The sequence below is a fragment of the Xenopus laevis genome, chromosome 7L (genome assembly GCF_017654675.1).
Source record: "Xenopus laevis strain J_2021 chromosome 7L, Xenopus_laevis_v10.1, whole genome shotgun sequence".
Lineage (NCBI taxonomy): Eukaryota > Metazoa > Chordata > Amphibia > Anura > Pipidae > Xenopus > Xenopus laevis.
In genome coordinates this window covers 116,967,626-117,111,804 of record NC_054383.1, presented here as the reverse complement: position 1 = coordinate 117,111,804, position 144,179 = coordinate 116,967,626, and the positions used below count along the sequence as shown (strand labels likewise).

General features: G+C 41.3%; 3 protein-coding genes across 4 annotated transcripts; 1 reads left to right on the top strand and 2 right to left on the bottom strand.

The window, feature by feature from the left end:
- Window positions 1–966: 966 nt before the first annotated feature.
- kcnc3.L (potassium channel, voltage gated Shaw related subfamily C, member 3 L homeolog) lies at window positions 967–2,115 on the bottom strand. The gene is given in 1 exon segment (NM_001097055.1): window positions 967–2,115. A coding segment is annotated over 1 exon segment (570 nt). The 5' UTR covers window positions 2,070–2,115; the 3' UTR covers window positions 967–1,499.
- Window positions 2,116–33,905: 31,790 nt separating this feature from the next.
- napsa.L (napsin A aspartic peptidase L homeolog) lies at window positions 33,906–67,037 on the bottom strand. The gene is given in 9 exon segments (NM_001090097.1): window positions 33,906–34,381; window positions 36,063–36,161; window positions 36,488–36,632; window positions 39,299–39,421; window positions 40,631–40,830; window positions 41,919–42,037; window positions 50,193–50,316; window positions 54,392–54,524; window positions 66,895–67,037. Coding segments are annotated over 9 exon segments (1,179 nt in total). The 5' UTR covers window positions 66,954–67,037; the 3' UTR covers window positions 33,906–34,204.
- Window positions 67,038–76,194: 9,157 nt separating this feature from the next.
- fuz.L (fuzzy planar cell polarity protein L homeolog) lies at window positions 76,195–116,204 on the top strand. Of its 2 annotated transcripts, none has more exons than XM_018226351.2 (11): window positions 76,195–76,727; window positions 81,593–81,714; window positions 84,726–84,810; window positions 87,719–87,787; window positions 91,260–91,364; window positions 93,514–93,711; window positions 94,417–94,512; window positions 97,409–97,515; window positions 101,277–101,356; window positions 102,080–102,181; window positions 115,328–116,204. In XM_018226351.2, the coding sequence occupies exons 1-11, from the start codon at window positions 76,641–76,643 to the stop codon at window positions 115,531–115,533; spliced, it is 1,257 nt and encodes a 418-aa protein (XP_018081840.1). In that variant the 5' UTR covers window positions 76,195–76,640; the 3' UTR covers window positions 115,534–116,204. The 2 variants fall into 2 exon arrangements, with proteins under 2 accessions (XP_018081840.1, XP_018081841.1); XM_018226352.2 differs by lacking the exon at window positions 76,195–76,727 and adding an exon at window positions 77,420–77,577.
- Window positions 116,205–144,179: the final 27,975 nt, after the last annotated feature.

Genomic DNA, 144,179 nt, shown 5'->3' with positions numbered 1-144,179 from the left:
ACACTAAACAGATATCCCACCTACCAACAGCCAATTTGTAATATCTTGGCCTCCCTATGCAATTACCAGGGTTCCCATTGTCCACTAATAAACCTTGCCCCTTATTTCTGCAGCTGCTTTTGGTGGCATTTATTTAGCTGTCTATCACAGCTCACTGCTCAAACCTAATTCGCACACAGGGAAGCGATTTTACACTCAAGTCGAATGGTTATTTAAAGATGTCACCGGTTCATTCATTACAATGTAGGACAGGGTGAAATAATGGGGGGTTGTATTCACTTGCTGTATTAGTAATGGAACTCCCTTTACACATCATCCAGCCAAGGATTTATCAATGATGCTGTTGGCCTGGCAATAATTATCCAAAGAATCGTTTTTGAAGATCTTTTCCATGAACTCTTTTCAACATACAGAAGGCTGCAAAGATAACTGACTGCAAGCTTTGCTGCTATCTGCTGCACTGCAGTCCCCTTGTCTACCCTCCCCCAGTCATCACTAATTTTATAGACTGCACTAACACTGGTGCTGCAACCCCCCTGCACTTTTGAGAGCATTGCACCCCTATCCACTACCTCAGCCTGCAGGAGGAACACAACCTTCCATCAGACCCTGCCTTATTAGGGATCATCAGCCATGATAGTGTCCTATATACTGTAAGCACATTGAGGCTGTTCCAGAGTCATGCAATCCACAGATGATTAATTAGGAAAGTTTTCTTGGCTGCCTCATGCTATTGAATTTACAGAGCGCCTCCTGCTGGAGACACAGGTCATTGCTGTCACTGCAGAACTGAACCTAACGATTATTACAGAGTCCAAGCCACAAAAAATGTGGTGGCATGCCTTACATAGTCACCAATGACCATAATGAATGCCACTTTGACTTTTGAGCTGCAATGGGGTTGTTCACCTTCCAAACACATTTTTCAATTCAGTTATTTTTAGATTGTTCCCCAGAAATAAAGACTTTTTTTTTTTTTCAATCACTTCCCATTATTTTATTTTTTTTTACTGGTTTTCCAAAATCGAAGTTTAAAGTTGAATGTCCCTGTCTCTGGTGTTTCAGCTCAGTAATTCAGGTGCAGACTCTGAACTGTTACAATGTTGCAACATTTAGTTGATACATTTCTCAGCAGCATCTCTGGAGTATTAGCAACTATTGTATCAATTCTAACAGTTGCCTGTAATGAAACTCAGGGATTCTGCTCAGCAGGGACAAAGACAAGAAATGTTTCAACTAAATAATTTAGAACAGTTCGGCGACCCCCCCTCTCAGAGCTGCTTCAGAAGGTGAAAAAATGACACTTTACACTGCCATGTTAGAAAAACGGTGACACATAGCGAATAGAAAGTAATTTCAAAAAGTCGTTCTTTTTGGTGATCTATCTGAAACCAACTAGTTGTTTGAAGGTGAACCAACCCTGTTTACAAATAGCAGATATGATATATTGGGACCAGGCTTAGCTATTTCACATACATAACGATACAATGTGTCACATCCTAATGTTTCCAAGCGGCAGATAACGCACAGATAGAGAAAGCTTGGGCATACATTACCCTGGCATATTTTGAAGAGTAGGGATCCTCAAACAGAGCCCAGACTTTTGGCTGGCATCTCTTCCACCAGCCCAGCTTTCTGCCATCTTCCTGGAGACATAGTCTTTTCAGATCTCCATCCTCTTCCTCCTCTGGCTCTGGAGTCTCAAAGCTATCCAGCGCTTCCTCTGCATCCCTGTGCTGCCTGTAATTCATCCAACAACATGCCTCCACATCAGTCTCATCAATCCCCCAAAAAGCCAACTCTTCCTCGTACAGGGGTCCGCACACATCGGCGGGACAGTGCAGCTTCCCAGTCCTATAGTAGTTCAAGACATAGGCAAAGACTTGAGGGTGTCTGTCAAAGAAGAACTCGTCTGTTTTGGGGTCATAGTCAAAGTTACTAAAGGCATCAGGCTCAGTGAGCCAGGAGAGTCTGGTACCTGGCAAGGTTTTGAGGGTACTCCTGTACGTCTCATGCCTGATGCCCCCAACATTAATGACAATTTTGTCGCTGTCCTCGTTTTTGCCCATATCTCCTTTCAAACATGACTTGGAAGGAGGCTTGTTTCCAGACTTGCGCCCGCGGAAAGATGACACACAAACTGAGCTGATCATAAGTGCCCTGGGTGCCTATTTCTTTTTCCTTCCTTTTTTTTTTTTTTTTTCCTACAGAAATCCGCAAATAGAGATCAGGTTTCACCGGGACATCCAATCAGCTGCCCTCAAACTGGAAACGTCATCCCCCCCCTCCTCAGTGAGCCCCCTCTGCACCCCCCCAAAATGAGACTTAGTACAGGAGGTACAGGAGCTGCAGGAAGGGTCCAGCTAAAGCTTCCAACTGGATTATATCCTGAAAAGACTTTTTTTTTTTAATTATTATTTCTTGTAGAAAAATAGAAAACTCTGTGCATAAGTGGCTAGCAGATATTTAGAAATATTTAGAGGATTTCTATATTTGAGGCTGGAAGACTAAAGATCATGGGTGGATATTTTCAAAGCTTTGCTGGTATCTCTCACAGAAGTCTTCAATCTGAAAAGGGGCAAGAACACAGGTTATTTTAATGTTTTATTAATGAATTATAATGACCATCAAATCATCTCCCCATATACATGTCCTATCCAGCACCGGCTATGATCATAAACTCCCATTTATTTCATCTCACCTGCTATTTTATTTCAATTATGTCAGTGTTTGTTATTGGTGTTCATTAAGCTTTTTTTTTAAACACCCTGTTTTATGGATTGGTATTGAAAGGCTTAGGGAAAGAACGAACTGTATAATGTAACTTTAATTCTAGAAAAGCGCAGCGTTTTGATGGAGGGAGCGAATTTCCTCATGCGCCTTTATAGAGAAACTCCACTGCACCCCTCAGATGTAACCCTTTTCTGGGAAGGGGTTGTAACTGTGGGGGAGTATGCATATAAATGGAGATTAACCGGGAGATGTTATGAATAATAAGGAAAACTGGTTTCAGGCATAGGCTCTTGTAACTATGGTATAGGGTGTATAGTAAGGTAAATTAATTTCAGGGGTAGGGTAAGTTACATGTTTGGAGGGGTAAGTAAAATTTGGGGTCACAAGTACTGGCTATAAATAAGGGGTAGTGTGTGTAGTAAGAAAAGGTGGTTTCAGTGGATATGCAGAATTGTGTGAGCTGTAAAGCAGGTTGGTGCCAAGGAAGGAGCTGTAACTACCATAGTGCTGAATAGCTGTGGGGCAGTGGGTATTAGAAGGCAAGATTACAAGAGGGAAGACGCTGCAGTTGCTTGTATATAAGGGCATGGAGTGAGAGAGAGAGAGAGAGAGAGAGAGAGAGAGAGAGAGAGAGAGACGAGCGTTAGTGGGAAAGCAAAGAAAGTGCTGAGTTCGCTTTCCGCGGCGGATCAATAAGCTCAGTAGCAGCAGCAGAACAGTTGATAAGGTGGGTGATCCCGTGTCTCTAAATGGACTGTGCTGGGATGTAAGTGCCCCCCCCCCAGTTAGGCACAGTGTTTGTATTTCTCTTTCTCTCTCTCTCTCTCTCTATACCACACATGTCAATGTTCTCTCTCTGTAACACTCACATTCCCTTCTAGTGATACATATTATCCCCCCTCCTTCTCTCACACTCACATTTCTTTCTCTGATTCCTTATATTCCATCTTTGTGTCGCTCTGTCTGTCACACACACATTCTCATTCTCTATCACACACACTTACACACCGACAATGTCTCACACACACACATATATTTCTTCTTCTCGTTTCCATTCTCGACAATTATTACATTCATTAAATTCTCCTTCTCTCAGTCCATCCTTATGTCTCTATTTCTTCTCATTCCATTCCTATTACCCTCTCTATATCATTATTTTTCTTCTATCCATTGTTCCCTATTCTTTTTCACATCTTTTACAAACCAATCGCTCATCTTTCCAACTTCCTCCCCTAAGTCACTGCTGCTCTTTGCCAGCCATGTTCTTTCACTATTCCACCCTTCCCCGTCCACCACTGCCCACTTACTTTGCCCCAATCCCATTTCTACTCTCTTTCACTCTCCCCCATCCACTGCTTCACTTTCATTCTGCCCAATCCACTCTCACCCCACCCATCCCGTACATACCTGCCCTTTCATCCTTACCAGTAACGTAACTAGATGGGGGCGGGCCCTGGCAGATGCACACCCGCCCCCCCCTCCGGACCCTATTTTTGGCCAGAATCCAGTGGTGCGTGAGCTGCCGGGGGCCCTGAGGGGTTGCAGGCCCTGGCCCAATTGCACCCCCTGCTCACCTGGTAGTTACGCCACTGATCCTTACCCTAACCATCCCGTACATACTTGCCCTTTCATCCTTACCCTAACTATCCCTTACATACCTGCCCTTTCATACCGACCCTACCTATCCCTTATATACCTGCCCTTTCATCCTGACCCTAACCATCCCTTACATTTCTGCCCTTTCATCCTGACCCTACCTATCCCTTATATGCCTGCCCTTTCATCCTTACCCTAACTATCCCTTACATACCTGGCCTTTCATCCTGACCCTACCTATCCCTTATATACCTGCCCTTTAATCCTTACCCTACCCATCCCGTATATACCTGCCCTTTCATCCTTACCCTACCCATCCCTTACATACCTGCACTTTCATCCTTACCCTAACCATCCCTTACATTTCTGCCCTTTCATCCTGACCCTACCCATCCCTTACATACCTGGCCTTTCATCCTGACACTTACCTATCCCTTATATACCTGCCCTTTCATCCTTACCCTAACTATCCCTTACATACCTGCCCTTTCATCCTGACCCTACCCATCCCTTACATACCTGGCCTTTCATCCTGACCCTACCTATCCCTTATATACCTGCCCTTTCATCCTTACCCTACCCATCCCTTACATACCTGTCCTTTCATCCTTACCCTACCCATCCCTTACATACCCGCCCTTTCATCCTTACCCTACCCATCCCTTACATTTCTGCCCTTTCATCCTGACCCTACCTATCCCTTATATACCTGCCCTTTCATCCTTACCCTAACTATCCCTTACATACCTGCCCTTTCATCCTCACCCTACCCATCCCTTACATACCTGCCCTTTCATCCTGACCCTACCCATCCCTTATATACCTGCCCGTTCATCCTTACCCTACCCATCCCTTACATACCTGCCCTTTCATCCTTACCCTACCCATCCCTTACATTTCTGCCCTTTCATCCTGACCCTACCCATCCCTTACATTTCTGCCCTTTCATCCTGACCCTACCTATCCCTTATATACCTGCCCTTTCATCCTTACCCTAACTATCCCTTACATACCTGCCCTTTCATCCTCACCCTACCCATCCCTTACATACCTGCCCTTTCATCCTGACCCTACCCATCCCTTATATACCTGCCCGTTCATCCTTACCCTACCCATCCCTTACATACCTGCCCTTTCATCCTTACCCTACCCATCCCTTACATTTCTGCCCTTTCATCCTGACCCTACCTTTCCCTTATATACCTGCCCTTTCATCCTTACCCTAACTATCCCTTACATACCTGCCCTTTAATCCTTACCCTACCCATCCCGTACATACCTGCCCTTTCATCCTTACCCTACCGATCCCTTACATACCTGTCCTTTCATCCTTACCCTACCCATCCCTTACATACCTGCCCTTTCATCCTTACCCTACCCATCCCTTACATACCTGCCCTTTCATCCTTACCCTACCCATCCCTTACATTTCTGCCCTTTCATCCTGACCCTACCTTTCCCTTATATACCTGCCCTTTCATCCTTACCCTAACTATCCCTTACATACCTGCCCTTTCATCCTGACCCTACCTATCCCTTACATGCCTGGCCTTTCATCCTGACCCTAACTATCCCTTATATACCTGCCCTTTAATCCTTACCCTACCCATCCCGTACATACCTGCCCTTTCATCCTTACCCTACCGATCCCTTACATACCTGTCCTTTCATCCTTACCCTACCCATCCCTTACATACCTGCCCTTTCATCCTTACCCTACCCATCCCTTACATACCTGCCCTTTCATCCTTACCCTACCCATCCCTTACATACCTGCCCTTTCATCCTTACCCTACCCATCCCTTACATACCTGCCCTTTAATCCTGCCCCATCTACTCCTGCAGCCACCCTTCCCTTGCATACTTTCCCTCTCACCCTGCCCCATCCTGCCCTCTCGCTGGAATTCCCATTAACCCGCTGCCGTTGCTGCAAAACCTCAAGGGGAGCTGTAGGTTACAGACACAACTCCCTCAGGACTCGTCCTTGCACTTGCCTCTCAGTTATTCATTATGTCATTGTGATAGAAATGAATATGTCTGTATCTTATTCTCAACTCCTTCACTGCCATGTCCTGCTGATGGTTGACATACTTACTACTCTCAGACATTTCCCTAGTGACTATGATCATGGGAAATACAGTGAGCTCTTAGTTTTGTAGTTAAAGCCCCTGTTCTTGACTTGGCCGAGCAACAAGGCACATAAGGGCTCTTCTCACCCCAGGCATCAATAATTAAAGGTGCAGAAGATCCAGGGGATGAATGAGACAGGCTATTGAGATAATAAGAGGTACAGGCGGGGCTTCAGCACAGGAATCGTTTTGTCATTAACCCTGATTCCTGAAGGACTATATGCCCCTTCCCTCCCAGTCTTCTCTCTTTTTCCCTTTTTCATTGCTTCTGCTCTCCCTCTCCTCACTTCCCTTCTAATTCATCACACTCATAACAACTCTTGGCTCAAGGAATCCTTCTGGCTTCACATTGATATAATGGCTTGTAGACTATCTTTCTCCCACAGCTATAATGGCTTGTAGTTCCTGCAGACCTGATTAACCCTGTCTAGTAACAGCCCATGAGAGAGCACTGGCAGTCAATAGGCTCAAGCTGACAGTATGTTCTTTTACTCTGCAGTACTGTTGTTTCACGCCCCCCTATGAAATCGCAAAGGGAGTTTTTTTCAGGAGAATATTATTGTCTCGGACTAGTAATTAATCCTTTTGGTTACGACTCTCCATTCTGCTTTTCATACTCTCACTGCCTGACTGGAGCTCTATGCTATAGTGAGAGACGTCTCTTATAATAAATTTCTCTGGGTCAGCCTCTCCCTCTGCAATCACTGTCATTGAACGTTCCTACAGGTATCACAGCTGCACCCTCCAACTAATGCTGTCCCAGTAAATATAAACCAGAGGGAAGAACTGAAGGGGTCACATACTGAGTATAACAGACAGACTGGGGCAGGTAGAAGGGTTGTTGTGGGGAGAAGGCAGTTTAGGAGATCACAGGCTTGCGGGGGACAGGTGGAAGATGGCTGACCCCTGAGGAGATGACAGGTTAGAGGGTGAGGTTTGGAAGAAGTATGTCTCTCTGAGGGGAAAAGAGAGGAGGAATTAAGGATCATAGGGTGCAGGAATGAGGATGGAATAGTTAGGGAAATAGTAGGCCCCTCTGATGCAGAGAAAGTGAGCAGTGGGTCCCTGGGTTAGGTAGGTAGCAGTCCCCTGGGGGGTAGGCTGGGGGTTGGCAGAAAGCAGGTTGGGAGTTAAATAGTAAGCCTTTTGGGGCATGGAAGTTTGGGAGGTTGTAGGTGGGGGTAAGTTGGATATAGCAGGCCCGTTGGGGGGATGGAAGGGTGCTAGGTATTAAAGGATAATTAAACATTAAAAATAAGTGAATGTAAAATTGATGAGGGTGCTATTCTAAAAACTATCCCAGTGTACATTTATTATTATTTTTTCCAAGATTTTAAAAGTTACATGTACCGTTAACATGAATGCATTTTGTTACAACAGCGCCACCTGCTGGTCATTTTCTGACCGGCCTGAGCACCAAGTAGTCAAGGACGTTGTCAGGAGAAAGAAAGAGGCTGCTCTGATGTTTTTCTGTTTAGGAAAGATTTGAGAAAGGCTTCTAAGATCATCAGAGCAGCCTCTTTCTCCTGACAACTTCCTTGACTACTTGGTGGTCAGACCGGTCGGAAAATGACCAGCAGGTGGCGCTGTTGTAACAAAACTCATTAATGTTAACAGTACATGTATTCCCTTAATATCTTGGAATTGAATAAATACATTTAAAAAATAGAAAAAAAAATAATAAATAATTCATTTACATTGCAAAAGTGCTTAGAATAGCACTCGCATCAATTTTACATTCACTTATTTTCAAGGTTTACTCATTTGGGTTGAAGGTTGAGAGGTAGCAGGTCCCTTGCTCAGAGTGTGGCAGGTTGGGAGGTTGCAGGCCTTTCCGAGGGAGGAAGACTTAACTATGAAATTAAAACGACACGACAGGGAAGTAAGTGAATTTGATTAATGCTGCTGATCGATACTGTTGCTTCATCCTGGACCCTGACTGAATACAAAAGGATCACAGTCCTTCAAGTATGTAGATGCTTGTGTGCCTCTCTGCGTGCTGCTAATAATAATAATCATCATAATAATCATAATACACGTGCATATGATAACATATAAATGAGTCTGTGTGCCTCCTGCCTGTGTGTCTTTGTACAACGGAGTGTGTGTGTTTAAAGCATTAATGCACGTATGAAGATGTGTGTGTGTCTAAGTGTGTGTACCCCCAAACCCCAAAATATTTCCCGACACGCAAAGCCACAAGCACATATACCAACACAGACATATACACACATACACACACATACATATACATATACACAAGCACACACACTCAGTCCAATCTGCAGAATAGGTCGTTATTGAGATATATTAAATAAAACAGGTGGTACCTGCAGTAGGACCGTGGCATTGAATTAGCAGCAACAAAAACCCTCCAACTGCAGCCCCCCAGGACATGTCTGTCTTTATCCCACACCCCCCCCCACACACACACACAGTCAAAAGAGGCAAAAATCATATACTTACTTACAGAGAGAGAAAGCACTGTATGTTTTCAAACAGGTCCTTCTTTTTTTATATAAAAAAATATTCTTCTAAGCAACATATAAATAATATAATCTTTTTTTTCTATATTCTCTCTGGGATGACTCCCCAGGAAGAGTGGCTCAAGATCAGCAAACAAAATGAAAAACAAAAAAAAAGGATCATAAAAAGAGCTCCAGGATAGGCTGTCTGCGAGACTTGTTGTGAATGACAAGGAATACAATGAGGAGAGAGGAAGGCAGCTTGGTCGCAGAACGGATTAATATTGTTGCCTGCCTGGCCTGCTTGCTGGTACAGCCGTGTCAAAAAGAATGGGAGGTTTCACCATTTAAAAAAAAAAAAGGAAAAAAATCCAGAATGGTTTGTGCCTGAGTGGAGCTCTCTCTTTCTCTCTCTCTCTCCCTCTCTCTAGTTTGCAAGATGCAGAATGGGATGTGCCTAGTCCGCTGCAGACCGTATTGTGACATCATCGCCTGCTTAAGGTGGAACCTCAACCTTCTCTTTGCAACCTGCTGATGAGGATTCTAGGGGAAGATATCGCCTGTGTCGATGATTTCAAGCCCCACCTTGCTTCTTCCATTCCCAGCTACTTCACCACGGAGACTCTGTGCCTTCTGCACCCAGCAGTGGATCACACCAGCTACAAAGCCGCATCCTCATTCCTATCACAGACGTGGATGCTGCCTGGCCTTTAACTCGGTGAATGATTAAAGGAGAGGAGCAAGGGCATTGTCTCTGACTGATGTGGCACATTGTGGGGGCGACTTGCTGAGAGATGTGCGTGGAGGATCCACCTTAAGGGCATTTACAGAGGAATGTGTGAGAGTCAGAAGCAACAACAGCAGAGATGCAGTGTATAGGACTTTCTAGGAAAGGGCTTTTTAACCTGCTGTTATTAAACTCCAGCCTGGGAATAGTTCAACAACAGCTGGTAAGCTTTAGGTTGGGGTCGACGACAGGTCGGGGTCGGCCACAAGTTGCACGTTGGTATTGCAGGTACCAGTGGTGTAACTTGATGTTACTTAATTTAAGGGCCCCCAACATAACCAGAGGTTGTCTGTTTTTCACCAATATATGTTGAAATTGTTCATTACTTAGGGCCTCATGGGGCCCCTATACCTCCTGGGTCCCGGGTCTGCTTCCTCTGTAGTTACACCCCTGGCAGGTGCATTGGATATGATTGTTAAATGTGTCCATGTCCACTACACTAACATTTATAGTCACTGCCCTTAGCCTTTCTGTGCCTGTCAATGTCAAAGCAAGGTGTAAGTCTGTGAACAATTAGCATTATGCAAGGCTGAGTCTAACACCTTCATACTGCATAATAGCATCAGCTTTCTGGTCTCACAGGGTTTTGGGGGCATTGAAGTTCTAACGTTCTAATGTTTTAATGTTACTGCAAGGATTGCACCATCGCAAAGTGACATGTGCTAGGAATGTTAATGATGGGCGTGTTGCAGGGCTGCTTGCTGGTATCATCATCATGACTGGGGGTGAGACTGGAAAGGACTTGGATTGGAGGTCATTGGTCCAGCACAGCACTGCTGCAGAATCTCCTGGGGAGCAGAGCTGTCAATCACTGTCCCACCTTATAAAGCCATGCTGCATTGGACTCATCAAGTCTGTCTGTGATTCACAGCTCTGTTCCTTCACAAGGAATTCTGAGCGCTCTTGGTGACAAAAGTCACCTTCAGTTTTCCACTTGTCTCAGGCTATTAGGCTTCCCAGCCTTGCCTACACCTGCAGCAGCAACGGAAAGCCAGGGAGATCCCAGTGTACTGTGGTATCATTCAGTGGTCCCAGCTAATATATACTGTATATATAAGAAAAATCAATGGCCAGTAAAACCCTTGGGGATGGAATATTCTGTATACAGAGCATAATACCTCATGCTTAATACAGGGAAAGTGCCAAAGCATTTGCTATATTATCTCTAACCTGTAAAATACCAGGAGAACCTGTAAAATCTTTTTATTTGGCTTTTATCAAGCAATGTTCCCTCTCAGAGTCTTATAAGGTCTCTCCAGACTGCAGTGCTGTAAATGGGGAGTCTTAGTTTCACAAGTGAAGGACTGCCTGTCTGATCTACAGTAAATCACTTCTTCCATCAAATGGGGGGCACCCCTTTCTGAACCCCCCACCCCAATCGTCTCTAAATGTGGCCCTGGTAGTTATTGTTTGCTAAGTTTCTTGATTATCATCCGTCCTAAATGTATACACATGTAAATAAAATAATAAAAACAAACTATTTCTGTCTCATATCGTCATTTGCTAAAGGCTACTATGAAAACAATCAGCGTGTGTGTGTATTCAAGTAAAACAATTGCTGGGGACCCCAGGAGCAATAGGGGCCCAATGTACATGATATCTGGACATAGTATAGTTTTGAAGCAGTCATTTTATTTTTCTGTGAGATCTGAAGGTCCACCAATGGTTTTAATTTAGAGCCCAGGACATTAAATTGTGTCTAAAGCAAGGCCGTCCAGCTGGGGGGCCACAGATTGTATGAGGCCCTCCAAGCAATATTTAAAGCCAAATTCACAAGGATTGCAGCACTCCTATTATGTATTAAAACCTCCTTTTTTTCACATATGGCATAAATATAGCAACATTTCGGACCTTTCTCAAGCTGACAAAAATTGCCGTGATTGGTCGATATTTAAGGCCACCAGAATCTCTAAGGACAACTTGGTATGACATTGTTTTATAATAATCCAGACCCTAAATAAGTGGACAATTTGGACAACCCCTATATGCACTATACCCTGAAATGGACCCTGTTCTAAAATTATTATCAAAGGAACTGGCAGCAGAAGAGCAGAATACTTCTTCATTTACATTTTACAACTTGGAATGGGCACACATTGCCGGAACACAGGCTTTAATACAAAAGCCAATAATTTAGATAGTTTAGTGAGTCCCATTCAATGTTGAGGCCTTTTGAGGCCTGGGTGCTTCCATTTCGTCCATACAACTGTAAAGCTAACCCTGCCCAGGTGAGGTCTGATGCTGTCAATTCCAAATGAATTACATAACTGTCCCATACAGCCTGTGTTTGGGGCCCCAGAGGTGTATATAACTGCACTCTAGTGCATTGTAGTTCATCAGCCAAACTGGAAACAGTTTTGGCTAGTAACTTCCATCTGTGCATGTATGAAGAATGGCATATGGTTACAAAAGAATGTTATGGTCTTTTTCCTGCCCAGTGGCCCCACAGACTTCATTGAAAGGCATGATAAGTTAAATTACATTATTACCCTAACATTTGCTCAATATGTTCAAAAGACTGTACAGCACTGACGTAAAGCACAGGTTCCAGAATGTGGGGCTGGCAAACCTACAGGGACCTGAGCAATGGTTGGGAAGCCTGAGAACCAGTAAGGCTTTTGGAAGAATGACTATTTGCTTACCAAAGTACTTCTTGAATAGTGATGGGTGAATAAAATCGGCAGGTGCGAATTCACGGCGAATTTCCGCATTTCGCGCTGGTGAATAAATTTGCAAAACTGCAGAGAAAATTCCCTGATGAAAAATCCGGCGCACCCAACTTTTTTTCAGAAAAGTCACACGCATAAAAATTGTCGCGTGTCAAAATTATTCGGATGCCCATTGACTTTAATGCATTTGGACAAAATAGGCGCGCGTATAAAAACTGTTGCAGGCACTGAAATTGACGTGCGTCAAAATAATTTTGACGCCCATTGACTTCCAAGCGTTTTGTGAATTCGTCCACCACTATCCTTGAAGTCTAACTGACAGTCAGTCAGGGTGAGATTTGAGATAAGCACCCATTTAGATAGATATTCTTGAACAATAGTTTTTTTGCAGTGTTTTTCTATTTCTGTAATCTTGGTATGAACTAAAGGGGACCCTGTGGAAATTCTGGCTCTTCAAAGTAGTTCCAAAGCCAGAAAACTTTTGTAAAGGGTCAATAGCTGACGTGGATTAGGACAGTGGTCCTCACCCAGTGGTTTGTGAACAGCATTATGCTCACCAACTTGGATGTTGCTCTCTGTGGCCTCTAAGCAGGTGCCTGTATTTGAATTCCTGGTTTGGAGGCAAGTATTGGTTGTATAAATACCAGCTGTACTGCCAAACAGAGCCTCCTGTAGGCTGCCAGTCCACGCAGGGTTACCAAATAACCAGTGGCATAACTAGATGTTGCTGGGCCCCACAGCAAATTAATTCTAGGGCCCCCAACATATCCAGTGTTTGTCCTGTTTTAACAATATATGTTGAAATTGCTCATCAATGAGAGCCTCATGGGGCCCCTGTACCTCCTGGGCCCCCCTGCAGCCACAGGGTCTGCTTCCTCTGTAGTTATGCCCCTGCAAATAGCCAATCACAGCCATTATTGCACACCCCAGGGACATTTTTCATGCTTGTGTTGCTCCCCAACTCTTTTTACTTTTGAATGTGGCTCACGGGTAGAAAAGGTTGGGGACCCCTGGATTATGAGAAACTTCACTTCTGTATGTATCACAAAATACTGGTGCTGAATTATGACAAACAATGATGTTATTCTCTATAGGACAATGTCATGAATTTGTAATTGTATGGAAAGTGTTTATGGAGATTTCAACGGTTGAAAACCTCCAACCCTGACCCTATGTGGGTTCTAGTCCTTTCAACTTTTTCAGTATGTTCCTCCCAGTCCTTCCAATGGTTCCTCAATTGTACAGGCCCGAACTGGGATTCAAAATAGGCCCTGGCATTTCAAGTACACAGAGGCCCAAACAACTCCACACCAACTCACTAAATAATGACTGTCTATAACATCTTATAGTAGTCCCTCTTGTCTTTGCTAGAATCCCCTGTCTGGGCCTGTTTACAATAACATATTAATACAGACTTATGGAAATGTACTGCCCTGGGGCACTCCACCAATCAGGTGAGTTGAGGCACTTGCCTCAGGCGGCAGCGCCCCCCTCTGGTTGCCAGGGGCGGCAAAAACTCCGCTCCTGGTAACTAAGAGCCAAATTTCCCGTTTTAAACCCAGAAATTTGGCTCTTCTAGTGCAGAGAGCGCAATTGCGCTCTCTGCACTAGCGACGTGGACCCCCCGCCGACCCCCATCTGGCGCTGAAGGTGAGTGCCGTGGGGAGGCGGGGGCGGCAAAAACGAAGGCCGTCTCGGGCGACAAATTGGGTACGATCGCCCCTGGTATTGCCATTTGGATATCCCAAGCCTTCTGCCCAACAACTGTATAGATGCAGTGTCCTGGTTGAATTAAATATGTTGCAGTATATATATAGTATTTAGGACTGGTATTCAGGTGTGAGATTTATGGAGTAGGACTTTAAATATAGTGAACATAGTATACATCAATAAACAATTCATTGTATAAGACTCTACCAATCATTTCCTTTTACATAAAGAAAACACAAGCCTGGTCTTTGCAACAAACCTGCTGAGCATTAAATGGAATTCCATTTAAATACGGGGTTTTCACCTAATGAAACAAAATGTAATTACAGAAGACTTTACGATATACGTTTTATGACAAATGTGTAAAACATTACTTGTAAATATAATTGCAGCAGGGTTTATGCCTTTTTATCTGCCTGTACTCCTTGTTCTGACTGTTGAAACAATATAGCGGAAGTTTGTCCTCCTCAAGGCCAGGTAACGTCTGCTCTTGCTTAGTGTTCTGTGCCATGTTCTGGAAGCATTTCATCTGCAAGACTCTACAGAGGATACAAGGTCACCCCTCGAAGTCGAAGACAGAAGAATACATTTCCTTTAGCAACAAGAAGGTTCCCCTACAGCAAAAGCTTATGGCAGGGTTGTAACTACAGAGGAAGCATCCAAATATAGAAATGTGTGTGCTTCAACCAACTCACAGAGTGTGTGAGGAGAGCAGAGAGTGCAGAGCAGTTGCAAAAGAGGTGCTGCAGTAATTTCTTCTCTACTAGAGAGGAAGCAGACCCTGCGTCTGCAGGGGGCCCAGGAGGTATAGGGGCCCCATGGTTTAGGGGCCCCATGAGGCCCTAAACCGACGCATTTTGTCTCAACAGGACTTTCTCAAGGCTTCGAGAAAGCCTTGAGAAAGTCCTGTTGAGACGAAACGCGTCGGCTGTGACGTCATCCAAGGGGGCCCAGTACCGCACGCTGACTATGCCGGCTAACTAAACATCCAAATACAAGTTCTGGACATACCCACGGAGTGACTGATATACATGCAAACTTCAAGAATTTCATTGTGAGTGTAATTTTAACCTTGTAAAGATTTAATTAAACTATTTTACACAATGTCAAGCACATTTTCCTAGATACTACTACGATTGGAAATGCTGCAGCAAATACTCTCAATGCAAGCAAAAATTTAAAACGTCTGTGAGTATAAAAATTTGTAAACACAGGCGGTGAAGTATTTCGCTGGTAAACGGTTGTAGGGTAATTTAACTCCACAGATGAAGAGACACCATTTTAAAATAGTTTTTATGCACGCAAGGGTGTTTTTTTTTCATAACTCTTTATTTATTTGAAGTTTTAACAAAGCATTGCATATCATCACATTGCAGACTCATTTACTCACATCAGATTAGGAATGGATATGAGCCTAGCATCGTGGACTAGGGCAGTAAACAAAAATTAAGAAAGGAACACAAAAAAATAAAAATAAAAAAAAATATAATCAAACCGTAAACCATTTGAGCCCGGGGGAATCAGGGGAGAGGACCATCTGCTTACACAAAAGGAGGAGGGTATATAGACTCAAGGGCAACAGTATCCCTGAGGGAATGGGCAGCTACAGGCGGGATGGAAGTTAGGCAGAAATGGTATGAATCAAGTCCCAGTGTGTCCATACTTTATCAAAGAGCGTCAACTGGGATCTATGTAGGGCAGCCAGGTATTCCATCCGCCGCACATCCTGGATGGCTGTTTTGAGTTCGTTGGCCGAAGGAGCTCTCTGAGACTTCCAGTTTCGAGCTAAAAGACGTTTGGCTGCGGTTAAGATAAGGTTGGCCAGTTTCTGAACAGGGTTCTTTAATCTGGGAAATGGTTTCCCTAAAAGGAATGTTTGCGGGTCTAAGTGTAAGGAACGGCCCAGCAGAGGCTCAAGCAATGCTAAAACTCCCCTCCAATACTCCACCAAAAGAGGACATGTCCAGAATATGTGATACAATGTCCCTTCCTCACCACAGTGTCGCCAACATTCCACCGAGGCAGTGGGATATATAGAGTGTAATCTGGCAGGTGTCATATACCAGTGCGTGAGGATTTTATAATTCACCTCTTTATGTGTCACACAGGCCGAGGCCTTCCGGAGGTTTTCCCAAATGTAGACCAGGTATGTAAGGAGAGCTCTACTCCTAAGGTCTGTTCCCATAACCGCATATATCTATGTTTCACAAAAGAGAGTTCAGTGTCAGTCGTGAGGATGCCATAAATATCCGAAATTAAACCCCTTCTGTGGGATCTAGTGGCCATAATAACGTCCAGCGGGGACTGGTTAGGAGGTAATTGGGGACCAAACATCTTCAAGACATAGTGCCGGATCTGCAGGTATTGATAAAAAATTGCATTGGGTAAGTCACCATGTTTAGCTCGCAACTCTTGGAAGGTGAGAAGTTTACGAGTCAAGGAGTTATAGAAATCCTTCACCTGTGTCAGGTCATTCCCCAACCAGGGTTGGGCAAAAGAGGCAGAGAGGCCCGGGACAAAGTCCGGATTACCAAAGATCGGGGTCAGTCTGTGAGGGCCTTTGACAATATTGTAGCGTGATCTGGAATAGTTCCACATGGCCAAAGTCAGTTTCACAGAGTTTAGCTTAATGTCCTTCAAGGGAATCAGTCTGTTAACATCCCACAACAAAAAGGCAACTGTGTACGGAAACATTACATCATTTTCAATCGTGACCCATTTACCACAATGTGATTTGGCAGACCAAGCTACTGCTTGCCGCAGTTGTGCTGCTAAGAAATATTTAAGAATATCAGGTGCACCCAAGCCTCCCCACTTAATTGGGGTCACTAATACCTTACGGGCAAGCCTATGGGACTTGGAAGCCCAGATGAATCTAATAAGTCTAGCCTGCAGGACCTTCATGACCTTGTTAGGTATACGAACAGGGAGTGTTTCGAAGTGGTAGAGCAGTCTAGGGAGGGAAACCATCTTGATAGTGGTCATCCTGCCAAACCAAGAAAGCGTGTGGGAGGTCCACTTTTCCAAGTCACTATAGATCTGGGAGAGAAGGGGGGTGTAATTTGCCTTATACAGCGTTGCATAAGTGGGAGTGATCCGGACACCTAGGTACTTAATATAGTCAGATTTCCATTTGTAGTTAAAATTTAATTGTAGGAGTTTGGCTTGGGAATGAGGTATATTTATGGGGAGGGCCTCCGATTTGTCCTGATTAATCTTGTGGTTGGAGAGCTTACTAAAGGTGTCTAATAGAGCGTGCAAATTTGGTAGAGACGTCAAAGGGCGTGTGAGATTGAGTAGGACATCATCAGCGAATAAGGAGATTTTGTAAGTCTTTCCCCGGTGAGCGATGCCATGTATATTCGGAGAATTCCTAACAGCTGTAGCCAGGGGCTCAATAGAGAGTGCATAGATAAGGGGGGAGAGAGGGCATCCTTGGCGTGTGCCATTAGAAATCGGAATGAGAGAGGAGAGGTGGCCCTCTATCTTAACTGCAGCAGTGGGTTTAGAGTAAAGAGCTGAAATTGCATTCCGGAAGGGACCCCCAAAACCCATCAGATCTAATACCTTGTTCATGTAGGCCCAATCAAGGCGGTCAAAGGCCTTCTCCGCATCTAGACTCAGGACCAGGAGAGGGGTTTGAGTAGTGTTTGCAAGGTCAATGAGGTTAATTACTTTCCTAGTGTTGTCACCAGCCTGTCTGTTGGAGATGAAGCCCACCTGGTCCTTGTCTATTAGCGAGGGCATAAGCGTGGTCAGGCGATTGGCCATAATTTTACTAAAGACTTTAAGGTCTGCATTTAGTAAAGCAATTGGGCGATAGCTAGCACAGTTCTGGGGGTCCTTTCCATCCTTCAAAATCAGGGAGATATGGGAATATAGCATAGAAGGGGGCGGAGTGGAGCCCTCTAGGATTTTATTGAAAATAATGAGCAATTGCGGACCCAGTACCTTATAGAAGGTCTTATAGTAGAGATAAGTAAGACCATCTGGTCCGGGGGCTTTTTTCGCTGGCGAAAATTTAAGGGTGTCCTGAAGTTCCTCCTCAGTAATAGGAGCATTAAGAGTGGAATTAGCTTCCTCAGTTAAAGTAGGTAGGTGTGATGGGGAGAGCATGTCCTGGATGTGTCGTTCTAAGTCTCTAGCGATTTTGGGGGGGGGGGATGGCAAATTGTAAAGGGAACTGTAATAGGCCCGGAACGTGCGAAGAATCTGGTCCCTAGTGTGAGTAAGGTTACCATGTTTGTCACGGATTGATAAGATAGCTCTTTGAGCCTTTTGATCCTTCAATTTGCGGGCCAGGAGTGTGTGAGCCTTATTGCCAAATTCGTAATATCGTTGTCTCGTGTATGTGATTGCCTTCTCCGCTTGTGAAAGTCTCGTAACAGTCCCCGAAGAGAGGTAATGCGGGCTAACACAGGGATACTTGGGCGTCGGGCATATTTGATCTCTAAATTTTTAAGTTGACGAGACAACAGTAATCTACGTTGTGCCGCCGAGCGTTTCAGGTTAGTTGCAACTGCTATGAGTTCCCCTCGCACCCAAGCCTTATGAGCTTCCCAGGTCACAAAAGGCGAGGAGACTGACCCCTGATTCCTCTTAAAAAAATCTTTCAGCCCTGTCGCTAGTTGTGTTTTAGTGGCCTCACAGGTCAATAGAGTCTCGTTGAGTCTCCAGTGGAAAGGTTTACGCTGTAGGGGCGAGATCCTAAGTGTCATCTCAACTGGGGCATGATCAGACCAGGTGATCTGGTGTATGTCAGCAGAGGTTAAGGCTACCAGGGAATCGTGGTTGACCAAAAAGTAGTCTAAGCGCTGTTGGGAACCATGGGGATTGGAGGAGAAAGTAAATGTTTTTTCCGTTGGGTGACATACTCGCCAGGCATCATATAAAGTGTTCGCTCGGATAAACTGCCTAAAATGTTTAGAGTTTCTCTCTCTATCACTATGGACCGGTTTACCCACTCTGTCTAAGGTGGTGGAATGAAGCAGATTAAGATCTCCCCCTAATACAAACAAAGAATTCAGAGGAACATCGATTTTTTTCATTACCCGTTTCAGAAAGGATATTTGCTTTTCATTAGGAGCGTACACGCAAGCAATAATTATCTCCCTGTCGTACAAGCGACCTTGGAGTACGATGTATCTCCCTTTAGGGTCGATCTGGGACTTCGTAACCTGTAAAGGACAATTTTTGTGGATCAGAATTGCCACACCCGCCTTCTTAACAGGAGCCGAGGACAGAAAAGAGGTGGGGTAATGCTTGGAGAACAATTTAGGAGAATCGGAATAACGGAAATGCGTCTCCTGAACCATAAGCACCTCCGCTTGTAATCGGTGGGCCTCCTTGAAAAGCAAATATCGTTTCAGGGTACTATTCAGACCCTTCACATTCAATGAAACAAACTTAGCCATAATCACAGTGCACGAAAATCTGCGGTCTTACCTCTCCCAATAGAAAGTGGGTGGGGGAATCCCCCGGGCTCAAATAATAAAACAAAACAACGGTAGGATCAAAACATTGAACACAATAATCAGACATAAGTATGAAAGCTTCTGATGGTAATGCTTTCAATTGGTGATGTAGATGTGGGGCAAGGTCATGCCGACCACCTTGCTCCAGGTGAAGGGGGAACTCCCCCCTCGATGAGGGTAACATGGGTTAGCAACCAATAGACCAGAGAAATCTCCATGTCGGTCTCCATGAATAAGGAAGTAGCAGTCCAAAAAGGACCTCAGCAGCCAGAAGGCAAAACGTGGCAAAACTCTCAAACTGCGAACTCAGCGCTGACGCTGTGGTTTTGGGGATGCCGGACGATCTGGCGAAGCCTCCGAAGGTCCAGGGGACCGCTGGTACGGTGGTGCGCTGCGAGGGCGCTCAGATGGACGAGGCGGAGAAGGCGAGGTCTGTCGTCGGGTGGAAGGTCCGGCCTTGAGGCCTAGTCTTTTTAGCAAAGTGGGGCCCTCAGCAGGGTCCCGGATCTCGTAGTGAGTGCCATTGCGGGTAGCCACCAGCCGGAAGGGGAATCCCCAGCGATAGGGAATACATTGTTCCCGAAGTGTTGCGGTGACAGGTTTAAGGGCCCTTCTCTTTGCCAGGGTGGCAGGGGAGAGATCGTTGAAGATCTGGAGGGTGTCCCCGTTGTACACAATGTCCCGCTTGTTACGTGTCGCCATTATGATTTTCTCCTTAGAGGAGAAGAAATGCAGCCGCAGAATAACATCTCGGGGTTGTTTAGATTGTGGGGGCCTCCCAGTCAGTGCCCGATGGGCCCGATCCAAGCGCCACTCACCCTCAGGGAGGTCGGGCACTAAGTGTTGGGCAAGGGTGTTTTTTATTCGATAAGAAAATACTACACTATATACTGTTTTCATTTTTTGTCTCCAATTTACCTCGAGCTATCAGCGCTGGTTTATTCGTACACATTTTTCATTGCCTATCCGAGGGAGAACGGATTTTTTAACCGGCAGAGGGGAGTGAACTACAGAACCTGGATATTGTGTTTTGTTTTTGTCTGGTGAGAGCCGCCATGTTGGGACACACACAGGCGCATAAAGAGCAAGTCATGGCATTCGCTCATTATGTGCATTTGAGTGCCTCAACATGGCTGCTCATACCGGGAGCTTCCTCCTAATGTGGGTGGCCTAATGCTGTCAGGGGGCAATTAAAAAAAAAACTACTGGTATCCCCAACCGGCGTGTGGGCTCTATAAGCCTGCATCTTTGGTTGGGGATAACATTTTTTGCCCTGCAGGGGAGATAGATAAAGGTATTACTGCTGGCACTCAGCGGAATTCAGACAATTGTTGTGCCATAAGGCATATTTGTTACAGTCTATACATACAGCTTGGCTGACCATACTTCCAGTCTATTTATGCCAGTTCACTGGGTGGGTGGGTCAGTGCAATCCTGTTGGATCAAAGGTATCAATCGTTTTCATGCTGATGCATCATGTCAGTGAGTTCAGTTATCGACAATGAAACTATCGCAAGTACACAAACTGGTATCTCGTCCTATCGATAAACATGCAGCTCTGAGTGTATTTGAAGGCAAACTTTGTGCCATCACTCACAGATTCTTACCATTTATTCACCATTCAGAAGTTGCGGTTGCAGCAACGTATCCACAGGAGAAAGAAACCAAATGTACTGAGTATTTGTGAGTTCATCTGTTTCCCATTTGTGCTGCTTTGTACCACTAGAGGGAACAATGGGATTATCTGTACAAAGCACCTGTGTTCCACCTGGCAGCTGGATAAGGCTTCCTATACAATAATAGGGGGGTCTGCTGAGTCCGGTTTGTAAATACAAGACTTTATCCTGCTAGCACTGACTTTCATGTATATTGTGGGTGCAGCCAGGCTCTGCTGCAATAATGTCACTCCATGGGTAAAGTGTAAGGCTCAGGGCACACAGGGCCATATTTCTATACAGGCACCCAAAGCACTGTGCCTATATCATAAATAAATCAGAAAAAAAAGAAATTCTCTCCCCAGCTGCTGCCAGAGACTTTTTTATTATGTGTTTCCTCATATAGATCTCTCTAAAGCTGGGGGTCCAGGATAAATACCAGGCTGCCCAAGCAATGACCCCTCTCATACTCTTAGGGTCAGGGCACACAAGCAGATTCGGTGAGATTAGTCGCCCAGCTTCAAATCTCCTTTTCTTCTGGGTGACTTATCTCCCAGAACTGCCTCCCCTGCCTTCCTGCTGGCTAAAATGTAAATCTCCCGTTGGATAGCACTTCGTTTTCCGAAGTTGCCTGATGAGGAAACTTCAGGCAACTTCAGAAAACGATTAACTCCGAGTGCCATCCCGCCGGCGATTTACATTCTAGCCGGCAGGAAGGCAGGGGAGGCAGTTTGGGGTGATAAGTCGCCCCCAAGAAGAGGAGATTTGTTGCCGGGCGACTAATCTCCCCGAATCTGCGTGTGTGCCCTGACCTTAAGAGCATGAGAGGGGTCAGCCTGGTATTTATCCTGGACCCCCAGCTATAGAGAGATCTATATGAGGAAACGCATGATAAAAAAGTCTCTGGCAGCAGCTGGGGAGAGAATTAGATTTTTTCAGATTTATGTATGATATAGGCACAGTGCTTTGGGTGCCTCTATATAAATATGGCCTTGCCGGAATTTAGGTCTCTGCACCTTGAGACTACTTTTAAATAATTTTTAATTTATTAGACATTAATTACACCCTTTAGGATTATGGATTAATAAAGTTTAATACTCTAGGATCAAGTACGTGGTACCTAGGATCAGGTACAAGGTACTGTTTTATTACTACAGAGAAAAATGAAATATATTTGAAAGTTTTGAATTATTTTATTAAAATGGAGCCTAAGGGTGATGGCCTTCCCGTATATCAGAGCTTTTTGAATAGCAGGTTTCCTGAGAACGGATCCTATATCTGTACAATGATCTGTACACTATGTGTTCAGCATATACATCAGATGTATAGATATCAGGCCTAGTGTAGAAGTGCAAAACAAAGCAAGGGAGTGACAAGGGGCTGTTCACTGGGGAGGTTTAGAATTAGACCCGGGCTGATTCATTTATAGGGATGTAGCGAACCGCCGATAATGTGTTCGCGAACGCCGTTCGCGAACACCGGCAAAAATTGCGAACAGTTCGCGAACAGTTCGCGAACTTCGAACATCTGAAAATCGTTCGATTCGAACGATCGAAGGATTGTAATCGAATCGATTGTAATCGAATCGAACGAAAATCATTCGATTTTAGCGATCGAATGGTCGAACGATTTTGACGCGAACGCCTATTGGTGAACGTCGCGCGACGTTCGCGAACTTGCGGCGGACGCGAACAGCCGATGTTCGCGCGAACAAGTTCGCCCGCGAACAGTCCGCGACATCCCTATTCATTTAGAGTTGACCTCCAGGGGGCCCGTTCCTTAGCTAAAATCAGACCTTCCAGGGTAAAGCTAAAAAAGGAAAATGAAAAAAAGGGTTGTTCTGGGTGTTTTCCTCCACATGACTCCATTTCTCATCGCTTACCGTTTTGTTGATCCTTGACTCTACCCATTACCCTCTCTTCTCTATGACATCACAAGGATCGGATGTGAAAAACTACCCCTCTCCTTGTCTGTGTAAGGACCGGTTATGCCGTTGACAACTTTCAGACATAAATAGCTCAGAAGAAATGGAGCTGGCCAGAAGTGATGAGTCACAAACAAGAAGTAAATGTGCAATCTATACAGCTGCATTCCAGTCTGGATTCTCACTGTTAGAAATAAACTTGAAGAAGGCCAGAATGACATCTAGAAATACAAGAACTATGGTATCGTATTTAGGTAAGTATACATGCTTTTCTATTGGACCAGGAGTAAAAGAGACTGACCAGGTTCCTATTCTTTATATCAAGAAGGACTGTATTTGTAATATTATCAATGGCTTACCTACAGGAAAGACGTATACGATAATTCTCACCACCGCACACCTGTTAATTAACTTCTCTGCTTCCAGTGGTGCTGGTACTCCGTGGACCAGGCAAGGTCCCTTATGTAGAGATACAGGAAAATACGGATCCGCACACACTTTATCATCAAGCAGATGGGGATAACCCCAGGTTTATTGTGCCACCAACAAGATCAACGTATCGGGGGGGTTTAACCCACCTGATGAAGGGTGGGTTAAACCCCCCCGAAACGTTGCTGCTGGTGAGGTGAGGGTAAGGGTGGAGGGATGCCCAGGTGCAGTTTTCACATCTAGCCCATGGTCTACTAGTTACACCACTGATTCTTAGTGTACATTAATCCCCAATAGCTAGAAACTGTAGCTCAACAGTACCAAGAAATCTGTCAGGATGGGCATTAATATGCATATACCTGCTATCCTACAGCCACAGTCCCTTCCCAGAGACTATTATCCCACTGTTACTATAGGCACCATCTCTCCCTACTATACCTGCTATCCCACAGTCACACTCCCTTCCCAGAGACTATTATCCACTGTTACTATAGGCACCATCTCTCCCTACTATACCTGCTATCCCACAGTCACACTCCCTTCCCAGAGACTATTATCCCACTGTTACTATAGGCACCATCTCTCCCTACTATGCCTGCTATCCCACAGTCACACTCCCTTCCCAGAGACTATTATCCACTGTTACTATAGACACCATCTCTCCCTACTATACCTGCTATCCTACAGCCACAGTCCCTTCCCAGAGACTATTATCCCACTGTTACTATAGGCACCATCTCTCCCTACTATACATGCTATCCCACAGTCACAGTCCCTTCCCAGAGACTATTATCCCACTGTTACTTTAGACACCATCACTCCTTACTATACCTGCTATCCCACAGTCACACTCCCTTCCCAGAGACTATTATCCCACTGTTACTATAGGCACCATCTCTCCCTACTATACCTGCTATCCCACAGTCACAGTCCCTTCCCAGAGACTATTATCCCACTGTTACTATAGGCACCATCTCTCCCTACTATACCTGCTATCCTACAGCCACAGTCCCTTCCCAGAGACTATTATCCCACTGTTACTATAGGCACCATCTCTCCCTACTATACCTGCTATCCCACAGTCACACTCCCTTCCCAGAGACTATTATCCACTGTTACTATAGGCACCATCTCTCCCTACTATACCTGCTATCCCACAGTCACACTCCCTTCCCAGAGACTATTATCCCACTGTTACTATAGGCACCATCTCTCCCTACTATGCCTGCTATCCCACAGTCACACTCCCTTCCCAGAGACTATTATCCACTGTTACTATAGACACCATCTCTCCCTACTATACCTGCTATCCTACAGCCACAGTCCCTTCCCAGAGACTATTATCCCACTGTTACTATAGGCACCATCTCTCCCTACTATACATGCTATCCCACAGTCACAGTCCCTTCCCAGAGACTATTATCCCACTGTTACTTTAGACACCATCACTCCTTACTATACCTGCTATCCCACAGTCACACTCCCTTCCCAGAGACTATTATCCCACTGTTACTATAGGCACCATCTCTCCCTACTATACCTGCTATCCCACAGTCACAGTCCCTTCCCAGAGACTATTATCCCACTGTTACTATAGGCACCATCTCTCCCTACTATACCTGCTATCCCACAGTCACACTCCCTTCCCAGAGACTATTATCCCACTGTTACTATAGGCACCATCTCTCCCTACTATGCCTGCTATCCCACAGTCACACTCCCTTCCCAGAGACTATTATCCCACTGTTACTATAGGCACCATCTCTCTCTACTATACATGCTATCCCAGAGCCACAGTCCCTTCCCAGAGACTATTATCCCACTGTTACTATAGGAACCATCTCTCCCTACTATACCTACTATTCCACAGCCATGGTCACATCCTTGAGGCCTTGCAAGTGCATTCCAGTCCCCTCTGAGGCTTTCCAATATTTATATGCCTCTTCTACTACTTATTCTGCATTTCCATTATCCCCACTACTGTAAGTGTTACTACATAGTCTACACAACAATTAATTAATTCTAGTAGAAGTAAATCTAGAGCAACTGGACTCGCTGATTAATCATTGAAGACATTTCAGTTCTTCAGTTCAACTGACTGGTACGGGAAATGCTTTGCATATAAACTCTTCCAATAATCCAATCACAATGGTACAGTGGAACTATCCAAAGAGGTGACAACTGAAACTCACAGAGGTTGTGACTGCTGTGTAGTTACTGTAATAGAATTCTCGTTGTGTCATGCAGCTCAAAGAGGCCGGTGTTACTTGTGACAGTTGCATGAATCGAGGTGTGAAATTTTGCAAAACTGCCAGGGTACAGATGTTAGAACAGCATTGTATGTAGCAAACAGGTGGCGTCAAAGGCCCAGATATCTTAGTACTACCACTACCTATGACACATTTACAAATTGAGGTGCACAACCATCATCCAAGTAAGGTGAACAACCTGCATGTAAAGCTGATAAACTCTTTATTTTCCTGAGATTATTACAGCTTTTATTGCTGCAAAATGCTTTTTTTTTTCTAACATAAAACAAGGTCATGTTAAAATAACCTCATTTTAAGTGTCAGCACCTTGAAACAAAAATATCACAGGAAACAAAATGTCAGTGGAATATTTGTTATTCTGTAATATGAGAGAATTGATCAAGGATCTGAGTGCTTCTGCATAAAGCTGTATGTGGCTCGTATTTCTATAAAACGATAGATAGATATATAGAGAGATAGATAGATAGATGATAGATAGATAGATAGATAGATTAGATAGATGATAGATAGATAGATAGATAGATAGATAGATAGATAGATAGATAGATAGATAGATAGATAGATAGATAATAGATAGATAGATAGATAGATAGATAAAATTATTTCCTTTTTCTTTTTTAATAATAAAACAAAACATAGTAGTTGAAACCAAATAAGATATAATTAATCCTTATTGGAAGTAAAACCAGGCTATTGGGTTCATTTCATGTTTAAATTATTTTCTAATATGCTTAAGGTATGAGGATCCAAATTATGGAAAGATCCATTATCTGGAAAACCCCAGGTCCCGAGCATTCTGGATAACGTATCCTATACCTGTACAAATAGAATGGAAACCCATCTTACAGATGCAAATATGCAGAGAAGGAATTTTCTGTGCTGAATGAATTCATAAGGGAAGCTTATTTGTTTGCAAATGCTGATGCTGTCTACACTTTTGCATACAGCAGCCCTATGCACAGAAGTGCCCATACTTTACTAATGTAAGGTCTACTTTTAGTGATGTTGTCCCATTATTATCTACATCTGTAAAATCATTTTATGCATTCTGTTCCATGGAAAATACTACTTAAATATTGTATTGATTTATGGGAAAATGTATATTACTATATTTAACAAACAACTACCGTATATACTCGAGTATAAGCCGTCCCGAGTATAAGTCGAGGTACCTAATTTTACCTCCAAAAACTGGGAAAACGTATTGACTCAAGTATAAGCCGAGGGTGAGAAATGCAGTAGCTTCTGGTAAGTTTCAATCAAAAAATTGAGGGTTTCTGCTCCCATTGGAGGTGCCGGCGTCTCGTTTTTGGATGCCAGCGACCATTCTTGGACGCCGGCGAATATTCTTGGACGCCGGCGACTATTCTTAGGCGCTGGCGAATATTCTTAGGCACCGGCGACCGTTTTTGCGCTTGACCCGAGTATAAGCAGAGGTAGAGTTTTTCAGCATATTTTGGGGGCTGAAAAACTCGGCTTATACTCGAGTATATACGGTATTTCTTATGTGACCTTAACATAATAAATATCAGCATGAAAAGCATTAAATAGGATAGTGATTTAGACAAGCTATTTGATGTCAGTGTCTTCAGATCTACTGCTCACCAGCTAAAGGTCTACTGGTAGATCCCGATCTACCTTTTGGGCACCCCTGACCTAGTTTAAAATCTTACGTCAGGATTGTACAAATGGGTTTGTGGGGTGAATGCAACCCTCTGGGGAAATTAAAAGGAACCCAGGCTGCTATAAGACTCCACAGCCTAATTTAAAACTATTTTTTTAGGGTAAATCTTTATTTGCCCTTTAATCTGCTCTTCTCAATGGTTTCTATTGTTTCTTTATTACGTTCGTATGTGTTTTCAGAGCTCATTTACCTTCCCTCTGTTTCTTTCTATAAACCTATACATAGGTCTTACGGCCTCTCACATCTTTGAGCTCCTTATATTTATCCTGGCGTACGTGGGTGTAAAGCTTTCTGCACAATACCCGCAATACTCTGCTCATTGTGCTTGCCAAAAACCCAGGTAAGAGAGCTGACTGGTGTCGGAGTTTATGAATTCGCAGCAACAATGAGCCACTACAACTGCTCAGAACCAGCCTCTGTGTTTCACTTACCGACACATCAGCAAAACAACGTGGGAGGTGATACAATCTAAACTAAGCAACGGTGGGTTAATTATAAACCCTAGGCTACTAAGAGAAGTAGAGTAGTTCCCACAAGCAAGACAAAGAAGATCGGGAACCTCAACTCTGCTGGAAACTTTATTCAATGTGTGCTGTTTTTAAGGTGGAGGTTAGAAAGGTACAAGAAGGGGTATACAAGGATATATAAGGGCCCCACTCTTGTCTAATGCTGGACTGGCACCATATACGTAGAAACTAAAGTGCAGACATACCAAGTCAGTAGAAGACATCAGCTTATCCCATGTCATCTTTACATGGATAATAAACCTGTCTTGGATTTCCTTTAAAGGGGAAGTAAAGTCTAAAAGAGAAAAAGGCTAGTCTCAAAATTGCATTATTATCAGACTAATGACAGGGGGTTATTTGAAGCCTCTGTCCTCAGGAGAGGGGTAGTATGCCCCCTAGGAGCTTCTGTCCTAGTCATTGATATATTGGTGCCTATATATAGAAAACAACAACACTGAGACAATAAAGTGGCCCTTTGTTATTGTTATGTCACTTTGATCAAGGAGTTCATCAGTGTAATGGCGTATCTGGCTCTGCTGGGGGACAGTGGTGAGGATTTTATTGAGGTTTGCCATTACAGGGGTTGATCACCTTTATATTAACTTTAATATGACATAGAGTGTAATTTTCTGAGACAATTTGCAATTGGCTTTCATTTTTTATTATTTGTGGTTTTTGAGTTATTTGACTTTTCATTCAGCAGCTCTCCAGTTTGCAATTTCAGCAAACTGGTTGTTAGGGTCCAAATGACCCTAGCAACCATGCATTTATGTGAATAAGAGACTGGACTATGAATAGGAGAGGCCTGAATAGAAAGATGAGTAATAAAAAGTAGCAGTAACAATACATTTGTAGCCTTACAGAGCATTCGATTGGGTCAGTGACCCCCATTTGACAGCTGGAAAGAGTCAGAAGGCGGCAAATAATTAAAAAAAACTGAAAAGTTGCTTAGAATAGGCAAAAGTTAGCTTAAAGGTGAACCACTTTAAAGGCCTTTAGCATTAGAGGAGTTCAAGCTGTTGAGGAAACTACTAGTGCCAGAATACATTGTCTGGAGGATACTGGGAATGGTAGTGTATATCTGTAACTCTGACCCGGAATGGATATATAAGTCTTGCCAAGGTCTATTTTCAGTTGACAATCAGCTATTTCTGCCACGGTTGTTGGGGTGGTGCATATCAAAGCAGATGTAATCTAAAATTCATCACTCCATTAATACTAGTGACAACACTGCCAGAAAGCTTTGTTAGTGCTCTCATCAGAAATGCACAAGGCAAGTGCTAAATATAAATGTCTGTGTGCTAGAGAGGCTTTCACAGCCGAGAGCATCTGCACTCATAATTCATGCAGTCCCAGTGCACACTGGGTATGTGAGACTAAAATCTCCAGCGCTGTCCCTATTGGCTGTCGGGTTAGTATCCTAATGGTGCTACTTGCAAGCAGGAGAGGCTGGTTCTCATGGGGTAAAACAGCTCTAAATGTCCAAAATCCGCTTAGTAAGTAGTACAGGTATGGAACCTGTAATCCAGAATGCTTGGGACCTGAGGTTTTCCAGATAAGTGATCATTCCGTAATTTGGATTGTCATACCTTAAAGGGATTCTGTCATGATTTTTATATCTAAATTACACTGTTTACATTGCAAATAATTCACTTTACCATTTTTATTCTTGAACGAAAAAAATTATTTTTTTAGCTTTCATATTGGTGTGGAGGCAGCCATCTCAGTATATTGTGCCTGATTCTGAGCTTTGAGAAGGAGTCAGCACTTCAGGATGGAACTGCTTTGAGACAACTATTGTTTCTCCCCTTCCCATTGTATTTCACCACGACCTAAGTCCTGCTCCCTAGCCTCACCTAGTGGTAGACATGAGAATAGCACCCAAGCAGAAAAAACCCTGCTTGGATGCTATTCTCGTGTGTACTGTTTCTAGCAATGCAAACAAATCCTTCAGCAGAGGTGTCAGAGAGCTCATATCTGGTTAGCTGTCTATTGTTCTGTTGATGGGCTGCTGATGATATCACTCCAACTTGCAGTGTAGCAGTAAAGAGTGACTGACATTTATCAGAGCAAAAGTCACATGGTTTAGGGGCACCTGGGAAATGGATATCATGTCTAGCTCCATGTCAGATTTCTAAAATTACACAGAAAATCCGTTCGTTCTTTAAAAACTGGATTTCAGTGCATAATTGTGCTGGAGGAGCACTATTAACTGATGTATTTTGAAAAAAAACACATTTTCCCACGACAGTAACTGGGTTGCCATCCTTCCGGATTTCACTCGGACAGCCCGGTTTTTGGAAGGGCTACCCGGGTGAAAAGTCCAAATAAGGAAATCCGGACAGGACATTGAAGTGAATATCATGGCGATCAGCCAATTGTTGATCGCCACGTCATCAGTCCCACCCCCTAACGTCACCCGCCCACGACGGCACCCGCCCAGCCCCCCATGTCTCCGGCCTGTCACCTGACATCACCGGCCCATTTTCAAAAAGAAAAAAAGGTGACAACCCTACAACAGTATCCCTTTAAGTCTACTAGAATATCCTTTAAACCAGGGGCCTGCTTCCTCTAAGTTACGCAAATCTCCCCTCTGCAGCCACTCTCCTAATTGAGAGTTGGGCATCAGAAACCAGCAAACGTGGGGTGGGGGGCAGGCAGAGCAAGAGTGACTGTGCACGCCAGGCCCCTCTTAAGACTTTTTTGGAAGAGGGGTCCGGCAGCACGTTATTATGATTTAAACATTAAATAAACCCAATAGGCTGTTTTTGCTTCCAATAAGGATTAGTTATATCTTAGTTGGGATCAAGTACAAGCTACTTTTTTATTAATACAGAGAAAAAGGAAATCATTTTTAAAAATTTGGATTCTTTGGATAAAATGGAGTCTATGGGAGACGGCCTTTCCGTAATGGATCCCATACCTTTAGTTACTTAGGGTGTAAAGACAAAGATTGATGCCCAGTGAGTTTTGTTGCTTCTTCTTTAGGTAAACCATATAACAGTGCTGTCAGTTTTGGGAAGCAAAAAAAAACGTCATTATATGAAACGGTTTCCATATGTTCTACAGGGAGCACAGCCACTAGAGCTGGGTATTGGCTGCAGCAATGTCAGCCTTGTGGGCCTGTAGCCTGTTCAATAAATGTCATAAACAAATATAATCCAGTTTGGACATTTTATTAGAAAACTGTTAAAGCATCTGGCGTAGTAATTTCTTCATGCACCGTGTGTAGAAGAATCTGTTTTTCCTCTGTTTTGTTATTATTCCAGTCCTCTTTGATGCAAGGGAAATTTGTACTGCGTCTGATTTCACAAGAGACAAGATTTCTCCCGAAGAGCCAGTTTTGTCTCTGATCAAATAAGGAGACTTTAAACTAAAGTGATCACTTAGAAATGCAAAACGCCGTCATTGAGGAGAAGAAAGGCATTCGCTTTTTCGTTTTTTCCCCCACCGTGAACACTGATATGAATTTGGAAGGTATTTGCAAAGCATAAAATTAAAGGAGTAGTACAGGTATGGGATACGTTATCCGGAAACCCGTTATCCAGAAAGTTCTGAATTACGGGGTGGCCTTATTCCATAGACTCCATTCAAAAAAAAAAAATTCAAACCATAGAAAATGTGTAATGAATGTATCGTGCAAAGTTTCTTAGATATGTTTGTTTGTTTTTTTATTAGACAAAAAATTTTGGATTGACATTCCCTTTTAATGATTTTTTTTGCAGACTTATGGTACGGAGATCCAAATTATGGAAAGACCCCAGTTCCCAAGCATTCTTGAAAACAAGTCCCTTACCTATACAATAAATAGGGGGGTCATTTTCATATAGATTTCTGTGGGCAGCATATATATATATATATATATATATATATATATATATATATATATATATATATACAGTATATATAGGCCATATACCATACCGTTCATTTTAATCAAATAATTCAAATTTTGAAAAATTATTTCCTCTTTCTCTGTAATAATAAAACAGTACCTTGTACTTGATCCCAACTAAGATATAATTAGTCTTAATTGGACACAAAATAATCATACTGGGTTTGATTAATGTTTAAATGTTTTTTTTTGTAGACTTTGGAATTTGGACTATTCCCTAGTCGAATCACACTAAAACAAACGAATTTTCAGTTCGATCCTTGATAAATCTGCCCCTTAGAGGGAACAAGGTTTCTTGTTTAACATGTAAATTCTGTTTATTAACCCTAATGGAAATAGAGGACATTTCGCAGAATTTCGGCAGTGCGCAGATATAAGAGAATATATACAGCAGTAACTTATTCTCATATAGTATTGGACTGGGATGCCAGGGGCCCACCAAAAACCTAAGACCCACTTTCCAAACTGTTATTTCTCTTCTCACTCAACCTCTTTATTCTCCTAGTCTCCTATCTCTAAATACTATAGCCTATTCTACCTTTATCAAGTCTCCTATCTCTAAATACTATGGCCTATTCTACCTTTATCAAGTCTCCTATCTCTAAATACTATGGCCTATTCTACCTTTATCAAGTCTCCTATCTCTAAATACTATAGCCTATTCCACCTTTATCAAGTCTCCTATCTCTTAATACTATAGCCTATTCTACCTTTATCAAGCCTCTTTGCTCCTACAAAGAAATAGGGAATGGCCATAAAGCACGAGGGCCCACTAGGAGTTTTCCTGGTATCCCAGTGGGTCAGTCTAACTCTGTTCCCATGTCTCACTATCCACAAACTTCTTAGCAAAAATGTACCCAAGCCCAACAGTGGAGAGCCTCATTGCAACTGAAGCCTTTCATCCCCTTTCTTTTGGGTAAGTAGTGGAAGGTTACTAAACCCTCTGGAGCTCATTTTTAGGTGCCAAGCTCCCCTTGCTGTCCTCATACATCTATGATACCCCATGAAAAGAGGAGTTTCTCTAAACTAGTGCAGGTGGTAAGTTGCAGCCAACAGGAACACTACAAATAAGAAAGCAAAATGAGAAATACTGCAGATTTAATTCTGTGTTTTACATAAGCAAAAGATTATAAGACTAGTAAGGAACTGTAGGGGTAGCCAACTTTGTATGAGAAAAAAACTCGTAACCAAGGAAGCCAAAAAATATGAATTCTATTAGTTGGGAATCGGTGTATAATATTAAGAAACAGATGTATACCTCCCAGGAACTGTTTGCCCCTGATTCTTCTGCCTCTCAAAGTATGGTGTGAATTTGCAAGAGAGCATAAGGTAATTTACCTGTACCCGAGTTAACCTACTTGGGCCTTAACTAGTAGTGTTTGTTGGGGCCAGGGCCACATGGACAAGAGAATCAGCCAGCAAATAATATTGCCCTTTCTAATCATTACACCTTCAAACCATTTCTTGTTCCCTCATCTTTGCTCTTATCTATCATCATTCTCTGCTCTCTATGCCATCCCACCTTCCTCCCACATCAATTGTAATCACCCACATCCTTCTCACTTACTTATGTTTCCTAAAGATTGTGCTACATTAAGGCAGTAATGATAGGGAGTTAAATGTCCATTAAGTCCCGCTCCTTGTGCCTCCTGTTTGTTGCACTTTTAAAGTTCCTACTAGCTTTGTAAATGAAGCTCTAAATGTAGAGCTTAAACAGACCTTGGCTCACCGGAAATTTTGCTTTAAAAAAATCCTTTGCTGCATATTGTAGAGGCAAATATAGAATGTTTTGTGTGACTAGTGTGCATAGTTGTCTCAGCCAGGTAGAAGTGGTCTATGATTGGTTACTACAGGTGCAGTTTAGCACCTATCTTTAAGCTTTCTGTCGAGGCAATTGGACTGATGCGCTTAAGGCTATAAGTGTTTGCATGGATCCACAATATATTTTCCTGTACAACAACCAGTCGGAGTTTCAGCAGTTTAAAGGTAAACACTATAATTAAGATTTTTGCATCTGAATTTGGTACATTTTTCAAATACATATGGAAAAGACCTCAGGGCACCTTTTTTGGTGCAAGCACCAGCTTTCACATTAATGTGCTCTAGGTGGTGCATTGAGGTTTGCTCCATCGGTCGCGGACCTGTCAGATGATTATAAAATAAGTGTGAACTGTTCCCTAAATAAATCACAGACTGATCTCTAGGTTGATTATAAAGCTTGAGAAGTGATTGGATGAATTTCTTTGTGTCATTGTGTTTGGTCCTTATAGGTTCATATTCACTTCCCTTTGGCTTGTTTAGCAGTTGCAAAGCCCACTCGGTCATGGTCTCGGTCAAACACAGTGTAATACTGTCCAATGAAGACATCACCAAGGATCCAGATGGGGCCTGCAGGAGGGCGTATGTCCAGCCCCATGAATCCACTGAGACAAATGGTGTGTCCAAACTTTGATATCTGTGTGGAGAGAAGTAAAGAAAGGAACCCTTCAGTCCACAATAATCTTGCCAACCATAGGTTACCATATAGGTTACCAATCATAGGTTATTTCATTAAAAGAAATACTGGCACTGGCAAAACTGCACACCAATATCTAAAGAAAAATTTTCCTCCATCTGTATAGACCCAGCAGCCATTCTCTCCCAATAAAACTCTCACAATGGATCAGCACAGCTTATGTCACTTCCCCAGGTATTGGACTAGCCCAGCTTCTCTCCACATAAGAATGTTTTTATACCTTGTACCGAATTAGTACAACTACTTCTTTCTACCAATACTCCCCTATATTGAAATAGTACTACTTCTTTACCAATACCCCCTGTACTGAATTAGTACCGCTTTTCTATCAATACCTCCTGCACAGGATTAGTACTGCTTCTATACCAACACCCCCTTGTACTGAATAAGTAGTGCTTCTCTACCAATACCCCCTTGTAATGAATTAGTACTTCTTCTTTACACGTACACCCTGTACTGAATTACTACTGCTTCTCTACCAACACCCCCTTGTACTGAATTAGTACAGCTTCTCTACCAATACCCCCCTTTACTGAATTAGTACTGCTTCTCAACCAATACCCCCTTGTACTGAATAAGTACAGCTTCTCTACCAATACCCCCCTTTACTGAATTAGTACTGCTTCTCAACCAATACCCCCTTGTACTGAATTAGTACTGCTTCTCTACCAACACTCCCTTGTACTGAATAAGTAGTGCTTCTCAACCAATACCCACTTGTACTGAATTAGTACTGCTTCTCTACCAACACCACCTTGTACTGAATTAGTACTGCTTCTCTACCAATACCCCCTTGTAATGAATTAGTAGTGCTTCTCTACCAATACCCCCCTGTACTGAATTAGTACTGCTTCTCTACCAATACCCCCTTGTACTGAATTAGTACTGATTCTCTACCAATACCCCCCTTTACTGAATTAGTACTACTTCTCAACCAATACCCCCTTGTACTGAATTAGTACTGCTTCTCTACCAATACCCCCTTGTACTGAATTAGTGCTGCTTTATTAGTACTTCTTCTTTACAAGTATCCCCTGTATTGAATTACTACTGCTTCTCTACCAACACCCCTTGTACTGAATTAGTACTGCTTTTCTCTTCCAAAACCCCCAGTACTGAATTAGATGTGCTTTTCTCTTCCAATACCCCCAGTTCTGAATTGGTACTATTTATCTCTACCATTACCCCCTGCATGACTGTAACTATAGAATCAGTGAAATTCACTTCAGCATGTATTCACTTGTCTAGTATAGCAATGTACTGTTAGAATGATAAGGTGATAGCACAAAGGATAATTTGATCAATGTCGTTTTTTTCCAGTTCAAGTGACAAAAACTCATATCATTTGAAATTGTACAGTTTATAACTTGGCAGAACCATCTATCAACTTCAGCAGGAAAGGATATGTGTATTTCTCCTCTAAAAATATATTTCACTGTGCACAAAAGAAATAATATGCAGGGATTGATTTGAATAACAGTGTTCATCCAGTCCTTTGCTTTTGTTCTTTGGAACTTTTCAAATGTTAATTTTGAGATCTGACCCTGGCTACACCCAGAAATGTACCGTGTTTCCAACATTTATAATAATACTCCCAATAATAATAGGGATTCATTCCTACCTTTAGTATATACTGTTCGCCTGTTAGGTTGTACGCCACGCCTCCAAGAATAAATGATACTGTGGGTAGGGACTGGATCCTCTTGCAGTTAATAAAGTACTGTGCGGGAATAAAGATATTGAATAAGATAAATACTGTCAGATCCTTTCTGACTTGCCAGCTCTCCTATCACCCACCCACAGCTGTAGTAAACAGTCAGGAATTTTCACCATAAAACCCCTATGTCATATGACTCCAGTCATCAGACTTTGTCTGGTCATAAGGGGGATAATCTAGGGCTGCATTATGAAATAGCAAATTTGCCCTTTATGTGTAAATATAAACATGTTTCTGCTGTCTTTAATGTGCTAAGTCTGCTTATAGGATTGATTCTTCCCAACCTTACATGTATAATGATTGAACAATATACTGATCATGTTCTTTACCTCTCCAGCGAAGAGTGGAAAAGCTCCAATAGCTTTGTGGAGGGCACGAATCTCCTCTTTTGGACCAGTTATGAGGGAGGTACCAGTGTCCACTATAGCCTGGCAACCCCCTTTGCACAGGACAAGTTGGTTGTTCACTCTGACCCTGAAGACAAGAACCAATAAAAGATCTTCAACAATAGTATTTCCTTTCTTTCTTTTTGGGCTGAAGACCATTATATGTTCTGACATTTGGTCATGACCACCCCTTACATCATAGGGAAAGATATATATAATAATAATACTGGTATAACATCCTCAGAGCACAATCAAATCTAAGATGTCAAATATGTGTAGGACCTCATTCTGGGATTATATGTGAGCAAATAAGCACTGACCTCTAAATCTCACATTAGTTGGCCTTTAAGATGTTCCTTTATCCACTGGCATTTGAGTTCCCTGTATGGGGGGGGCAGCCCCAACACTGTGGGGCTGTTTGTACCTGTCAATATCATGTGTGTCTGCATTAATATAAAACTCGTCCCCAGTCTGGCCAGTAGTACACTGGCTTCCATTTGATCCTTCTAGAATTCTGAGGTTGTATTAAGGACTCTGCTTTACTGTCAGTGTGCTTTATCAAGGTTAAAAAACCCACATGGCCTTTTTATTTCAAGAATGAAGAACATTCTGATGTCACAGATACACTGGTGGCCACTGCTTTGCTGATATTGTAGAAATCCAATATACTGCAGCACACTGCGACTTGTGTAAAATTTGAAGGTGTACTTTATTTGGCTCAAATACGAGCAAACATGTGGCAACGTTTCGGGCCTCGCAGGACCCTTTCTCAAAATTTGAGAAAGGGTCCTGCGAGGCCCGAAACGTTGCCACATGTTTGCTCGTATTTGAGCCAAATAAAGTACACCTTCAAATTTTACACAAGTCGCAGTGTGCTGCAGTATATTGGATTTCTACAATTGAGGTTTGGATCCGTGGCAGGTGTGATCTAATACTGCTAGAAGCACCTGATCCGAAAGGATATATTGTCTGAGGTGAGCACTCCATTTTTGTGTGGAATTACTGCTTTGCTGATAGGCCTGGTCATATTCCCTAAAACCGGCCCTGAAGCCAGCCTATGTCTTGTATCCTCCAAACAGAGATGAAAGAGTTTATTCAGAAATGTGCATAATTTTTAGACTTATTTAAGTGTTCTATCGAGTGCTTAGGGATATTCTTAAATACATTTATCATCATATCATGTATCATAGCATTTATCATCATATCATGGTGGCCACTGCTTTGCTGATAGGACTGGTCATATTCCCTAAAACCGGCCCTGAAGCCAACCTATGTTTTGTATCCTCCAAACAGAGATGAAAGAGTTTATTCAAACAAGGGCATAATTTTCAGATTTATTTAAGTGTTATATTGAGTGCTTAGTGATAGTCCTAAATGCATTTATCATCAGATCATGTATCAATATTCAACTGGCTAAGTGCCTAAAGTACTGTAAATCCCTGGACAGAGCAGGCACTAGAAGTGTATTAAACTTGGTTTGCAAGCCTTTCTATTTTTGTAGTCCATCTAGACTTATATATTATATGTTCCATGGAGTATATAGAATACATTGGTGCACCTATGAATTCAAAGAGAGTGGACAGGACTTCACTGTCCATCCACCTTCATTCTATAAACTCCTCTGAACCAGGACCTCTCTCTAATAATTTGTCATAACATCAATATTTAGATGCTTCCCAGCATTTTTTTAAAGGAGCAACTATGGTATAAATAGGTGTCCACTATTATCGCCCCACCAGTTTACAGAGAACATTGAAGCCAACATCACTTCTCTAGTCAGAGGTCTGACCCTCTTTAACCCTGCATCTGACAGAATATAGATTAATGATCGAAATCCTGTACAGGTAAGAGTACACTACCTAGAAAGAACATTGAAACCAACATCATGTCACATTCTTGAAAGACTCTCTGTAAGACTGTCCAAGTAGGTCTCCATTGACCCCTAACTTCTGGCAGAGTTTTTGATCTCCACGATTAGAGGTGTACAATAATGTCTTGACATGTGTTTGCAGGAGGGAACATTGTAAGACTCTGTCTGGTGAGGTCTTGTTTGACCCCAACTTCTGACAGAGTTTTTGATCTCCATGATTAGAGATACACATATATAATATGTGTCTTGACTTGTGTGGACTGGAAAGAGTGCCCAGTTTAGAAGGAACCAACAACCTCACAAGGTCTCCTTTGACCTCACCCCTGACAGTGTTAACAACAAGACTAAAGAGCATACCCATTCACCCAATTCATGACCTCCATGATTAGAGGTGTACAATAGACCTTTCTGAGGTCTGGTAAAGTCTTGTTTGACCCCCCACTTCTGAAAGAGTTTTTGATCTCTACAATTAGAGATATTCATCTGTGTCTTGACTTGTGCGTACAGGCAAACCTGCCCAGTTTAGAAGGAACCAAAATCATGTCACAGTCTTGTAAGACTCACAAAGTCTTCTTTGACCTCAACTCTTACAACTTTAAGCTAATAGAAGACTAAAGAGCATACCCATTCTATAGTTTTTACACTGAGATCTCACCCTACCTAGCCTGCTAATTAGTCAGATGATGAGGTTTTTGGTTAGTTTTGAAGAGCCATACATTTTCTACCAACCCCAGGTCTGAAACTGGAGTATCTTTGATACTGGTTAAATGGATACAGTGGAAAAGAAAAACAACTGGAAAGTTATTTTTTGGTTTCTCTGGCAGAACAATTCTCTCTCTAACTGTCAAGTTTAATAAAGAAAGATGAGACTGCCAGGTACTCACTCATCCGCCTTGATTTGCCAGTACGCCATCCGAGTGACATTCAGGTAATGGAAGTCTCCTGTGTAATAATTTGGGTCTGTTCCTCCTAGGATTAGCTCCCCTCCAACAGTTGCCATTGGGTCTCTTTATCAATGGAATGAAAAAGTCATTACAGGTATAAAAATGGCTTTTATTTCCACTCACATTTCTGATGTTGATTTTTGGGGGTTGGATAAATTATGTCACACAAAGAGGTCTATGGAGATCTTGGCCAGATGGGGAATGAGTAATAAACATTTCTTGGAAGGCCACATCTTGCCTGGTGCCTCATGTTGGACAACCTTGATATAGTCCAAGTTGTTTGGCACCTCTGGAGGTTCCCCAAGGCAGAATGGATACATTAGGGCTTGTTTACTACTACAAAGTTCAGTTGCGGTCACATAAGTTTGCCCCAAAAATTGCATTTATTGAAGGTACTTGTGTCAAAATATGCTCCTTGTAGTTTGTTATATTTGCACTTGGCACAGCTTGGTGTGTCCTGCCCCCTCTTGTGAATCAATTGCCTCAGGCACTCATCCCTTTGCAACCACAATTATGCTGGAATTATGGAAAAAAAACACTACATTGTGCAAAAATACATGCTGATTGCTTCTGAAATGTGCACTTTGCACCCTGCGTCGGTGTTCATTAAAGGGATGGTTCACCCTTTAGTTACCCTTTAGTATGTTATAGAATGGCCAATTTTAAGCAACTTTTCATTGGTCTTCATTTTTTTTTTTTATAGTTTTACAATTATTTGCCCTTTTCTTCTGACTCTTTCCGGCTTTCAAATGGGGGTCTTTTCAAAAGGCTACTAATGTATTGTTATTGCTACTTTTCATTACTTATCATTCTATCCAGGTCCTCTCTTAATCATATGCCAGTCTCTTATTTAAATCAATGCATGGTTGTTTGGGTAAATTGGACCCTAACAACCAGATGCTGAAATTGCAAACTGGAGAGCTGCTGAATAAAAAGCCAAATAACTCAAAATCTACAAATAATTAAAAATGAGAACAGAATATCACTCTCTACATCATACTGAAAGTTAATTTAAAGATGAACAACCCCTTTAATGAACCCTATTGGCAACCATGTGCTCTGCATTGCATCCATTTTAGAGGGTGCATTTGTACATGACCCTTTACGTGTCTAATACTGTAAAGCTGACCATGGCCAACAGCAAGTATATTTTATGTACATAACAATCAAATTCCAGAATTGGACCACAATTTCCTATAAACACAGAAATCAACAGATGATCAGTGGGATGGGAGAATTCCCTTACCCACCACGGTGGCCCACTTTACTGACCTGCTCAAGTAAAAGGAGAACACATTCTCTTCCAGCAGGTTTTGTTGCATCATGTTATCGAAGACTGGCACTACTCCATCGACAGAGATGTCGGGGTAACCCATTCCAAGGATGCCGTCAAAGTGAGCGAAAACAAAGACAATACCAGGTTGCTTGATTGCTTCAGCAAATGTCTGGTTAGCGACTTCTATACTGCCGATCTGGGTAAGGGGACAGAGACATGAACATGCATCATGCAAACTCGCAGTTTTATCAAGTTGTATCAATGGATTGGACATTCATTTTTAACTGACAGGCCCCCTCCCATTTCAATCAGCTAAAAGATCTGTGCACAATATTCATTCTGAGAAAGACATTTTTTTCCCATGGTTTTTAAATAAAAGTTTGGATCAAACCTATGCCTCCATACTAAGAGGGAAGCAGGAGGAGTCTTATTATTATATGCAGTAATAATATAGGCTATTCTATTAAAAAATTAAAAAATCTGTATAGGGCAGTGTTTCCACAACCCTAGACAGATCCAGATAAAGGCAAACAAATTCTCCAGCTCCAAATTGGCGCTTGCTTATGGGTATCTTCCTACCACAAGTTGACTTATTCTGTCCCCACCATCATGTCTTCACATGTAACTTTGTCACAATGCCTCCTTCACCAAATCAGATCAGTTGTTGATGCACAAAACATTGGATATGGTAATGTTCCATCCCTGTAGACAGATCTGGCAGCTTATTGGCCCCTGTATATATTGGCTAGATATCAATCAGACAGACTTGAAATGCCTATTGGATGAGGAGTGCATCGGGGCAATAGGCATCACTTAATGATCAGATAGTTGGACTTAGGGCCTAGTGTGTGATTGGCCAAATCAGGCCTGGATCCACTTGTTTGACAACCTCACCAGAGAGGTGGATCTGTCAGCGTATGTCAATCTTCAGTCACTCAACCATTCCCTTGTTTTTATACATTTGTCTCTTTGTTTTTTAGCTAAGGGGGCCTGGCTTTATTTTGGGCCACAAAAGTAGGACCCTGTGGCCTTTGTAGATCTTCTTTCCTGTACCAATCCAGTATTCAAGGATTTCCCCACAACATGGAAGCATCCTTGGCAAAAGGTGATTTCAACATGTACCTCTATAGGACATCTAGATAGCAGGAGTATTGGTACATGGAAGTTACTCTCCATTACTTGGCTTGTTTATTGTGACTTACCTGTTTAGTCACTGGTTGCCTGGATGCATTACAGCCAGTAAGAACATTCATGGTTTAGATACCCCAACACTAGAAGACTTACAGAGACTGTATCTTGGCTCAGGAATCCGCTCAGGCTACCTGTCCCATATTGAATTGCAAACGCAGTGTTGTTCTGACGATAGGTGGATGAGTTCTGGGACCTATATTTCTTGTGGATCCCTGCATTGTACAACAAAGACACAAGCAATTAAAGTGAGCACGTAAGTAATGTAATTCTTCAAAAAGGAATCCCCGAGGAATCAGTTAATCTAGTGCCACTTTACAATTATTTATATAAAGCAGGACAGTGTAACCTAAAGCTGTTCATCCCACTAATTGGATTTGTGTGGCAATACTAAAAAGTTAAGGTTCCCACTAGTTCCCATTTCCCAAGAACAGGCCATGTTTCAGGAACTTGGACCCAGGGAAAACTGCTGATTTGGCTTTTGGATAATGGAAGAAACTGGGATAGGCAGTTTGGGGTCAGTTGAAGGTTAAAGAAGAAGGAAAGCTGCCAAAGCAGCCTGGAGGTTTATGCTGAAAACAGGAAGTCTGATACACAATAGAAGGAAAGAAATGCTGTGTTTCTTTTGACAGAGGATTCAGAGCAGCATTACTTTGGGGGTTTACTGGTGTATTTATATAGACCTTTCTGATAAAGTTTACTTAATTTTAGCCTTTCCTTCTCCTTTAAATCTTTTTCTGTCCCAAGAAAGTTCTAACTGGTTACTAAATGGGGCTCATTTATAAACAATGGGCAGATTTGCACCTGGGCAGTAATCCATAGCAATCAATCAGTGATTAGCTATTTTCAGCCAGCTGCAGGTTGAACACTGAAAGCAATCATCTCATTGGGAATTTGCACTGTCCTGGTGCAAATTTGCCCAGTGTTTATAAATGACAACTGCCGTATTTATGCAAGCCCTGGAAACAAGTGCTTGAGCATTGGTGCAAAATGAAAGCTTACTCAATAAGAACTTGCATTTGTTAGGTGCACGGCAGACCTGTTCTTAGTACCGGCCATAGGGTAGGCAGAAAAAATAGGTCTCCTTTGAACCCTGCACCTACCACTGCTTCCTAACTTGTGTGTCTAAATGACAAGCAAGTGAGGGGCAGGTGAGGGGCAGGAGAGGGGATGCTTAGATGCTTCCTCCCACCCGCTCTTCATAAATGCAGCTCTGCCAAAGGTCTGTATTCATGGGGGAAGGTGTCCAATGGCTAGATGTCCAGGGTGCAGAAATATAGACGTTTGCATTGGTCATTTGCATATTGCACAATGTCCTGCACTTTGTAAATGGCCCCTACAATCCTCCAGTTTGATTACCTACCATCCCTCTTATACTACTGGGCATATTTATCAAAAAGTCTGCTAGAGTGAAATTCCACCACTCTTCATTAATTTCCAGAGTTAAATGTATAGCTTAAAGATGTGGTTTGCCTTAAAGTAAGCTTTTAATATGTTAAATGGCCAATTCTAAAAAACTTTTCAACTGGTCTTCATTATTTATTTATTTTTGTATACTTTTTTTTTTAATTATTTGCCTTCTTTTTCTGCCTCTTTTCTGCTATCAAATGGGGGTCCCTGACCCCATCTAAAAACATGCTCTGTAAGGGTGGTGGCACACAGGGAGATTTAGTCGCCTGTGATAAATCTTCGCTGCTGCTCTCCCCAAAGTGCCTTCCCACCGGTAAGAATGCGAATTTCCGGCATGATTGGCATATCTGTTGCTTCGGTTTTCCGAAGTCGCCTGAATTTTCCATGTGGGCAACTTCAGGTGACTTTAGAAAATCGAAGTGGCACTTATGCCATACCGGCAGCGATTCACATTCTTGCCGGTTGGAAGGCATTTAGGGGAGATTAGTCGCCCGCCGTAGTGAAGATTTATTGCAGGCAACTCTCTTCCCGTGTGCCACCACCCTAAGGGTGAAGATACACAGAGCTACTAGTAACAGCTACTTGTTAAGGCTACAAAATAGACAATAGTGATAATTGGCTTTGCTAAGAAACTATAGGAGGAATGTAATTAAAACTCGCAAGCGTTATTTAAAATGGCATCTTTGCGAATGTTTAGCACTGCTCGCAATATAAAATTAGTCGCTGACGAATATAACCTTGCGCATTTTCATCAAGCAACTACTTTAACTACTATGTGAAACTTGCAACAGTTAAAGCTCTTGGTCCTTCCTATTCTGCCTTACAATATGCACTGTGTCATGGTTACAGGCTTCTCTCTATGTCTTTCTTTTCTAAACACAAAATATCACAATTACAGCCTTTTAAAACCAACCTGTGACACATCCATTTACAGGCAGTGATGTGTTCCATTCTATCTATTGTAAACGCAGACTTTCCATCTCATACCAATACTCAGATAGGATGGGGATTAATAACAATTTATCCTACAGGAAGTCTCCCTTGTCTGCCTGTTGACTGACCTCACATTATATTGCTTGCTAAGGAGGAATTAACAGAGAGTGCTGAATGATTATAAGTGTTTTGATTTCTGTATTTGCTTCAGTAACTTTGTTTCTGAGGAGAGTGCTGCTGAAATGGAATCTAAATGAACCTCAGGATTGCATGGGAGACGTCGATCTAAACCGTCACCTATCCGAAGGGCAGAAATGCAATGTAGAGCTCCCTACCCAATGACTCCTATGGCTTTCCTTCTCTCTGCATGGCCAGGATATAAAACAAGCTCCGAGCACAGGGACTGATATGGAGGAGAATAGGTCTCCAGGCTTGGCTCAAGTACTACTCTTAGAAAGTGGCAGATTGATGGTCTCTAGGGCCTGGAGCTGAGAAAGAACAGCAGCCTTCTATTTAATTCCTGTATGGTATATGTATCGCTTAAAACGTTTAAGTCAGTCATGTGCTCTGAACACCAGAGCAACATCCTGAACATGTACTAAGCCAGGTGGTAACGGAGGTTCTCAGAAAATAAGTAGGCGTCATGTACCAAAAGAGCCAGGGTTCAAGCTGGCAGACTGCTGTCCATAATATATCACTTTTGAATTGCATGAAATATTGCAGATCCATTATATTTAATACTGCAGCTGTTAGTAATGATTGTAATTTTTAAATAGCAGGTACATAATAGTGTGGTGTGGATAAAAGCTTCTGGGAAGGGAGTGTGATTGTGGGATAGCAGGTATAGTAGGGAGAGATGGTGCCTATAGTAACAGTGGGGATAATAGTCTCTGGGAAGGGAGTGTGACTGTGGGATAGCAGGTATAGTAGGGAGAGATGGTGCCTATAGTAACAGTGGGATAATAGTCTCTGGGAAGGGACTGTAATTGTGGGATAGCAGGTATAGTAGGGAGAGATTGTGCATATAGTAACACTGGGATAATAGTCTCTGGGAAGGGAGTGTGACTGTGGGATAGCAGGTATAGTAGGGAGAGATGGTGCCTATAGTAACAGTGGATAATAGTCTCTGGGAAGGGAGTGTGACTGTGGGATAGCAGGTATAGTGGGGAGAGATGGTGCCTATAGTAACAGTGGATAATAGTCTCTGGGAAGGGAGTGTGACTGTGGGATAGCAGGTATAGTAGGGAGAGATGGTGCCTATAGTAACAGTGGATAATAGTCTCTGGGAAGGGAGTGTGACTGTGGGATAGCAGGTATAGTAGGGAGAGATGGTGCCTATAGTAACAGTGGATAATAGTCTCTGGGAAGGGAGTGTGACTGTGGGATAGCAGGTATAGTAGGGAGAGATGGTGCCTATAGTAACAGTGGATAATAGTCTCTGGGAAGGGAGTGTGACTGTGGGATAGCAGGTATAGTAGGGAGAGATGGTGCCTATAGTAACAGTGGGATAATAGTCTCTGGGAAGGGACTGTGGCTGTGGGATAGCAGGTATAGTAGGTAGAGATGGTGCCTATAGTAACAGTGGGGATAATAGTCTCTGGGAAGGGAGTGTGACTGTGGGATAGCAGGTATAGTAGGGAGAGATGGTGCCTATAGTAACAGTGGGATAATAGTCTCTGGGAAGGGACTGTGATTGTGGGATAGCAGGTATAGTAGGGAGAGATTGTGCATATAGTAACACTGGGATAATAGTCTCTGGGAAGGGAGTGTGACTGTGGGATAGCAGGTATAGTGGGGAGAGATGGTGCCTATAGTAACACTGGAATAATAGTTTCTTGGAAGGGAGTGTGACTGTGGGATAGCAGGTATAGTAGGGAGCGATTGTGCCTATAGTAACAGTGGGATAATAGTCTCTGGGAAGGGACTGTGGCTGTGGGATAGCAGGTATAGTAGGAATAGATGGTGCGTATAGTAACAGTGGGGATAATAGTCTCTGGGAAGGGAGTCTGACTGTGGGATAGCAGGTATAGTAGGGAGAAATGGTTCCTATAGTAGCAGTGGGATAATAGTTTCTTGGAAGGGACAATGGCTGTGGGATATAGGGTATAGTAGAGAGAGAGAGATGGTGCCTATAGTAGCAGTGGGATAATAGTCTCTGGGAAGGGACTGTGGCTGTGGGATAGCAGGTATAGTAGGGAGAGATGGTGCCTATAGTAACAGTGGGATAATAGTCTCTGGGAAGGGATTGTGACTGTGGGATAGCAGGTATAGTAGGGAGAGATGGTGCCTATAGTAACAGTGGATAATAGTCTCTGGGAAGGGAGTGTGACTGTGGGATAGCAGGTATAGTAGGGAGAGATGGTGCCTATAGTAACAGTGGATAATAGTCTCTGGGAAGGGAGTGTGACTGTGGGATAGCAGGTATAGTAGGGAGAGATGGTGCCTATAGTAACAGTGGGATAATAGTCTCTGGGAAGGGACTGTGGCTGTGGGATAGCAGGTATAGTAGGGAGAGATGGTGCCTATAGTAACAGTGGGGATAATAGTCTCTGGGAAGGGAGTGTGACTGTGGGATAGCAGGTATAGTAGGGAGAGATGGTGCCTATAGTAACAGTGGGATAATAGTCTCTGGGAAGGGACTGTGATTGTGGGATAGCAGGTATAGTAGGGAGAGATTGTGCATATAGTAACACTAGGATAATAGTCTCTGGGAAGGGAGTGTGACTGTGGGATAGCAGGTATAGTGGGGAGAGATGGTGCCTATAGTAACACTGGGATAATAGTTTCTTGGAAGGGAGTGTGACTGTGGGATAGCAGGTATAGTAGGGAGCGATTGTGCCTATAGTAACAGTGGGATAATAGTCTCTGGGAAGGGACTGTGGCTGTGGGATAGCAGGTATAGTAGGGAGAGATGGTGCCTATAGTAACAGTGGGGATAATAGTCTCTGGGAAGGGAGTCTGACTGTGGGATAGCAGGTACAGTAGGGAGAAATGGTTCCTATAGTAGCAGTGGGATAATAGTTTCTTGGAAGGGACAATGGCTGTGGGATATAGGGTATAGTAGAGAGAGAGAGATGGTGCATATAGTAGCAGTGGGATAATAGTCTCTGGGAAGGGACTGTGGCTGTGGGATAGCAGGTATAGTAGGGTATTCAAGATAGTTACAAGAAATGTTGTTCAACCTATGGCCTTTCAATTGTTGTTGAAACTGAACTGCAATTCCAGAGACCAACAACACATCAGCCTTAATCCAGCTGGGAATACTGGGAGTTTTAGCTCAACAAGAGTCCAAAGGTAGTGGGTGCAGAAGGATACTGTGTGCATTTTAAGGTGGCCATACACGGGCCGATAAAAGCTGCCGACAGACCGTGTCGGCAGCTTATTGGCCCGTGTATGGGGGCCCCCGACGGGCTTCCCCGATCGAGATCTGGCCGAAAGTCGGCCAGATCTCGATCGGATGGGATTAAAAATCCCGTCGGATCGCGGCCGCATCTGTTCGTTGATGCGGTCCTGCGATCCGACCGCCCGTTTGGCGAACGCTAGGATCCGATCGTTGGGCCCTAGGGCCCACGATCGGATCAGCCCGATATTGCCCACCTCAAGGTGGGCATATCGGAGGGAGATCCGCTCGTTTGGCGACATCGCCAGACGAGCGGATCTATCCGTGTATGGCCACCTTTAGTCTCTTACATATATAAATAGAAGTTGAGGTTTAAAAATATAATTTATCCATGAAATGGGCCACCACCAAAGACTTTCTTAAATGCATGGTTGCTATGGGAAACTGCAATAGCATAAATTTACTTAAATTTAAGTAAACAAGCTCTTCTGTTTCTCAGTGCACAATATATATATATATATATATATATATTTGAGTATGTGTGGAATTGTGTATATATTATTATAGCCATTTATGACTAGTAACACTGTAAATCTTGCACTGGTCCTATTATGGCTGATGTCAATGCCGGCAGTTGTAAGACTGGAACATATGGCAAGCGTCAGGCTGGCTATTCCTTCACTAGAGTATTCTGGTAATTCTCCAACCCTTGGGATAACAGGCTTCTCAAATGCAGCGATGCGGAAATCTCTCTTGTGCCCAGGGGATTTAACTGGCCTCTCAAAAAAAAAAAACAATAACTAAATACAATGGACCTCATCGTTACACTTAATTTCTTACAAATAAACCTATTTTTAACTCCATTCAGTTTGAAGCAGAGCCTTAAAGGGAAACTGTCCTCTTAGCTGGACCTACTAACAATTGTTATAAAAATCCCTATTTATTTTTTCCACTGATGATGCTTTGGAAGAAATTCTCATACTCTCCTTGTACACAGATCTGCTGAGCTCCCTGCATTAAGCGAAGAAAGCAAAGAATGCAAGTCACATTCACTGCATTATCCCCTTCAGACTGCTGCCATGGTAACAGGAAGTGCAGTTATCTTTGCCTACTAGTCAATACCCTAGTAAATGGGGATTGCGCAAAAATAGAGCTTCTTATTCATTTCTGTTGCTGTGTGCCTAGCACTAAATGTTTCCATGACTAAATTGCTATATCATCTTAGCTGTCAAGAGCTGCAGTTCAGCAATATCTGGATGGCACATATGTAATCTAAAATATTTGCTCATGTTATACCTACATATAACTGTGGTTTCTTACAACATCATTACTGACCTAAGGATAGAACTATCCCCATTCCTCACGTGTAAACTTCGAAAATCGAAGCGCCGCAAGTGCACTGGCGCTGGCGTTTTTTCATTGAAGCAGACGGAAGACACGGGGAAGCAGTTCGGGGAGATTAGTCGGCCCAAAGAAGAGGCGATTAGTCATCGGGCGACTAAATCTCCCTGAATCTCCAGGTGTGCCCTTACCCTAATTTATAGCTGTTTGATTGGAAGTTAAAGCAGGTTAATCTACCCTGGACATCCATTTTAGGGGCTCTGCAGATCATCAGATGCAGTTAGTTAAGCTATGTGAAAATTCATTAATACATCTCTGGTACTGAACTGTGGCATAGCAGGAATAGTAGGGAGAGATGGTGCCTATAGTAACAGTGGGATAATAGTCTCTGGGGAGGGACTGTGACTGTGGGATAGCAGGTATAGTAGGGAGAGATGGTGCCTATAGTAACAGTGGATAATAGTCTCTGGGAAGGGAGTGTGACTGTGGGATAGCAGGTATAGTAGGGAGAGATGGTGCCAATAGTAACAGTGGGATAATAGTCTCTGGGAAGGGAGTGTGACTGTGGGATAGCAGGTATAGTAGGGAGAGATGGTGCCTATAGTAACAGTGGGATAATAGTCTCTGGGGAGGGACTGTGACTGTGGGATAGCAGGTATAGTAGGGAGAGATGGTGCCTATAGTAACAGTAGGATAATAGTCTCTGGGAAGGGAGTGTGACTGTGGGATAGCAGGTATAGTAGGAAGAGATGGTGCCTATAGTAACAGTGGGATAATAGTCTCTGGGAAGGGCGTGTGACTGTGGGATAGCAGGTATAGTAGGGAGAGATGGTGCCTATAGTAACAGTGGGATAATAGTCTCTGGGAAGGGAGTGTGACTGTGGGATAACAGGTATAGTAGGGAGAGATGGTGTCTATAGTAACAGTGGGATAATAGTCTCTGGGAAGGGAGTGTGGCTGTGGGATAACAGGTATAGTAAGGAGAGATGGTGCCTATAGTAACAGTGGGATAATAGTCTCTGGGAAGGGAGTGTGACTGTGGGATAGCAGGTATAGTAGGGAGAGATGGTGCCTATAGTAACAGTGGGATAATAGTATCTGGGAAGGGAGTGTGGCTGTGGGATAACAGGTATAGTAGGGAGAGATGGTGCCTATAGTAACAGTGGGATAATAGTCTCTGGGAAGGAACTGTGGCTGTGGGATAGCAGGTATAATAACATATGACAATACTTATAGTCGCAGTTGGAATAATAGGTTTGGTAAGGCTACATGGGGTGGTCAGAGAAACAACAACAGATAAATGACCATACTTTTGACAGTCCTCACCCTTTGGATTGGTTACTTACAGCATGCAAAATCGAAGAAGGAGCACTTAACAGACGGCACCCAGAGATTAGAAGAGCCTGTGTCAAATATGACAGCAAACTTCTGTGGTGGGGTTCCAATGAAGATCTCACCGTAGTACTGTGCCTTGATGGGAGAAAAAAAATGCAATCGGAAGATGTTCACCCAGTTAACTAGAAAGGTGGTAGTCTAGTTATTAAAGTGATTATGATTTCTTATGCAAATATTCTTTGAAGTGTTTACATGTACATAACAGCATTTTAATATTTCATGTTGTTGGCCCTTTAATGACTCGTATATTGAGGCACTGATAAAGAGCTGTCACTGCATTGTTATCTGTTTTTGTGCAAAGGCCTTTTATTCTATTGACATGTTTATCCCTATGTCTAAACCCGCATGCTTAATATGCCTGCTATGTGATATATTGATCTCTGCAGTGCATTAAGTATACTTGCCTGTTAATGGCAGCTTTTTGCTCTGACCATGAAGTTTTACACTCTTTTATATTATGAATATTATTTTCTCCTTAAAGGGAAACTATCACTTTTTAATTTAAGTGCTGCAAGTTTTATTCTTAAAGGATAAGGAAACCTTATAAAAAATTGATGAGAGGGCTATTCTAAGAACTTTTGAAATATACATTTATTATTTATTTATTTTTTAATTCCAAGCTATTAAAGGATTCATGTACTGTTAACATTAATGAATTTTGTTACAACAGTGCCACCTGCTGGTCAGTTTCCGACCAGTCTGACCGCCAAGTAGTCAAGGAAGTTGTCAAGAGAAAGAAAGAGGCTGCTCTGATGAGCTTCTGGTTCGGAAAAAAAATTAGAAACCTTTCTCAAATCTTTCCAAAGCAGAAAACCATCAGACCAGCCTCTTTCTTGGCAAGTGATTGCACCCATGCAGAAAAATTGAAATATAAGTAGATGGAAGAAGGTGCCTCCTGAGTAGTGATGGGTAAATCAGAGGCGCCCTAGGCAGCTGCCTCTTCTGCCTACCCCTAGTTCCGGCCCTGGGGCAAATGAATTTGCCAGTCCTTAATTTGCTGCAAATTCCCATGTTTCGCGCGCCAGGGAACAAACTTGAAGACTGTGGCGAAAATCCACCGGTGAAAAATCTGCCGCGTCTGCAAAGTCGCGCACATAAAAATTTTTGGACTCCCATTAATCTCAATGCATTTGGACAAAACAGTTGCACGTATAACAATTGTCGCTAGAATCAAAATTATGACTTCAATGCGCTTTGCAATTTTTTTGGTAAATTCACACATTTTCTGGTGAAGAGAAACGGCGCAGATTCACCCATCACGACTCCTGAGCAGTTAAGTATTGTGGTTACAAAATTCTTGAAATTAGGGGCAACTCAAGGGCCCCCCTTGTCAAATCAGAGCATCTGCAGTTCAGCTGAGGCACAGGGATTGGCCAGTGTTGGACTGGGGTATCCAGGACTTACTGGGGCTGCCACTTGGGGGCCCCCCACCCTAGTCGTGGGCTCTAGCTACTCCAAATGAAGACACCTTCCTTTGTGTACCACTTACCTTACTTTAGATTTTCAGCCATGATTGGGGACGGGGGTTGCTGGTGCTGAAAGTTCTCCCCAGGGGTGAGCCTTGGTCCATGGGGGCTGCAGGGCCCATGTGGGTGGTTCTTGCTAACCTGCTCTAACTCCTATGAGTACGGTATGAAAGTGCTGACTACCACTACCTTTTTCTTATTTACAGGGTCCTGCTCCCCAATTTCTTCAAGGTATTGGCCACCATAGGTACAGCCTATAATTAAGTGCCTACAGACACGAAACGCGTAAGGCTATGTATCAATTTACTTTGTGGCCTAAAATAAAATTTTCATTCTTTTTACCTCTTTGTGGGATCTGTGAGTGCCTGCCATTTTTCCTAGTATTAGCCACGTTAGGGATCAAAGCTTGTTACTAGAGCCTTATGCTCCAGTCTCCCAGTATATCCACCCCTGGTGCAATGTGTAGACCAAAGAGAATGAGCCATATGCTACCTCCCTTTATATAAACTAAGGACAGGAATTAATCACAACCCCCGTGGGTCAACTGGGAAACTCTCGCAGGGCATAGATTACAGACCCAGGACTCCCTGAGTAGTAATTTGCCATTCTAGCTGGATTAAAAATATTTAAAGTAAATAAATATTTAAATAACCATAAACGAAAAGAATTAGTGAGTGAGAAAGAGCAAGTGATAGTGTCCCTTAGTGTCCCGTGGGGTTTCGTGGTTCTTTTAGGAAGCGCCACTTGGTAATGCAATGTCTGCTGCTGAATTATTTACTGGCAGTTGGGATCAAATGTATGGGCGGCTCCTGATATTTTCTCTGTTATACAAGAATGGGATTTATAAGCACAACTTGCATTTGTTTTTGCAGTATGATGAAAGCCCTATTCCATAGAGAAGTGTTGCCATTATCAATACATAATATAAGGGATAAAATAGCCCTACTATAAATATTTAAGCATATTAAGAATATTAGAAATCATTAATTAAATGTATATTTCTTTTGAAAAAGTAAATTATTCAATTATCCTCAAGACTACATTAATTTGCAGAATGCTACATTTTATTTTCAGGTGTCAGTGAACACTGTGTATTCCGATGGCAGTAACCCTATAAGTTGCTTAGAGCTGTTGTTTGTGGGAATCGGCCCTGAGCTTTAAAGGAGTAGGGTGGAAAGTCACTGACCCCAGTTGTCAGAAAATTATTTCTCTGTGAGGTTACAATGTTATTGTTACTTTTTATAATGTATCTTTCTATTCAGGCCCTCTTCTCTTCATCTGTCAGTCTCTCATTCAAATCACTCCTGGTTGCTAGGGTAAATCGGACACGAGTAACTAGATAGCTTCTGAAATATCAAACTGCTAAAAAATCTAAACATGTAAAGAGGTTGTTCACATTTTAGTATGACGTAGAGAGTCATTTTCCAAGACAATTTGCAATTGGTCTTAATTTTTTATTAGTTTTTTTTTCATTATTCTACTTTTTGTTCAGCAATTCTCCAGTTTGGCATTTCAGCAGTTATCTGGTTGCTAGGGTTCAGATTGCCTTAGCAACAGGGAGTAGTTTGAATAAGAGACTGAACTATGAATAGGAGAAAGTAACAATAATCTTAACATTTAAGTTTCACAGAGCTATAATTTTTTTTACTACTGGGGCCAGTGAAAGTTGGAAAGATTCAGACAGTTAAAAAAAACTGTACAAAATAGATAATTGAAGAGTTGCTTAGAATTGGGCATTCTAGAACATACTGTAAGTTAAAGGGATTCTGTCATGATTTGTATGATGTAGTTTTTCTTTCTAAATTACCCTGATTACACTGCAAATAATTCACTCTACAATATAAAATGTCATTCCTGAACCAGCAAGTGTATTTTTTTTAGTTGTAATATTGGTGTGTAGGTGCAACTCAGGTCATTTTGCCTGGTCATGTGATTTCAGAAAGAGCCAGCACTTTAGGATGGAACTACTTTCTGGCAGGCTGTTGTTTCTACTACTCAATGTAACTGAAAGTGTTGCAGTGGGACCTGGATTTTACTATTTAGTGCTGTTCTCAGATCTACCAGGCAGCTGTTATCTTGTGTTAGGGAGCTGCTATCTGGTTACCTTCCCATTGTTCTGTTTTTAGGCTGCTGGGGGGAAAGAGAGGGGGTGATATCACTCCAACTTGCAGTACAGCAGTAAAGAATGACTGAAGTTTATCAGAGCACAAGTCACATGACTTGGGGCAGCTGGGAAACTGACAATATGTCTAGCCCTGTGTCATATTTCAAAATTAAATAACAATTCTGTTGGCTCTTTTGAGAAATGGATTTCAGTGCAGAATTCTGCTGGAGCAGCACTATTAACTGATGCGTTTTGAAAAAAAAACATTTTTTCCCATGACAGTATCCCTTTAAAGTAAAGGCAAATCACCCCTTTAAAAAAGACATAAAGTCTAGATTTAGAGGACCAGCCAACAGATTGGCCTATGGTTAATACTGCACAGCAATCAGATATCTAATATAATGGTTCAGCTAAATGCTCAGAGCTGCTGATATTGGGGCTGGCATCCCAAGGCCACCAAAAGCATCATAGCTTCTTTCTGTTGTAGTTAGATCCTAATTACATCCTAACTACAGCTGATAGGGCCACACTGGGTGACTGGCTGCCCACATGACCTTAGATAAATTATAGGGTTACTCACATCTAAGTAGTTAGTAAGTTTCTCAGGGAACATCTGTTGCTGTAGATTTTCTTTTGTGGCACCTTTCAATTCTTCTGCAGTCATGCTGTCACTTAACATGCGTCTGATGGATGGGAATTTCTTCAGGGGTATTCTAGAAAATTAAATGAATATCATTAACAAATATCTAAAATAAAATATTTTATTCTTGTTGCAGATCAGATTTGGTGGACGGTAATGGCAATACAGGCATGAGATCGGTTATCCAGAAACCCGTTATCCTGAAAGCTCCGAATTACAGAAAGGCCTTCTTTCATAGACTCCATTTTCTCTAAATAGTCCAAATTTTTAGAAATTATGTCCTTTCTCTGTAATAATGAAACATTACCCTGTACTTGATCCCAACTAAGATATAATTAATCCTTATGGGAAGCAAAACCAGCTTATTGGGTTTATTTAATGTTTAAATGATTTTCTAGTAGACTTAAGTTATGAAGATCCAAATTATGGAAAGATCCATCCTGACCATTCTGGATAACAGGTCCCATACCTGTACAATGAAACTGTCCAACGAGTATCAAGCGTTATGTTTCAGGCTAGCTGCAGTTATGGGGGCTGTCCAGTAAGGGAAGTGCCATTAGTTTGGGGTGAGAGATAGGACAGGGGGTAATGTTGCAGAAGAAACCAGCAAGAGGCAACATGTTTGGCTTAAATGGGGGTAGGTCTAGCTTCAGATCAGTGGCGTAACTAGAAATCAAAGGAACAGTAACACCAAAAAAATGAAAGTGTTTTAAAGTAATGAACATATCATGTAATGTTGCCCTGCACTGCTAAAGTGTTTGCTTCAGAAACTCTACTATAGTTCATATAAACAAGCTGCTGTGTAGCAATGGCAGAAATTGAAAAAAGGCTTTATGGCACAGGTTAAATAGTGGATAACAGATAACACCATTATGTTCTACAGAGCTTATCTGCTGTGTAACCTGAGCCTTTTTTCCTTTGAATGGCTGCCCCCATTGCTACACAGCAGCTTATTTATATAAACAATAGTAGTGTTTCTGAAGTAGTTCAGGGCAACACTGAATTATAATTGTATTACTTCAAAACACTTTCATTTCAGCAAATTAGTTTTCAGGCCTCCAAAATATTTAGAGATTGACCTGTTTTACCAATAATTATTGAAATTGTATATGAATTAGGGCTTCATGGGGCCACTATACCTCCTGGGCCCCCTGCAGCCGCAGGGTCTGCTTCCTCAGTAGTTATACCACTGCCTCAGAGCTTAGGCATGGTGGACTTTGTTGTAAATCAAAGCTTTGAGACAAAAAATGAGCCTTATAAGCTAAAACATGGGCTGCACAGACTCTTTGGTGCAGTGATATGGAGCCATGCTGTAAGAGCATCCTCTCTTGAGTACTGGTTTCTGGTATGTATACATTTTAGCAAGATGACCGGTGGAGTCGAGGAGGGAGAACTGCCAGACTAGACATCTGATGGCTGCAGTAAGTGATAGTCTCTTCCACTCCGTTCTCTGCTCCAGTAAATGTAAATGGACTTAAAGCTCATTCCTTCTGCACTTTAATGGCAATGGAAAGAACAACTGCAGCCGGATGTGTCTGTATAAGGCTTACAGTGGCTGTACAGCTTTAGTGTAGGACAGGAAGGTCATCTGCACTGAACCCCAGCATCCTTTAACTTTGATTAACATACTACAACTGTTATATCGTCAACTTTTTTTGAAAAGGACCCAGATTAAACACTGGATTCCAGCTCTGGCCCAATATATGGTAAAAAAATAAAACAAAATACCTATCTCCTTTTAATTACTACCACCTACTGCATTTAAAGGGTGAGTCACATTTGAGTTAACTTTTAGTATGTTACAGAATGGCTCATTTAAAGCAACTGTTCAATTGGCCTTCATTATGTTTTTATAGTGTTTAAATGACTTGCCTTCTTATAACACTTTCCAGCTTTCAAATAGGGGTCACTGACCCCACCGAAAAAACCAAATAAGGTTGCACATTCATTGTTATTGCTACTTTTTATTATTCAGGCCTCTCCTATTCATATTGCAGTCTCTTATTCAAATCAGTGCCTGTTTGCTAGGGTAATTTGGACCCTAGCAACCAGATTGCTAAAATTGCAAAACGGAGAGCTGCTGAATAAAAAGCAAAATAACTCAAAAACCACAAATAATAAAAAATCTAAACCAATTGTAAATTGTTTCAGAATATCAGTATCTACATTATACTGAAAATGTTGATTTAAATGCAAACAACCCCTTTAAAGGTTATCATGGGCCCCCTCTCCTTTCTCCATCTGGAACTATAGGGGAAAAATCACTAGTATACAGCTCCATTTTGGAATTACTCACAAACTGAACCATTATCTGCAGGAAGCTGAACCGTTGAATCATGCCATTGATTGTGCACATAGATCTTAAAGGAAAAGCTACAATTTGCTATTATTAATAATGCCTTCTTACACAATGTGATAACATAACAAGCGGCCTGTTTAATCATTGTTAATAAAAAAAAGAAAGCGGCTGCCATTAATGTTAAACAGCTTATATTGCCAGTGTCAGTAAGGCACAGAGATGACATATGTTTGCAGCTGAAATAGGACCTAGATTTCATAAGTCTTATGATGGAACAAGCTAAGTGTATGTACAGAGGCACAGAGGGAATAATTACAGTTGGATTTTATGTGTTTAATCATTTACAATGTGATACAGGGATATATGAAATAATGTATGGGTGAGATTTTATATATGTGCATGAAAGCAAGTGCTTCCGACTCATATAGAAAGAAGTAGAGAGATTCATGTGACAGGTCCTATTTTCAGCATCCTGCAGTCTCTCAAATGTTCTTATTCATTTGTGAAAAATAAGCAGTCATGAGATGCGCAGGAACAGTGAAGCAGATTTCCAGCCAAGGGTATGGTAGGAAATAAAAGTGATGGTCCTTGTTAGAAAATAGACTGCGGAGACGGCTAATCCTTCCACAAATAGGTAGTTTTACGTAAATTAGTACCCGTACTAGATGAACTAGAAAGGCATCAGGAAAACTGCTGAAGGTCAGCCACAGCATTATCATTCATTAACATCCTCAGAAAAAGGGATCCTGGCTGTAACTGTAGGAAGCCATAAAAATATAGAAACAAGTGATTATTCAGAATAAGGCCACCATGTCAAAAGCTGCTCTCAGCAATGGGCATGTAACTGTCCCGCGAAATGAAAGACTAAAATGACCCGAATTACACAACAGGATTTAAATCAATCCCATCAGATTTATACATACAAGTGGTGCCCTCAATAGGTGTGTGTTGAAGTAGTAATTCTTTATTACTAGCTGGCTGTTTTGGGAGAACCTGAAATGAATTTAGTTTTCTACCTTGGTTCTATGGAGTTATTCCTTCGGTGTACCATTATCTGGAACTGGCCGACTGGCTCAACATCAAAGCATTGTACTTCAAACCCCCTGGGTATCGCCTCCTGGGTACACTTCATTTGATAACAGTAATAAGCAGCCACCCAAGAGCATCAATAGACCAACATGAAATTGTCAGCCACAACCCATAACTAACTATACTTGGATCCCTTTATATTCATCCTTTATTAATACTAGGGATGCACCGAATCCACTATTTTGCATCCGGCTGAACCCTCGAATCCTTTGCGAAAGATTCGGCCGAATACTGAACCGAATCTTAATTTGCATATGCAAATTAGCAGTGGGAAGTGGAAAAATGTTTTACCTTCTTGTTTTGTGACTATAAGTCACGCGATTTCCCTCCCCACCCCTAATTTGCATATGCAAATTAGGATTCGGTTCGGCCAGGCAGAAGGACCACCTTGTGATCCAAACGATCAGATTACGATGTAGGTTTAAGGTGGCCATACACGGGCTGATAAAAGCTACCAACAGACCAAATCGGCAGCTTATTGGCCTGTGTGTGGGGCCCTCCAACAGGCTTCCCTGATCAATATGTAGACAAGAGTTGCCCAGATGTCGCTCGGGCAGTGGTAAAAATCCTGTTGGATTGCGGACTGCATCAATGCCAAACGAGCGGATCTTTATGTGTATGGCCACCACTCCTTCGGAGCAAGGACAACATCAACTAGCTGAAGTGGTCCCCAATCCGACAGGAAAATCAAACCTGTCTGATCGACATATGGACAATTTTTGGTCAGATATCGGTTGAGTGGGCCCATTGTAGGTTCTCATACATGAGCAGATAAACTAGAGAATCGGTCTAAAGGGCCAGACTAAATTTACCCATCTTTACCTCTAACCACTGCACTCATGCACACCCACACCCACAAGTTGTAAGTCCAGCACAATAGGTTGTAGTACACACAAAGAAATGAAAACACATAATTCAGCAATTCTACAGCACAAGAAAGATGACCCTTTCATATTTCAAGAAGAAATTAGAAGGAACTGGGGACTACAGTGAGCCCTCTTTAATCCCTCCAGCCTGGATACGAAATTCAGTTCAGGTTATTTTCTGAATGGAGGGAATAATGTGGCAGAGGAAAGACAAGTCAGTGACAAAAGAGTGCAAATCTGTTTGGCTGTCAGGTTTTCCCTGATTCGTGTGGGGGTAGCTGTCTGAATTTTACATGTGCCAGGGGTTGCAATGCTCAGGTGTCTGAGAGGCAGTAACGCTGATGCTTAACCTCATAGAGCAGACGTTCCATAATCCAGTTCTGCAGCTGCTATCCACTGGAATGTCCTCTTGACGTAATGTTTGCCCATTGTAATTCATTGCTTTGTCCAACCCCAGGCTTCAAGGGCTATAACAGGCCAAATATTAGCTTTGCCTGGCGTTAAGGGCCAGTGGGTCATTCAGAATGACTCATTTACCTGTTCTTAAAGGGATACTGTCTCGGCGAAACATGTTTTTTTTCCAAAACACATCAGTTAATAATGCTGCTCCAGCAGAATTCAGCACTGTAATCAGTTTTAAAAGAGCAAACAGATTTTTTATATTAAATTTTGAAATTTGGCATGGGGATAAACATATTCTCAGTTTCCCAGGTGCCCTCAGGTCACGTGACTTGTGCTTTGATAAACTTCAGTCACTCTTTACTGCTGTACTGCAAGTTTGAGTGATACCACCGAGCCCATATGCAGAACAATGGGAAGGTAACTAGATAGCAGCTCAATAACACAGGATAACAACTGCCTGGGAGATATAACAACAGCACCTAATAGTAATATCCAGGTCCCACTGAGACACATTCAGTTACATTGAGCAGGAGAAACAACAGCCTGCCAGAAAGCAGAAAGTGCTTTTTCTGAAAGCACATGACCAGGCAAAATGACCTGAGATGCCTGCCTACACACCAATATTACCAAACTAAAAAAATACACTTCCTGGTTCTGGAATTCAATTTTATATTGTATTTAGTGAATTATTTGCAGTGTAAACAGTGCAATTTATAAATAAAAACTTAAAATCATGACAGAATCCCTTTAACTCGCATGTCTGAGGACCACACAAATATTTTACAAGATGCTGCATGATGAAACTAGAGTGTTAAAATCTCTAATCACAAAGTCCTCAGTGATTGAGGCTGCTTTACATTTGCTTTACATTAGCTCCCTGCTGCTTTTACCTCTGTGGTATAGAGCTGAAGGATGAGACGCCCCTAATTCTAATTGCTATTCAGTGAGCAATCCATATGCCAAGCAAGCACTGAACGAGCCTGTGGAGGACAGAGGAAAGGGCAGACTGGTGCAGCAAATAAGGAACTCTTTATATCACATAATGCTGAATAACACATTCACACTATCAGACGCCTGCCCTGCTGCTGGTAATTATGCCTTCCTGTAATAAGGGCTGTCTTTGGGGGGGGGCATATTGGGGGAATCACTACGGACCCCAATCTGTGTGGGGGCTCTGAAGATTGTGCAATAGGAGAGGACTCCATACATTTGCCCCTTCCCTGGGAACAGAAAGGCAAAAAGGACTGACCTATCAGAGTACAAGATGATATAGGTTACGGCTAAGGTTGCCACCTTTGCCAGGGGCTAAACCCAAACAAAGGAGGTGGGGCAGATTTCATTGGGGGTGGAGCAGTGATTAGACAGGCATGTCGAAAGCCAATTGCGGCCCGTATTCAAATTTACACCGGCCCTCAGCCTCTATACTTCCCCTATACGTCACAGTCGGTCCCGTCCCCGATGCATCACGCAACACCCCCCCCCCCCCAAACGGTCTCCACTGGGGGAAAAGGTGGCAACCCTAGTTGTAAACCAGACAGAAAGTTTTGATGTCCACCATCAAGCTATTTCTCATTCAAAATGCTTTAGTCAACGGGTGTTTTTTTCTTGTGGTGACATTTTTATCTGCAACTTTTTTATCGCAGCGAATTTTCACAAAAAAATTGGCAGATCGCAAAAAAAATTCACCACGGATCCATGCCTGGCAAAAAAAAATTGCTAGTCACTACAACTACAGAACGCTTGGGACCTGGGGTTTCCTGGAAAAGGGATCTATCCATAATTTGGATCTCCATACCTTAAATCTGCTAAAAAAAAATGTAATCATTTAATAAACCCAACAGAATTTTCTTGCCACCAATATGGATCCATGCAGCTTAGTTTCTATCAAGTACAAGGAGCTGTTTTAGTATTACAAAGAAAAATGAAATAATTTAAAACACTGGAATTATTTGCTTATAGTGGACTCTATGGGAGATGGCGTTTGCATTATTTGGAGATTTATGGATAATGGGTTTCTGGAAAATGAATCTTCCTACCCTGCCATAGAAGGCCCAGACTAACACTGCTCATGGCTGTTGTTGAATATCCCCCAGCAACTAAAAGGTTGGATAGCCTGGCTATATAAAATTAATGAGTCCCCACGCCAGATCTTTTGCCCTGTAATTACTCCAATAGCTCTCAAAGCAATAAACCACAATTCAATGCTTGATGACTATTTCTAAGAAAAGAGGCATCTGAAAAGGTCACTGGTTTTGGCCATGTAAAGACACTCAGTCTAACAGTACAGAAGTCTTTGTTACTGCATGACTAGGGTGCCGGCATCTACAAACAATTGCCTGTTAGGAATAATGAGTACATCAGTACATCAGGACTGGGGTAGTTGCAGGGCCCGGGGAAACTGGACTTTGGGGGCCTATTATCACTGTAAATAGCAGTGACTTGGCTATACTTCTTTAGCTTTCTATACAGCTGGTGGGTTCTGGGAGTTTTATTTCCAAACACAACAAAAGCACCATAGGTAGTGTTGCCAACTTGCATATAACATTGTCACTGTCAAGCTCTATTACATGCAAATATTATTCGAGCCAATCTAAAGCTCAGCACCCCCATCCACCCAGTTACATGTCCTCTTTCTGTGAACTCCAGTTCACTGTGGTAATGGAATGGCTAGTATAAAAAACACTGCTGCAGAAGACATATTTAGTAAAACATGGATATCTCAGCCTTTAAAGGGATCCTGTCATCGGAAAACATGTTTTTTTCAAAAAGCATCAGTTAATAGTGCTACTCCAGCAGAATTCTGCACTGACATCCATTTCTCAAAAGAGCAAACAGATTTTTTTTATATTCAATTTTGAAATCTGACATGGGGCTAGACATTTTGTCAATTTCCCAGCTGCCCCAAGTCATGTGACTTGTGCCTGCACTTTAGGAGAGAAATGCTTTCTGGCATGCTGCTGTTTTTCCTTCTCAATGTAACTGAATGTGTCTCAGTGGGACATGGATTTTTACTATTGAGTGTTGTTCTTAGATCTACCAGGCAGCTGTTATCTTCTGTTAGGTAGTTGCTATCTGGTTGCCTTCCCATTGTTCTTTTGTTTGGCTGCTGGGGGGGGGGAAGGGAGGCGGGTTATTTTACTCCAACTTGCAGTACAGCAGTAAAGAAGTTTATCAGAGCATAAGTCACATGACTTGGGGCAGCTGGGAAATTGACAACATGTCTAACCCCATTTCAGATTTCAAAATTGAATATAAAAAAATTGGTTTGCTCTTTTGAGAAATGGATTTCAGTGCAGAATTCTGCTGGAGCAGCACTATTAACTGATTAATTTTGAATTTTTTTTTTTCCCATGACAGTATCCCTTTAAAGACACAGATATCTCTGTGGTCCCCTAATCAAGAAAATAACCTTTCCTATACATACAGTAACATTGCTTCAACAGATACACAAAATAATCTAGCAACTCTAGTCTTTTCCAGTCCAGGAGGCAGCAACTGACATCACATTGATCTTCATCAAACCCATGACAGGTCTAGTTGCTGAAACAAACATTTTAGTAAATGGAATCCTGGGGGGTGCATCTTAGGTGTATTGCTAATGACAAAATATGAGTCACACTTCTGTAGGATACCTTTCCCTTTAAATGCATCAATTTACAGCTTTAAGCTTAGCTTTAAAGGGCCATTAACACAAAAAAACAGAAATGCTCTAAAAGCGATCACATACAATATTCACAAAAGCACTTTTCAGAATTTGGCACCATTTCCCGAAAGTATAATATTTCTGGAAACTACAGTATTATAAAAAAGGCTCCACACATGCATACAATACAATTACAGAGAATAGTCATTGGGAAAAAAAAACAAATTATTATTTCTGATTAAAAATTAGCCTTGGTACTTGTAGGGCTGGATATTTTTTAATGCCACTTGTGTTTCTCCCACCCAACCAGAGGGTAAGGTGGAACTGCAGCCCCACTGTATGGTTATGTATGCACTACATGGATAAATTAACTTCATAGCAGAAGTGACGACAATTCCAAGCATATCTAAATATATCTCTGACTCTTTCTAAACTTGTAATCTGTTTAATAGACGCCATACCACCACCAGCAGTTGGTCTGTTTGAACCCCCTAAAAGATGGCTATTCTTGCATAGGCAGGAAAGCTTATTTACGGTACCAATGCTTAGCGCTTTCAGTGAAGCAACCCAGTCTGCTCTGATGAGAAAAATGTATCCAGGCACTCCAATGAACCCCCTAGGCACTATGCTCAGCAGGAAGATCAATGTTTTGTGTTAATGGATGGTAAGGATAATGCCCCTTTGTGTGTTATAAGTTCTTTGGCCACTCCTAGCCTCACCATTCTCTGCACAAATCTAATTTGTAAAATATTTGGGACAAAACAAGAATGAAATGCAAATTATAGGGCAACTAGGTAATAAGCACTGTCCCTGTACTGTCCCCTTTAATAATGCTACAGTACTGTTGTTCTAAAACACCATAGCTAGTCTATTCTGCATACGGAAACCATTCCATATATAAATGGCAATACAAAGTGCCAGTCTAGTCCAATACATTTCTGTATGTCTTGCTATTTTTTAATATTACTGTCCATTAGGCCCATGGCACACACATTATATTCTCTGCTGAAGAAGCAATTTGTCATTTCGTTAAATGGAATACACTGCGTGTATACACTAGTGAAGAATACCCAAATCCACAAATGTTGCTGGGTGTTAGAGCTCAGCAATACTTCTGTGCTAAGATCTAACATCCAATAGAAACACATTCTGGCAAAATGATACAGTCAAGAAAATTTTGACAAACAAGGTAAAATATTGAAATGCTGGAATTTCCCATTTTGGCATTTTACAAGCTATTTGTTTCATTTGAGTGCAGTCATCTTCCTGTCTAATCATCTTCAGCTGACTGCACCCTGTTGGTGCAATAGCAATACTGTGGGAGTTCCTCAATTTTGCAAATACAAATTCAGATGAGCAGAAAAATTGGCACCCACCACAGGGGAAGCAAAACAACTCAGTTCTGTTATCGGAACTGTTTGTAAATATACAAGGCAACCGTATAAATAGCTGTATCCAGTAAAGCAAAGCTGCTCTGCTGTAGGCCTGTGGGCTGGATGTGGCCCTCGTGTTCCCTCTAAGGTGTGAGCTTGTGTGAACACACACACAACAAATTGTGGTGTGCACAAAGAATTTGTTGTGAAAACACAAAATGTTGTGTTAATTCTGACCTGAGCACAGTTTTTAAAACTTGCACACACAAGTTTAAAGTTTGTGCACAAAATATTTTTTTTTGTAAGCATAGCCAAGAAGAAATTAAAGGGAACATTGGGCCCTCCAATCTGTACAGAGGCTCCATAGATGGTATGAAATCATTGTTTTAATGAAATACGGCCCTCCAACATGCTGTATGAAATATAATAGGCCCACTGTATAAAATAAATTGAACAGCACTACCGTAAAGCAATGGCAACGCTGAACAATTGTATGTCATCTGCTTCTAGTTTTAATAGTTCACACTGGCTGCACGGCATCAACTGTTCCGGCTAAAAACGCAGCTCAGATTAGGCATTGTATTTATGAAGGTGTGGATAAACATTTGGTCAGAACCTCTGACGTGAAAGAGAAACATGACTCTTATTTAACTTGGTGGGGGTCATTTATAAAGTTCGCGCAGCGCATATATATTCGCAAATGGTTGTATTGCCCATGCTATTTCCGGAACGCTAAATTAAATTGCACTGCTGTGCCCGTCTTTTGGGAATTCGCATCGTGAATAAATTTTCGCGAGACAGGAGTTTGCGTGAGCGCACCCAATTTGCGAGGTTGTTGTGCGCGAAAATAGCATTGACAGTAAATATACTAGCACTTTGCAAAACTGTTTTGCGAATATTTTCTCCGCCACCAGTTGTGGCTTAATTCAGAGTGTGCACATAATATTCGCAATTTTGCAATTTTTGACATATTTAAAAACCTCTTGGAGACATTCGCATTGTGAAAAAAAAATGTGAAATTCTGTTTGCACCACACTTATTCAGCTTTATAAATATAACCATGCACAGAGCAAATATATTCACTTTGCGAACCAATCTGCCTTGCGCAAAGTTTATAAATGAGCCCCACTATAATATTTTCTCACTTTAATACGGTCATATCCATTTCATTTGCACCCTTGGGATGGTGGTGAGCCCTATGTATTGCACCTATAAGATGAGAACTGGGTGGTTTATATCCAATGATCTCTGAATAGCTAGTGTACTTACAGCAGTGGCTGGAAAGCTGCAGCCCATGGGCTCCAGTTTCAGAATCCTAAAAGCAGATCCTTATACACTTGTGCTGGTACCAGACCGTTACTCGAAATATTCAGTGAGTAACATTTTTACAACTTTTTCCACTTATTCCAACAGTTAAAATTAGGCAGAAGATTTAAAGGATTAAAGGGGTTGCTTCACAATTGCACTTAAAGAAACAGTTCAGTGTAAAAATAAAAACTGGGTAAATAGATAGGCTGTGTATAATAAAAAATGTTTCTAATATAGTTAGTTAGCCAGATAAGTAATGTATAAAGGCTGAAGCGAGTTGCTGTCTAAGATAAGAGAACAGAACACTACTTCCTGCTTTTCAGCTCTCTAACTCTGAGTTAGTCAGCGACTTCAAGGGGGGCCACATGGTGCATATCTGTTCAGTGAGTTTGCAATTGATCCTCAGCATTCAGCTCAGATTCAAAAGCAACAGTTATGACCTATGTGGACCCCCCTCAAGTAACTGATTGGTTACTGCCTGGAAGCAAAGAGAGCTGCAAAAGTAGTGTTCTGGCTATTATGTAAGACATCCAGTCACTTACATTTTTGACTAACTAACTATATTAGAAACATTTTTTATTTTGCACAGCCTATCTATTTACCCATTTTTTATTTTTATGTTGAGAGTGGTATTCTGAGACAATTTGCTGTTGGTTTTTATTTTGTATTGTTTGCGGTTTTTTTTTAGTTATTTAGCTTTTTATTCAGCAGCTCTCCAAGTTCCGTTTCAGTAGTATGGATGCTAGGGTTCAAATTACCCTAACAACCATGTATTTATTTGAATAAGAGACTGTGATATGAACAGGAAAGGCCCTGAATAGAAAGGTGAGTAATAAAAAGTACCAGTAACAATAAATAAGTACAGTAGTCTTACAGAGCATTAGTTTTTTAGATGGAGTCTAACAATAAAAATAAATAATTAAATTGAAAAGTTCATTAGAATTGGCCATTCTATAACATTTTAAATTAAAGAGCATTATATATGTCTAGTGGTCGTACTGGGCCGGCCAGACACGCTCCCATGATCTGCCAGCCCCCAAAAGACAACTATGTACCGCGGGCTGGCATTCGTGCATACACTTGGGGGCCCCAAGAAGTTTGGAACCCGGTGGGCCCCCAATGCTCCAGTCTGATCCTGAGTGACCCCTATTGGAAAGCTCGAAAGAGTCAGAAGAAAAGGGCAAATAATCCAAAAACTTAAAGAAAATAAATAAAGAAGACCAGTTGAAAAGTTGTTTAAATCTGACCAATCTATAACATAATACAAGTTTATTTAAAGGCTAACCACCCTTTAAATTACTTCACTTATGTGCCACAAAATTTAGAATCCTAGACAGCCCGATGTAGCTCCCCAGCCAAGGCAATTTAAAATAATAATGTCAAGAAGCATTTTCTCTTGCTCAGCCCAGCTCTCTAAATCTTTCAGTTGCAAGTGTTAAAGGAAGGGGGTTGCATTCACTTACCGTATAACTCCATCCGTATCCCAAAACAGGAGTAAAAGTATAAAGATGTTAGCCTTCATGCTGTGTGCAAATCAGCCCTCAGTTTAGAAAGTAGTAGTGCAAAGCAGCTCCTTCTCCTCGGCCGCCTCTGTAATGGCTTTTACTGTAAACTTCTCGGCTGCACTAAGTGTTGTGTGAGTTTTGCAAGCAAGTGGGCTGGCAGCTGGGAACATGCCCCAGTTAGTGTGTGTGTGGGTGGGTGTGTGTCAAAAAATGTGCACTTTCTATTCAGTCAACAAGTCTGTCTCTATGAGGACACAGGCGCATGACACTAATCATGGGATTAAACTAACTGTCAGTTTCATTTAGCTGCGTGGAAAGGGGAAGTGGTCATTAGCCTCAGTCTGAGTTTAAATGTCCATTTATCCTTTCTCAGATGCAACAGCGGCACATTTGTACTACGCAGGCCTAACTATCATTAGATCAAAATAGGAGATTATACGTTTAAAAGCACTAGACATATTTCATGCTCTTTAATTTAAAATGTTATAGAATGGCCAATTTTAATAAACTTTTCAATTGGTCTTAATTATTTATTTTTTATCGTTTTTTTTTAATGATTCACCTTCTTCTTCTGAATCTTTACAGCTTTCAAATGGGGGTCACTGACCCCCATCTAAAAACCAATGCTCTGTAAGGCTACAATTGTATTGTTATTGCTACTTTTTATTACTTATCTTTCTATTCAGGCCTCTCCTATTCATATTCCAGTCTCTTATTCAAATGCATGGTTACTAGTGTCATTTGGCCACTAGCAACCAGATTGCTGAAATTGGAAACTGGAGAGCTGCTGCTGAATAAAAAGATAAAAGCTCAAAAACCACAAATAATAAAAAATGAAAACCAATTGCAAATTGTCTCAGAATATCGCTCTCTACATCATACTAAAAGGTAATTTGAAGGTGAACAATCCCTTTAATACCCATATTCAGCTAATATATTGTACAGAGACAGATTTTTGCAAAAGTAGTATGTCGCAAGGCTGGGAAGTCCCGTGTACCACATGCTGTGATCTGTACTCAGATCTCAGTGGCAGGGCACACCTGACACTCTATAGAAAAGAAAGCACACTTCTCATGGAAAAGTGTCAGATATGAATTGACATTTACCTCAAAAAAGAATAGCATTTTTACGTGAGAAATCCAGTGCTGCCATTTGTTAAGATATGTAGGTATCACTTTAAAATTAGTAACGCATAATTATTTTTAATAAAAAAAAAGGGGGGGAATAAAGAATTGGTTCTGGAAAAGGCAAATTGGAAGGGTAGGGGATGATTTGGTCACACTGTAGTTCAAACATCTAAAAAGAACACTGTGTTTGCTATTAAGGTTCATAAAGACCGGATCCTGGGCACAGGGGACACTGATTTGCAAACTGGAAAGTGTTGGAGATTGTGGGGTAATGGGCAGTGGCGTAACTAGAGTGCGCCAGCCCCCCTGCAAAAAAATCTTCAGAGGGGCCCAGTGCACTCCGATCCCCATTCTACCGCCCACTTCTGGCCTCCGCCCATTTCTGGCCTCCGCCCACTTCCTGCTAGGACTCCGCCCACTGTTGATGCCACGTTCTTCCCAGCCGTAGGGAGAGCGGCTGGGGAAGGGGGTTCTTGTTGGCTATAAAGGAAGCAGGCCCCACAGTCCGTGCTCCCCTTTTCCCCGGGCCCCCCTCCGACTGCGGAGTCTGATTCCTCTATAGCCACTGGTAATAGACAGAGGTGGGTTATGGGTACGTTTGGTGTAATGGGGGTGTAGCCTGGGTGGGTTTGGGTTCATAGTCAAGTGTTCTTTATAGGAGATGCTTTTTTCTTATTGAGGCCCAAAGCCCAGGGAGCACAGACAAGGAGTAAGCTATTAACCCTGAAGTGTGGTCACTGTAGTATTGGGCCCTATGATTTCTGATGGTGGCCCATCCTGTTCAATAAGGAAGGCTATGTAAGGGATTCAATTGTGGTTGTATTACAAAGTGTTTTATCCAGGAAGCTCCGAAATATGGGATGGTCACCTCCCATAGAATCCTTTTTAACTAAATAATTCACATTTTTCAAAACGATTTCCTTTTTTTCTGTAATAATAAAACAGTGCCTTGTACTTGAGCCAAACTAAGATATAATTAATCCTTATTGGATTATTGGTTTATTTAATGTTTAAATGATTAAATGATTTTTTTAGTAAGTCTTTAGTAGACTTAAAAAGATACTGACATCAGAAAATAACATATCATAACATTATCTTTGAATGCTATTTATAATGTTGCCATAAAAGTATTTGCTTGATGCTTTTACATTACCTTTCTTACCCCCATGTTCCTCTATGAGGGAGCTGCCATATTTGTGCCGCAGTTGTTAGCATTAGAAACTCTAACTGACAGGTTGAGAAGGGACAGTCATGTTGGCAAAACAGTCAGGTTTAGGAACTTCAAATAACAATTACTTACAAAAGCAGAGTAATCAGCAAAAAACAGTCAACATGACCTACTTTTAATGTAGATTAATATTTTGAAAAGAAAATTTTTAGTGTCAGTATCACTTTAAGGTGCAAAGATTCAAACTACTGAAATATGCCTCATCTGGAGAACCACATATCCCCAACATTCTGAATAACAGATCCCATGCCTGTCCCATATGTGTTTTTTCTATTGGAAGAATATCACATAGAGTGTGTTTTGCTCCAGAGCTAATAACTTTTAGTAAACCAGTAAATTCTGCCTGCCGATTGGTTGTAAGAAGTGGCAAAGTCTTTGCACCTGTAATTTGCACCTACATCCCCATAATAATTATCTGATTGTGGACTATAGAGTATGAGACCTCGATGCCAAGCTTCTAGATTGGCACTGTGTATTTTGCAGACAATTTTGGGGTGCCTATCTGGTTGAGGGGAAACTGATGACAATCCCAAGTGTTTTCCCCTAAATGTCAGTGCAATTGCCGTTTTTAAATGAACCCCCCACACTCTGTATCAGGCACCAAAGACGAGCCATGTAACATTATCCTTCCTCCGCTCTTTCTATAAGGAAAGTCAATTAGTGGGAATTACATGGCCGCTCCTTCCCCAAGCTCTGACTTTCAGGTCACTTCTTTTCATTTTTGATAACGTTCATTTTTCAGACTGCTCAGAATGAATTGTTTTGTTTCATCTTTGTTCTGGGCTCTCATCCGATCAGACAAGCAATTAGTAATTATGTGCTAATATTGTTTCTACCAAAGGCTCGGTCAGTGATATAACTGGTCAGCCACTTTCAAGCAACTATTCGCTTTTTTTTTTAATTTCATTTTAATTTTTTTTTATAAAGATTAGGAAGCAGAGCTGAAGTCAAGGAACAGGGATATAGTCTGTAGCTTCAATTAAGAGGTTAGTAACTGTACTGAACTATACTGGCAGTTTCAGTTTCACCCAAGAATCCATTGTTCACTGATTCCACTTTTGTTATCCAGCAAATAAAGAGCAAATCCACTGGGTTAATCTACAGTTATAAATAAGATCCCAATATGTGAGGAAACATTGATGCAACTAAGCAAAGGCCTGTCTGTGTGGAAATAGAGCTTTGGTTTAACCCCCTCCCAGGCTAATCTAACAATTGTAAGAATTTTTCAAAATATTTCCCCAAGTGGACTGTAATACTTGGGGTTTAAAGTAAATATTCCCCTTGCTGCAACAGTTTCATTGCTGAGTTCAGGCAGCTGTTCTGCCATTTTAAGGTTCTTAATAATGGATTATGATGTGTCCCCTATCTTAGTCCTCTTCAGCTGACAGAAAGTGCACACTTATAACTCTTCCATAATCCTAAGGGTAATGTCCCATAAGTACACATTTTCTTGTACATTAAGTAGAACAATTGTATCACTGTCACAAATTTCCTTAGTGAGGAAGTTGCTGCGTTGACTCTTCAATGTGGCAGGGGTGTAACTACAGAGGAAGCAGACCCTGTGGCTGCATGGAGGTCCCATGAGGCCCTAATTCATATATAATTTCAAAAACAATTGGTAAAACAGGTCAACATCTAGACATTTTGGGGCCTGAAAAATAATTTGTTGTGAGGCCCAGTAACATCCAGTTATGTTGTGCAGTGGGTCTTTTTTTGGAACAAAATAACAGAAGTTAAATCTAATAAGCTGGCAGTGATAGACTGGGCTGATGGGACACTGGGAGAAAACCTAGTGAGCTCTGCCAGACCAGACCCACTGTTGGGAGATACAGTTATGGCAGGAGCAGGCAGCAGCAAGGGAAAGAAATTACTGAGAGCAGGACCGAGGTAGAGTCAGGGAGGGGGGAGCTGCACGGTGGTAGGTGTTGGGGATTTGAGATGATGTGGGGGTGCCTCCATGGCTGGGGTGGTGAGCCTTCCCCACACAAACCAGTCCAACACTGTGAGCATTGAATCGTTTCCTTAATGAATATTTTGCTGGATTTGGAAAGGCACCCTCTTCAGCACCATGGACAGCCAACCTTTGTGTAGCATTGACGGTTGGGATTGATTGGATATATGAACAGAGAGGGTGTTATTGTATTTATTGTACAGTGCTGCGGACTATGCTTGGCACTAAGTACCTGATAATAATAATAATTATATACAGGCATGGGATCCATTATCCAGAAACCCGTTATCCAAAAAGCTCTGAATTACAGGAAGGCCATCTCCCACAGACTCCATTTTATCCAAAAAAAATCAAAATTTTTAAAAACGTAAAAATGTTTTCTCTGTGACAATAAAACAGTAGCTTGTACTTGATTCAAACTAAGATATAATTAATCTTTATCGGAAACAAAACCAGCCTATTGTCTTTGTTTAATGTTTAAATGATTTTATAGTAGACTTACAGAAAGATCCGTTATCCGGAAAAAACCCAGGTCCTGAGCATTCTGGATAAAAGGTCCCATACCTGTATATTTATTCCTTAAAGGATTTAAAAAACCCTACCCCCCATAGGCCCCCCTCCCTGACCCCCCCCCCCCCCCCCAGCCTAGCTGCTACCCTGGGTAAATGCAACTAACTTTTTACTTACCCCTCGGTGCAGATTCTGTCCAGCGGAGTTCACGGCAGGCATCTTCTTCAGTAATCTTTGGGTCTGCTGCTGGTGCTTCGGCAATTTCCGTGACTTTCGGCGCATGAGCAGTTGTTCGGAACCGGCAAACTGCTCCAACTGCGCATGCCCCTTTAATAAGGGGTTGAATTCTCCCTTAAAGAAACAGTAACACCAAAAAATGAAAGTGTTTGAAAGTAATGAAAATATCATGTGCTGTTGCCCTTCACTGGTAAAACTGACCTGTTTGCTTCAGAAATATTACTATGGTTCATTAAATTAGCTGCTGTGTAGCAATGGCAGAAATTGAAAAAAGGCTATATGGCACAGGTTAAATAGTGAATAACAGATAACACCATTATGTTCTACAGAGCTTAACAGTAACATCAAAAATTAAAAGTGTTTTAAAGTAATACAAATATAATGCAGTGTTGCCCTGCACTAGTAAAACTGGTGTGTTTACTTCAGAAACACTACTATTGTTTATATAAATAAGCTGCTGTGTAGCAATGGGGACAGCCATTCAAATGAGAAAAGGCTCAGGTTACACAGCAGATAAGCTCTGTAGAACATAATGGTGTTATCTGTTATCCACTATTTAACCTGTGCCATAAAGCCTTTTTTCAATTTCTGCCATTGCTACACAGCAGCTTGTTTATATGAACTATAGTAGAGTTTCTGAAGCAAACACATCAGTTTTACCATTGCAGAGCAACACATTACATGATATTTTCATTACTTTAAAACAATTTTTTTGTGTTACTGTAAATAAAACACTATCACAGCATGGCTTTAACTGTGCATCTGCCACATATGAACAAGCACAAATTGTGCAGACAAAATAAATTCACAAGTCAAATTGTAACATATATATATATTTTTTTTTATAGAAAATGAATGTTTCTTATTCGCTCATATTTTTTAGCTGCAGTATTAGCCAGAATGCCGCTGTATTGTCTATACTATACTCTTGAGCAGCTCCTACTGTTGGATTCTGGGATTTTAGGTCCTATTTTGCAAGGTTTCCTTTGTCCCGTGCCAAGACGGATAACCTTGGGACTACAATTCCCAGCTTTGTCACAAATCAGGGAAGGTTGGTGGTGCTGGGTCCTGCATCTCTGCAGAAGAGAAAGGGGGAGGGAACTCTGTGATGCCGAGCTGGTAGGAAAGGGATTGGGAATGGGAGAATGAATGTGTTGGGAACTGCACAATGTGGATAAGCACTGGGGGGGGGGGGATATTCAAATAAAGAATGATGATAATAATCGTTGGTAGAACCTCATAACAGTATGTCTGCTATTGCCTGTATCAGTATGACTGTTCTTTGCTGCTATAATTTGCTTATTACTTGAAATGTGGCCACTAATTGGTATGCACCCTGCAAGGGGTCACTGGCAATAAAGATGCTCTGAAATAAACTAGGGATGCACCGAATCCACTATTTTGGATTTGGCCGAACCCCCGAATCCTTCACAAAGGATTCGGCCAAATACCGAACAGAATCCTAATTTGCATATGCAAATTAGGGGTGGGAAGGGGAAAACATTTTTTACTTGTTTTGTGACAAAAAGTCACGTGATTTCCCTCTCCGCTCTAATTTGCATATGCAAATTAGCATACCTCCCAACTGTCCCTTTTTCGGAGGGACAGTCCCTCTTTTGACAGCTCAACCTGCAGTCCCTCATTTGTACTGTAAAGTCCCTCTTTTCTCTGCACTGAACAGCCAGAAAAAGAAAAAGTTTCTCACTTAATTGGCTTTTAGCAGAGAGCCCAGAACAGCTAACAGGTGCAAATAAGATACTTTGTAACAATTTTGAGACACAAAAACACAGTTTAGATAAGGAGAAATATTTTCAAACTTTCATAACCTGCCAAATTTTGTAAAACAAACACGGTAATTAAGGGGTGTGGCCACAGAAAGGGGGTGTGGTCAAAAAATTGCTGCGCTACATGCGGAAAAAAAAAATGTTGTCCCTCTTTTTACTTCCAAAATGTTGGGAGGTATGAAATTAGGATTCGGATTCGGTTCGGCCGGACAGAAGGATTCAGCCGAATCCTGCTGAAAAAGGCCGAATCCTGCCCGAATCCCGAACCGAATCCTGGATTCGGTGCATCCTTAAAATAAACACCTTGCAAATAACTCACCACTGAAATCTTTTATGGAATAAGATTTTTTGGGAATTCACATTGATCTCTGGACTATGCTCAATTAGTAGAGGCACACACCACAGCTATATAGTTTATTGTGGGTATTGGAGTTTAGAGCGACCTCCCACACATACGGTATAGTTTTCCAGCGGTTACAGATTTAGGGATGGGCAAATTTGACCCGTTTCGTTCCACTAAAATTTGCTGCCGGCAAAATGTCCCCGATGCCCATTAAAGTCTATGGGCGTCAAAACAATTTTGACGCGGGGTGAATTTTTTTTTCCTCGTCATTTTTTTTCGCCATACAAGTCTATGGGTGTCATTTCCGCGGCAAAACAAGGAGAAACAATTTGCCCATGTCTACAGTTACACCTGGTTACACCTCCAACCCATGTATGTAGTGAAGTCTATCTTGTGTGCTTCTGTAAGCATTTACAGTGGTGGAAGTTACTTTTGCAGCAGAAGTAATCATACCTCCCAACCAGGGCCGCCATCAGGGGGGGACAGGGGGGACAAGCGTACCGGGCCCGGGCATGAAGGGGGGCCCGGCAGCGCTGCATTTTTTTGAAGATCCGGGCCCCCCTTACGAGCGCCCGAGCCGTACGTCTTGCCTCTTCAGTGCCGAATGCGGAAGTGCCGAAAAGCCGAAGCCGATGCGACGAAAAGACCCGAAGTCACGGAAAAAGCCGAAGTCCCGAAGTCACGAAGCGCCGAAAAGACCCGAAGTCACGAAAACAGCCGAAGCCGAAGTCCTGAAGCGGTGAAAAGACCCGAAGTCACGAAAGGAGGCGAAGTTGAAGTACTGAAGCCATGAGTTCAATTCTACTGAACACCAGTTTGTGTTTTTTTTTTTTTTAATCCCCTGGCCACCAATGTATTATTTTAATATTCTATAGGCCCCTGCCACCAATCTTTTTTTTAAAACTTTTGTTTTTGGGGCCCCAATTTTTTTTTTAACTCGTAAGGGGCCCCTTGCCACCATTGTTTTTTTTTGGGTTTTTTTTTTTAAAAAAAAATTAATTTTCTTTTTGGTGGCCCCAAATTTTTTTAACTTGTAAGGGGGCCCCTGCCACCAGTTTTTTTTTTTTTCAAAAAAAAATAATTTTTTTTTAAAAATTTTTTTGGGGCCCCAATTTGTTTTTAACTTATAAGGGGGCCCCTGCCGCCAATGTTTTTTTTTTTTTCAAAAAAAAATTAATTTTTTTTCAAATTTTTTTTGGGGCCCCAATTTGTTTTTAACTTATAAGGGGGCCCCTGCCGCCAATGTTTTTTTTTTTTTTCAAAAAAAAATAAATTTTTTTTCAAATTTTTTTTTGGGGCCCCAATTTGTTTTTAACTTAGAAGGGGGCCCCTGCCACCAATGTTTGTTTATTTTTTAGTTTTTTTTACATTTTTTTTTGTTGGGGCCCCAAGTTTTTTTTAACAGGGGGCCCCCTGTTTTTACAACTTGTGTGGGGGGGGGTTACTTTTTTAGCGCTGATGTCTGTGTGGTCTTTTAACTGCGATGTGGGCGGGATATGGGGCGGAGCTTGGTCGTCAGTGTGGGCGGGGCCCAGGGGGCCCCAAAAATTTTGTTGTACGGGGCCCCGTGATTTCTAATGGCGGCCCTGCTCCCAACTGTCCCTTTCCAGCGGGCCAGTCCCGCTTTTAACAGCTCAACCCACAGTCCCGGATTTGTACTGACATTTCCCGAGTTTCTCTTTGATCTGCTGCACTGAACAGCCAGAAAAAGATACAAAGTTTCTAACTTAATTGGCTATTGACAGAGAGCCCAGAACACATACTTAAGATAGTTTTGTAAAAGTTTTAGATTAGAATGACTCCCAGCTTAAAGGTCCTTCTTTATCACCTTCAGTAGCAAAACTGTCATACCATATATAAACCATAGAAATGTGTTCAAACTTTCATAAGCTGCCAAATTTTGTCAAATGGACATGGTAATTAGGGGGTGTGGTAACAAAAAATGGGCGTGGTCAACAAAAACGCACGCTACAGGCGGCAAATCTTTTTGTCCCTCTTTCTGTTTCCAAAATGTTGAGAGGTACGAGTAATGACTGATATCACTATGGGAGACCAGCAGAGATCAATACCTTTACCACCACAGCTCCTTGGCACATTACAGACGTATATTCTGCCTTTTATCTGAGGAAATGACTGGTGTCCTGCCGCGGATTTATTCTCTTTACAGAAAAATGTAAATGTTCCTACAGTGCCAGGTCGACTAAAACATTCTAGTGGGCTTCGCGCACCCTCTAGTGTTTGCAGGAGCTCCCCTTGGAACAACGCGAGGCGCGGGAACTACAATGCCCGGCATTCCAAAACACTGCTGAAAGGCTGTGGCATGCTGGGAGTTGTAGTGTTAATCAGTCTTCACCCTCATGGGTTGCTCGCCTTCCATCTGTCGCAGGGACATTCCCCGCCCCTTTTCGTAGCCTAGCAACGGCGTCGTGTTGCGCAGCCTTCCATTCCCGTCGTGCCTTTGGAGCTCAAAATGGCGGCTGCCATGTAGTTGTAAGATGTAATCATTAAAAGTGCAGGTGGAAGAATGGAGGATTCCTCAGTGTTTCTCCTGTGCTTGGCGACTAGCAGTGGCGTCCCTCTGTACTGCAGGAGCAAGGGCAGCAGCCGGCAGGTGAGGGAAGTTACACGGGTCATGCTCAGTACGTTATGGAAGGGGAATGTACCTGTGGCTTGAAATGGTACAATCCTAAATTCCAGGCTGTGTTTTGTAGTTGGAGCAAATATGTACAGGGGAATGTGTAATCTGAGGTGGCATTGCCTTGTCTCAGCAGTATTCAGTCTCCAGAAATAAATATCTATTGTCTTTTCTCTAGGGCAGTGCCAAATCCTTAATCATGGGCTCCTTTCTGATACAGATTTTCTCTCAAAAGATTTGTCGTAATAATTGATCTCTGCCCTGATCTTACTGAGGTGAATTCAAGAAAAATCTCCCCTTAAAAGAGAATTCTCATATGCCTCTCATTTAAAATGACATATATTTAAAGGGCAGGAAAAAGAAACCTATCTCCAATATACTCTTAATTAAAAAATGTGTATTGTTTTTATAAGAAACCTGACTGTGTGCAGTGTAATTCTCCCTTCATTTACTGCTGTGGATAGGAATTGTCAGACGGTCCCTAACTGCTCTGCAGGGAAACAATCATATGAACAGCAGGGGGAGCCCCGCCTTAATTCCCAGCCATGGAGAATAGTGATGTGTGGGTCGGGTTTCTTTTATATACCCACCTGTCGATGATGTCACAAAATGGGCGCGGCTAGAGGTGCATGTCTATAAAAGCTCAACCCGAAAGTCAGAAGCCGACATTTGGAATGTCGCGGTTGGGGAGATCAGTCAGAAGAGCTCAACCCGCACCCACCCGTGACCCTGAATGGAGCGTGCAAGCCAGATTTAAACAGATAAACTGGGATTCTATTTGGAGGATTATTTTGCTGTAGCCACTGGTTCTGCAGAGTTGGAGAAAGTTTGTATTAAACAATATAAAAACTATAAAATCCACATTAGATTACATGACAACACAGGACCCAGTGCAGTCTGTATATTCTGATTATTAATTAAGTCTTGCTGTATTGGCTTCTATGGCAGATATTATTCGACTTGTGCTGTTTTTATCATTTATGACTAACCCTAAGCAGCCCAGACCACACTGAGCATGTGCACAGTCTTGGTATTACAAAGTTACAAGATGGTGACCCCTGTGGCCAACTTTGAAAGCATAAATCAGTTGTTTCATTAGGCTTGTGGTTCAGTCAGTTCATGTTTATATTTAGTATACAAAATACAGCATTTCTTTTAGACTTTACTTCCCCTTTAAGAATTGCCACCCCTGGGGCTATTTCACCAGCTTTGCCGGTAAAGAACAAGCCAAGGCCGGTATTAAAAATGTATTGGCAATATACTTTCTGGTAAATTAATAACTAGAACATTAGCCCCTATCCTGCCTCTTAACCAGGGTTTCCAGGTTTACATTTCAAAACCAGCCAAACACTATAAAACAAATAGCCAAAAAGTAGCCAAAAGCCATTTCAAAAGTAGCCCAACAATAGCCCAATTTGTACACTGAAACAAAGTGTGCTGAAGTCCGGAGTGGAGGGCTGCGCGGAACTGGAGGCAATGGGCATCACCCCAAACGAACAGCAGGCAGACTCAGTGGGAATCAATGTCTGTTTCTATAGTGAAACTGCCAGGGGTCGGAGGGGAATAAGGAAATTTTTCAGTAAAAATAACAGGCACAGATATTAAGAGCAGGAAAGCTGGGCTGGGAAATTGGGAGAGTTTTTAAAGTCCAAACCAGCAGAAACTTAAAAAAAATAGCCAAATTCCGTACATCGGCGGGTTTGGACTTTTAAATCCCGCCAGTAACTTTTAAAAGTAGCCCAATTTGTCTATAATACTGGCAACCCTGCTTGTATACACCCCATTTTCCATTCCCGGCTTTAGAAAGGACCAGCCCTATACAACAAACGGCCTTCTGATTCGGCCCTTGGCACAATGACTCTGTCATAGCGGGTGCCCCTAGGCCCACTGCCGTTAGTCGCCCCTGTCCCCTCTCCTTTATTCGTGCAAATTTTCATCATTGGGACCGGAGTAATGGGGAAATTTAAAAAATGGTCGTATCTCCTGCGCATCCCAAGTGTTTTTGAACCAATGTGGGTGTGGTTGGGCAGCATGCCGCCTCCTAAAGTTCTGCCGCCCTAGGCCCAGGCATTGGTGGTCTTTCCACAAATCCGGGCCTACGGTACTTCCCCTTTACAAGACAACCCTGCCCCTTCACATCACACCCCTTGCCCCCCTGTAGTTCGACCCCTGCCATTAAACTCTACCAAGCATTTGTTTTTTTAGATGGGGTCAGTGACCCCCATTTGAAAGCTAGAAAGAAGAAGACAAATAATTAAAAAGTCCTCCCTGACTTTCACTATGGTGTTTCACTTGACTCAGCTGCCCTGCATCATACACCCAGCCAAGAGGGCTGACATGACCAGTATAGTAAAAATTACTTATTCTCCCTCTCTACCAAATGGGAAGCATGTAGGGCTACACCTAATCACTCATATGTCCAACAAAGAGGCCATAAATCTGAATAGGAAGCTGATTGTAATTTACTAATTGCTGGAGGGGTTCTGTCTGGGCATCCCAGTAGTTCATGAATGTGTTTTATTTCCTGGAAAGGAAAACCCAGCAAAACCTGTTAAATAATGTTCACAGAGGGTTTTCCCTTTTGCCTGAGCATGACTAATCAGACACACACCCAACAAACTTTAACCCAACCCAAATCGACCTGTAACACCTTTACCTGGAACCCAGCCAACCAGCTCCATGAAACAGGCATTATTATGTTACAAAGCATGGAAGGCAGGCATAAAAGGTGTAGATCAACCTGTCCTGTGCCCTGAACCCTGCCCACTCTTGTACCTAACTGCTCAAGCTGGGGGTCCCTTTACCCAGGGGCTCATCAGCAGGTTGACCTAATGAGGAAGAAAGCTGCAGAAAAAAAAACTATATATATATATATATATATATATATATATATATATATATATATATATATATATATATATATATATATATATATATATATATATATATATATATATATATATAGAGTTATAGTATCATGTATTGTATGGCACACCGCTTCCAAATTACACCCGGTTGCATAGTTTAAACATTAGTATATGTCCATAGAAAGAAACCAGCAACTACAGGGTATTCTTAAAAAATCAAAAAGGTATATTAAAGAAAAGCATGTACAGCCAACGTGACATTCGTTCCCTATTGGGACCTTTAAATTCAGCTGTGGTTTGTGCAGTGATCTGTTCACTATTCCTATTCCTCATTTACCTTTAATGCATTATACATTATGGTTAAATTTGAAAACTCTGAATTCTCCACTGTTTCTAGATTTGTTTTAGAACACTTTCCATTAAAGGAGCAGCACTTATCTCTGTCATGGCCCAGCAGGTGTCAGTATTTAGCCTCACTGATGTCCTCTCTTCACAATGCTGCTTCCATTCAATTGACATTTTTATTTTTCCATACATTATGCTTAAAAAAAAATCTCCTGAATAATAACAATATTTTTTATTAAATACTTGGACGCGCTGCTTGTTTCATGGAATTGCATAGAGACAGCTAGGCTCATACCTGCTCTTTTGAGCATTTTCAGTTGCAAGTTAATGGGGTATGATAACAAGAAATTTTCAGATGAGCCCACCCATCATCCTTCTTCCATGCCTAACCATACATACAATAAGCAGATACCTGTGCTATCACATTTGAATATGTATTCCCATTGACCCAGTAAGGACACATATACACACTATACACTTGCTCATCTGGGGGTTTTCCAGTTAATTAGACAAATCTTCTGCTATTCTGTCCATAGATGCCGAAATGTTTGGGTACTATGTTCAAAGTGGACCGAAACAGAGAGACAGCTTACTTAGAACAGGGAATTCAAAAATATTGCAACTATTTGAGAGTGTAATTTTATCCCTAAAATTCTTCTTAAAGGGGTTGTGCACCTTTAAATTAACTTTTAGTATGATGTAGAGAGTGATATTCTGAGACAATTCGCAATTGGTTTTCATTTTTTATTATTCGTGGTTTTTGAGTTATTTAGCTTTTTATTCAGCAGCTCTCCAGGATGCAATTTCAGCAGTCTGGTTACTAGGGGCCAAATTACCCTAGCAACCATGCATTGATATGAATAAGAGACTGGAATATAAATATGAGAGGCCTGAATAGAAAGATGAGTAATAAAAAGTAGCAATAACAATAAATGTATAGCCTTACAGAACATTTGCTTTTTTAGAGTCAGTGACCCCCATTTGAAGTCTGAAGAGAGTCACAAGAAGAAGAAAAAGAAATAATGAAGGCCAATTGAAAAGTTGCTTAGGGGTAAATTTTTCAAAGAGTGAAGTTCTGCCACTAGAGTGAAATTCCACAGCTCTCAATTCATTTCTGTGGGATTTTGAAAGGCGTATTTATCAATGGGTGAAAGTGAAAGTTCACCCTTTGATAAATACGCCTATAAAAATCCCATAGAAATGAATGAAGAGTGGTGGAATTTCACTCTAGTGGCGGAACTTCACTGTTAACTTCACTCTTTGATAAATATACCCCTTAGAATTGGCCATTGCATAACATACTAAAAGTTTATTTAAAGGTGAACCACCCCTTTAAAGGCTAAGTAAAAAGGACATAATTCATATTAGTACATGCGATTACCACCTGGAACCATAGTATTCCATTTTGACCGTAGACTTGGAATACACTGTTAGTTTCCCTTTAATTTCTACAGATATAAGTAAATGTAAAACCGTGCATTTTTCCTTTTATTATATGTATTGTCGGTAAAAAGACGCCTATAATAGAGTGTATGCACCTCTTTCAGCACAGACTAAGCATTATCATCACCTTTAAAGACTGTGGAGTGTAATGCGGACCTTGGGCTTTTCTTGCCTTTTGTGTTCCAGCTGACTTTTTCCGTGATTGGATCACTGAATGGCGTGCATATGTTTGCCAGTAACCAGGATGTTCTGCTGACATCTACATGCACCGACAACACCAGGGTTGCCTGGAGAGCCTTCCATGACAGGTGAGTTCCATTTTGCTGTTCAGACACTTGCTGTTTGTTTAGGTGCCTTTTTGTGCAGTAGTTTTCAACCTTGAACTCACTTCCATTGTAAGGATTAAGCCTCATTCACTCTATACCCTAAAGTTGTAAACGCAACCATCACCAGAGATCACCTTTGCTTGTGACTAGGCTTTGAGTGCGATGATAACCTCAGTGTTTCCATTGTTTATAGTTCAATGCAGGCCAACTGTTTCCATACAGCAGACCAATCATTACGTCTTATAGTCAATAATTGAGTTTGCCCCTTCCACGTACTTCTTTGGTAAATGGACAGTAGGACAGTGCAGTTAGAAGCTGCCATTTCCCTGAATCTGTTGTACGGGCTGATACATTAGATAGCTTTAAGAAGGGGTTGGATGGCTTCTTAGCAAGTGAGGGAATAAAGGGTTATGGAAGATAACTCCTAGTACAAGTTGATCCAGGGACTAGTCCGTTTGCCATTTTGGAGTCAGGAAGGAATTTTCCCCCTCTGAGGCAAATTGGAGAGGCTTCCGATGGGGTTTTTTGCCTTCCTCTGGATCAACTGGCAGTTAGGCAGGTTAAAAAAAGTTAAAAGGTTTAACTTGATGGACGTGTGTCTTTTTTTCAACCTAAATTACTATGTTATTATGTCTGACCATGCCACATTCGCTGCCATGGCTTCTTGAGGGTAATAATTAAACAGGAGCATGGATGCCAGAATCTGTCCAGGTCCATGCTTTTAGTCTTCATGCTCTTGATTAGGATCACAATCAAGTAACCCGGGCATCAGAAATGACTTAATCAACAAAAATGGCTTGTATGTCTGCACTTAAGGGCAGAGACACACAAGCAGATTTGGGGAGATTAGTCGCCTCCTCTTCTTCGGGGCGACTAATCTCCCTGAACTGCCTTCCCTGCCGCAACTTCGGGACGGCTTTGGAAAACGAAGTGCTCTGAGTGCCGTCCAGCCGACGATTTTCATTCTATCCAGCGGCAAGGCAGTTTGGGGAGATTAGTCGCCCAGGAGAAGAGGAGATTTGTCTCCGGCGACTAATCTCCCCGAATCTGCCTGTGTGTCTTCGCCCTAAGGAGTGAATATGATTATAATGTCGCAAAAAAGTAATACCAGTACCATGCGGAAAAATCACAAAGGTGAAGAGGCCTATTAATAGTAAATGCAGTAGCAAAAGTACTTGTACAATAAATAAGTGTTTATTAGGACATGTATAGCCTAACGAGTTTTGTGCCAAATGGGACTCATAGGCCTAATAAACAATCTTACAACTACTTTTTCTACTGCATCTACTATTAGTAGGCCTTTGTGATTTTTCAGATATGACATTGCAGACATGCAAACAGTCAACCCTGGTGCATTGCTCTAAATTATTATTATTATTATACCTAATTTATATAGCACTGACATATTCTGCAGCACTTTACATTATACATCATTGACATCAGTCCCTGCCTCAGTGAGGTTTACAAGTTCTCTATCACATTCTCACTCACACTAAGGTAAATTTTATCAGGAGCCAATTAACCCTGTGTTTTAGAGGGTGGAAATAAACCTGAATGCCCAGAGGAAACCCATGCAACACAGGGAGTATATGCAAATGGTGGAAGGGGACAGACTGTGGGAGCACTGTTGATTACATTTGGGAAGGGTTTTCTGGGTGTGGTTTTGACTAGCAATTGGTAGGGTTTTGTTCACCCCTCTACATTGTGTAGCTTGATAACTATAATGGAAAACCTCTCGTCTAAGGATAAGGCTTATGGCACATGTAACCTGATGCCCCCTGTGCTTCCTGTCATCAGGCCCGGACTGGCAATCTGTGGGTTCTGGCAAATGCCAGAGGGGCTGCTATAAGATGCCATAGAAAGTCAGTATTTAGTGGGCTGGTGGGGCTGATTGGGCCTCTGTGTACCTGAAATGCCAGGGCCTATTTTAATTCTCAGTCCGTACCTGCCTGTCATCGACACTTATCTAAAATGTCACCATTTGAGAAAACATGAAATGGGCATTTTGCAGCAAAAAAAACTATTTTGAAGAACATTGACAGGCATGGGGGTGCTATCTGGCTCTACTTGTGCCATTATCCTAGTAGTTAAATTGTTGATGTCCAATCTTCAGTCAGTAGTGTGACCTACAACAGTTTGCCCTATAAACAGCAGCCTCATGAAGAAAAGTTGCAGTCCTCTTGCACTAACCAAGGTGTGAGCATGAATTAGTGAGTGGTTGGTCCTACCACGGCTGGTTTATATGATTTTAGTGGAAGGGCTGACTGAACATACAGAGTGCACACTTAACAGTATATAGAAAGTGCAATAAGGCTAAAATTAAGTAAGCTTTATCAGAAAGGCCTATATAAATACACCAGTAATGCTGCTCTGAGTCCACTGTCAAAAGAAACACAACATTTCTTTCCTTTTATTGTGTACTAATGGACTTCTGTATCAGACTTCCTGTTTTCAGCATAAACCTCCAGGGCTAGGGCTTGAGCATGCTCAGTTTGCGCCTCCCTTTTCCCCCCTCCTAAACAAGGAAGTCAAACATTTTTTACTTTTTTTTTTCTCTTTCCTCCTTGTTTCTCTAATTTACATATGCAAATTAAGGTTCATTATTCAGCCAAATCTTTTGCAAGGGATTCAGGTTTCGGCCTAAAAAAGTGGATTCAGTGCATCCCTAATTTATATATATTCTGATATTCAGATATACTAATATAGTAGGCAATGACGTTCCTTAGCTGCAAGGCCTTACAATATAAGGAAGCAGGAGTAAATGAGTATAATTATGTAAACGGGAAGGGGAAGGGGAAGCTTATGTTCATCATAGTGTGACCTGTAACACAGATCTACTGCATGTTACACCTTGATGTTTTGCACATGAGATATAATCCCCTTTATGTTTATTTCTCTGGGATATAACCAAATACTTGTTAAGTCCTTGTTTCTTTTTAATATGAATTATCTTCTTGTTTATTTCATTTGCTATTGTTTATATTCCCTCGAAGTATCACATTAATTGTGATGTCCTCAGAAAGCGGAGCCAGCGACCTGTCCCTAAATAGACTTCTAGAAAATGTTTTCAATGCCATGGTAAGTACTGAAGGTTTATTTTTACCATTGATATTCCTCAAACATATGGGCAGGAGCCAGACTTGACTTGTGCATGTAAAACCTGTTTTAAAGCCAACAAATACTAGACATTAAGGGGGTTATTTACTAAACTCCGAATTTATCTGGTCAGGTTTTTTGGGGAAAAACTCTTAATTTTTCAGGTTTTTTTTTTTTTTTTTTTTAGTTTAGTCTGATGCTGCAAAAAGCCAGAGTCTGAAAATCTGCCATCTCAGACCTGCCGAGGTTGTATATAAGTCAGGAGAGGTCCCTATCCTATTTTGAAGTTTTTGTGGTCTGCGCTGGAATTAGACCGAAAATCTGACTTTTTCAGGCAAAAACCTGAAAAATTCGGGCTTTTGGGGAAAAAGCATGAAAAAATCAAGTGATTTGGGGTAAAAAACTAAAAAAAAAAAAAATAGTAAATAACCCTCTAGCCCTGTAGACATGTAGAAGTGGAACAGCCAACAACCCACTACAATCTAAAGGAGATGGGGAGAAGGTGTGGTAGTGGCTTTCATTACTCTAACAGTAGTTCAGTAAAAGCTAACTGTAAACTTGTTGTCATTGAATACTGGACCCAGGACACATTTGTCTGTGTTACAATGTAACCCTCAGTGTTCTTTTTAAAGGAGAACTAATGAATGAATGCCCAAAAATGCCACTGAATTTATTGTACCAGCCTAAAGTTTCAGCTTCTCAATAGCAGCAAGGACTTCAAATCTTGGAAAGTGTCTGTGCCACTCACATGCTCACTGGGCTCAGAGCAGCTGTTGAGAAGCTAAGCTTAGGGGTTGTCACAAATTATCAAGCAGAAAGTGAGTTTTTGTCTGTAATATAAGCTGATGCTGTACTGGTTTCTGTGCTGCCATGTAGTAATTATCTGTATTAATTACTAATCAGCCTTATATTGTGACATTTCTATTCTATGTGTACTGTATATTGTGAGTGGGTCCCTAAGCTCAGTAAGTGACAGCAGCACAGAGCATGTGCAGTGAATCAGCAGAAAAGAAGATGGGGAGCTACTGGGGCATCTTTGGAGACACATATCATCCCTGATAAAGGACTGTGGTTGCCTTGGGCTGGTACAGAAACACAAAACATAATGTACAACATTTCTACCTACTTCTTTAGATAAGCTTTAGTTCTCCTTTAAGCTGATGTCACATGGCTACCATTGCTCTGGGGATTAATATCCAAGTAAAGACACCATACTGTGAACATGAGATGAGGCATTTATGTGTCAGCTAGAGCATATTTTCTCAAAGGCACACTATAGTTTGAGGAAAGATACAGAAATAATGGGGTGGCTATTAGTCTATGCAATGAACGTTGGCCTATACAATAAGCCAATTTTCTTGTTCTGCGACAAAACAGTTGGAATCCTCTTTCATGGAGCCCATCTGGTGGTGTGTCTACTCACCCTCCCTTCTGCTGACATTCTTTTCTACCACTTTCAGCCATGTTACACTGCACTTGTATGCAACTGTATTGTGTTTATATATTCATTTTAATGGTATGTGCAACACAGAAATGTTTACATGCACTGCACGGTGGTACTTACCCCTATGGGTGCCTAAGTGAAGTGGAGAGGATGAGATAGATAGATATTTTTGGAGATACTAGAAGTGTAAATTGTAAAATATATATTTAAATATGTGCATTGGGGGATCCATAAAAAATGCTGAACTTTGAATCTGAAAAATCTATACAGTGGCGCGTGCTTTATTTTTAGGTACGTTTATACATAATATGAAAATGTGGCACAGTCACATGGAGAACAGAGGAATAAAGTCATGTCAGTAGTTGCAGAGAGTTGTCCCAAGATCATCTAATCCAGCTGCTGCCCTGAGTATAAAAATCTTTGTTGCCATTGCATAGTGTAAATACACAAATGAAAAAATTGCTACTTGCATTAAAGGAGAAGGAAAGGCAAATTATAAATAAGCCTCTATTTATTTAATTAAATAATTAAATAATGCAATTAATTTAATAATGCAATTAAAGTTCCAAATGCAATAAACTGTCTAATGAACATTTTACACTGTTGCATCCCTATTTATTATTCTTTTCTTTGATTCATTTAAAATTTCAAAATCTCTTCCCCACCCAGGTTTTGGTGATTGGTTTAATGTGGCAAAGCAACTTACGTAGCCTTTTAAAAGTCTTTTCCATCCTATGTAGTGGAAGAAGTAGCGCTGTTAGGCGGCTTGCAGCCGTGGACTCGGGTGATGTTACGCTGTACACTGCTTGCAAGTACTGTGGGCGCTTCCTTGCTCCTATTCATATTCAGATTAGTAATGAGCGATACGTCGGTAGTGACGCGCTTATGGAGTTAAGTTGGGTTTTTTTTGGCGCATGCGCAGTACCAAGATGGTGGTGAAGGTAATGTCCGTTACCTTTTCAAGATGGCGCCTGCCTAAATAAGTGCTGCTCCCGACGAGATGGATAACAGACCATTACAGTGGCCTATGTGACTTGCTAACTTAGCTATTGTAGAGGCCTTGGGGTGTACATTAATGGGAGATACGTATTTAATTTTGCCTTTCCTTCTCCTTTAGTGTCGTTTTCTAGGACGTTTTAATAAAGTTGTCTTAATTCTGTTTGTTTTACTGTTTAAATATTTGTGTTGTTACTAAAACATCCCAAACAGTGACTGCCAGCTCAACTCCATGCATAGCCAAATTACCCAGCAGCTGCGAAGGTTTAGGCAGGTCACACTTTTATAGAGCGTTAAGCAAGGGAGAGGGATTTGTTACCAGTTTAGTCAGAAATGAGAGCTTCCTAGCACTTTACCTTCAGGGAAGACACACTGTCTAATGAACATTTTACACTGTTGCACCCCTATTTATGATTCATTTAAAATTTCAAAATCTCTTCCCCCCCCCAGGTTTTGGTGATTGGTTTAGACGATCTGGTTAACATTAAAAATGTTGAACGACTGAAGAAAGATTTAAGGGTGAGTAATCTTCAAGAGCATTGACTTGCTAGTTGGTTAAAGAACTGTATAAACCAAAAGACCAATTGCTTCTCCAGAGCTATAGTTGATACAGAAACCTAGGAAACGGAAACAAGGTACTGACCAGGCCATTTAGGTCTATGCTAAAACATGACTGATTTCATGTTCTTTAGGTAAATTAGCAAACTAGAGACATTCTCAATAAGTTTGGGAACCCTTCTCAGCCTACATTATAATTTAGTCCACTTTCAACAAAAAAGATAACAGTGGTATGTCTCATTTCCCAGGAACATCTGAGTACTGGAGTATACAAAGTCTAAAGTAAAGTGCCACACTCACACAACTCACTGTTTGAAGCCTCAGGTGCACGCTGTACTCCTCTCTGCACAGGTTCTCTACACATGGGTTAAACAATTGCAGCAGCACTCCGATGTTTGATAAAAAAAAAAATATTCGTGCAACAACGGCAACGTTTCGGACTATTCCAGCCCTTTCTCAAGCCTCTGAGTACTGGGGTGTTTTCTGAACAAAGCTTTTAGTGAAGCAGTATTCAGTTGTATTAAATAAAATCAAATGTGAAAAACTGGCTGTGCAAAATTTAGGTACCCTAGTAATTTTGCCTATTTGAATGCATGTAACTGCTCAATACTGATTACTGGCAACCAGAACTGCCATCAGAAATCACAGGGCCCAATACGACAGGTCCGCCCCCCCACCACACAGTACAAAAAAATATTGGTGGCTAGGGTTCCCCCATGTTTTTAAAAAATAAAGATATTGGTGGTCAGGGTCCCCCATAGAAAAACCATTTGTGGCCAGGGCCCCCCCCATTAAAAAATATTGGTGGCTAGGACCCCACATGAGAAAAAAAAATTGGTGGCCAGGGCCCCCCCTCCACATTATGAGAAAATTGGTGGCTAGGGCCCCATAAACGTCCATGCCATCCCAAAGTCAGCAGCTTTCAGAAAGATGGGGGGCCCGGCTAATCAAGTAAGTGTGGCATGGCTGGCCCCCCTTACCCTCGGGGGCCCCCTACAACTCTCCCCCCTGTCCCCCCCCCTCTGGCTGCCCTGCTGGCAACACCAAATTGGTTGGATTAACTCTTAAGACAATTTCAAGCTGTGCTTCTGTTTGACTCTCCTCTGAAGAGTGACAGCATGGGATCCTCAAAACAACTCTGAAAACACAGATTGTTCAGTATCATGGTTTATAGGAGGTATATAAGAAGCTATCTCAGAGGTTTAAAACTGTCATTTTTAACTGTAAGGAATGGAATCAGGAAACGGAAGGCCACAGGAACAGTTGCTGTAAGTGTAGCATGGCTGGCCCCCCTTACCCTCAGGGCCACCTACAACTCTCCCCCCTGTCCCCCCTGATGGCTGCCCTGCTGGCAACACCAAATTGGTTGGATTAACTCTTAAGCCTTGAATTTAGTTGGGCAAGTGTGCCCAATCATGAGAAAAGGTATTTAAGGTGGCCAATTTCAAGCTGTGCTTCTGTTTGACTCTCCTCTGAAGAGTGACAGCATGGGATCCTCAAAACAACTCTGAAAACACAGATTGTTCAGTATCATGGTTTAGGGGAGGTATATAAGAAGCTTTCTCAGAGGTTTAAACTGTCAGTTTTTACTGTAAGGAATGGAATCAGGAAATGGAAGTCCGCAGGAACAGTTGCTGTAAACCCAGGTGTGGCAGGCCAAGAAAAATACAGGTGCGGCATATGCAGAGGATTGTGAGAATGGTTACAGACAACCCAAAGATAACCTCCAAAGACCTGCAAGCGCAAAAGCTAATTTAGACAAGCCACAGTCAAACTGCTTTGTACTGGTGAGACAAAAATGTAGTTATTTGGTCATAACAAAAAGCGCTTTGCATGGCAAAAGAAGAACACCACATTCCAAGAAAAACACCTGCTACCTACTGTCAAATTTGGTGAAGGTTCCATCATGCTGTGGGGCTGTGTGGCTAGTTCAGGGACTGGGGCCCTTGTTAAAGTTGAGGGTCAGATGAATTCAACCCAATATCAACAAATTCTTCAGGTTAATGTTCAAGCATCAGTCACAAAGTTGAAGTTACACAGGGGTTGGATATTCCAACAAGACAATGACCCTAAACACACTTGGAAATCTACAAAGGCATTTATACAGAGGGATAAGTACAATATTCTGGAATGGCCGTCACAGTCCCTGACTTGAATATCATCTAAAATCTATGGGTTGATTTGAAGCTGACTGTCCATGCTCTGCAGCCATCAAATTTAACTGACCGAGACCATCCAGAATCCAGACACTCGTCAAAGACTATAGGAGGCATTTAGAGGCATATTTGCAAAAGGAGACTCAACTAAGTATCGATGTAATATCTCTGTTGGGGTGCCCAAATTTATGCACCTTACTAATTTTGTCATGATGCATATTGCATATTTTTTTATTAATAATATAAACTTTCTCACTGCTGTAATACTACTGTTTCCATGAGGCATGTTATATATTAAAAGGATATTGCTACTTTGATATCTCAGCCAATGATAAACAAAACGGCAAAGAATGAAGCTGCATTCTCAAACTTTTTCATATGTATATGTATGTATGTATGTATGTATGTATGTATGTCTTTCCAGTAGAAACCATGACCAGTTGCTTTAAATGTTCAGGACAGACAGATGACCGATAATCAGATCTAATAAGGGTCGGGGTAGGTGGAAGGCAGGTGGGCAGCAGGCTAATGCTATCAACACTAGGGATGCGCCGAATCCAAGATTCGGTTCGGGATTCGGCCTTTTTCAGCAGGATTCGGCCGAATCCTTCTGCCAGGCCGAACCGAATCTGAATCCTAATTTGCATATGCAAATTAGGAGAGGGAAATCGTCACAAAACAAGGTAAAAAATGATTTCCGCTTCCCATCCCTAATTTGCATATGCAAATTACGATTCGGATTCATTCGGTATTCGGCCGAATCTTTCACGAAGGATTCGGGGGTTCAGCCGAATCCAAAATAGTGGATTCAGTGCATCCCTAATCAACACTGAATAAAGGCTGGGACATGGGCTGGGACCCAGGATGCAGGAATTCAAGCAGAACAGAAGGCCAGCAAGTTCACAGCCCAGGATCTTATGAATAACACAGAAAGGAGAGAAAGAGGCATGCAGCTGGGTTGCAGATGGATTTGGTCAGTATTGCAGTAAGCTTAGCTAATGTCATGGGTTCTAGAAAGTGTTGCTCCTGATATTTCTATTACATAATAACTATTGCTACTTACCTTCTAGATGACTTCCCACTGTTCTCGTTGCAGCAAATGCAAAGGATGTTCTGTTCCTCTACACCCCCCCCCCCTTTCCCTTGACTTGGTGGGAGGAACCTCCACTGCAAATTATGGAAGCTATTCATGTTTGGCAGTTTAAACAATTCTGACATGTAAATCTGATTTGGGAGAAATTTCGACCAATATGGTCTGTGTTCTCTACTCTCCGCAGGCATGCTACAGGCTGATTGATAGCTTCTTATTGGAGACTGAAAAAATTGGAGACCTCACACAATGTGTTGATTGTGTTATTGCTTACGATGTACCCATTCTCCAGGTTAGTTTCACATTGATATGGTATTGAAGACATAACATTTCCTCTGATTTTAAAAGGATGATCTTTTTTAGTCACGTTTCATAAGAAAATCAGAAAACCAAGCCAATTTCTCCCCCTTTTTACCTGCACAGTCAGGGTAAGCAAGGGGGCTGAATGGGGAAGGGAATGCAACCCTGCAAATTACAACATCTTACACTTTAGTGGACATTTTTAATCTGCAACACTGGATGCTAAGTGCAATAATAGGTGCAATCCACCATATTTTTATGCTTTGCACTCAGGACTGCAAACAAAATGAATCCCTGCAAGTGTCTGCGCTCCAAAGTGGATCACAGGGGCATGTGGCCACCCCCATGAATATAATGCAGGTTTTTCGCCATCACTGTATCCATTTTGAGAGGGGTGAGGGTACATTTGTCTCCAAACTTTCATGTTATTAAGCTACGTAATTAAGGGAACAGCTACTGGGGCAGTCCACAACAGGGCCTGCTCTTAGCACACACCATGTATAATAAATTGGATAAAGGGATTGGTTCAGCATTCATTCTCTCTGTTTAAATGAAATGGAACATAGATGGATAAAAACAAAACAGTGATCCATTTATACTTAATAAAAGTATTGGCAGACATTGTCTCTACACACTGGTGTATATTCCCTCCACATGGCACCATAAGTAAAGGTTTTGCCTTCATAAGACTGACTTTTGTTGACAGTCTTGAATAGCTATGCCCATAGTCCCCCCAGTAGTGTTAGGGCATTGGTACACAGGACATGAGTAGCAGTAAACTGAATGGTAGAAAAACACCAGTCACTTCCCATTGACGGCAATGTAGTGTGCAGAGAGTAGCTCTTGTAGCCCAGTTGTTTATTATCTTCAAAAAGCTGATGGCCAAGGGTTCCTTTCAGTAGTTCCGATTGCTGTCATCCGTTATAACCCCCTTACAAGAACATAGGGGCATTGGAGGGTGTCAGTGGAGTGTAGCCAGCCAAAAAGAAGCTGGCAGTAATGGAAAAAGCTGCTATATCTTTAAAGTGATACTGACACTAAAAAAACTACTTCTTAAAATATGAAAGTATATTAAAAGTTGCCAATAGGTCATTTTGATTGTAATTGTTAGTTGAAGTTCCTAAACCTGACTTTTGCCAAACTGACTGTCCCATCTCAGCCTGTCAGTTAAAGTTCCCAATGCTAACGGACTCCTGCTGCACAAATATGGCAGCCCCTCATAGAGGAACATGGGACATCAGACAGGTAATGTAAAAGCATTGTGCAAATACTTAATAGCAGGGGTGTCCAAACTGCGGCCCGAGGGCCACATACGGCCCAGGATGATATGAATGCGGCCCAGCTTGAAACGCTTGGTTCCCAAGGAAACATCATGTCGCAAAGGATATAGGAGGAGGGGGGACTCTGCCCATTGCCCAGTTAGTAATAATAATAATAAGACTATTTAATATCCAGGTGTCCCATATTCCAGTGTATAGCTCCATCTGGTTATCCAACTGGTATTGTAGTTCTTTTCTGTGTATTTCCTTTACTTTTACAAATCAAACGTGTTTGTGTATTTCATGTGTGGCCCCAGACAGTTTTTCTTTTTCCAATGTGGCCGGTGAGTCAAAAGTTTGGACACCCCTGCTTTATGGCTTTCACAGGCAATATTATGATAGATGTAAAAAAGAGTTTAATTTCTGGTGTCAGTATCTCTTTAACATTCAGTCCATAGACATATAGAAGATAGACAGCACCACATTTCCATGTATAGAGTTGAGAGTAGTCTAATTTACTGAGCTCTAATACGGTGGCTCAGAAAGTATCACTTCTGCCTTGAAGCATTGGCGTCCTAAATTGATTGCAATTTAGGCACTATCTGTAGTTTGTATGTTCTCCCTCTGTCTTCATGGGTTTCCTTTGGGTACACCAGTTTCCTCCCACACTCCATAAACATACAGGCAGGTTAATTGATTCCTGATAAATTCAGGAATGTGATACGGACTTCACATTGTAAGCATTACTGGGGCAGGGCCTAATGTGAATGATGTATAATCTCTGTATAGTGCTGCATGAATGTGTCCGCTCTGTATAAATCATAAGAACATATATATCAAAATGAACAGTTTTGGCCATACTTTTTTTTTTCACCTTTGCAGGAATGTCTCGACGGCTTCACCCAGGCAGCAGAAAGTAACTTTGGGTGTCTCATGGCAGGGGGGAAGGTAGTGGTGGCCACTGAGAAATGGTGGAGGCTGTCATCCCAGGAGGTCATGCTGCTGTGCTGGCTGGTATCTTCTCTGGCACCTCACTCTTCAAGGGACTACCCAGTGTATCTGCCTCAAGGGAGTCCTACGGTAAGTAAGTGGATTGTTTCTAGTCTTGCTTCAAACATTATTCTTTTGGTTTGTTTGTGTAAAGTTGGGCCCCTGTTGTGGGCCGCAGCTTAAAGGTGCCCATAGACGCACATATAATATTGTCCGAAACAAATTTTCTTACAATATTCGGTGTGTGTATGGTGGGAAAAGAGCCGACCAATATCGGCAGAAGACTTTGATATTGGTCGGCTTGTCGATTGGGCTGGACGAAAAATTTTGATTGGGTGCCTTTGAAGTCACCCAAACATCGGCCATTGTTAGTGCTGAATCATCAGATGCAGGTAGAATTCTATGGTTTCTACCTGTATATCTGACAATTCAGCTCTACTCATGTGTATTGAAACAAACGATCTTTCTTGGAAAGATCTTTTCCAAGAAAGATGGTAATTGTTATGTCTGTGGCCTTAAGTGTGGAGTCCCAGAGAGCCTATGTATAACAGAAGAAGAAATGCTAAAAAAAAAAAATCTTCCCCAGAAAATGTATGGTTAAATCTGGTGCATGCACAGTAAACAAACTGCTTTGCATGTGGCACCCACATGGGGGGAGTCTGATCTGATCTGGTGCCTAGGGCAGCACAGAAGAGTAACTCCATGATATAAAAGGATATCCGAAGTCTTCTTAATTCTTTGGGAGTAACAGGGTCTATTTTTCAAAATATATAAAATGTCACTGTTGTTTTTAAGGTTCCACACAGACTACTTACATTCCAACTGGTACCTGGGGTAGATGTTTGTGTTCTTTGTGGACCAAAACCCTCTCTACAGAAGGTAGAGACAGAGGTAAGTAAACCGCTTAAACAAAACTAGATTTTACTAGGTTTAATTGCTGAGCATCTTCTAAAGTTCAGTGCCTCGTGCATAGTTTATCCAAAGTAATTTGGACATGTTGTGACGGTGGATTGAAACACAAGGGGTTGATTAGATTTTTCTCCTGCATTAGACTTCTCTTGCATCTCTCTTACTGTTTTGCTTAATTGTAAGGAACTCTATATGGATGAGTATCCAGAATGGCTACTCTCCAGAAGGCAATAAAACACATCTGTAGCTGATTTTTATGTCCACAAACAGAATAGGAATTTTCTTTGAACTTTGGAACACAATAAATTAGTTTGTGCCAACTGGAATAAAGAAAATAAAAGAAATTCGTATTCAGCAATCACTCCTGTTTTAGTGTTGCTCTTTTTATGGTGCTGGCAGACGGGGACATTATTCACCCAGAAACAAACTGGCTACTATTCTCCCCGAAATGCCTTCCCGCCAGAAAGAATACAAACCCCCGGCGGGATGGCATGCGAATCGCTTCGGATTTCCGAAGTCGCCAGAAGTTTCCTTGTGACGCAACTTTGGGCGACTCATGAAATCTGAAGAGATCCGTATGCCATCCCACCGAGATTCGTATTCTTGCTGGCGGTAAGGAATATTGGGAGATTAGTTGGCCGCAGTAGAGATTTGTTGCTGGGCGACTAATCTCCTCATCTGCCGCCTCCCTTACAGTAGGTAATTTTTCCCCAAAGGGGTGAAAGTCTTTCATGTAACAGCTTTCATTGTAAATTTCTCTTAAAAGAGCATTCATACTATTACAAGGCTCTTCAGTATGGCCACTACTTACAAGAGGCAGTAGAGAGGGAAAGGGAAAAACTGTTGAGGGCCTCCCAAAAAGAAGGAATTGGTTTCTATGACACATTAACAAAAAAATGGAAGTGTTTTAAAGTAATGAAAATATCATATACTGTTGCCCTGCACTAATAAAACTGATGTGTTTGCTTCAGAAAAACTACTATAGTTTCTATAAACAAGCTGCTGTGCAGCAATGGTGGACATCGAGTAAAGGCTATATGGCACTGGTTAAATATTGGATAAAAAATAACACCATTATGTTCTACGGCAGGAGTGTCCATACTTTACTAACGCAAGGTCTACTTTTAGTGATGTTGTCCCATTATGATCTACATCCATAATAGCATTGTTAGCTTCTGTTCATGGATAATATTACTTAAATATTATATTGATTTATGAAACGTACGATCGGACTTTCCCATCTCCCGACTCTCCACTAACCATTCAGATCAAAGTCTTACCATTCCGATGAAATAAAGTAGTAAAAGAACAGATCAGCCGATGTTCTGCCCCTGACAGCAATCGTACGATAGTTATGTCTGACAAAGCTGGTGACAGTCTCTCTCTGAAAATCATACGATCGGCAATACACGCAGAGATATTATCGGCAGGCGACAGAAATTTTCTAAACTGTCCGATCGACCAAACGACCGCTCTCACCGGACGAAAAATGGCAGGACTCTCCACACACGGTCTGAAAATCGTATGAATCCACGATTCGTACAATCGGATCATTGCGTCTATGGCCATAACGGTCTACTGGTAGATCCCAATCTACCTTTTGGGCAGCCCTGTTCTATAGAGCTTAACTGCTGTGTAACCTGAGCCTTTTTCTCCTTTGAATGACTGCCCCCATTACACACATCAGTTTTACCAGTGCAGGGCAACACTTTCATTTTTTTAAAATGCTGTTCTTTTAAGAAACCCTGCTATTGTTTATATAAATAAGCTGCAATGGGGGCAGCCATTCAAATGAGAAAAAGGCTCAGGTTACACAGCAGATAGCAGATAAGCTCTGTAGAACATAATGGTGTTATATTGTATCCACTATTTAACCTGTGCCATTTAGCCTTTTTTCAATATCCACCATTGCTACATAGCAGCTTGTTTATATGAACAATAGTGGTGTTTCTTAAGCAAACACATCAGTTTTACCACTACATGATATTTTCATTACTTTTTAACACATTTTTTTGGTGTTACTGTTCCTTTAAGGAACCAAATCCATAGGAAAATTCATTTTGGTGGATGGTTGTACCATTTCCTAGGGCCCTTGCACACTTCCATCTATACGACAGCTATGTGCTGCAGTTCTGGTCACCCAGTTTAAACTACATACAAAGAATCTATATAGCACAGTACCTGTCAAGGAGTATTACGATACCTATACATACCCAAATTTGGGCAACAGTTTGGACCATTTCAGTCATGCTGCCTAATCATCTGGGCATGTATGGCAAATCCATTGGGATTCCATTACCACCCCTAATTTGCATATGCAAATTAGGATCTGGTTCTGTATTCGGCAGAATCTTTCGTAAAGGATTTGGGGGTTCGGCCAAATCCAAAATAGTGGTTTCGGTGCATTCCTAGTTATAGGACAAATTATGCACCCCATTTTTAGTATTGTAGGAAAACATTTCGCTATATTCTGGGGGGCATGGTGATACACGTTTAACAGCATGGGGACCCAATTCTGAGTCCTACCCCATAGGTTAAGAATGCCTGGCCTATGGTATATGACTCTCTCTAAGGTACATTGACTTTTAATGGGTTTGGAGGTTCTGCAGCCACTTACCAGATCTATCAGGCAGCTGAAGCATGGGAAGCTTAGTGTGAGCAATTATGTTTATTGCTAGATTTGTTGTCACAGGAAGGCATTCAGCAATAGTGTTGACAATTTCTGATTCCCTGTTGGAAAGAAAAAAAAAAACAATTCAGCATTGTAGACTTTTTTTTATCCCTCACTCATGGGCATTTTGCCATACCTCTTCTCCTGTGGAATAGATTAAGTCATTTTTATTGGACTATGCAGTACTTTTTCCTTTATTCAATGCAGTTAGTAGAAAGGTTCTGGAAGCCTGTTCACGATCCACTCAAATCTTGTTTGAGAGTACAGATGAGATCATTTCCGGCCTCCGTTCCACTCCACCATGGAATTCTAGGGTAAGCATGATTCAATGGAAATCTTAATTTTATCTCCTACCTAATTGAGCTCCTAATTGTAGTGTGTAAACATCTTAGGCCTCATTTATCATTCAACAACAATAAGCAAAAAATGCAGGTCGTGTTGTCACTTGGAGGTGGGCCTATGATGTATGGGGGTAGAGAAATGGGCAAGAAAATGTGTGGACTGGGCAAAGAAATAGGTGGGACAGAGGCAGTCTTGCAGTTATAAGCTGTGGTCAGCAGTGGAGAAGGGAAGGGAGGCATTTATAGGGCAATAAGGACATTATTATTTTACTTGCAAGTAAATTGCAGATACCAGTGCCGTCCCTAGCTGGTGATTTAATGGCTGTGAGGGTCAAATACTGGCCAGATGGCAACCATATTCCCATCAGTTGTTGTAATTCAAACCCCACCATCAGCTGACAGGGAGTGTGGTCAAGATTGGATTTGCTTCAACAGCGTATGTTCTAAGACTTAAGGGAGCTGTGAAAAGGACATCAAGTGGCTATATATGGCAGCTGCCAACCTCACTGTACTACTGTGCATTTTATTAACACATATGGAAGGACAAGGCAGTATTAGGGAGTGCTGGTGGTCTGGTTCAGGAGTGGGAAAGGGAAGACTTCTGCACTGAAATCCATTTCTCAAAAGAGCAAACTTATTTTTTTAAATTTCATTTTGAAATCTGACATGAGGCTAGCTAGACATATTGTCACTTTCGCAGCTACCCCCAGTCATGTGACTTGTGCTCTGATAAACTTCAGTCACTTTTTACTGCTGTACTGCAAGCTGTAGTGATATCACCCCTCCCTCCTCTTCCCCCCCCCAGCCGCCTAACAACAGAACAATGCGAAGGTAACAGATAGCAGCTCCCTACACAAGATAATAAGATATAATAATTAAGTAATATTTTCCATGGAGCAGAATGCTTACAATGTTTTTATGGATGTAGATCATAATGGGACATCATCACTAAAAGTAGACCTTGCATTAGTAAAGTATGGACACTCCTGTTATAGGGGCTCCTTTTGCCTAGAAGATGTATTAGAGCTTACTCGTTTAAAATCACCAGAAATCCTGTCTCTCTACACGCAGAATTTTTGCAAAAGGCAGTTATATTGTTACACTTTGTACTGAAATCGGTTATTTGAAGAGCTCTAATACATCTGCTAGGAAGAGAAGCCCCCCTATAAGATATATTGGATTTAGCTGTCAATGATTATCTGACACCCAACTGCTGCATGAAGAGAGAATGAAGAGAAACAGATGCTGAAGATTAACTAGATTTTTTTTTTAGAAACAATACAGAATATTTAATTGATTGTATTTAAAAAGTTTCTTATTTCAGTATGCTGAAACATATTAAATTTTCATTTTCACAATACTTCCCCTTTAATTGGTTGCCATTTTGGTCAGTATAAAAGTACAGCATTATGATATCGAACGTAACCTAATGGGTAGAGCTTTCTGGCCTTTCCTTTCAATTCATAACTCTTCATTGCTGGCAGAACAGTGTGTATGTAAACATATTCTAGTAGATAATAGTGTGACGTATGAGGTGTGGGTCATTTCTTATTTCATCATTCCTGCCTGGATACTTCCCTCTATACTCTTGGTTTATCTATTCATATTCATGTCATCATATCTAATCTTGTTCACTGAAAAAGTAAACACTATATGGGTGTTCATTTCTTTGCTTTTTTTAATTAAAAAAAAATCAGTACATAGTCCGTCTTTTAACTTGCTTTGATCGCTGGTAATAAGAGGTCACAGTTAGGATTCCTTTCCCTCCATGCCCATACTATATCACTGGGTGTGGATGTTATCATTCGATATGGATACAAACTGTGTAGGTGTGAGGCACACTTTATTTTTTTGACTCACAGAAAAATTAACATTAAAGGAGAACTAAAGCTTAACTAAAGAAGTAGCTAGAAATGTTGTACATTATGTTTTGGTTTTCTGTACCAGCCCAAGGCAGCCACAGCCCTTTAGCAGAAAAGCTCTGTCTCCAAAGATGCCCCAGTAGCTCCCCATCTTCTTTTCTGCTGATTCACTGCACATGCTCTGTGCTGCTGTCACTTACTGAGCTTAGGGACCCACTCACAATATACAGTACACATAGAATAGAAATATCACAATATAAGGCTGATTAGTAATTAATACAGATAATTACTACATGGCAGCTCAGAAACCAGTGCAATTAGCATGAGAATTTAATAATCAGCCCTGTAGCATCAGCTTATATTACAGACCAACCTCATTTTCTGCTGGATAATTAGTGACGACCCCTAAGCTTAGCTTCTCAACAGCAGCTCAGAGCCCACTGAGCATGTGAGTGTCACAGACACTTTCCAAAATGGTGACCCCCTGTGACAAGTTTGAAATCCTGGATCATTGCTGCTATTGACAAGCTAAAATGTTAGTCTGGTCAGTCTTGTGCAATAAGTTTAGTATATAAAATATGACATTTTTTACCATATTAATTTTTAGGGGTTAGTTTCCCTTTAAAGGATAACGAAAGGCATGTCATACTTTGGGGTGTCAAAAGTTAGGCACCCCCAAGTGATTGTATTTACTTAACTGAAACCCCAGGCCGATGCTCGTATCAGCAGAAAACTTCACCGGCCCGGAGATATTCGAGTGAGCACCACAGATCGATCGGCTTCCGGCTGCATCTTTCTTTGCGAGGCTGCGCAGTAGTGTGAAAAGCCGAACTTAAAGGCCTGCTAATTAGTTCTACTGCACATGTGTCTGCCCCTGGAAATTTGAAGAAAGAAGAAGACAGAAGACTATCGCTCCGTGGTGCTCACTGGTATAAACGGTTCAATTTTCTCCTGATAGGAGCACCGGCCCGGAGTGTCAGGTGAGTATATACAATCACTTAGGGGTGTGTAACTTTTGGCACCCCCAAGTAGAGTCCTGCAGCGGGTCGGGTACCCGCGGGTTACCCGCAAAAACCTGCGGTACCTGGCGGGTTGTGCTGAGAAGTTCCAGGTGCGGGTATACCCGCGGGGCGGTGATTCTGAGGGTGTGCAGGTCCTGGGTCGGGCCGCGGATCTTCTCATTAACGATATTTGCACCTTTTTCTGGTCACGCCGTGTCCCGATGACGTCACTTCCGGTTTACAATGAATGTACTTCCTGTTTTACTTCTTTTTTCCTTATCATATCGACTTCTGATGATGTCACTTCCGGTTTCTAATGACAGCACTTCCTGATTCTTGATGGTCAGCGGGTCGCGGGTCCGGGTTGCGGATAAGGTACTTGCGGGTCGGGTCGGGTAGCGGGTCCAAGCGGGTAAGAATGCGGGTCCGGGTTGCGGGTACGGGTCGGGTACGGGTCCCAAAAAATGGACCCGCGCAGGACTCTACCCCCAAGTAAAAATGCCTTTCCTTCTCCTTTAATTTCATAAGAAAAAGCATGTACTTTTTTTTTTTTTTTTTTTAAAGGAAAACTAACTCCTAAAAAGCAATAGGCCAGAAGTAAATTAAGAGTAATGATACAGGCCTTCAAAGATGTCTACAGAAGCTCCGTACCTTATGATGTTGTTAGGCCATCTTTTGAGTGTCTGCGGCACTGCACATGCTCAGTTTGCTCAGGCCTGCTGTTAAGGAGTAAGCTTGGGGGGGGGGGGGTCACTGGAAATGAACACATTAGCAAATGCAAAAGTGAATCTTTCAAAGAAGGGGATTGTACAGCCGGTGCAGCTGATTACCCTCACTGCTCATCCGTTAATAATTCTGTATTTCTGTTTAGTCTCCTGCTGATTAATCGGGATATGAATAAAAGTTTATACACTGTGCAAGCGCACCCCATGGAGGAAATGCAAAAAACAGGTAAATGCTCATTGCCTTTGAAGCTGAAAGCAAATTGGGTTTGTTCTTGGCTGTGGTATTTCAGTTGGCAAGGAATCACCCCAAGCCATTACTGCCACCTCCCACTGACTATAATGGGAATGGTCTGAAAGCAGCTGTAGCGACATCCCTATGCACAGTTTCAGGCTTTAAATTGCCAGTACAGGTATAGGATCTGTTATACAGAATGCACGGGACCTGGGGCTTTCCGGATAAGGGGTCTTTCTGTAATTTGGATCTTCATATCTTAAGTCTACTAAAAATGATGGAAACATTAAATAAGCCCAATAGGCTGGTTTCACTTCCAATAAGGATTAATTGTATCTTAGTTTGGATCAAATACAAGTTACTGTTTTATTATTACAGCGAAACAGGAAATAATTTTTAAGAATTACAATTATTTGATTATAATGGAGTTTAGGGGAGACAGTCTTTCCGTAATTCTGTACTGTTCTGGTGCCTTCGTGCAGTCGCAATACAGACGATCAGAGGCAAGCAGTGTGGTTTTTCCACTGCCCTCTGATAAAATAGGTGTTAATGTGATTGGGCCCTTATTGTAAGCTTTTCAAGGGGCAGGGACTGATGTGAATGATGTATAATTTCCTTGAAAATTTGTTGGTGCTGTAAATACCATGAAACAAATAGCATAACTGGCATATACCACACAATTTCCTGTAAGGCTTATATCTGTGTGTCTTTAACTAGATCTGAAACTTACACTGGAACAGAGAAGAGCTACACTTCACTCCTTCTACACCCTCGCCATGTCCCGTTATTTCCCATCTGAACGCACTGAAGGGAAAAATAGTAAGTTTTATTTATGTGCATGAATATACGTCATATGAAAAAATTTGGCGACCCCTCTCAGCCTGCATGATTATTTACTCCACTTTCAACAAAAAAGATAACAGTGGTATGTCTTTCATTTCCCAGGAACATCTGAGTACTGGGGTGTTTTCTGAACAAAGATTTTTAGTTAAGCAGTATTCGGATGTATCTGTAAAAACTGGCTGTGCAAAAATTTGGGTACCATTGTAATTTTGCATGTAACTGCTCAATACTGATTATTGGCAACACCAAATTGGCTGGATAAGCTGGTTAAGCCTTGAACTTCATAGGCAGGTGTGTCCAATCATGAGAAAAGGTATTTAAGGTGGCCAATTGCAAGTTGTGCTTCTGTTTGATTCTCCTCTGAAGAGTGACAGCAGGGGGTCCTCCAAGCAACTCTCAAAAGATCTGAAAACAGAGATTGTTCAGTATCATGGTTTAGGGGAAGGCTACAAAAAAAACTGTCAGTTTCAACTGTAAGGAATGTAATCCGGAAATGGAAGGCCACAGGAACAGTTGCTGTAAAACCCAGATGTGACAGGACAAGAAAAATACAGGAGCGGCATATGCGGAGGTTTGTGAGAATAGTTACAGACAACCCAAAGATCACCTTCAAAGACCTGCAAGAACATCTTGCTACAGATGATGTATCTATACATTGTGCTATAATTCAGCGCAATTTGCACAAAATACATCTGTATGGCAGGGTGATGAGAAAGAAGCCCTTTCTCCACTCACGCCACAAACAGAGTCGCTTGTTGTATGCAAAAGCTCATTTAGACAAGCCACAGTCATTTTGGAACAAAGTGCTTTGGACCAATGAGACAAAAGTTACGTTTTTTGGTCATAACAAAAATCGCTTTGCATGGCGGAAGAAGAACACTGCATTCCAAAAAAAACACCTGCTACCTACTGTTAAATTTGGTGGAAGTTGTGGCTAGTTCAGGGACTGGGGCCCTTGTTAAAGTTGAGGGTCAGATGAATTCAACCCAATATCAACAAATTCTTCCGGATAATGTTCAAGCATCAGTCACAAAGTTAAAGTTGGATATTCCAACAAGACAATGACCCTAAACACACTTGGAAATCTACAAAGGCATTTATGCAGAGGGAGAAGTACAATATTCTGGAATGGCCGTCACAGTCCCCCGACATGAATATCATCGAAAATCTATAGGATGATTTGAAGCAGACTGTCCATGCTCTGCAGCCATCAAATTGAACTGAACTGGAGAGATTTTGTATGGACGAATTCTCAAAAATACCGCCATCCAGAATCCAGACACTCATCAAAGGCTATAGGAGGCATCTAGAGGCTGTTACAAAAGGAGGCTCAACTAAGTATTGATGTAATATCTCTGTTGGGGTGCCCAAATTTATGCACCTAATATGCAGTCTAATTTTGTATATTTTCTGTTAATCAAATACACTTTATGTCACTGCTGAAATACTACTGTTTCCATAAGGCATGTTATATATTAAAAGGAAGTTGCTACTTTGAAAGCTCAGCCAATGATGAACAACAACTCCAAAGAATTTTGAGGGGTTCCCAAACTTTTCCATATGACTGTATGATTCCTACTGTTACAGCCATTTACCTACATGCTTGCAGGACAGCACAATATTTCCCTAATGTAACATTCTGTAAGGATTCACTTACTATACACTCCCTAATAATGGGTGTATGTGCATTCTTTCCACACATGTTAATATTCATAGGTATTACTCAATTCACTGACAAGGAGAGTGATACTTAACCACAGATGTGCCTTACCCTGACATAGGGTAAATTATTGGTATATTAATAAAAAACCGAAAGGAGGCAAGGTGAGTACAAGGTATAGAGTTAGTAATGGCATATGTACTCCACCAAGGCAGAAGGCAAGGTGATTGCTGTATACACATATAGTGATAATTATAGATATGCACTCCCCAGCCTGAGGGGAGGTTCAGAATGCGTAACTACAGGTACAGGCTACAAAAAATTATTGCATATTACACTTCTCAGCAAAGGTGCCAGTTCCCCCAAAACACACTTGCTGTCGTGAAAATAACCATTCCTTGCACTGCTCCTGCTTCATTTATATAGTGAATAAACTACCCCCTATTGTAAAATATAAGGCTATTATAAGTCACGGGGATTTCCATGACCATATAAAAACACAAGGCCAAGTCCTTTTATACAGGTCATGGAACTCCGAGTTTACTTATCCTCACCATTTATAACAGATGACATCACTGTGTTATGAAATAAAAGACTTTTTAAATGGAGATGGTGATTCCGCCAGCACAGACAGAAGGCAGGGGAAAAAATATAAGCAAAAAGTGTAACTGCAAATGTACCATGTCCAGAAACAGGTGAGTGGAACCTAAAACAATTAAAGGCAAATGGCAATGCAAGTGGTACATACAGACAGGGTGGGGTTCAATGAATATTTTGCATTATGCAAACTTGTTTGGAAACATTCACACACTGAGCAAACATAATCTTAGTCGGAGACATGAATCATGCTGTATGTGGTAAAGGGGTGGTTCACCTTTAAGTTAACTTTTAGTATGTTATAGAATGGCCAATTCTATAGTTTTTAATCCATTTTTGACACTTTCAAATGGAGGTCGCTGACCCCAGCAGACAAAAACTATTGCTGTTTGAGGCTATGTTTTTGTAGTTATTGTTACTTTTCATCACTTGCATTTGTATATAGGTCCTCTCCTATTCATATTCCAGTCTTTCATTTAGACTACTGCCTGGCTACTAGGGTACTTTAGACATAGCAACAGCTGCTGAAACTCCAAAATGGAGAGCTGCTGAACAAAAAAACCAAATAATTCAAAAACCAAATATAATAAAAAAAAATTAAGACTAATTGCTAATATTACACTTTACAACATACTAAAAGTTAATTTAAAGGCGAGCAACCCCTTTAATATTCTGTGCTTTCTTTAATTTGTGGTGCGTTAATGCCAAGTTCATGTAGGGACATCGATTAGAAGGAACCTGATCAGTGACCCACTGGTGGTTATGGGAATTAGGACAAGGAAATTCAAACTAAAGAAGTAGGCTAGAAATGTTGTACATTATGTTTTGGGCTTCTGTACCAGCCCAAGGCAACCAAATCGCTTTAGCAGGGAAGATCTGTGTCTTCAAAGATGCCCCAGTAGCTCTCCATCTGCTGATTCACTGCACATGCTCTGTGCTGCTGTCACTTATTGAGCTTAGATACTGACTCACAATATACAGTACATATAGAACAGAAATGTCACAATATAAGGCTGATTACATAGTTACATAGTTACATAGTTAAATTGGGTTGAAAAAAGACAAAGTCCATCAAGTTCAACCCCTCCAAATGAAAACCCAGCATCCATACACACACCCATCCCTACTTTTAATTAAAATTCTATATACCCATACCTATATTAACTATAGAGTTTAGTATCACAATAGCCTTTAATATTATGTCTGTCCAAAAAATCATCCAAGCCATTCTTAAAGGCATTAACTGAATCAGCCATCACAACATCACCCGGCAGTGCATTCCACAACCTCACTGTCCTGACTGTGAAGAACCCCCTACGTTGCTTCAAATGAAAGTTCTTTTCTTCTAGTCTAAAGGGGTGGCCTCTGGTACGGTGATCCACTTTATGGGTAAAAAGGTCCCCTGCCATTTGTCTATAATGTCCTCTAATGTACTTGTAAAGTGTAATCATGTCCCCTCGCAAGCGCCTTTTTTCCAGAGAAAACAACCCCAACCTTGACAGTCTACCCTCATAATTTAAGTCTTCCGTCCCTCTAACCAATTTAGTTGCACGTCTCTGCACTCTCTCCAGCTCATTTATATCCCTCTTAAGGACTGGAGTCCAAAACTGAACTGCATACTCCAGATGAGGCCTTACCAGGGACCTATAAAGAGGCATAATTATGTTTTCATCCCTTGAGTTAATGCCCTTTTTTATGCAAGACAGAACTTTATTTGCTTTAGTAGCCACAGAATGACACTGCCCAGAATTAGACAACGTGTTATCTACAAAGACCCCTAGATCCTTTTCATTTAAGGAAACTCCCAACACATTGCCATTTAGTGTATAACTTGCATTTATATTATTTTTGCCAAAGTGCATAACCTTGCATTTATCAACATTGAACCTCATTTTCCAGTTTGCTGCCCAGTTTTCCAGTTTAGACAGATCACTTTGCAAAGTGGCAGCATCCTGCATGGAACCTATAGTTCTGCACAATTTAGTATCATCTGCAAAAATAGAAACAGTACTTTCAATGCCCACCTCCAGGTCATTAATAAACAAGTTGAAAAGCAAGGGACCTAGTACAGAGCCCTGCGGTACTCCACTAACAACACTGGTCCAATTAGAAAATGTTCCATTTACCACCACTCTTTGTAGTCTATCTTTTAGCCAGTTCGCTATCCAGGTACAAATACTATGTTCCAGGCCAACATTCCTTAATTTAACCAGTAACCTTTTGTGTGGCACTGTATCAAATGCTTTAGCAAAGTCTAAGTAAATCACATCCACTGCCATCCCAGAATCGAGGTCTCTACTTACATTCTCGTAAAAAGAAATTAAGTTAGTCTGGCAAGATCTATTACGCATAAAACCATGCTGGCACAAACTCATAGTATTATGATTTGCTATGAAGTCCAGTATCTTATCCTTTATTAACCCTTCGAAAAGCTTTCCTAATACTGACGTCAGACTAACTGGCCTATAGTTTTGAGGCTGAGAACGGGATCCTTTTTTGAATAGAGGCACCACATTAGCAATTCGCCAGTCTCTTGGCACAATACCAGATCTCAATGAATCCTGAAAAATTAAGTAAAGAGGTTTGGCAATCACAGAGCTAAGCTCGCTAATTACCCTGGGATGAATACCATCTGGCCCTGGACCTTTGTTAATCTTAACCTGTTCAAGTCTCTTTTGAATTTCTTCTTGTGTGAACCATGCATCATTAGTTGTATTACTAGAATTGGGAGTGTTAAGAAGGAAACCTTCACTTACTGGTTCTTCATTTGTGTAAACAGATGAAAAATACGAGTTCAGAATCTGCGCTTTTATTTTGTTTTCATCAACCAGCTGATCCCCCTCTGATAGTAAGGGTCCCACCCCTTCCTGCTTCATTTTTTTACTATTGACATATTTAAAAAATAATTTGGGATTTTTTTTACTGCTTGCTGCAATATCCTTTTCTATAGCAATTTTAGCTTGCCTTATAGCTTCTTTGCATGATTTATTGGCCTCCTTGTACCTTATAAATGTTTCGGCTGTACCAGCTAACTTGAAAGCCTTAAAAGCACGTCTTTTCTTACCCACCTCAACACCAACGCTTCTATTGAACCAAAAAGGTTTTGCTTTGCAACGACGTTCCTTGCTTACAAGTGGAATATACTGACAAGTATATTTATTAAGCAGCATTTTAAAGACTTCCCATTTTTGTTCTGTGTTTAACCCTGTGAAAAGCATTTCCCACTTAATATGTTGCAGAGATGCCCTTATACTGTCAAAGTTTGCACGTCTGAAATTTAGTGTTTTAGTTACTCCCTTATAGAATTGCTTCTGCAACAGAATCTCAAAGGAGACCATGTTATGATCACTATTCCCTAAATGCTCACCCACACAAATGTTAGAGATGAGTTCAGTATTGTTAGTTATTACAAGGTCCAAAAGAGAGTTATTCCTAGTAGGTTCTTGAACGAGCTGGAATAAAAAGTTGTCATTCAGCATATTTACAAACCTACTAGCTTTTTCTGTCTTAGCAACCCCATTACCCCAGTCAATGTCTGGATAATTGAAGTCACCCATAGCAACAACTTGACCCAGCTGTGAAGCCGCTTGTATCTGCAAGAGTAGCTGGGCTTCATACTCGACACTTATACGAGGTGGTTTATAGCATACACCAATGATAATTCTTTTTGATACCTTTTGCCCAGTCGAAATCACTACCCAGAGTGATTCTACACCCTCACCAGTGCCAGCTATTTTTATTTCTTTAGCGCATGGCTTTAATTCAGGCTTTACATACAAACCCACTCCTCCACCCTTTTTAATCCCTCTGTCCCTCCTAAAAAGGGTGTAACCATTTAAATTCACAATCCAGTCACATGTTTCATCCCACCAGGTCTCAGTGATACCAATTATATCATAATTTTTAGAGCATGCAATTAATTCTAGGTCTCCCATTTTACCTGACAAACTCCGTGCATTTGCCAGCAAACAGCGGAGGTTACTACTTTTACTTTTGAAATGTGCATTACTTAGTGAAGAATTATACGTTAAGTTAGTATTATTCTGTTTTCCTTGTAACAGAGGGACCTCCTTAGCTGGTAAACTGTATGCCCCCCTCACTCCTCCCCCATGACCCCTTACTAACCCCACTACCCCGTCTACACTAGCTTCCCCATAATCCTTTATCTCACCCACCCCCCTCTTGCCTAGTTTAAACACTCCTCCAACCTCTTAGCCATTCTTTCCCCTAGCACCGCGGACCCCCTTCCATTGAGGTGCAAACCGTCACGGCTATATAGGTTGTACCCCAACGAAAAGTCAGCCCAGTGCTCTAGGAACCCAAACCCTTCCTTCCTGCACCAAGACTTGAGCCACGCATTAAGCTCCCTAATCTCCCGCTGTTTTCCTAAACTTGCACGTGGCACAGGCAAAATTTCAGAAAAGATTACATTGGAAGACCTTTCCTTGATCTTAGAGCCTAGATCCCTGAAATCATTCTTTCAGGTCTTCCATCTACCATTTATTTTGTCATTAGTACCGATATGCACTAAGACAGCTGGGTCGTGCCCAGCCCCACCCAATAATTTGTCTATCCGATCAACCACATGCCGAACCCTGGCACCAGGTAGACAGCAAACTGTTCGGTTGTAGCGATCCGGACGACAAATTACCCTATCCACTTTCCTAATAATTGAGTCCCCTACAACCACAATCTGCTTAGGCCTGACTCTACTCTCCCCCCCACCACTACTAGAGAAACTGGTCTCCCGGCTGTTAGAGAGATCAGCCCCATCTAGAATTGCCAATCCAGAGTTCATACTCCCATCATCTTCACACAATCTGGCAAATTTGTTGCGATGTATAATCTCCGGATCAGCCTCCATTTTCCTTTTGCCCACCTTAGATTTTCTAACTGTCACCCAGCTAGCTGCCTCAACATCCTGCTGCTGTTCTGTTCCCCCCAAACTATCTGACCCCGCTAGGTCCTGCTCAGTGAGCAAAAGACTCCTTTCAAGATTGTCAATCGACCGCAGTGTTGCAATTTGTTGCTCTAGTGCTCTAACTTGAGCCTCCAAAGTGGCAATTTGCTCACATCCACCACAGAGGTAAGCATTTTGGATCTCTTGTTCCAAATCTGCATACATATGACAGACTGTGCACTGTGTAACTCGATTAGTAATTATTAATTATGATTAGTAATAATTAATTGAATTAATAATAATTAAATAATTAGTAATTAATACACATAATTACAGCAGCTCGGTAACCAGTGCAATTAGCATCAGAATTTAATAATCAGCGTTGTTGCATCGGCTTATATTACAGACCAACCTCATTTTCTGCTGGATAATTAGTGACGAGCCCTAAGCTTAGCTTCTCAACAGCTGCTCAGAGCCCACTGAGCATGTGAGTGTCACAGACACTTTCCAAGATGGTGACCCCCTGTGACAAGTCCTGGATCATTGCTGCTATTGACAAGCTGGAACTTTACACTGGTGCAATAAGTTCTGTATATAAAACATGACATTTTTAGCCCTATTTATTTTTAGGGTTTAGTTCTCCTTTAAAGTCATACACCAACTAAATAGCCCTTAAAACAACCATGCATTGATCCGGCATATATAGCATTGTCCCTGTGTAAAGAGGATGTGTTATTACAGTCCTCTGGTAACGGGATATCATTTTGCTTTTATCTAGGAACTATAACTTATACACAGTACAAAGCCGTACTTACACGTTACACCTGTTGGCACAATGCTTTACATTCACGGGGAGGTCGAGATTTTACTCACACTGAGACAATAGAATGTCACATTGCTGGTATTGTTTGTTTATCTGAGGAATTGAGGTTCTTTATAAACACTGTGCAAATTTGCCCCTGGGCAGCAAGCCATGGTAACCAATCTGATGATTATTAATGTTCAGCCAGCAGCTGGCTCGGAAAAAAAGTTACTGATTGGTTGCTATGTGTTACTTCCCAGGTGCAAATGTGCCCAGTTTTTATAAATGAGGCCTTCTATTCTTTTAGTATCCAGTGCAAATGGCTCTTACTATAAATCTCACCCTAGACTGGGCCCCTGTCTACTTATTTAGGTTCCTCTAGTCTTGGCCAAAAATTCCCTGTATAGTTTATATAATGTAATTACAAGAGAACACTGCAGCCCTCCTTGTTTTGAGATACAACTCCTGGCATTGTCCTGATAGGTAGGATTTTGGCAGTTGTAGTACAGCAACTTTTGCTGAGATGCATCATTGACGTTTTTGCTGTTTAATTAAACGGGCACTCTCCACTGCCGGGTGCAAGCGGCATGTATGTTCTGCAGGAATCAGTTCAGCCCAAGCTTTAAGGAACAGTCCAGTGTAAAAATAAAAACTGGATCTATAAATAGCCTGTCCAAAATAAAAAAATATTTCTATTATAGTTATTTAGCCAAAAAATGTAATGTATAAAGGCTGGGATGAGTGTATGTCTAACATAACAGTACAGAACACTTCTTCCTGTGTATTCAGCTCTCTAAGGGCAGAGACACACGGGCAGATATGGGGAGATTAATCATCCGGCAACAAATCTTCTCTTCTTCGGGGCGACTAATCTCCCCAAACTGCCTTCCCGCTGGCTAGAATAAAAAAACGTTGAGCAATTTCCTCATGAGGCGATCCAAGGGCCATTCTGCCGGTGGATAGGCAGTTCTGGGAGATTTTTCGTAGAAAACAAAACTCAACCATTGATAAATAACCCCCTAAACTTTTCTTGGCAGCAACAGTCCTATCTTATATTGGTTTTCATCATATAAGTGCTTGAATGACATTTGACATCTAATTAACGCCACTTTAGTATTAAAGGACAACTAAACCCTAAAAATGAATATGGCTAAAAATGCCAATATTTTATATACTGAACTTATTGCACCAGCCTAAAGTTTCAGCTTGTCAATAGCAGCAATGATCCAGGACTTCAAACTTGTCACAGGGGGTCACCATCTTGGAAAGTGTCTGTGACACTCACATGCTCAGTGGGCTCTGAGCAGCTGTTGAGAAGCTAAGCTTAGGGGTCGTCGCTAATTATCCAGCAGAAAATGAGGTTGGTCTGTAATATAAGCTGATGCTACAGGGCTGATTATTAAATTCTGATGCTAATTGCACTGGTTTCTGTGCTGCCATGTAGTAATTATCTGTATTAATTACTAATCAGCCTTATATTGTGACATTTCTATTCTATGTTTACTGTATATTGTGAGTGGGTCCCTAAGCTCAGTAAGTGACAGCAGCACAGAGCATGTGCAGTGAATCAGCAGAAAAGAAGATGGGGAGCTACTGGGGCATCTTTGGAGATACAGATCTTTACTGCTAAAGGACCGTGGTTGCCTTGGGCTGGTACAGAAGCACAAAACATAATGTACAACATTCCTAGCTTTTGTTAAGCTTTAGTTCTCCTTTAAATCCATTGTATTCCGCATGGGTTATTTTTGTTTGGCTTTGCAGTTGTGGATCCTACAGCCCTACTGGCGCCTGAATGGCAGCCCCAATGGCTACAAACTCTATTCATGTACTACATTAGAGCTCCTGACATAAGCACACAATTTTATCCAGTGCAAAAATATTTTATTAGTTTATTTTACTGGATCTTTAACAATAGCTAAAAAAATAGTTTGGATCACTTGACATTTGAGAAATAAAAGCTGCCACAGAAAGCAAGCCAACATGAACAATGTGTATTTATGAACAAACAATGAGAAAGGTCTGAAGAGGAAGAGTTAGGGACTTTTATTAGAACAAGGGCCTGAACGGATTAAAAAAACAGAAACAGAAGAACATTAGAGCTGTTGCCAAAACAGAAGAATAAAGAGGATTAGACACTTCCCAAAATATTTCTGTAGTTAAAGGTAAGAATATAAAATACATGTATATGGCATGTGGCAGTACATATCAAGAGATAACATGGATGTTCTTTTGCAAATACTCCTTTACATGCCCTAATAGCATTATGGGTTGCGACTGCCAAAAGTTCCCAGAGCACAGGCAGGCAGATTTTAATAAAGGCTTGGAGAGTTGGGATTCATTTCCAAGAAAATACATGCAATGAAGATATTATTACTGCACTCTGCCACTCTCCATTCATTTCTGTGGGATTTTGAAAGGCATATTTACCAAAGGATGAATTTTCACCCATTGATAAATACTCTTTTAAAAATCCCATAGAAATTAATGGAGAATGGCAGAATTTCACTCTAGAGGACTGTGGCAATCTCTGACTTAACTTTTTGATAAATGTACTCCTTAGACTGTAAGCTCTATGGGGTAGGGACTTCCTATTGTGGCTCTTACCACATAGGACATAGCTCTGTGTACTGTGTATATTTATTGACTGACTTGTCCTCCTTGTGTGCACTTTTATATATATATATATATATATATATAGTACTTTTATATATTGCACTTTTATATATTCATATGCTGATTACTGGTTCCAATTAAGCATAATTGGTACCTTTAGCTCTGCCTTTGTCCAAATAAGTCAAATACATCTGTGTAAGGAATAAGAGCCAGGCATTCGCAGGTCAACTGCAAAAAAAAGCCCTTTTTCAAGTGTTACCCTCAATAAATACAGAATTCCAATATAAAGAACAAGCCACAACCTCATGTGTAATTACGTGAGATGGGCCACTGCTGTGGGGGAGTAACATAGTCAGCCTAGCCCATAGTTTCGTACATTAACCCTAAATAAGTATAGGTAATATGAAAAATCATTGGGCTCACATTTTAGTTACAATCAGATGAGACAAGTGATAAGTAAAAGAAAAAATAGTCCATAGATTTGAGTCCATAGTTCATTTTCCTAAGTCTTTGTATATACAACCCCCTGGTCCTGCCGTCCAGGCCTAAAAAAGGGACATTTGCTGTGTATAAATCCATCTTAGAGCACATCATACGCATTAACATGCAATAAGCAGATAAATGGTTTTCTGCCCATAAACTAACTCTACAATTATTTCTTACCACACATTGGGTTTTCATAAATCTTTAGAAAGGGCAGCAGTATTTTCTGTATACTTTATCTGTGGAAAAGAGGAATATATGTAATAAATCACAAAAATGGTACAATACTCCAATATTCATTTAGTCCGGTAGGGGCCAGGCTTTTTAGCCTTTTTATCCACACTGCTTCCTGTTGGAGGAGTATTTTGTTCATATCTTTAATCTGTGGTTTAAGTACAACTTCAAGGACCAGCTATTAGTACAGAATTATCTGTAGGGGTATTTACTTTATAATTTCTGATATCAGACTTATGTTCTTTGATTCTTTCTTTTACTGGCCGTATTGTTTGCCCAACAAAAACTTTACCACAGGGACATTTTACAAGATATATTAATCCTGTGGTTTCACAGGTAGCACATTTTAAATAGATTTTATTGCCTTTCATGTTGTGACAGATACAATCACCTTTAATCACAGAGGAGCAACAAACACACCCTAATTTTATTTATATTGCACTTTTATGCATTGTACGGCGACGTGGCTCCTTGAGGGCCCTTACTCACGGGCGTTTGAATCTGCGCTCCGGTTTTAAGCGTTCAGCCTCAGGGGAGCGCAGGAGTAGACGCGATGAATTCTTTTCAATGCGGCTGTACTCACACAGAGCGCAGGTTGGGACGCATACCTGCGTTTGGCGCTTACATGCATCTGTGTGAGTACAGTCGCATTGAAAATAATTCATCTCATCTACTCCTGCACTCCCCTGCGGCTGAACGCATAAAAGCGGAACGCAGGGGAGTGCAGCTTCAAACGCCTGTGATTAAGGGTCCTAACAGTGCTTTACAAATAAAGTTATACATACATACATACATGTTATGCTTTGCAGTGAATTATCCTACAATGTGCTCTGGTGGGTCATATACGGAACTAACACTATATGTATCTTGTGCTGTGGACTATTCTACATGAGTTTGGCACTGCATTTAAAACGATACTGACACGTTCCTGTAAAAATCAAGGTGATGCTGCACGCCAAATATTTTCCTCTAAAAGCCCCCCTCAAAGCACTGCATTTATTCTGCCATGCGTTTTAGGAAGTGTAATAAATGAAATATGTACTGCATTTATATAGTTGTGTTCTGGGGTATTATACATGAAACTGGCACTACTTTTATCCAGTTGCATGCTTTGGCAATTATTATACATGGGATTAAGAAGGAATCTGTGTAGATAATATATTAAATTATCTAAGCACAAACATTTAAGGAGTGGTTCACCTTTAAGTTAACTTTTAGTAAGTCGTAGAATGGCTAATTCTAAGCAACTTTTCAATTTTTATAGTTTTTGAATTATTTGCCTTATTCTGCCAGCTTTCAAATGGGGGTCACTGACCCATCTAAAAAAACAAATGCAAGGCTACACACGTATTGTTATTGTTACTTTTTATTCATCTTTCTATTCAGGCCCTTTCCTATTCATATTGCAGTGTCTTATTTAAATCAATGCATAGTTGCTAAGGTAATTTGGGCCCTTGCAACCAGATTGCCGGGACTGCAACCTGGAGAACTGCTGAATAAAAAAGCGAAATAACTCAAAAACCGCAAATAATAAAAAATGCAAACTAATTGCAAATTGTCTCAGAACATCACTCTCTATATCGTGCTAAAAGCTAATGTACTGTAAAGGTGAACAACCCATTTAGTTTCTTGATATTTGGTTAGTGGAGCTTGGACAACAGGCAATTTGTGCACTTAGGTTCTAAAGTGCCACCATATTAGTTGCATGGATATCTAGGATGTCTGGCCTAATCATGAAGATAGACTGCAACTTTTTCTCATGTAGAAATGAAGCCAAGGCAGGCGCTCGTGTTTGCTTCATGTAACCCCCAGTGATTGTGTCTCTTTTCTCAGCTCTCCCATCAGACGAGTCATTCCAGTGTGGATTCAGTCACAATGCACATCAGTGCTACACCGTCTCCAGCTCCTGCAAGTGCTACGGAATGAAAACGGACCTGCACCTGCTCTTCTTGCTGTTCAAGCCTGAAGTCCCCACGTTTAGCATGCGCTCCATAGCCAACAAAACTATTGCGGCCTTCACCAAGGACTTTCCATTCTAAACGCCTTTCATAGCAGAACGGTGACTGCTCACAAGGTAAAACTCAGGAGTGATATATATCCGACACTAGAAGCTACAGAACATGTACTTTACAAATCATAAAATGAACGCTAAAAACCAAAAGATTCACACACAGCCACAAATCAGGATACGTATCCTTGTGAGAGGTTCTTACGGGAATTTTAGCTGTTTGCAAAAGCCACTTCCCTTTCTTCAGAAGGGGCAAATTTATTGCATCATCTGTGCAAAACACCTGTTGTGTCTCTCAACACACCTACTTTTCCTATTTGCCTAATTAGGAGATACTTAAAGCTGCAGGTGTTGAAAACGTAATGTTGCACAAAGGGAACCGGCAGCTGCTAGTGGAATGGGTTTAACACTCTTAAGCCTCTTGTTTGTACCTTAAAGTACTTAAACCTCAGAACTTAAATAGATATTAATAATATTTAATCTGCGCTATTTCCCAGGGCCCAACGCCCAATAATCCAAGGAGCACCAGCTTGCTATTCTCTTATCTCTAGGGTAATGTGGAGCAGCAATACTTTCTTAAAGTAGAACTAAAGCTTAACTAAAGAAGTAGCTAGAAATGTTGTATATTAAGTTTTAGGCTTCAGTACCAGCCCAAGGCAACCACAGCCCTTTAGCAGTAAAGATATGTGTCTCCAAAGATGCCCCAGTAGCTCCCCATCTTCTTTTCTGCTGATTCACTGCACATACTCTGTGCTGCTGTCACTTACTGAGCTTAGGGACCCACTCACAATATACAGTACACATAGAATAGAAATGTCACAATATAAGGCTGATTAGTAATTAATAAAGATAATTATTACATGGCAGCACAGAAACCAGTGCAATTAGCATCAGAATTTGATAATCAGCCCTGTAGCATCAGCTTATATTACAGACCAACCTCATTTTCTGCTGGATAATTAGTGACGAGCCCTAAGCTTAGCTTCTCAACAGCCAATCAGAGCCCACTGAGCATGTGAGTGTCACAGACACTTTCCAAGATGGTGACCCCCTGTGACAAGTTTGAAGTCCTGGATCATTGCTGCTATTGACAAGCTGAAATTTTAGGCTGATGCAATAAGTTCAGTATATAAAATATAGGGTTTAGTTCTCCTTTACCTGCTTCTTAGCAAGTTGGGCTAGAGTTTCAAGCTGACATAGGCTGAACAATTTATAAAGAGAAACAGAAATATCAAAATAGACATCATGCCCCTTCATAGGACAGTGTACGTTTAGCAGGGTTTGTTTTTTTATTAATCAAATCTATCTCTGTAAAAAATCAACTTGTACATAGAGACTATTCGTATTTCATTAACTCCCTCCTCTGAAATCTGCTTCAGTTCCAGTTAGATAAGGCACTTTGGGACCAGATAATGTCTAGGGGCACCAACTACATTTCTAAGGGAAATAAAACCATAAGTGGTGGGGGCAGGCTGCCCAAGTTGTGCATTAGACTAGAGTTAACTAAAGAAGGATATAGTCCCTTTAGACAAAGATATAGTCCACACTGGGCTCCAGTTCCAGTTGGAATAGGTGGTATGGAATAAGAGAGTCTAGGGGAACCAATTAAATTTATACGGGGAATGAAAAATATAAGTTGTGGGGGCAGGCTGTCCAAGTTGCAATTGGTTACGTTAGAGTAGATTTACCTAAAGGAAAATAATCCCCATTAATCAAGATATCAAGAAAATAGTCCATGTTATTACCCTTTCTCGGGAGCCTATTTCATAGTAGATCTATCCAGAGGACACAAGGGCATATAATGTAATGGACAACAGCAAAGTTGATAACACCCCCTGGAAGAAATATTGGAACAAAATGGTGTATGATCAAGGGGCGAATTGACAACAGTGTTGGTAAGTACACAGTTCCAAAAAATGTCAGACTGAGGGGGTCCGGACCCACCAGAGCTGCCACATCAGAGGCCTGCACAATGGGGGTCTCCATCTGGGTTATGTGATATAATCACACAAAAGAACTAGATTGTTACAGAGGAAGAATACGGACATAGATCAGTTGTAATGTGTGTGACTTGGCCTCTCATAGAGAAGAAAAAAAGCTCCTGGTGCCAATCAGGCTCATACAGACTTATGAGAGGATCTCCCAGAGTTCCTAGGCCTTTATTGTTCTCGGTTGACAACAATTCCCATCAGTTCTTTCTTATTTCCACCCCGGGCCTATATATAACCTCTTTAACATTTAGCTGGTTGGTTGTTATACCACGAGTTGTTACTGCTAAATTAACACTTGGTTGTACAATTTACTATATCATTTTTTGATAAATTAAAAATAAATGAGGTGCAGCCTTTTCATCCCAAAGTTTGACCTTAGTTTCATTCACTTGTGTGTGTGTGTGGGAGGGGGGTGAATCTGGGGTATGCCCTACACTGGTAAAACTGATGTGTTTGCTTCAGAAACACTACTATAGTTCATATAAACAAGCTGCTGTGTAGCAATGGCGGAAATTGCAAAAAGTCTATATGGCACAGGTTAAATAGTGGATAACAGATAACGCCATTATGTTCTACAGAGTTTATCTGCTGTGTAACCTGAGCCTTTTCTCTTTTGAATGGCTGCCCCCATTGCTACACAGCAGCTTATTTATATAAACAGTAGTGTTTCTGAGCAAACACACCAGTTTTACTAGTGCAGGGCAACACTGTTTTATATTTTTATTACTTTAAAAAACTAATTTTTTGATGTAGCTATTCCTTTAAATGCATGCATACAGCCAGGTCCTAGTAAGGAACTCAATTGAACATTCTGCTGATGAAATATACACACGACCAGACCCCAGATTCAATGCAGCATATGTAGCAAAACCAGGCTCCAGGTTGGGAAATTGGGGATCTAAAGCAACAGAACAAAAAAATCTAGAGACTTGTTTTACCAATATTTAATGAAATTGTATATGAATTAGAACCTTGTGGGGCCCCTATACCTCCAGGACCCCCTGCAGCCGCAGGGTCTGCTTCCTCTGTAGTTACGCTCCTATTGATCATATTACAGAAGGCCGCACTGTTGTTGCTTTTAACCAGCCTTATACTGCAAAGGCCATTGAGTCCCATGTACTGCAAGTAGCTGTAAGACAGGACTCTACTGTTGTATCTAAGCAAATATCCCTATGAACAAACTATAGGCACAGAAAACTGGAAATGGCTTAATTCTAAAGAAGCCTGTGGTTCTCGGACATTACCCAAAGGCAAACTAACCTACCTGTGTTAGTGCCCTGACAGCAACCAAACTTCTAAGCTACATGGTTTAAGGTCTGAGCCACCGATCCTTTAAAACAAGAATAAGAGCCAAAGTCACCAGAGTGCCAATTTGTTACTCATCCTTTAGTGACTGTAACCACTGTCCTCCTACCCCAGGTCAGGGCAGTTTTTAAAGGAGAGAACCCTTGCAAATTGGAACCCTTAGCAATGTTGGCTATAATTATTCTTTAGGAAAGACATTTTGAGGGAGGTGGCTGATCCCCAGAATATCTCCATTCAAACTCAGGCCTCTGCATTCAGTTAATAGTGCTGCTCCAGTAGAATTCTGCACTGAAATCCATTTTTCAAAAGAGCAAACAGATTTGTTTTATATTCAATTTTGAAATCTGACATGGGACTAGACATATTGTCAGTTTCCCAGCTGCCCCCGGTCATGTGACTTGTGCTCTGATAAACTTCAGTCACTCTTTACTGCTGTACTGCAAGTTGGAGTGATATCACCCCCCTCCCTTCCCCCCCAGCAGCCTAACAACAGAACAATGGGAAGGTAACCAGATAACAGCTCCCTAACACAAGATAACAGCTGCCTGGTAGATCTAAGAACAGCACTCAATAGTAAAAACCCATGTCCCACTAAGACTGATTCAGTTACATTAAGTAGGAGAAATAACATTCTACCAGAAAGTAGTTCCATCCTAAAGTGCAGGCACAAGTCACATGATTGGGGGCAGCTGGGAAACTGACTATGTCTAGCCCCATGTCAGATTTCAAAATTGAATATAAAAAAAGTTTGCTCTTTTGAGAATTGGATTTCAGTGCAGAAGTCTGCTGATGTAGCACTATTAACTGATGTGTTTTGAAAAAAAAATAGTTTTCCCATGACAGTATCCCTCTAAGAATACAAGGGTGCAGGAGACACCTTTACCACATCCACTGGAAGCTTTAACAAAGGCTGCGAGGACACAGATAGCGATTAGGACTTGCTGACTGTTCTTCAATTGCACACAATTTGCCGGTATAGTGCACAAAGGAAACCAGGACTTAAAGGGGTGGTTCACCTTTACGTTAACATGTAGTTTGTTATAGAATGGCTAATTCAAAAGAAGTCACATGACCAGGGGCAGCTGGGAAATTGACAAAATGTCTAGCCCCATGTCAGATTTCAAAATTGAATATAAAAAAATCTGTTTGCTCTTTTGAAAATTGGATTTCAGTGCAGAATTATGCTGGAGTAGCACTATTAACTGATGCGTTTTGAAAAAAACATGTTTTTACGATGACAGGATCCCTTTAAAATGTCTATGGCACATGCCTTTAGCTGGAGGGCTATTAATAAGTTTCCATATGCAGGGATTACTGGGCTAGTTGGCAGGCCCAGTACATGAATAGGGCACTGTGTCCAGAAATTGTAGGGCAGTAGTGGGGAATCGGATTGGCTGATTGCATGAATAGGAGACTGTATCCACAGGTCTGTGGGTAGTAATAGGGGTATCTGTCAGGATAGGTAAATCAATTGGGCACTGTATCCAGGAGACACTGGGCAGCACTGGCATATCTCTTGCTTTTAATCACTGCATATAAAAGTCTTTCTTTGATATTTTAGGTCAGGATACATGGCAGATTGTGCATACTGCAACCCATAACTCTGTTCACAATCATTAGGCATTGCTGGGCAATTTACCTATTTACACTGCTGGGATATCTGGAGTTCTGTACTGTATACTCTATTTAAAAAGCTTGGCCCTATGGGGGTATAGGGCTTGTACTGTGTATCCTGGAACCTTAGTTCACCAGGGGGTAATTTGCTCAGTGCAAGGGTCGGATATCCTATGGTCATTTATTTTGCAGTAATGGGCTTTTTGGCTGCATCTCTCATTGCTGGGATTCTGTCTGGCTCAGTATTTGTTATGAGTTATTTGGCCAGCTGTGTAGACTGGGGAGGTCCAGTGTGTGCAGAAGGCTATGTACAGTTACGGGGAATTTAGCATAATCCTGCGTGTTCAATAGCAAGGTGCTGCCATTGGAAGTTCAGTAGTAATTGGCATATGTAGCATTACCTAGGATCCACAGTGTGGTGTGTGCCAAGTTTTGCAGAGTATATTCCTGAATGTGAATGACAGACAGGTAGGGTATTCATCAGGCTGCAATAGTGAGCGCTTTCTTGGAGCAGTAGTGTGTTGCACATGAGAAACTCGGGTCAGAGATGAGGATGCAGGCTACAGGAGAAGTGGGGCGGGGGGAGCTGGCCGAATGGGTTGCCTAGGGTGTCCAGCCGGCCTGGCCCGCCTCTGATTACAGTGTTAAAGAACCATGGCAAACTATACACCTGGTTAGTATTTTAAACCTCTTTATTTCACAAATAACATTCATAGAGGGGGAAAAAAAGCAGTTTTTGGGAACATCAGAACAAAATTTTAAAGTAAAATCCGGGTAAACGTGACTTAAAATCAGGGAAATGCACCTATTGAAAGGCATTATACATTGGTGGGACCACAAATAAAAAATGTAAAATGCGGGAGTACTTAAATGTTTTTGATTTATTGGCCAGATTATTGTTCGCGTTTCACCAGGCTGAAAACTAAACAGAAATTTGAGACCTGAACAGGCCTTTGGAAAACCAAACTATTCGGCTCAAAATGAACAGCCTAGTTCTGCCGATGCTCCCTACATCTTACCTCATCCCTACACAAACCACATACTTCAACCTAATTGTTACACTGTTTGTCCAAGGCTTCCAGCCTGATGACTGATGCAGTAATACAACGAGAGATATGTCCCATGTGTTGTATCACTGAGCAAAGACAAATACCTGCAGACTCTTAAATAAGATCTGGTCACAGTGACCCACGTGCTCTTGTGCACAATGGAACGTGCCGCCTTTTTCAGACCGTTACACTGGGTTTTAGGGGATATGACAGTTGAACATTTTGTTATAAATCAATGAAGGAACTTAAAGGGGAACTATCACGATAATTAAAATTTAGTATTAGCTTCAGCATACTCACAAGAAACTTTCTAAATACAATCTAATAAAAAATGATGTACCGTTTCTGAAATAATCAAGTTTGTTTTCACTATTCCTCTCTCAGCATCTGTTTCTCTTCATTCTGTCTTCAGGCAGCAGTTGGGTGTCAGATAATGATTGACAGTTAGATCCAATATATCTTATAGGGGGGCTTATTTTGCCTAGAAGATTTATTAGAGCTCACTCTATTAAAAACACCAGACATTGGGGTGTATTTGTCAAAGAGTGAAGTTAATAGTGAAGTTCCGCCACTAGAGTGAAATTCCACCACTCTCCATTCATTTCTATGGGATTTTTATAGGCGTATTTATCAAAGGGTGAACTTTCACTTCACCCATTGATAAATACGCCTTTCAAAATCCCATAGAAATGAATTGAGAGCTGCAGAATTTCACTCTAGTGGCGGAACTTCACTCTTTGATAAATTTACCCCATTGTGTCTCTCTACATGCAGAATTTGTGCAAGTGTCCGTTATTTGGTTAGCTATTGTTTGTACTGGAATCAGTTATTTGAGTGAGCTCTAATACAGCTGCTAGGAAAGGAAGCCCCCATAAGATATATTGGATCTAACAGTCAATGAATATCTGACACCCAACTGCTGCATGAAGACAGAATGAACAGAAACGGTTGCTGAGAGACAAATAGTGAAGGTAAACTTGATCATTTCAGAAACGATGCGGGATTGTTAATTGATTGTTTCTTGATTGTTTCAGTATGATGAAGCTTGTATTCAATTTTCATTTTTGCAATAGTTCCCCTTTAAGGTATGAATATCCAAATTATGGAAAGATCCACTATCCGGAATACCCCAGGTCCCAAGCATTCTGGATAACAGGTCCTGTACACAATAAAACATGGCATTGTGACATTTATAGCGGAAGCATAGGTATTGCCAGTGTAATGTTTGTATTTTCATTCTGTGAAAGCAAAGGAACCAAGGTAACACTTAACAAATCAGCCCTTACGTAGTAAATGGATACATCTGGCAAGTGACAGTTTCAAATACAGTAGAAATGATTGGGTGTTATATTGCCTACATGTGCATAAGGGATAATACGAGTGAGATCAGAAGTCTGCTAAAGACCAGTGGGGATTTGGCCTCCATCCATGGTGACCATATGTACTCAAATTTCCCAGGGCTACTAGTAGTATATGTTTAATTAAAGGCAGTGTAGCATTTACTAGGTTAAGCTTTTGTTGGAGTGTAGGGGAATTGGGACATTTCATAATCACCAGTTTCTTTGCATAGAACGTGGTGGATTGTAGCAATACTCATTTACATTTTTTAAGGGGCACTGATTTTTCATTAGGCCTAGAAAGCAGGTTGCAGAGCATCTCACCCCAGGAAGGGATAGGCAGTAGCAAAGTTACCAGAGATATTTGTACAATGTTTTTTGTTATCCGCATCTCCTAACAAATCATCAATGTCAATTAAACCCCAGTATCATGGACGTGCTGATAACTTCATATGTAAAAATAATTTTATTGTTGCCTTAAAGGAAAACTATACCCCCAAAATGAACACTTAAGCAACAGATAGTTTATATCATATTAAGTGGCATATAAAGAATCTTACCAAACTGGAATATATATTTAAGTAAATATTGCCCTTTTACATCTCTTGCCTTGAACCCCCATTTCGTGACTCTATCTGTGCTGCCTCAGAGATCACCTGACCAGAAATACTACAACTGTAACTGTAACAGGAAGAAGTGAGGAAGCAAAAGACACAACTCTGTCTGTTAATTGGCTCATGTGACCTAACATGTATGGTTTGTTGGTATGTTTGTGAGTACAGTGAATCCTACGATCCCAGGGGGTGGCCCTTATTTTTTAAAATGGCAATTTTCTATTTATGATTACCCAATGGCACATACTACTAGAAAAGTATATTATTATAAATGTTTTATTTACATGAAGCAGGGTTTTACATATGAGTTTTTATGTAATATCTTTTTATAGAGACCTACATTGTTTGGGGGGTATAGTTTTCCTTTAAAGAGAGGAACTGCCAGAAGACTTAGGGGCCGATTCACTAACTTCGAGTGAAGGATTTGAAGTAAAAAAACTTAGAATTTCGAAGTGTTTTTTGGGCTACTTTGACCATCGAATGGGCTACTACGACCTTCGACTATTCGACCATTCTATAGTCGAAGTACTGTCTCTTTAAGAAAAAACTTCGACCCCCTAGTTCGCCATCTAAAAGCTACCGAAATCAATGTTAGCCTTTGGGGAAGGTCCCCATAGGCTTTCCTAAGTTTTTTTGATCGAAGGATATTCCTTCGATCGTTGGATTTCAACCCTTCGAAACGTTCGAAGGATTTTATCGTTCGATCGAAGGAATATTTCTTCGATCGTTCGATCGCACTATTTGCGCTAAAATCCTTCGATTTCGATATTCGAAGTCGAAGGATCTTAATTCCCAGTCGAATATCGAGGTTTAATTAACCCTCGATATTCGACCCTTTGTGAATCGGCCCCTTAGTGTCACAGGCAAATGTTTAAGCAGTGGAAAAATTCGCTGCACCAGAAAATTGTCGCCCGTCAAAATTATTCAGACGCCCATTGACTTTAATGCATTTGGACAAAAGAGTCGTGCGTATAAAAATGTAAAGAAATAATTTTGACACAAATTTTTCCGTAATTTTGTGAATTTCTCAGCGAAGCCAAACGGGACAGATTCACCCATCACTAATGAGCATGAATTCAATTGCGTAGAAAACAAACAAAAGGATAAGAGGGAAAAAGAAAAGGGGAGGGATCTCTCCAATTCATGTGCAAAGCCCAATGTGACTCAAGTAAATTTCATGTGATTTAATAATTTAAAACATCACTCCTTGATATAATTAATATGTTGATCAGTACAATTCATTGATTTAGTTCTTTAAAAGAGAACTCTGGGTCCAAACCAAAATTTGATAAAGAGGCCCACATAACACAGAAACCCCTAATATACCCATCACAGTTACCGGTTTCTTCAAAAAGTCTGAATAAATGCCATTTTCTATGCTGAAATCCAGCTGTTTAACAGTTCTTCTCTTTCTGCATCATTTGAAATCCTGGCAGGGAAGGAGGGACTAAACACTGATGTTACAAATTGTAACAACTACTCCACAGCTTACAGACAGCATGCAGGAACTACATAACCCACAATGCACTGCACTGTGATGTTCTGTTCCTTATTGAAATCATATGTGCAGGGAATTGTGGGGTTTGGAGGATGCAGGCTGAGGACAGATGGCTGTTGATACAAAGTAACAGTAGTCAGCCAGCTCAGCAAAGTAGTCAGACAGATCAGCAGGAAATTTTTCCAAACCATTAAAAATCATGAAAAATCTGCATATTTTTTAATTGATGTTTGTTGCAAAGTTGCTTGGAAATATGTTTACTTTTCAAAAAGCTTACTTTGTGTTTTTGTGGAGTTCCAGTGGTTAAAGTGCAAACCTGTTATGTCACAATCTCCTAAGCAGTTCTCAATCCATCAATATCCAGAAGTAAGCCTGATTAAAAAGTAACATTCAATAGTTCTATTAAAAATTCATTCTGTAGAGGAAAATAAATTTAAAAATATTTGATGTGTATCGATCTGGTATTAAATGAATTGAGTTACTCTAATGACAACTGTCATATTAGTCCCACCTAGATCTTACATCAGACCTACAAACCCTCTATATCATTATTTCCTTATGTAGGAGATTAGGCGAAACGCAAGTGACCTGGCAAATTAACCTTATTGTACAAGTAAATAATTGGAAATGGGCGACATTAGTTCACACATCCTACTTAGATTCTCGGATCAGAAATGGTGAGCCAAGTATGGCGTGCGTATTAAAGAAGAATTCAACCCTAAACTTAAAAAAAAACCCTACCCTACATAGATCCCCATCCCTCCTCCCCCCAGCCTAAGTGTTACCCCAGTCAAATGCCCCTAAAGTTTAACTTACCCCTCGGTGCAGCTTCACGGGCGCCATCTTCAGCCTCTTCGGAATGAGACCTTCGAGTTTCGGTGCATACAAAACAGAAAATTGCCGAAGATTTTCCGAAGAGAAGATGGCACCCTTGAAATCTGATGCCTGAATCTTTACCACGGGGTAAGGAAAACATTAGGGGCATTTGCCCGGGGTAACGCTTAGGCTGGGGGAGGAGGGGGGGTCTATGTAGGGTAGGGGGGTAGGGTTTTTTAAGTTTAAATCTACTAGAAAATCATGTAAACATTACAGGGGAAACGGCGATTTTAAGTCCTCTGATTTTTTTTTACGTTTTTCCACATTTTCCATATTTTATTTATGGTCCCACCAATTTATAATGCATTTCAATGGGTGCATTTCCCTGATTATAAGTCATGTTTTCCCACATTTTACATCAAAATTTTGTCCTGAAAAACATAAAATCGGGTTTCTACTGTAAACCCAATAGGCGGGTTTTGCTTCCAATAAGGATTAATTATATCTTCGTTGGGATCAAGTACAAGCTACTGTTTTATTATCACAGAGAAAAAGAAAATCATTTTTAAAAATTTGGGATTACAATGGAGTCTAATGACGACGGCCTTTAGTAAATCAGAACTTTTTGGATAACTTGTTTCCCGATAACGGATCCCAGACCTGTACAACATAATCATTACACTGTTTGTCCAAGGCTTCCAGCCTGATGACTGATGCAGTAATACAACGAGAGATATGTCCCATGTGTTGTATCACTGAGCAAAGACAAATACCTGCAGATTCTAAATAAGATCTGGTCACAGTGACCCACGTGCTCTTGTGCACAATGGAACGTGCCGCCTTTTTCAGACAGTTATAGGGAAATGACAGTTGAACTTTTTGTTGTATATCAATGAAGGAAACTTAAAAGGGGAACTATCGCAAAAATGAAAATATAATATAAGCTTCCTCATACTGAAGTAAGAAACTTTCTAACTACAGTCAATTGAAAATTCTGCATTGTTTCTGAAATAATCAAGTTTATATTCACTATTCCTCTCTCAGCATCTGTTTCTCCTCATTCTGTCTTCATGCAGCAGTTGGGTGTCAGATGAATGATCCAATATATCTTATAGGAGGGGTTTCCTTTCCTAACAGATGTATTAGAGCTCACTCAAATAACTGATTCCAGTACAAATAAAATCTAACAAAATTCTCTGCACAAATTCTGCATGTAGAGAGACATGATGTCAGGTGATTTTAATAGAGTGAGCTCTAATACATCTTCTAGATAAAAGGAGCCCCTCTTTAAGATATATTGGATTGACACCCAACTCCCGAATGAAGACAGAATGAGGAGAAACAGACGCTGAGAGAGGAATAGTGAAGAGAAACGTGATTATTTCAGGAACGGAACAGAATTTTTAATTGATTATATTTAGACAGTTTCTGCTGAAGCTTATATTATATTTTCATTTTCGTGATAGTTCCCCTTTAATTTGAAGATCCCTAGTTTTGTACAACCCTTAAACCAAAAGATCACTGTAAATGACATGTTTGTTTCTTATAAATTTCATTGATGATTGATAAATATTTCTAGTATAAAGGTGTTCATAAAATTTTCATTGTTGTGCCGTTAGGTTTGACCTTTCTTTCAAGGAGACATATAGTGTGAAAAACAAGAACGTACCAGTGCATTATACTCTGTTATATACGGAAGGAATGTGCATTAAAAGAGTTGTGTTGTGTTTGATTTATTGAAAAATTCTGCAAAAAAAACAACTAGTCCCGCCCATCTGTTCCATTTCCTGCTTCCTCCTTTCCCAGGCTGTTACATAGTTAAATCGGGTTGAAAAAAGACAGTCCATCAAGTTCAACCCCTCCAAATGAAAACCCAGCATTCATACACACACCCCTCCCTACTTTTAATTAAATTCTAAATACCCATTTCTATACTAACTATAGAGTTTAGTATCACAATAGCCTTTGATATTATGTCTGTCCAAGAAATCATCCAAGCCATTCTTAAAGGAGAACTAAAGCCTAACTAAAGAAGTAGCTAGAAATCTTGTAAATTATGTTTTGGGCTTCTGTACCAGCCCAAGGCAACCACAGCCCGTTAGCAGTAAAGATCTGTGTCTCCAAAGATGCCCCAGTAGCTCCCCATCTTCTTTTCTGCTGATTCACTGCACATGCTCTGTGCTGCTGTCACTTACTGAGCTTAGGGACCCACTCACAATATACAGTACACATAGAATAGAAATGTCACAATATAAGGCTGATTAGTAATTAATACAGATAATTACTACATGGCAGCACAGAAACCAGTGCAATTAGCATCAGAATTTAATAATCAGCCCTGTAGCATTAGCTTATATTACAGACCAACCTCATTTTCTGCTGGATAATTAGTGACGACCCCTAAGCTTAGCTTCTCAACAGCTGCTCAGAGCCCAATGAGCATGTGAGTGTCACAGACACTTTCCAAGATGGTGACCCCCTGTGACAAGTTTGAAGTCCTGGATCATTGCTGCTATTGACAAGCTGAAACTTTAGGCTGGTGCAATAAGTTCAGTATATAAAATATGGCATAGTTTTTGCCATATCTATTTTTAGGGTTTAGTTCTCCTTTAACTACATTAAACATTAACAAAATCAGCACAACATCACCCGGCAGTGCATTCCACAACCTCACTGTCCTGACTGTGAAGAACCCCCCTACGTTGCTTCAAATGAAAGTTCTTTTCTTCTAGTCTAAAGGGGAGGCCTCTGGTACGGTGATCCTCTTTATGGGTAAAAGGGTCCCCTGCTATTTGTCTATAATGTCCTCTAATGTACTTGTAAAGTGTAATCATGTCCCCTCGCAAACATCGAAAACATCCCCAACCTTGACAGTCTACCCTCATAATTTAAATATCTAGTTACGCCACTGCTTCCGTCCCTCTAACCAGTTTAGTTGCACTTAGTCTCTGCACTCTCTCCAGCTCATTTATATCCCTCTTAAGGACTGGAGTCCAAAACTGCACTGCATACTCCAGATGAGGCCTCACCAGGGACCTATAAAGAGACATAATTATGTTTTCATCCCTTGAGTTAATGCCCTTTTTTATGCAAGACAGAACTTTATTTGCTTTAGTAGCCACAGAATGACACTGCCCAGAATTAGACAACTTGTTATCTACAAAAACCCCTAGATCCTTCTCATTTAAGGAAACTCCCAACACACTGCCATTTAGGGGCAGATTTACTAAGGGTCGAAGTGAATTCCAGGGAATTTTTGAAGTAAAAAAATTTGAAATTCGAAGTAATTTTTTGGATACTTCGACCATCGAATAGGATACTACGACTTCGAATTTACTTCGACTTCGTTTCGAAGTAAAAATCATTTGAATATTTGACCGTTCGATAATCGAAGTACTGTCTCTTTAAAAAAAACTTCGACTTCAATACTTTGCCAAGTTAAACCTGCCGAAGTGCTATGTTAGCCTATGGGGACCTTCTACAACCATTTTCTAAGTCTTTACACATCCAATAAAAATTGTTCGATCGATTGCTGAAATCCTTCGAAAATATTCGACCGCAGGATTGCCAAATTTGCTGAAAAAAACTTTGAATTCACTGGTCGAATTTCGAAGTTTTTTGTAAATTCGAAATTCGACCCTTGATAAATCTGCCCCTTAGTGTATAACTTGCATTAATATTATTTTTGCCAAAGTGCATAACCTGCATTTATCAACATTGAACCTCATTTTCCAGTTTGCTGCCCAGTTTTCCAGTTTAGACAAATGACTCTGCAAAGTGGCAGCATCCTGCATGGAACCTATAGTTCTGCACAATTTAGTCTCATCTGCAAAAATAGAAACAGTACTTTCAATGCCCACCTCCAGGTCATTAATAAACAAGTTGAAAAGCAAGGGACCTAGTACAGAGCCCTGCGGTACTCCACTAACAACACTGGTCCAATTAGAAAATGTTCCATTTACCACCACTCTTTGTAGTCTATCTTTTAGCCAGCTCCCTGTTTACAGCATTGGATATGTAACTTTGTTGCTAGGTCTTAATTACCCCTAGCAACCTGGCAGTCATTTAGAAACCAGAATGTAAAATGAGAGAATAACAAAACAACCGACGCCACATAGCCTGAGGTTGCCAGGGTCACCGACCCCATTTTACAAATAGCATTTTTAGATGAAGACTGGAAAGAGACAATACTCCAAAACCCCTAAAAAATGATTAGAGATCACCATGGTTCCATAGTGAGGAAGGCACGGACAGGAGTGATGAGTAGAAGAGCAGATAATAGTGTAAGATGTGCCTAGATAGTCACCAGGTAAATCTAAGATGAACCAATGATACAGACATCTTTGAATATTAATTGAGGAGTGGTAATTGGTGTGAGTTTCTGCTGAGGGAGTGTACAGACAAACAAGGGAAAGTTGTGCTCAGCTGTACAGACGCTGTACGTGAGTAATAGTTTCTAAATATCTCATTGATAACTATCAGGGTATCCAAATAAAGGAGTAGCACTCTTCTGGTCAGTGGTTGGTTTGTGAATGATTTTCCTTCTTGTTCTGCTGATCAGCGGAATTTCAGTTGCTGTTTGGTTGCCGGGGTCCCACATACTATAGCAACCAGGCAGCAGTTTGCAAATTGAATAGGCGAGGTCTTCTATAGAAAAAACAAGTAAAACAGTCAACCTATTGGACATAGTATTTGACATACTTTCTATTTTACAGACTGGAGAGACACCAGAAAAGCAAATAATTAAGAAAAAGAAAATGAAGACCAATTGCTGTTTGTAAGGTGTATTCACTTCACTTCATTTCTGATCCTTTGTCCTGGTTAAAAAAAGATGCCTGTTCCTTGACTTCAGCACTGCCCATTGCCTGACTCTATGCTTCTTAACCCCTTCTGTGCCTTGCTGTCCTGCCTGTGTTTACTTTGCCTCCCATTCTTGCCTTTTCCTAGTACCATCTTGGTAATAGGTATGGGATCCATTATCGGGAAACTCTTATCCAGAAAGTTCCGAATTATGGGAAGGCCATCTCCCATAAACTCCATTTTAATCAAATAATCCAAATGTTTAAAAATGATTTCCTTTATAATAATATATATAATAATAAAACAGCAGTTTGTACTTGATCCCAACTAAGATATAATTAATCCTTATTGGAAGCAAAACCAGCCTATTGGGTTTATTTAATGTTTACATGATTTATTAGTTAAATCTTAAGGTACAGACGCCTTATCCAGAAAACCCCAGGTCCTAAAAAGGTTAAAAAGAAAAACACACTGCACTCATTGAAAAAAAAAAATGTAATTGCCTAGTTTGTCTAATGAAAAGTCTTATGAATTTAAGCATTCAGATTTGTTTGGCCAGGTACTTGGACTGGACCGAATTCAGTTGAAAAAGGCTGAATTTAAGGATTCCGATTTTTTCTGAATCCTGCTGAAAAAGACTGATCCCTGAACCAAATCCTGAATTTGATGCCTCCCTAGGATTTACTGGAGTTACTGCTGATTGAACTTGGACAGCTTCACCCAAAACTGAAATTTTACCAGGAGTGAATGTGGAGGTGAAATGACATTGCAGTTAAGGTGTTCTCAGCCGTGTTAGAGAAGCTCCTTTCCACTATGCTACAATTGCAGAAGGCGCCCATGTTGCCAATTTCTTCAAAATATGGTGGCAACCCCTCCGTTAATGTTGTACCATCTAAGTATCAGTTGCTCAAGCCAGAAATTCTTCTAATCAAGCTCCGATCCCATTGGTTGATGTAGAAGGCAAGGGGCCCATAATAAGGACCAATAACGATGTCTGTGTTTTTGGGGGGGTTTTTTCAGCGCAACAGACCCCAAGTTCTTTTTCCGGCAAACCAGAATACATGGAGAAATTTTAACAAAGTGGTAAAAAAGAACTGCAAGGGGAGGAAAGCTCCTGCAAGTATCAATATTATGTCCAAATAGGGGCAACTGTCAAGGGCTTCACTTATAGTGGGGGTCCTCATTGGTATGAAAAATGGGGTACAGCAGGAATAGCAAGGCAAGATGATAACAGGGTTCATCCTGTAGTACTTCACCTGCTGCTGAACTGAAACTTTGAGCACCCACCAGCAAAGTATGCTTGACAGTGGCGGAACTACCGGGGGAGCAGGGGGTGCGAGCAGGCCAGGGCCCGCACCCCCTCAGTTCACACGCCGCTAATTCCCGGCCAGTTCCGGGCGTACAGAGGGGGGCCCAGCTGTGCGTCCTGCGCCAGGGCCCGCCCCCTCTAGTTACGTTTCTGATGCTTGATAAAGTGGAGTGTCCCCGAAACATTGCACCATGCAGTAAATAAAATTGCAAGGACTTGCCCTGCTAAACGCATATCTTGTGTGCCAGTGATATTCCTACACGTTTGACTGGAGGTTGCCGATTCCCCCATCACAGAGCACCAAGAGGAGATAATTGGGAACGTAGGGTGTGCGGTAATTCCATTTTCTTTGGCCCAATTGCTTGTAGCCATTCCTTGACCAGGAAGATATTTTTTTAGCTAAAGCCAAAATTTCTTCCATTGCAGTTGAAGGGATCAGAACTGGAAGATTGGGTAGTTATGACTACAGCAGAGGTTCACTTAATCCAGCATTGTTCTTAGAGGGAGTAGGTGTTCTGACATGTCACTTAATACTCAATGCATTGTTTTGGCCTCAGGGTAAATGATGCTTTGTGTGGAACATACACTGCTGAAAGGACATACGGCAATTCCTGAAGCACAGAATCACAAGTTGAATAAATTGCCTGACTGGTTCTGGCTGCGGTGTTCTTCTCATTGTAATCCTTGTAGAATAGTGCCGCTGCATAGCCAGTGATGTAACTAAAGGGGAACCAGACCCTGCTGTGGTGCTTGAGTCTGCTTCCTCTATACAGGGGCCTGGATGGGGTAGGTTTACAGGTGACTCCCAATACACACACAGAATTGATCACGTGTGATGTGGGTGAGTTGTTTGCTTAGGGATCCTAAACAAAATGTTTTGTGGGGGGAACCCAGCCCATACCTGTTGCACACAGTGGTCTTTATGAAGGTGTTAGTGATCAAAAACAATATATATGTGTATTCCTCTGTACCCCCCTCCCCCATAAAGGGGCCCTCTACAGCAACAAAAGCCGCCCAGGCTACATACCATCTGTCTATTTCATCTTTTTGTTCCTGGAAATAGGGGAGATTCTGACAAAAGATTTAAAAGACATATTGTATTTGCTATTATAAAAAAAATAATGCTAATAAATAATGAGAATGGAAATAATACATTTGTTTCCCAAATAGTTTCCTTTGTTCTTTTTCTTATTCTTTATAAAATCATTTGTTTGTTCAATCCTCCCAATCCAACCCTCTGCTGCAGGTGCAACCAACACACTCATGCTGTGAGTCACAGACAGGTTTCCCCTGTTCTTATTGGCTGATTCCAATATGCAGAGTCGGACTGGCCCAGCAAAACCCCCTCTACCGATCTCCTGACCCTAAAAAAAAAAAAAAAATCAATTTGCGGCACATCGACGTTCACACATGCGAGCGGCTCCTTTTGCGCTTGCGCAGCATCGCAATAGGGGGTCCGGAGGGAGGCCCTGGATAGCGGCCCTGGACAGGAGTCCCGGTGGGCCCCCCATGTCCGACCCTGCCAGTATGAGTCGGCAAATAGCAGTTTGTAATGTGCCTCTGACAAACAGCAATGGAGGGGTTGTTGTCTGCAGTGACAGAAAAGTTGTTAGGCTGAGGTTGCACGCTAACAAACCATTTATATCTCGTATGCAATACTGTATGTCTCAATATGTCTCAAAATTTTATTTTTTTCCTCTAAAACTCCTGAATTCGAATTATGCTTTCAAAAACTCAAATGTATGTTGTTTATTAAAGGAATTTCAGTGTAAAAATAAAAACTGGGTAAATAGATAGGCTGTGCAAAATAAAAAATGTTTCTAATATAGTTAGTTAGCCAAAAATGTAATGTATAAAGGCTGGAGTGATTTGATGTATAACATAATAGCCAGAATAGTTTTAATTATCACACTGAACTGTTCCTTTAAGCGCAAAAAATTGTGACTGTAAAACTTCGACATTTCAAAGCTGGGAGCTGTCTAAAGCGATTTTTTTTTTCTTTGAATCTTATGACCAACTGAAAATGTGGAAAAGAGTACAAATTCAAGGCAGTGAAGTTATTTTTCACATTTTTTTATATTTAGTAAATAAGTAAACAGTCAATTTTTTTTTTAATTCAGTTTATTCTAAGTTGGAAAAACCTCTAATATGCACAAATTCAAATATTGAAGAGAATTGTATTGAGAGGAACAGTTCCACTAAAGAAGCTTTTAAAAAAAAACTCCTAAATGGTTTTTTGTTTTTTCTCTACTCACCAGTCTACACATCAGGAAATGAAATGTACAAGGAATTCAAGAAAGTTGATTTTGCAACACTGACATAGAGAAATAAGTACAAGCTGTAACTTGATGTTTAACTTAATGGTTAGACATTGTTAGAAAAACAAAACAGCAGGTGTAGTACGGTCGCTAGTATATCAGGGCCGGGCCAAGACAACCAAGTGCCCTAGGCAACCCGTCTCCCCCCAGAGTGGACGGCACAGGGGAGGGGAGAGAAAACATGAATTAGTGGGTAGACAGAAAATCTTTTAAAGGAGAACTAAACCCTAAAAATTAATATGACTTAAAATGCCTTATGTTATATACTGAACTTATTGCACCATCCTAAAGTTTTAGCTTGTCAATAGCAGCAATGATCCAGGACTTCAAACTTGTCACAGGGGGTCACCATCTTGGAAAGTGTCTGTGACACTCACATGCTCAGTGGGCTCTGAGCAGCTGTTGAGAAGCTAAGCTTAGGGCTCGTCACTAATTATCAAGCAGAAAATCAGGTTGGTCTGTAATATAAGCTGATGCTACAGGGCTGATTATTAAATTCTGATGCTAATTGCACTGGTTTCTGTGCTGCCATGTAGTAATTATCTGTATTAATTACTAATCAGCCTTATATTGTGACATTTCTATTCTATGTGTACTGTATATTGTGAGTGGGTCCCTAAGCTCAGTAAGTGACAGCAGCACAGAGCATGTGCAGTGAATCAGCAGAAAAGAAGATGGGGAGCTACTGGGGCATCTTTGGAGACACAGATCTTTACTACTAAAGGGTTGTGGTTGCCTTGGGCTGGTACAGAAGCACAAAACATAATGTACAACATTTCTAGCTACTTCTTTAGTTAAGCTTTAGTTCTCCTTTAACAGATACCTGTCCAGCAACACCTATCAGTGCACCCTAGGCAGGTGCCTATTTTGCCTAACCCTAGTTTTTCCCTTTAGTATATCCCCTTGTTCAACATGGGTGCAATGCAAAGGGTTTGGCATGCTTGCAGGCACTTACTAAACTGGCAGCTCCCAGTGAGCTTCACGTTCCTTTAAATGTCTTGCCTGTCCCAAGTAAAACTGTGCAACAGAACTATTCTTTGGGACTTGGCAAGTCAGAAAGAGCCAATAGGTTAATGCAAGGTGGGGTTGAATACAAATAGTGAGTAATATTAATTACCCCAGACTCTTAAATACATACGTGTTGTTATATAGGTGCAGTTCTAGTTCAGCTAGTTCAGGAATTCATTTACATCTCTTCTGGGAAGTGGTTATTTTATGATCTTTATCGGTCAAAAACACAGCCTTTCTGGATTTCTATTATTATGGCAACATGCTTCGCATATCATTCAAGCAAAGGGTTAGCCTCTTGGAAGACCAGATATTTTGCTCAAACATGATTTGTGTAACAGGCGTCAGTTACCGACCTGGACTGGTTCTTGATATGTAGGGCTGACATGGAAGTCCATTATCTAGAAACTCCCAAAAGGGGAAGGCCATCTCCCATAGACTCCAATTAAAACAAATAGTTCTAATTTTTTTAAAAATGATTTCCTTGTACTTGATACAAACTAAACTGCATCTATCCATATTGGTGGCAAAAAAAAATCCTATTGGGATTAATTCAATTCAAAACTGATTTTAACAGACCTAAGTATGGGTGATCCAAATTATGGAAAGATCTCTTATCTGGAAACCCCCAGGTCCCAAGCATTCTGAATAATAATATGTATGTCCATAGCACAGCAAACTGCTGCTCAGGCACAGAAAGAGGGGAATTCAATAAAAGTAATTGCAAAACAGTTGGTGGGTTGCCCTCGCTGAAGACTTCATAGAGAGATATTTTGGGGAGACCACACATATACAGTTGAAAGCAAAGGTTTTGGCAGCCCTTGAAAAATTACATATGTAGATGATTTTGTGAAAGAAGTGAAAAGTAGGAAACAGTGAAAAAGAAGAATAAACAGTTAAAGGAGCCGGAAACCTGTCATCCAGAAAGCCCCGAATTATGGAAAGTCCATCTCCCATAGGGGTATATTTATCAAAGAGTGAAGTTAATAGTGAAGTTCCGCCACTTCCCATTCATTTCTATGGGGTTTTTAAAGGCGTATTTATCAAAGGGTGACATTTCACTTTCACCCATTGATAAATAAGCCTTTCAAAATCCCATAGAAATGAATGGAGAGCTGCGGAATTTCACTCTAGTGGCGGAACTTCACTCTTTGATAAATTTACCCCTGACTTCATTTTATTCAAATAATCCAGATTTTTAAAAATGATTTCCTTTTTCTCTGTAATAATGAAACATTACCTTGTACTTGATCCCAACTAAGATATAATTAATCCTTATTGGAAGCAAAACCAGCCTATTGTTTTCATTTTATGTCTAGTCTAGTATACTAAGGGCAGAGACAGACGCGAAGATTCGGGGAGATTTAATCACCCAGCGAGGAAAACTTAGGGCAACTTCGGAAAACTAAGCTCTCTGAGTGCCATCCCGCCGACTAATTTAGATTAGTCGACCGAAGAAAAGGCGATTAGTCTAAATCTCCCCGAATCTTCGCATCTGTCTCTGCCCTTAGTATACTAGACTAGACATAAAATAAACCCAATAGGCTGGTTTTGCTTCCAATAAGGATTAATTATCTTAGTTTGGATCAAATACAAGCGACTGTTTTATTATTACAGAGAAAAAGGAAATCATTTTTATGACAAACCCCAGGTCCCGAGCATTTTGGACAATAGGGCCCATACCTGTATTTGCAAATGTTTATGCACAGTTACATTTTATTAAATGGCCATCACAGGAACAAAGAAAATAGTACCTGTGCAAAGGTTTGGACCTAGCAAATGAGGGATTGTAATCTTTAGATCTACAGGGAGAGGCCTATTTCTCCAAATTCAAATTTGTGTAGTTTTAGAGGCTTTTTTCATCTGTGACCACAGGCGGGGGATGATTTTTTTGTTTGGGTAGGCTACGTCTAATGTTACTTCAACAGTTTCTTCAACAGTGATTTTCCACTGGCTGAGAAACAGCTGATTCAGTCTCAGTCTCAGTCTCATGTGGCAAAAGGTGGAATTCACCTGTTTGAGCACATAGGGAGGATTTTGTCTAAAAATGCAGTACAATCTGAATTCTGTCCCATACATGGGCTGACGTAAGAGCTACTAACTGATGGACCCACAGGCTGCATGATTAAGTACTAAGTCATTTTACACTTGCCTTGGAAAAAGCCCAGACTATTTTGAAAGTATTATTCATAGCACTCTCTTATGAAAATATTGAAAATGTTCAGTTCAGCCACATTACTAGAAATCAGGGCTAATGATTGGGTTTAAACCCTCAAATCCTCATTTTCACAAGAATTTCCATGCGATTACAAATTAAAAAGAAAACCTCTAAGCGCTCAAAGCAAAGAATGATTGAATAATTGGCTAAGAAATGTTACTGAATATTATTTAAAAAGATAAATGGGAATGTATGTATAAATAGATATGAATGTATATATATATATATATATATATAAGTATTAATATAAATATCCGAAAATGCAACTGCAGGAATAGTTAAATAGATTTCTGAATCTTTTAAAATTAACATTAAATTATTTTATGGTTAGAAATCACGGGGCCCTGTACAACAAAATTTTTGGGGCCCCCTGGGCCCCACCCACACTATCGCCCAAGCCCCGCCCACCCCACATCACAGTTAAAAGACCACACAGACATCAGCGCTAAAAAAGTAACCCCCCCCACACAAGTTATAAAAAGCTATTGATGGTCAGGGCCTCCTTATAAGTTAAAAAAAAAACGTTGGCGCCACGGCCCCCCATAAAAGTTTTTTTTTTTAAAATTGGGACCCCAAAATTTTTTTTAAAAAATAAATTAGTATAAAAGGGCCCCCCTTACAAGTTTCAAAAAAAATTGGGGCCCCAAAAATTTTTCTTTAAAGAAAACATTGGTGCCAGGGCCCCCCTTACAAGTTACAAAAAAAAATTGGGGCCCCAAAAATTTTTTAAAAAAAAAAACATCGGTGGCAAGGGGCCTATAGAATATTAAAATAATACATTGGTGGCCAGGGGATTAAAAGAAAAAAAACAAACTGGTGTTCAGTAGAATTGAACTCAAGGCTTCAGGACTTCAACTTCGCCTCCTTTCGTGACTTTCTTACTTCGGCTTCGGCTGTTTTCGTGGCTTCGGCTGTTCGGCACTTCCGCATTCTGGACTTGAAAAATGGGCGCACGGCTCAGGCGCTAGTAAGGGGGGCCCGGCTCTTGCCCGGGCCAGGGACACTTGTCCCCCCTGTCCCCCCCTGATGGCGGCCCTGTTTGTACTTACGTGCTTTAATGTTTTTTGATATGTGTATTCTCTATAATGGGGTACGTGATCCCTTTAAACTGTGAATACAATTTGTATGCTTCCCCTCCTCTTCTATTTGTGATTGGTAGTTTGGGCTTTACATATTGACCCATGTTTGTCATTTCTGTAGCTTATGACTAATTGTCTTAGATACGAAACGCGTCAGGTATGAGTTGTTTATACAAATAAAATTTTTTATTAGAAATTAGTCTGATCCAAGAGGGCCCTATTTGAGTGCCTTGTTCCAACATTTTTGCTGAAAGTCAATTGTCATGCAACGGAAGGTTGGTAGCGTGTGTCCTTTCTGTAAAAAATATTTTGCCACAGGTTGGACGGCCTTGCCCTCTTGAAAGGCCTTACTAATCGCGGACCTGTGGTTGCCAATCCTTTCTTTAAGGGTGGTACTGGTCTCGCCCACATAATATAAGCCACAGGGACAGGTGATGATGTAGACAACAAAGGATGATATGCATCTTAATCTGTGCATAATTCTAAATCTCTCTCTCTCTCCTGCATGTAGATGTGGGAAATCTGGGTCAGCGAGTAAGTATCTGCATGTCACACAGTCTGGACACTTAAAACAATTTTGATAATTTATGATGATCCCTAAGCAGCCCAGACCACACTGAGCATGTGCACAGTCTTGGTCTTGCAAAGATGTTTAACAAAGTTACAAGATGGTGACCCCCTGTGGCAAACTCTGAAAGTATAAATCATTTGTTTGATTAGGCTTGTGGTGCAGTAAGTTCATGTTTATGTTTAGTATACAAAATACAGCATTTCTAGACTTATTCTATTTTAGACTTTACATACAGGCGTGATGAATGGCCTTGGGGCACCCGCAATGTAAATCCGGCCCTGAAAAACTGACAACGACTTAGTGATAAGACCTTCTGACAAAGGTGGTGCCATTGTTCTACTTGACTTCACATACTATAGAAGTGAGCTGTTAGGTCAATTAGCAGATATGGGTACATACAGATTAATTCCTGGTGATCCCACCAGCAAATTCAAACAGGAATTAGATGAAGTTCTGATAATGGCAAAAAATGCTCATCTATACGCTACCAAAGATCCACAAATCTTTGTCTTCCCCGCTGGGTAGACCAATTATTTCAGCAGTGGGATCTCTGTATCAATCGATCTCAACTTTTATTGACCACTTCCTACAGCCACTAGTACAACTCATGCCATCGTTAACACAAGATTCTTGTCACGTAATCAAAAGACTCAACGAGTTAACAGACATTCCTTCAAACAGTCTACTGGTCACTATAGATGTCACAAGCTTGTACACGGTAATACCCCACCAACAAGGTATCTCAGCCTGCAGGAAAGCTCTGCTCACTTCTAGGGTTGCCACCTTTTATAAAAAATTTTACCGGCTGCTGGGGGCAGGTCCTCAAAAGAGGCGGGACGTGACGTAAAAAGGGGCGGGCGTGATGTCAAAGGGGGCGGGGCACGTGACGGAGACCCGCGGACGCTAGAAGAGGAAAAAAAAAAGGTAAGTTGCAGGGGATTGGGGGCAGGCCGAGGGCTCCTTTTGATCGTATTACAAATTTACCGGCAGCTACATTGCCGGTAAATTTGTAATACCGGCCCCGGCCTTGGCAGGTATTTTACCGGCTAGGCCGGTAAAATACCGGCCGGGTGGCAACCTTACTCACTTCACATACTGGGACTGTCCCTACTGAATTTCTTCTGCATCTATTAGACCTAACATTGACTAGGAACTTCTTCAGATTTGAGAAGTCCTACTACCTACAGATCTCAGGGACAGCCATGGGAAGTGCCCTTGCTCCATCCTATGCTAATCTTTTTATGCTAGAATTCGAATCTGCCAATATACTGCCGCTTTTGGGGACAGAAATACTCACCTACTTTCGCTACATCGATGACCTCTTCCTGATGTGGACTTCTTCCAAGGAGGCTTTGTTGTGCTTTTATCAACAGCTGAATGACCGTGACACTCCTATCAAACTTACTTTGAATTTTGACACTAACAATGTTGACTTTCAGGATCTAAACATTTTCCTGGTAGACTCACACATTGGAACCAGACTCTTTAGAAAACCTACCGATCGGAAAGCAATCCTACATTCTACAAGTAATCACCCTCCTGCCATTGTTAGAGGGATCCCGTACTCACAATTCCTCCGACTTATACGAAACAGTAGCTCAAGGGAGACTGCCTTGGTACAAACACATGAAATGTTTAATAGGTTCCTAGAAAGGGGATACTCTGAGGAACTTTTAAACAACTGAATGCTGAATATGGATGAATCCCTATCCCTACAACAGGCATCAAAACCAATGATGGGATACAAAAGAGATGGGACGGAGCCTTAGGGATCTACTGATGTGCACTGACTTTATGAGAATGGAGTAGACAGACACTACTAAACAGAAAAAAGTGGGTTGTTTTAAGTGTCGAGACTGTGTCACATGCAGATACTTACTCACTGGCCCAGATTTTCCACATAAAGGAGAAAGATTTAGAATTATGCACAGATTAAGCTGCACATCATCCTTTGTTGTCCACATCATCACCTGTCCCTGCGGCTTATCTTACGTGGGCGAGACCAGTACCACCCTTAAGGAAAGGATTGGCAACCACAGGTCTGCGATTAGTAAGGCCTTGCGGGAGGGCAAGGCCGTCCAACCTGTTGCAAAACATTTTTTTACAGAAAGGACACACGCTGCCAACCTTCCATTGCATGACAATAGACTTTCAGCCCCATTAGACAGGGGTGGTAACCGAGATCAAGCCCTATTTAGAATCTAAATGGATCTTCAGATTGGACACTGTGACCCCTCGGGGCCTGAATGAAATATTAACCCTTGGGTGTTTTATATGACTTTTTCTACAAATACTGATCATGTTTAAATCTACTAATAAAATACTTACTGTTTCATCTCCTTAAACATACTACCTTGCATCTTTTTGACAATATGTTACATTTTTGTATCTATAAGTCCTATGCTCATGGTTCCCACTGTATGTAGCTTATAACAGTTCACTTCCTTGTATTACCGCATAATTATTTCCCTCCTGGGCGATTATGGACACCATACTAATACTGAGGGTAGTGGGTTGTGTCCCATTCACGTACCTGACTGCTATGGGCTTATCGGCTCTTTAACTCCGCAGCATAGGGCATGATTAATAGAGTACCCTATCCTTGCATGTGGACTCCTACACTTGGGGCGATACAGTGCAACCTCTTGCTTTGGTAAGTCCTATGCACCCATGGTCCGCCTGTATGGGGAGATACTGTGCAAACAAATTCGAATCAGCTCAAATGCCCCAATTCCACAGGAAAAAGAGAGGTGCATGTACCATCAGTGGTCCATCTTCCACTCAAATCAGCAAAATTAGAATTTTTCAGCACAGCAGTTGTTTAAAAAATGCCTTTATTCAAACTTTCATGGCAGACTCATTCAGCAATGTTTCAGGCCTACATGCGGCCTTTTATCAAGCTCGATAAAAGGCCGCATGTAGGCCTGAAACAGTGAATACCCTGGTCACACTAGCGCTAAGTCACTTTGGCCTCAGAAATAGCCCCTCACAGTGGGTGGCTGCAAAACAACAAAATGAACGGGCTGCTAGGCATCATGCTTCTGGGGTTCACTCTGAATCATTCGGTTCTGTTACAATTTCTGGTCCACCGCTGCAGGATCTACGACGGGTCACGTTGTGTACATTGCTGCTAGGTCCGATGTTCTGAGATTAACTGCCCACTCCAGGTCCGTTCCCTTTCGTTATGTATGGTGATCCTCCACTGTAATGCAGTAATACTTTTTACTTTTTTACTCTTTCACTACACAACTTTTTTTGTTTACACCGGTTGCTAGGGATCCTAGCAACAACTTTTGGCGCCAAATTTAGCCTATTTAAGCGTACTGTTATGTTCTTTTGACTGACGAAGGTTCTAACACGGATCTGAAACTTTGGAATAAATAAACGTTGATTTAGATTATCTTTTTTTGTTTTTGTTGATATATTCTTCGATGTGCCATTACTTGATGTTGTACATGGTTAATATAGTTATATATACCAGAAGAGTATCCATTATCCAGAAACCCGTTATCCAGAAGGCTCCGAATAAAGGAAAGGCCATCTCCCATAGACTCCATTTTATCCAAATAATTAAAATTTTTCAAAATGATTTCCGTTTTCTCTGTAATAATAAAACAGTAGCTTGTACTTATAAAAACTAAGATATAATTAATCCATATTGGAAGCAAAACCAGCCTGTTGGGTCTATTTAATGTTTAAATGATTTTCTAGTAGATTTAAGGTATCCAAATTACGGAATATCCAGAGAACCCCGGGTCCCAAGCATTCTGGATAACAGGTCCCATACCTGTATATGAGTGTATAGACAGGTCTGTATTAGTGATGAGCAAAATTTTTCGCCAGGCATGGATTCGTGGAAATATTCTGCATTTCTCTATCAGCAAATAATTTGATGACTATGAAGATTTTCATTCATCCAGGTCATGGTATATCTAGTATAGGTCAATCTAAAAACAATTGATTACTCAGCAAGTCCAGTTGTTTTTAGATTGACCTATACTAGATACAAATAATTTAATGAAACCGCTTAAAGACGACTCATTGAAAAAACAACACATTGACCAGGCCTGGATTGTGCGCATGCTTCACATGCCCAAGCCTAGGGCCGCAAAAATTTGGGGGGCGGCTTGCTGCCCGCTGGCCTCATTACCCCTGGGGACTGAATGGGAGATTTTTACAGTGGTTTGACTCTCCCAGTGGTTTGGGCAATGGGCCCAAAGAAGCAGAGCTGGCCGGGGAGAGTTGCATGTGAGCCGGGGTCTGGTGTCAGCGAGTAATCGGGAGTGAGTGGTGGGGGCCAGAGCATTTTGAAATGCAGCCCTGTCATTGACCATAATGTATCTTGCATGAAAAAGTGCCTGCAAAAAGCTTCTTGGTGTCAGGGTTTTTGCCCACTCTTCTTTGCAGATCACTTCTAATTCTGAGACCATCTTGGGCCACTTTGCTTAAGATCTACCTGTCACGATCGGCACCCAAAATCCAGAACCAATGGTAGTCTCCCTGGTCTCGGCTCTTGCTTCCGCCTTTAACAGCAGAAGGTCACAGTTCAAGGAACAGACAAAATCATAATCAAATCAGGCCGGGCCAGTGCAGGCAGAATACAAGTGAAGTCGGACGGGTCAAAACCAGAAGAAGAGTCAAACAGGCACGGGTCGGATTACGGATTTCAGAATAGTCGAGTAACAGGTCAAGGTCAGGATCACAGAATACAGATTAGTCAGGCAGGCAGGGGTCAAAACAGGAATCAGAGAACAGGAGCAAAATAGCACCCAGGAACTCTAAGAGATGAACCTAACAACAGGCAATGATTACAGGACCAAAGTCCCTTTAAATACTATTAAAATTTCACATCATTGCGCACTGACGTAAACACACCAGCGTCAATGCGCACACAAATCCGGAAGTACCCTTAGGTAGAGTATTGCGGCCGGGGTGAGTTTTCACCACACTACCGACAGATTGAAGTCGGGGGGTCTGTAAGGGCCAATCCAATCCTTCAGCTTGTTTTTCTTCAATTAGTTCAAGGTGGCACTTCTGCCTTGTGGCAAGTTAATAACTTAGAGCTACAATGTAGCTGGAAAGTCAGTTTTTCTAGACAAAACGCGTAAGGTGAAACTCGATGTGAAATAAAGTTTCTTCTTTGATCTTAC

What these genes read in the sequence shown, in the direction of transcription:
- fuz.L (XM_018226351.2), top strand. Translation starts at nt 76,641, where the DNA reads ATGGAGGATTCCTCAGTGTTTCTCCTGTGCTTGGCGACTAGCAGTGGC. An exon ending in TACAGAAGGTAGAGACAGAG is followed by an intron (nt 94,513 to 97,408) that starts GTAAGTAAACCG and finishes TATTCAATGCAG; the next exon opens with TTAGTAGAAAGGTTCTGGAA. An exon ending in CTCCACCATGGAATTCTAGG is followed by an intron (nt 97,516 to 101,276) that starts GTAAGCATGATT and finishes ATTTCTGTTTAG; the next exon opens with TCTCCTGCTGATTAATCGGG.